We start from the raw sequence: 120,848 nt of genomic DNA, 5'->3' as shown, positions 1-120,848 counted from the left end.
CACTAGATTAGAGTGCTAATAGTGGGTCTGAGGCCTTTAGATTGCATGTGATTGAATTATTGTGATCCACGATGTGATAATGGCAATTTTCACAAGTTTAGTTGTTGTTAGTATTGACTAAAATAGTCAAATCTGAACTGCTATTATAATTTATCATTCAGGGGCGTTTTGTTTTATAACCATGTTCGCTATGACTAATTTCTCCTAACAATGTTTGTGTGTGAACATGTTATATGATAATGTATGTTGATTACAGATATAGGTTATTTCTTTTTCTAACCATGATAGCCCTAATAGAGGACGAATGCCTTTCTATCATGGTTAGCCCCTCATTGATGAGATTGCTTATAAATAACTATAATAGGGTATGTTTACTAGTTTTATTCCTTTCTATCATGGTTAGTTCTAGTTAGTAAGTGGCGATATTACAATACCTGAAGAAGATGCGGCTAACTGGACGGACTGTGACCATTGGACCAATGACGATGAGAGCATTTGGCGCAAGAAAGGCTGAGGACTGATGGGAGCTTGGCAGGAGAGGGCAATGAGGGGAATGAATTTTTTTTTTTGGTGAAAATCTCTTCATTTATGGAGAGAAATTTTGAGAGGAAAATAAGATATGGAACCCACTCTATTTTCCCCCCACTCTTCCTTTCTCTCTTATTTTCTTTCCCATCCAATTCAAGAAAAACTCCATTCCTCTCCCATTTTTCACTTCACTTTTCATTTCTCTCCCATTTTCTCTCAATCCAAGCAGAGCATTAGAATGAAATGGAAGTCAAAATTTTCCCTCCCCTCCCCTCATTTATTCTCGTTTTGGTTTACTCCAAAGTGGAGGTTTTTTTTTTAGGGGAGCCAACTTTTTTTCTGACCAATTTATTCTTATATATTTGTGATTTCCCAACTTGGTTTGGGGTGTACTCCTACCTTTCTTCTTCTTTCTTGTCTTCCAGAGCACCACCGCCAACGAAAATGATGAGGAGGCTGGGAGTCTCTTTGTTGGCTTGGCATAAGTCACCGGCGGCAAGTTGATTATGGAGTTGGACGATAAGGTGCTAGGAGAGAGAGAAGGGGATAGTGGTGGCGGTGGAAGAAGAGGAGGAAAGAGATGAATTAGGGGCTATTTTTGTCCTTATATTATCGTCACTTCTCCCTCTTGTCACTGTCGCAGCCATTCATTATCTTCTTCCACTACTAATATTTCCATGTATCTTTGGGGTTTTATTTTTTTTTCAAATGCATTATTTTATTTATTAGATTTATATCAAAATGTGAATTAATTTATATAATATATAAATAAAAATATAAACTAATATGTAGGGATGAAATAATAAATTGCTTATTACTATCCCTCAATTCCCTCTCTTAAACTAAAGGGGTATTTGGATAAAATCAAACCATGGTTTGGAGAATAGGTTTTGGAAAATAGATTTTTGAGAGAATGGATCTTGTGGAAAATAGATTTTATGAAAAGGTGATTCTGATAAAATGAGAGTGTTTGGATAGTCATTATTAGAAACACTTTTTATAATAATTTAATATGATAATTACATAAAAGATAGATTTTATAATATATTTTAATTTTAATTTGAAGGAATAAAATTGTTAATAATATATTTTTTACTAACATAATTAATAATATATAAGATAATGTAATCAATAAATAATTAATATGTGTATATATATTCATAAATTATAAGATTAAATATGTTTATAGACAAATGATTATTTTTTTCTAACAGAAAAATATTAATTTGCTTTAAAGATTTTAAATATAAAATGAATAATTGAAGGGTATATCCGCCTGGTCAAAAAAATTCACATATCCATTAGAATGGGTTGGAATACACTCTGATACTCTCTAATTTTTGAGCCAAAAAGCAAATCAATTTTGCTTCTTCCCAAACCATAGTTTTGACCCCAAACCATGGTTTGTGCTTTTTTCTCTTTGTTTGACAATTTTTTTACCCAAAGCATGCCAAATAAACCCTAAATAAGAGATCATTAAATATCTATCTCTTTCTCTCCTTTTAATCAAACTAAATAAAATAACATTAAAATCTTTCCTATTCTCTCACGCCCTACCCTTCCTTCCTTTCCCTAGCCTCTAATATGCCTCTCCTCAAACCAAATGCGCCTTAACCCATGGAAAAAAAAAAAAAAATTGGACCGGACCAGCCGGTTGAACCGGAAAACCGGTTAACCGGCCAAATGTCCGGTCTGATTTAACTTAAAAACCGGCTTTCAACCGAACCGGAACAAACCGGAATAAACCGGTAAAAATCGTGCAAATCATTGGTTGGGCGGGTTGGCCGGTTATTATTTTTCACTTCCTTCTTCTTCTTACTGTTCACCAGACATGGATGACTTGCCGGCCGAAGACCATGAAAACTGCAATGGCAGAACCAGAGGAGATCACAGAGAGAGACAAAACTTTGTTTGGAAGTACGCTGTGTGCCACTCTGAAGCATCAGACTTGTTTTGCTTGTAGAGGATCAGAAGAGAAGGAGAAAGATGAAACGCAGAGGAAGATCGGTAAATAAGAAGTGAGGAACACAAACCGATTTGATAGTGTTGCGTGTTCAAGCTTCCAAGCCTCCTTTGCTTGTTCATTGTCCAAGGAAGAAAGAAAAAATAAAAAGCTGCTTTGCGCATTATGAAGAGGGGCTACTCATGGGATCACGTGGGAGAGAAGAAAGGGGAAGGAAAAAAGGATAAGAAAATTAGAAAGCAAACAAAACAAACAATAGAATCTTTATTCAGTCAAAAGAAAAAAAAGAATAAAAAGGGAAAAAGTCATGTCTATAAATTATTTCAAATATAATTATCAATTCAAAGATTAAATATTATTTTTCATCATTAAAATATAAATATCTACACCTATTTTAACTAAATTATATTATTTTAATTATTACCGGTCTGACCACGGTTTGACCCGATCTGAACCATTAACCCTTGAACCAGTATCTAGATCGGTTCAGTGTCCGGTTCGGTTTTTTGTTCCTTGCCTTAACCAAGCAAAGGACCCTTTAATAATAGGGACCACATTCCGTGCTCAGACCAGCGTGGGGCCTTAGTTTTTTTCTTTTGCTTTTTTTTTCTCTCTCTCCTTGTTTATCACAAAAAAAAATGTATTATTTTTTTATTCTTAATATAAGAGTTTATTTACCTTTTATTTTAATTCTAAATATAAGATCCTAATCCATTTTATCTATCATATTTATTTATTTTTTCTCAAAATAATCATTGTAATAATACTAGTTTTAGCCAATAGATTTGATTAGTAAGAATATTTTAGAAAAAATAACACCTATTTGCTACAAATAAGTAACTTAACTAGTTTTTTTAATCTTCTCAAATTAGTTAACTAACTCTTATATTAAAGAGCTAAGGTAGTATATATTAAAATTATTTTTGGATTAAGTTTCATCCAATACTTTAAAATATTTTTTCATGTGTATTTAGTAAAAATACTGATGTATCTAAAAATATTTTAAAGTATTGGATGAATCACAAAATATTTTAGGGTACTAAACGCATTTGACAAGATATTTCATGATGACAGATGAATCAAAAAATATTTCTAGGATGCCGAACTTGCCTAAAAAGTAATTTAGGATGTTGGATAATTGTATCAAAAAATACTTTAAGATGTGAGGTACATATGAGAAAAATACTTTAGCGTGCTAGATGAAACACAATATTTTAGAATAATAAATATACCCAAAAAAAATACTTTGAAGCTTAAACCAAAAATAATTTTCAAGCATATATATATTTTTTAATAAGAACAGTAAAAAGGGGGGAACCTAAGGTCTCACAATGCTCAGCACTTAGCAGTCAACACTCAAAAGGTGCTTTGAGTGCTGAGCACGGAATGCGGACGCATAGGACCACATTCTGTGCTCATTAGGCTGATAAGCACAGCATGCTTAGCGCCCAAAACACTGGTGTTTTGAGTGCTGACTAGTGTAGGGCCTTAGTTTTTTTCTTTTGCTTTTTTTCTTTCCTTGTTTATCGCCAAAAAAATGTACTATTTTTTTTATTTTTAATATAAGAGTTTATTTGACTTTTATTTTGATTCTAAATATAAGATCTTAATCCATTTTATTTATCATAGTTATTCATTTTTTCTCAAAATAGTCATTGTAATAATATTAGTTTTAGCCAATAGATTTGATTAGTAAGAATATTTTAGAAAAAATAACACCTATTTGTTATAAATAACTAACTTAACTATTTTTTTTAATCTACTCAAATTAGTCAACTAACTCTTATATTAAAGACCGGAGGTAGTATATATTAAAATTATTTTTGGATTAAGTTTCATCTGATACTCTAAAATATTTTTTCATGCGTATTTAGTGAAAATACTGATGTATCTAAAAATATTTTAAAGTGTTGGATGAATCACAAAATAGTTTAGAATACTAGACGCATTTGACAAGATATTTCACGGTGATGGATGAATCGAAAAATATTTCTAGGATGCAGAACTTGCCTAAAAAATAATTTAGGATGTTGGATAATTGTATCAAAAAATATTTTAAGATGTGAGATACATCTGGAAAACATACTTTAGCATGCTAGATGAAACACAATATTTTAGAGTAATAAATATACCAAAAAAAATAATCTGAAGCTTAAACCAAAAATAATTTTCATGCATATATTTTTTTTAATAAGAACAGTTAAAAAAGGGGGGGGGGGAAAAACTAAAGTGGCACACTGCTCAGCAGTCAACACTCAGCACTCACTCAGCACAGCACTCAGCACTCAGCACTCACACTCAGCACTCACTCAGCACAGCACTCAGCGCTCAAAACAGGCCGTGTTCATCAACCTGATGAGCACAGAATGCGGACGCCTAATAATATATACAAACCACTGAAGCTAGCCTCCTTCATTTTTCTTCATTTACTCTCGGACAAAAAATCAAACATGTTGCCTGCGTCCTCTTTGCCCTTCCCTTCCCTCCTCCTTCTTCCACTTCTCTTCCTTCTCTCAGCTCTGTTCCTATCCCTGTGCCTTAGACGACCTAAGCATGGCCAGAAACAACCGCCAGGGCCACCGGCCTGGCCGGTGATCGGCAACCTCCACCAGTTGGGTACTCTCCCGCACCGATTCCTTCAGTCTCTCGCGAAGCGCTATGGACCCATCATGTCCTTGCGACTCGGACAGGTCCCTGCTGTTGTCGTCTCTTCCCCTGATGCCGCCGAGCTTTTCCTCAGGACGCACGACGTCGCTTTTGCCAACCGCCCAAGGACTCAAGCGTCGGATTTCCTTTCTTATGGCTCCAAGGGGATGGTTTTCTCTGAATATGGCCCTTACTGGCGCGACATGAGGAAGCTCTGTACTTTGGAGCTTTTTAGCTCATCGAAATTGGAGACGTTTGCTCCCTTAAGAAGGGAGGAGTTGAGACAGCTGGTGAAGTCGATTGAGAAATCGGCGGCGGCGAGTGAGGTGGTGGATCTGACGGAGAAGGTGGAGCGGCTTGTAGAAGACATAATGTATAAAATGATATTTGGACGCAACAGGGACGATAGGTTTGATCTGAAGGGTCTTATTCATGAGGGGATGAAATTGGCTGGAGCCTTCAATATTGCAGATTTCGTGCCTTTCTTGGCGCCACTTGATATCCAGGTACCATTATCAACTCAACTACATATTTACTGTTCTTATTCCTTCTGGTAAATTCAATGCTTCAGCCAGCAAATTAAATCTGTCCGTTGTCTAGCTGCGTCTCAGCTTTTGATCCAAGAGCGGTCCAAGGTGAAGCATTGAACACACAAGGGGGGGATGATGGGTATGGGAATTTAAGAGAATTCACGTCTTTTCAAAATAATTCATTCACGGGTGGATAGGGTTATAGCCGCGCATGGCCTGACCTTAATAGCTTAGGGTAATATGCCTCTCTTTTTATGTTTTTTGTAATATTGTAACCTCACATATATTTTTTATTATTAAATTTTATATAAAATAAGTAATACTTTAATGCGATTTTAAATTTTTTTAAAAAAATAAAAACTTCATTTTTTTTTATTATTTTAAGATATTAAAATATTACGCATTTTATGTAAAATTTAATATAAAAATAAAAAAATATTATAATAGACTTTAAAATATTACGCATTTGATGTGAAATTTAATATAAAAACAATAGGGGATGTGACCCTCTTCATCCTTTCAGAGACGTTATCAAGGAAACTAGAATACTTTTTCATAGGAAATGGCACGTGCGGATGCATCACAGAAATAGGCAACATATTAGAACTGCGGATCACTTAACTATGTTATCTAGATAGCAATTTTTATACCTTTCATCAAAGCCCATCTAACATCCGTGAGGTGGTAGTTGACGAGGGGTAGCTTGACTTGTACTTGTGTTTGTACTTGCTGTGTTGATGTATTGATTTCAGTTTTCATGGGAAAAACAAAAGTCTTTTTTAAAGTGCTGGGGCTATTAATCTCTTCCTGAGACCAGACGAAGTGACACATCCCAGTATATCATTAATGAGTGGTGTCTAAAGCGCCTGCGTTTTGATTTTATACACTCCACTCCCATCTGCCCTTCTTCAATGGAACTGCACAAACCTATTGTTCTTTCTCGTATAAGTCATTGCTCAATGGCATATTCAAATTGGATTTCGTTCCATTTTTTAATGAGTTTGAATTACATTGAATAAGAAGTTAGTTAATTATAATTAGTCCGAATGTTTTTCAAATTGAAAAATAGGTCGTATGTTAAAAAAATGAATAAGTTGATATTGACTCCAAAAAAAAAAAAGATATTAGCAACTATTGGACACACCAATTAAAATTAGATTATAGCTAGAAAGTTAGAGGGTTCAAGTTTCTAAAAAGCAAAAGAAAATGGATGAAATTATGCACAAACAATATAATGGATTAAGCAGCATGGAATAATTAACTTTTGGAAAGATTTAGTATGCCCCCGCCAGCTCACCATTACAAAATCAAATTGAAACCATGGCACGTGGTTGGTTTTAATGGCGGGGGCAACTTGTTTTCCTGTCGTAGAAATATTGTAACTCTGGTTGAGTTATAAGTCTGCACCCCACTTGCTAATACGACACCAGAAATCTCTTTCCACATGCACAAAATAGAGGGAATCACACGTCCTTCTATACCATTAAATTTCTGTCGGCATTACATTATAGAAAGTCCGAGGGCTCAAGTTTCTTTTAAAAAAAAATTGGGTGAAATTATACCCAGCAGATTTAAGTTAACTAATAATCAACTACAGTATTAGTTTTTGGAAGCTAAAGTATATTCCTTTCGATTTAGGGCTTTACAAGACGTTTGGTGAAGACGAGCAAGGAAGTTGATGAGATATTAGAGACCATTGTTAGAGAGCATGAAGAGGCAGCACCAGAAGAACAGAATAGACAACACAAGGACTTCGTGGACATACTACTCTCTTGCATGGATACCAATTACGATGATCACCACAACTTTGTCATAGATCGAACCAACATCAAAGCCATGCTTCTGGATATGATTGCTGCTGCATTAGACACTTCTTCTGTTGTCATTCTGTGGGCTTTTCCAGAACTCTTAAGGAATCCAAGAGTGATGAAAAAACTCCAACTCGAACTAGAAAACCAAGTAGGAAAAAGCAAAATGGTCGAGGAAGCCGATTTGCCAAGGTTGAGTTACTTAGATATGGTGGTTAAAGAGACTATGAGACTATACCCAGTTGGACCCTTACTAGTCCCTCGTGTGTGCGGGGAAGATATCATAATCAATGGCTATTACATAAGGAAGAATTCTCGAATCATAGTGAATTCATGGAGCATAGGAAGAGATCCTAAGGTATGGTCTGATAATGTGGAAGAATTTTTTCCAGAGAGGTTCTTGGATGGCAATATGGATTATCGAGGATATGAGTTCCAATTCTTACCATTCGGTTCTGGTCGAAGAGGCTGCCCTGGTCTGCAATTGGGTTTAATTACTGTTAAGCTTATCTTAGCACAGTTAGTGCACTGCTTCAACTGGGAACTTCCGGAGGACAAGTCTCCAGATGAGTTGGATATGACTGAGACATTTGGTTTGACAATGCCAAGAGCTAATCACTTGCTAGCTCTCCCATCTTATCGCCTACCAATTAATTGATGAATCTTAGTTTGAGGCGTTTTGCAGCTCAATAATAGCTCCACCCCTTATATCCTAATCGATGCAAAGCATGTTATTGTAACAGTAGAAGTTTAATTAGTTAGTCATGTGTCAGTGTAATCTTTAATGGAATGGTTAAAAATTAATTATGTGATAAATTTGTTTTATAATGTCAGTTGTGCTTCCATATTTTCAAATAAGCTTTATATATTGGTTATCTTTTTTTCCCCTTTGAAAGGTAGCGCTTCTTCTATTTTGTGACATATGAATAAAAATATTAGAACTCATTTGGGAAAAAAAAAGTATAAAATATTTGAATAGGCACAATATCGGCGAGCTATTATTTGGGCTATTGCCTCGTTTGTGCACCCAATTGATTAAGGTGAAAAACAAGGAGGAAACGAATAGTAGAGAAGGGTTATCCAGTTTCAGTATTCATTCACCGCCACATGTTATTTGGGCCACAGAGAAACCATTGACCGAAAACACAAAACTCAGCGTCGGCTCTGCTGATGTCACCTTCGCACACCGCGTTTTTCTTTCTGGGTACTGAAAATCACACCACGTTTCAAACATTTTAATTTGTTACAGGAAGCTTTCTCACGACCCTTTTAATAATTTCATTTGAATATCTTACATATTCTTTTAATTTTTACTTTTAATATTGGGTGAAGGGACAAATTTACTTATTATAATACTCCTCCGGTTCTTAATATGGAACCTAATTATTGAAATGATTTTGATCTTAAATATAAGACCTATTTCTTATATTTATCAATTTTTTCTAAATTATCCTTATAGATCTCTCTTAACCATAATCTAAGTAGAAAAGAAAGAGAGGATATTAAAAAAGATGATTGTGGTGTTTTAGGAAAAACATGTCATATTTTTTATAATTAACAAACTTACCTAACTTCTTTAATCCAATCAAATTAATTAAATAAGTCTTATATTGAAGACTAGAAGAGTATTAAAAGAAGTATCAGGCATCATAATAAGATGCAAGGGACAAAAATGCCCATGAACAGTATAAAAGGATGCAAAAATTACCATCGCCGTTAATTACTTCACGGTTTTGGAAAATTAACGGAGATGACACTTTTGTCCAGTTTCGTATGTATTTTGCTCCTAATATTTTATTATGGTGTTTGATGCCTTTTTTTTTTTAATATTATGATGAGTAAATTTGTCCCTTCACCCTTTAATATTTTAAGATTCAAATCTCATTTTTTTTCAACATGTTATTCAAATAAGTTTTAATTAAATTGATTTTTTTTATAAAAGCCTATTTAAAAATAAATCATATTATGCTGATTGATTTTTATTTTTATTTAAATTTATAAAATAAGTCGACATAAAAGTTACCTTTGTAGGCATAAAAAAAAAGTTAATTTTGTAAATGTCTAAACAAGTCGTTGTGTAAGTTTTCAAAAATTATTATAAGAGATTAAACATGAAATAATTATTATTTGAGCTAATTTTAAAAAGGTAAATTATCTTCTCAGGTGATATAAATTATTAGTTTCTTAAAATAATTAATTTTAAAAAAATGGTTTAAATGACTAAACAAAATTTTTAACCTAATTTAAATAATAGTTATCTCATATTTAGTTAGTTACCTTCTCAAAGTCGCTTTAAAAAGAATTTAAAAAGAAAATTTAAACAAACATATCCTCAGTAATTACCTCCCCGCAAAACGTTATAAATACAACCCCACCTCATGTGTAGAGCTAGTAATACGAGCTGGGCCCGCGGGTCCAGCCCGCCAGCCTATGGCGGGCTTTTGCCAACTCGCCAAGGTGCGGGCTACTCCAGCCCGCACCGTTTTCAGCCCGCTTTTTTTTTTAAATTTTTATTTTTATATAATTTCTAATATATTATACAACATAATTGGAGGATTTTAACCCTCAAATCTCATATTTACATCTTCTCATCCATGTAATTGCATATGTAATACATACATAAAAGATGTACTTAATTAATTTGGATAAGAAAAATAGTCAAATTAATTATTTTAGAAAAAAATATGTGTTAGTTTTTCTAAAATATCTTCTCAAATTATAAAGTAATCCTCACATTATTTTATTATAACTCATTACTCAAGTTTAAAATGCTAAGTCCAATTTTAACATTACAAACTAAGCTCAAACCTATACAAATAATAATATTTCAAAAAAAAAAAAAAGTTAGGCGAGCCGGCGGGCTAGCCAAGGCGGGCTCGGGCTGGCAAAATGTCAGCCCGCCAAAGTACGGGCTGGCCCGTATCTGCATCGCCAGCCCGCATTTCCAACTCTACTCATGTGCTTCCTCATTCAGTTCCTTCCCCTTTCTGACACAAACACTCATCTAAAGTCTAAACATGCTGCCTCCATCTTCATTATTGCTACCTTCCCCACCATTTCTCTTTCTTGCCGTATTTCTCTTCTTCACTCTATGACTTTTACTCCTACTCTCTCACTTCAAACCAACCAGAGATGGCCAGGAACAACCGCCAGGTCCACCGGCATGGCCGGTGATCGGCAACCTCCACCTGTTGGGTACCCTCCCCCCCGGTTCCCTTCACTCTCTGGCTAGACGATATGGCCCCATCATGTCCCTCAGACTAGGACAGGTGCCTGCCGTTGTTGTCTCTTCCCCTGAAGCTGCTGAGCTTTTACTCAAGACGCACGACGTCGTTTTTGCCAGCCGCCCAAGGACTCAAGCATCGGAGTTCCTTTCTTATGGCTCCAAGGGAATCGCTTTCGCTGAATATGGCCCTTACTGGTGCGACATGAGGAAGCTCCGTACTTTGCAGCTTTTTAGTGTGTCGAGAGTGGAGATGTTTCGTCCCATGAGAAGGGAGGAGTTGAGAGAGGCGGTGAAGTCGATAAAGGAATCGGCGGCGGCGCGTGATGTGGTAGATGTAAGTGAGAAGGTGGGGGACGTGATAGACGACATAATTTATAGAATCATACTGGGATGCAAGAGAGACGATAGGTTTGATTTGAAGAGAATAGTTCAAGAGACGCTCAGCTTGGCAGGAGGTTTCAATATCGTAGACTTCTTGCCTTTCTTGGCCCATTTGATATTCAGGTATCTTTTTTTTTATTCCAGTTTTTAAAAAGAACATTTGGTTACAGTTTTTGTTTAGAATTTAATTTGTTAAAAAGATTTAAATTTGAACAAGTGCAACTATAATTCATAAATGCAACTTTTTTTTTCCTGGCTGTGTGCAATAATTATCAACACGGAAGTCATTTTAGCACAGCAGGAAAAAAAGATTGCACTCACAGGTTATAACTGCACGTTCTTAAATTTAAGTCCTTTTAGCCAATTAAACTTTTAAACAAGGATTTTTTCCCCAAATTTTTCTTTTTAAAACTAATCATAATCTTTTGGGGCAAAAAAAAAACATTCTTAATATTAAAGAACCAAATTTCTAATTACTCTAATAAGCTACTCTTAATAGGTCTTCAGAATAATCAAATGCGAAAGCATATTGATGAAAATACATATAATAAAATCTGCAATTACTAAATAATACAAAAAATAAATTAATACTTAAAAAATAGAAAAAATCACCAAAAAAGACTGTGAAAATAGGAAATTTCAAATAATAACACATTACAACATCATCAGTATTGATGATAATTGATAAACAAATCATAACAATTTTTGTGAATTAATTCTTGGTTTGTAATTTTTTAATTTTAAGGTTTTTTTTTTGCGATTTTTACAATAAATTAGCCCTTCGCACTAAGTTTTGTTAGACTTCTCAAACCCATGTAAAAAAGGCTACATTTTATTTTTCTTTCTCCCTTGCTTGTATGTATTTAATTTGTTCTGTGGGTCCAGAATCAAAATCTCATACAAGCCAAAAATTTGCGTGTCACATTGTCAATCTACCTTTTATTATAATTATACAGTTGGTTACTTTGCTCTCCTTTTATTTTTACTGAAATTTTTTATTTAAATTATACAGTTGGTTGCTTTGTTTACCAATAAGTGATTCTCAGTAAAATATAATAAAACAGAGAGAACAAACGTGACAGATAAAAACTAAGCTAAAAAATATAATTAAAAAATTTAAATTAAAGAAGATAAAAGAATTTGAGTGAAACTAGATTGTTAACTCAGGCCACACATGAAGTTAGAAATAAGCTGCAAAATTTTAGTTTTTTGAAAAGTACTTGTTCGGTCCTTAATATAAGATCCGTTTAACTAATTTGATTAGATTAAGGAAGTTAAATAAGTTAGTTGATTATAAAAAATGTGACACATGTAACATCCTAATTTTCATATATCTAATATGTAAACAAATTTTTATAGAATAGGTAGAGGTTAAATATACATATATGTAATTAAAATAATTCTGATTTTGTGTGTGTGTGTATGTGAAAATGAATAAAATAGTGATGTTAAGAAGTTCCACATTGATTAAATGATAGGAAGTGGATAAAATAACAATGTTAAGAAGTCCCACATCGACTAAATGATGGGAAGAGGAAGCTCTAGGAGCCTATATATAGGTGGTAGTAGGGGAGAGTTAAAGATGAACCAAATAATTTTCGCACAAAACTGAGATAGTCTCAGTAAAGTGCTATTTACGGGTCTGTAAACCGTTGGATCGGGCTGCAATTTGGTTAGCTGATCCTAGACTTCAAACTTGTTAGTTTCAATGGTTAGATCGTCAATTCAATGTCTGAGTTACAAGTTCTTAGGTATGTTTTTCATTTATTTTTTTTACATTTGGTAGATAGTAGTTAGTGTTTTTAAATTTTTTCACCGTTGGATTAATCCGAAATTTAGAGAGTAGTCTTGTAACATGTAAGACATTAAATTCAATAGTTGGATTAATAATTAGTCTTCTACAGTAAGAATAAATTAACTTATATTGAGGTTATCTGTCTAAATTCTTTGAAGATAGAACATAAGTTATAAATTGAGGGTTCTTTATCTAGGTTGTGAATTTGGTACTTCAAATGATATAATTTAATAACTAAAGATAATATAAGTTAAGGGAGCCTAGGAATTGAATATAAATCATCATATATATGTTCTTACCCCAAACCTTAGAAAAAGCTTTTCGAGCTAGAATTTCGAGTAACAGCTGAATGTATTAGAGGGAGCGTTAAAGTTTAGAAATTTATGAGTAGTTTACTCTAATACTGTAGAAATAAATTTTTAATTTCAATTGTAGATATAAACCATATTGTGGCATTTTCGAGTATGGGCCTCGTTTGTGCTTGATTGTTAGTTAGGAGACCAGGTAACTAAATTTCTATCTATTACATGCATTGGTATGAGGTTGGTGAGTGATTTTAACCAAGTTTCGTATACATATATTATGTTTTGTATGAACTGTCTTGTGGGATATTTTTTTGAAAAGGATTGAAATCGTTTGTATTGTTAGAAATTAATGATTATGACTATGAGGTGTTATTTTGGAATTCGGTTGATTATGCATATAAATATATTATTTTGAACCCTGTGCATCTAGTTTGGGTGGAGGAAGGAGATGATTGGAGTTATTGAGATTTGTATACTTATCACGTGGTATCGGCCTCTATACGAAGCTCTATGGTTGGCCACTATTATTGTCTCACTAGTTCTTCGAGGGACTGCGACACCCTACTAGTTCTTCGAGGGGGGACCCATAGTCCACCGAGTGCTCTGTGGTCTTTGGCCGGTCCATATCACTTGAGTGGTGAGCTTGTTAGAGTAGCTAGTAAAATGAAAAGAACTTAGCCCATGGGTCCAGTCGGTGGAAATAAGGAGGATATAAGGATGAATTTGAGTTCATAGATTTCATATGACATGGTATCTTCATTATGTTTATATCTTTTGAATAAATGAAAAGTATGTTATCTTTTTTGAAATCATCATTTGCATGAGATTGCCAGATACATTTGACCTGTATGGTTATTGTGAGTTCAACTGTTAGATAAGTGTCTATTGACTATTATTAACTCTGTGTATCCCACCTGACACCTCGCTAGCCCATGCTAGTGTGTGTGATAGGTAGGGATTTAGTTATTGAGACATTGTCTCATCCCTATTGTTTAACATTTTTCAAGTGAAAGCTTTAAGGGAGGGACGTCAGGGAAGGCTCAGGAGGAGTAAAGCTACATTAGCAACTTGTAGCGTCTCCTCGATTTATGAGCTATGTTGTATCCTGTATATTGCCACCTTAGGATAAATTGCTTTTAATTGATTCATGCATTAATATTTCTTATGTCCTTTGAGTGTACTATTGTGGTATGTGTGCTGATAGGTGGCCAGAGGCCTAGGATCGCATATTCGCTTGTGATTTGTTTATGAATTTATTAAAAAGTATGAATTAAGATTTAATTCTTAATATTATGATTTATGAGCTATATTATATGTTGTTTTATAATCATATTAGATGAGATTGATCCTTTCTTATATAGTTTGTATTTGAGTGAGTTAAGAAAAGTTCTTTTATCTGTAATAAGATGTATGATTGGGTGCTGCTCTTATCTATCACGGATAATAATATTATATAATTAGTTAGGGTAGATGATTGTGATATAATTTGAGTTTGTATTTAGCATGGTTTGGTTATAAAAAGTTATTTCTTAAAGTTACTATGAAAAAGTTAAGTTTATCTGTTTATTTAGGAAGGTTATTTTATTTTTGGTATCAGAGCCAGGTTATTCTCACTACAAAAGTTAAACCCTTAATCTAACCGTTGAATTCAATTTCCTATCTATCATGATACTATCCTTCAAATTATAGCTCAATCTAACGGTGAATGAACTTTAAAATGCTAATTTACTATTCAGAACTCTATCTGCTAAATCCAAAAGATATAAATGAAAAACATACCTAAAAACTTGTAACTTAAACATTGAATTGACGATCCAACCATTGAAACCAACAAGTTTGAAGTCTAGGATCAGCTGACCAAATTTCAGCCCGATCCAACGGTTTACAGACCCGTAAACAGCACTTTACTGAGACTATTTCAGTTTTGTGCGAAAATTATTTGGTTCATCTTTAACTCTTTCCTACTACCACCTATATATAGGCTCCTAGAGCTTCCTCTTCCCATTATTTAGTCGATGTAGAACTTCTTAACATTGTTATTTTATCCACTTCCTATCATTTAATCAATGTGGAACTTCTTAACATCGATATTTTATTCATTTTCTCTCTCTCTCTCTCTCTCTCACACACACACACACACACATAAAATCAGAATTATTTTAATTACATATATGTATATTTAACCTCTACCTATTCTATAAAAATTTGTTTACATATTAGATATATGAAAATTAGGATGTTACAACATGTTTTTTCTAAAACACCATAATTATCTTTCTTAATACCACATCTCCCTCTTCTACTTGATTATGGTTGAGGGAGTATCCATAGGTATAATTTAGAGAAAATTGATAAATATGATAAATGAGTTTTATATTTAGGACCAAAACCAACTCAACAATTGGGTTCTATATTAAGGACCGGAAGAGTATAATTTTGTACAAAATTTTATAATATATATAACATAGTTTACATTAATCCTACAAAATTTGTTACTGGTACTCATATTAACGAAGTATTACTGATCGAGGCTTTTACAAAATGCTTAAAGACGAATGGCAAGGAAATTGACAAAATGTTAGAAATGATCATCAAAGAGCATAAAGAGGCACAAGCAGTACTGTAGAAAATGCAACACAAGGACATCGTAGACATATTACTTTGATCTCTTGCTTGAAGGATTCTCACGACGATGAACAAAATCCAGTCAAAGATCAAACCAATATCAAGGCCATACTTTTGGACTTGCTTTCTGGTGCAATAGACACTTCTGTCACTGTTAGTCTCTGGGTTTTCTCAGAACTCTTGAAGAATCCCAGAGTAATGAAAAAACTCCAACATGAGCTGGAAAACCTAGTAGGAAAAAGCAATTTGGTTGCCGAGGTTGACTTACTTGGACATGGTGGTCAAAGAGACTTTGAGACTACATCCTGTTGCGCCATTGCTGCTCCCTCGAGCCAGCACCGAGGATATAACTATCAATGGATATTATATAAGGAACAAGTCACGAGTGATTGTGAATGTGTGGGCAATAGGACGGGATCCTAAGATATGGTCAGATAATGTGGAAGCCTTTTATCTAGAGAGGTTCCTAAATAGCAATGTAGATCTCTGAGGAAAAGAATTCCAACTGATACCATTTGGTCTAGGTTGAAGAGGATGCCTTGGCATGCAATTAAGGTTAATTACTGTTAAGCTGGTTATAGCACAATTAATGCATTACTTTAATTGAGAACTTCCACAAGGCGTTTCTCCTGATGAAGTGGATATGACTGAGAAATTTGGACTATTGATTCCAAGAGCTAATCACTTAGTAGCTCTTCCATCGTATTGCCTAGCAGAGTGATTGTTGTGCTTAATCATGTTAGTGTAATTTTCTTTATAACCTGAACTGTTTAAGATTATGTAATTTGCGTTATGATTGGGTCTTTCCTTCCATATTTTTTAATAGTTGTTACATAAATTATTATTAATTTTTTCTTAACAATGAATGAAGAACACAACAACCACATTATATTGATGCTCATAGTGTCACACCTTACTATTATATTGACTTGGGTTCCTTTCAAAATCATTTTAGACCACATTGGATGGTCTTGGGCTCACTTTTCTCTATAAAAACGTTAATTTTCAGATTTTTACTGTTCATCTGATAAAAATCTAGTTTTTCTGGCCCAACTTCAAAAATTCATAACTTATTCTACAAAAATCCAATTGGGGTAATTCAAAATTCTACTTAAGGCTCTTTGAGTCCTCTTTCAAGAAAAAATAATCTCATCATCCAATTCCTTATGAGAAAGTGTCAGGTTTTTGAGAAAAGCAACACTGTCCATTTGCCAAAAACCCTGATTCCCAGATTCTGACCATTAACTTTGAAAAATCATTATAAATCTTATACTGGGCTATTTTTAACGTATTAGCTATCAAATTGAAGCTCAGGAAGTTATATTTCACCATACCAAATTTCAGGATTAAACACATTCGGGAGCATAATCAAAAAGTTGCGTGAACCAGTCAGGGTCAGTGTGCTTCAAGCACTGTTAGTTTAATATTTACATAACCAAAATGAGCTCACGAATTTTGTGGCTAAACCCCACATATTAGCCTTCAATCTACAGCTTTCCCTTGGAGGATTCAGGCCCTAAAATGTTACATTATTTTTGGGGGATGATATTTTTGAAAATCCCAGTAGCAAATTAACCAATTATAGCACCAAGCAAGCATCATTATTATGCATGATCATATTAGCTACTATTGGTGAACTAACATGCTTATCATTTGGCAAACTCAAACATGCAAAGGCCAAAGCAAGATACTATAAAGAGCAGCCATATAACAATCAAGAAAGCTCAACCACAATAATAGTAATTAACCATACAATAATCAACAATGCTAGTTAGTGGTAGTAGCTAGGTTTAACTTACTACCTTGCTCTAAAAGTCTTAGCTTTTCTTCCTTCTCCTCTTTCCCTTGACAAATATCAAACCCTAACCATGTGATCCAACAAAAAGGGCAGCCATAATCATTATTCAACCATGAAAGAGCAAGAACACAAAACAAAACAACTCTTGAACCATAAAGCTTCCTCCTTTGTTCACTACTTTTAGACTTGGTTCTCTTTAACCCTAAAAATCACACCTTGACCTAACCCTACATGGTTTTTCATGTAGATCTCAAATATATGCTCAGATCTAGCAAAATAAAATGGCCTTCTTCAGTTTCATTTTGACTGAACCACTAGGGATTTTCAACCAAAAATCACAACTTTGCTTTAAAGCTTCCAACACTTGTTCCTTTTAGTCTACCCTACACCATTCCTCATTTTAAGCATCATGAAAGCCTTAAAACAATGAAAAACTCATCCTAGGGTTCAGTTCCTCACTTGACCAAAATGGAAGCTCAAGAAAACAACCATGAAAAATGCTTTAAAACAACTTAAACTTACTTGCAAACACTAGGATCTAGCTTGTGTTGTTGTGTCTTAGCAAGTGTAATGATCAAAACTTCTTTCCCCTTTTTATTAATCAGTTCAGTCAACATCAAGAGAGGGAGGAGACAGATTTTTAACCATAAAAAGGAAAGAAAACAAAGTAAGAGCACCTCTAGAACCAAGATCTAACCTTGAAAGCTTGCTTGAATGACCAAAGGTGCTTCCTTTCTTCTTGTTTTCTCTCAAACTCTCTCTTTTTCCCTTTTTTTCTCCCTTGGACGAATTGAACATCTGAAAATGGGGAGAGAAGAGCTTGATTAATGCTTCAAAATATCCCAACCACCTTCTTTAATGATAGTCCAAGTGTCATTACCCTACTAAGTCTTGATTCCTCTTTCTTAATTAACATAATTCCAAATGAAATTAATTACTAAAGTCAAGATCCTCTCCATTTATGGAATGACACTTGGCTAATTCAAATCTTCTCCTTCAAGAGCTTGACACATGGCTTAATAGGATCCCTTGGATTTGCAAGACACCAATCTTGCTTTATCAGTATACTTTAGGCTTTGAGTTTAAATTCTTTTCTATAATTACAGTAGCTTAGCCTCTGTAATTATTTTCTGTTAGATCCTCAATTTATTTTCCTCATTATTATCTTTCCAAATTGCCCTCTTTGTCTCAAAATTAATTTCCTAATATTTAAATAAAAAGGAAAATTAATTTCTTTCTCTTTAGGGATTTTTCCACTTTTTATCATTATTTGGAAAAATCTTGGATACTTGAGGCTCTTCATTTAATTTCATAATTCCTTGGGATCTCATAGGAATTTTCTTGGAGCTTTATTCCCCTTAAAAAAATATTTATTTGGAATTTTCCAAATAAAATCCCTTAATTAGCCTAAATCACCCTTTAATTCTCTCATAATTTTTCTAAGGGTAATTTGGTCATAAAACCAACTTTATAATTTCATATAACTCTCAAAATATATTATCCTCATTTTTCCTTAATTTTCCAAGGTTTGGAAGTATTTTTCCTTATTTACATTTGACCAATTTTCCTTAATTAGTCAATTTCCTATAATTGGCTTGGAAAATTGCTGTAATTATTTTCTACCAAAATCCTTTGAATTTTCCTTATCATTTTTAATCCTCAATAATTTGAGAATATTTCTTATCTCTAATTACCATAATGTTGGATGTGACACATAGAGTCTGATCAATAGTTGGAATCAAACTCTAGACCCGTTGCCACCAAGAGCACATCTTGTGCTACTAGACCAAATAGTCTTAGGTTGAAATTTGTATTTTACAAAAAAATAAAATAAAATAACATCATACATAAAAGACTCATTTTCTTTCATTTCATTTTTATATGCAACGCATACAAGTGACGATATATAGATATGTTATGTTCATTTTCTCTCATGTTGCTTGTTCGTTTAAGAAAATTAAACTGCGCAAACTAAATAAAACTAAATAAAATTAACAGGATGATCGTGGGATGTGCTAAGGATGATAGGTTTAACTTAAAAGGGCTTGTTCAGGAGGCACTGAGCTTAGCAGGACAGTTTAATCTGGTTGATTATGTCCCGTGGCTAGGTATACTGTATACAGTATCTCGCTTGTTGCTTTTCTCTTCTATTTTGTCTTACGTTTCTCATAATTTTCTCTTCCCCTACTTTTCTCTACATTCAGACAGAGGAATAAAAAGGCTTGTTTAAGCTTAAAGATTTGCCTACATAAAAAATAACATCAAGAATAATGGCTCCCAATTTTCTTCTTAATGCTAGCAGGCGTGGAATATTTGTGAAGGACATCTTACTTCAACTTACATTGTTAACTTTCATTGATGACTTATTAAATTAAAGAATTTGCTTTAATTTTGTGCTAGTAGTCGATCATTTTAAGTGCACGATAATTGGATTTCCTTCCATTTTTCTTTGACAATAAATAGTTTCTTCGATGCCCCTCTAACGTTATACAGATAAAGCGGCGTGTTTATGACTAACAGCTGGCGAAAACATTCATATATAGATGTGTGTGTGGCTGTGTGTGAAACTCTGGATCGAATGACCTATTTGACTAATGTATGATGGGGTTTGACACGAAAAGTAAAGAGAAACGTTACGGCACTGGACGATGTGTTGGAAAAAATAGTCAGAGAGCATGAACAAGCTACAAGAGAACAAAATGGCCAGAATCACGTCGACTTCGTACACATAATGCTTTCCTTGATACGTCAACCTATGGATTTGTATGACGATCAAAACAGTGTTATTGATAGAGACCACCTCAAGGCTATCTTAGCAGATATGATTTTTGCCGCAACTGACGCTTCTGTCATTGTGGTTGACTGGGCCCTATCTGAACTCTTGAGGCATCCAAGAGTGATTAAAAGTCTCCAAAATGAGCTACAAAATGTGGCTGGAATGAACAAAATGGTGGATGAGGCTGATTTAGAAGAGTTAAGTTACTTACACTACAAAAAAATTGACTTTCAACGGCGACAAAAGTCGCCGTTCAAAGTATAAAAGTCGCCGAAAGGGATGTTCAACGGCGACTTTTTTGTCGCCGCTAAAAGTAATGCCTAAGAAGAATTGGCTTTACCAACGCCACGTCATCACCACGGCACAATGTCATCGTTGCCAGCTGCCACGTCATCACCGCCGACCGCCACATCATCACTAGCCACCTCCACGTCATTGCCACATCACTCCTCCCCACCACGTCATCGTTCAAATATTTTCACCTTAAATGTGTCTTCTTCAAGGTTTGAACTCGTGACCACCTTTCGTGTCCAATCTTCTTGCCGCTAAGCCAGGTTGAATTTGTTTATTGATATTATAAAATAAAATATATAATATTATATTACACTTTCAGTGGTGACAAAAAAAGTCACCACTGAAAGTCTTAATTTTAGCAGCAAACTTTCAGCGATGACATTTTCGTTGCCACTGAAAGTCTTAGTTTCAACGGCAACTTTTTGGTGTTGCCGCTGAAAGTGAACTTTCAGCGGCGACTTTTTTTGTTGCCGTCAAAAGTCATCGCCTAAAGTCTTTTTTTTTATAGTGTTAGATATGGTCATTAAGGAGACTCTTAGATTACATCCACATGCTCCTTTACTTATCCCTCGAGAAAGTATGAAGGATGTCATAGTTAATGGATATTGCATAAGAAAAAAGGCCAGGATCATGATGAGTGCATGGGCTATCGGACGAGATCCTAAGTTATGGTCCGATGATGCATATATGTTCTATCCAGAAAGGTTCATTGATAACAATATAGATATTCATGGGCATAATTATCAATTTTTACCATTTGGTTCAGGTCATAGAAGATGTCCTGGACTTCAAATGGATATGACCACAGTTAAGTTAGTTGTAGCTCAATTGGTGCATTGCTTTAGTTGGGAGCTTCCTTGTGGCGTGTGTCCATGACTTGGATATGAATGAAAAGTTTGGCCTCATAGTCCGAAGAACGAAGCACTTGCGGGTTGTTCCAACTTGTAGATTAGATATGGAGTATTCAAACTGATCATCAAGGTCTAGGGTTTTACGCTATGCCTTTAGTTATGAATCCAGTGCTCCTTCTCTGAAAATAAAGGCTCAGATTACAAGGCCTATCGTTTGAGGAATTATGTGGGTATTTTTATATTAGCAAGATTCTTCATACTTTTCCGTCGATCACTTTTTTAGTTTAACTTGATGCGTTCTATTGTATATGTGTGTTGTTTTAATTTATGTAAATCACATAAAGAATGTACTGTGCTTGTGTGTGTGTTGAAATTTATTTCAATAATGTCAAATATATATAGCTTAACGTGTAAGACTTTCTATAGTCTATATATAATTGTTTCTCTCCCCTTGTTTTTATTTTACCCAAGCAGTCAGAAATAAACTATATATATGTGTATATAAACTACCAACAATAGTTGGCTTAATTGGTCAAAAGTTTGCTCATAACCTATAAGATCGTGAATGTGAATCCCGTTGCCAATGTAAGGACCGCATTGGTGGGCATCAAATAAGTGCTTTCTGAGCTTCAAGGTATACCTTGGTCCTGGTAAGCCTCTAAGACCCAACTCATATAAACTTTTAGTATAGCAAATATATATATATAAACCATGATATGTATAAGTATATGGATTTTACAAATAGTATATTACAAATAAAGGTATTTCCTTCAAACGATTTAGTAATTTGTTATGAAGTATGATCAAGTTGACACTAATCAGAGGCACAATTTCGGGTATTCCAGTGGAAGCAGAAATTTAAATCTAAATTTAAGAAACAAAACAAAGTTTAAATTAAATATGCCATAACTTGTGACGGTCCGTGCATGTGCCGCGCCAATACACACATATTATCTTATAACCCTAATGTTTGATAGTAATTTTAAAAGTTACGAGTAATTCATAAGATTGTTATTATAAATTCGATTCATAATAGTCCGGTGAAGATTATTATTCTTATGAGGCGATGCTTCTAATTAAGCTCTGATTTTATCATTTGGTGATGATGTGTAGCTCCCAATAATTAAATTACTGAATTATATTGCCTTAGCCATCTGATGATGGCAATGGAGCTTCATGGATGGTAATTGACGCAGGCTCCATGGAAGTTTCCATCTTTCTTGAGCACCAAGTGTGGATTTTGGACACCAAGAATTTAATTTATCCTTGGGCAAGAAGTAGAGGACTATGTCCATGGAAGAGCTTCCTTCAATTCAACAGCAATCTGGTCAAAAAATTACTGGGAACGAGGAAGATGACGATGCTTGGATATAATATATGTAGTGTGAACTCAACAAATGTCCATATCCATTTATCGGGAGACAAAAGCTCACAATTTTATATATACGAAAGAGGTTGATGAGTTTGGATTCTCTTTCTCGAGGGTTTGACACTTTTTTTTTTTTTTATAAAATTTCTTAGGTCTTTGTTCGTTTCTATCTATTTACGTATTATCTTGCCGATCACGTCATAGGAACAGGATCCTACCTATTTCACATATATATTAGCATTCAATCCGCCACTATCCACCATAAGCACAAAATTTATTCCCTCTTTGATCGGTTTCCGAAGGTAAACAACGAGACATGTTTCCTTCAACACTAGCGGTTCCTGCGATCCTTTTGTTGACATTGATATTGGTCCTATCCACTAATATCCTCTTCCCAAAACGACACAAAGATGGTCAGAACCAACCACAGGGGCCACCGCCCCTCCCAATCATTGGTAACCTCCACATGTTGGGTAAACGACCACACCGTAGCCTTCAATCTCTGGCCCAAAAATAGGGTCCCATCATGTCGTTGAAGTTGGGACAAGTTCCAGCGATTGTCGTTTCGTCCCCTGAAGCTGCCGTTCAATTCCTCAAGACTCATGACACTGTTTTTGCGACCCGACCCAAAATACGGGCGGCGGATCCGTTTTCTAAAGGAGCCAACAAGGGAGTGGTGTTTGCCGAGTATGGTCCGTACTGGAGACATGTGAGGAAACTGTGCACCATTCACCTTCTAAGCGCATCAAGAGTGGAGATGTTTGCACCTTTGAGAAAGGAGGAGGTGGGAGTGACGTTGAAGTCCCTAGAGAGAGCCGCGGCGGCGCGTGAGGTTGTTGATATTAGTGAGATGGTGGGGGAGCCTATAGAGAACATAATTTACCGGATGGTCCTGGGACGCGCCAAGGACGATAGGTTTAACCTAAAAGGGCTGATTAAGGAGGCAATGAGCTTGGTGGGAGCATTTAATCTCGCTGATTATGTCCCTTGGCTCGGTGTATTTGATCTCCAGGTATGTTATGTGCCTATAATCTTTTCGCCTCGAGCATTGATTGTTTTTAAATATTTTTCCTTGTGTTTCTAGAGAGAAATTAAACATATATAGTATGAACTTTAAAAAAATAAATATTTAATTGGCGTTTATCAGATTTGGATGGTCTAAATTTAAAATTTTTCATTAATTATTTTAAATAAAAATATTTTTGAAAAATGATAATTAACATATTATCTTTATTTTAGATTCGATACCTATTAAAATAAAAAGAAAATGAGGTCTGGACTGTCCAGATCATATCTAGACTTTTCAGATTGGTGTTTTACTTCATATATAGTGAGCTATTTAATTGATGTTGCCAGGGCTTGACACGAAAGTTAAAGAGAAACAACAAGGCGCTCGAGGATGTGTTGGACAGGATAGTGATGGAGCATGAAAACACTTCAAAAGAACAAAATTTACAACACCATAACGACTTCATACACATATTGCTTTCCTTGATGCGCCAACCTGTGGATCTACAGGACGACCAGAACCATGTGATAGATAAAGCCAACATCAAGGCTATGTTATCAGATATGGTTGGAGGGGCAACTGACACTTCTATTGTTGTAATTGAGTGGGCTTTATCCGAACTTTTGAGGCATCCAAGAGTGATGAAAAGTCTTCAAAATGAGCTACAAAATGTTGTTGGAATGACGAGAATGGTGGAAGAGTCTGATTTAGCAAAGTTAAGTTATTTAGATATAGTAATCAAAGAGACTCTTAGACTATATCCAGTTGCACCTTTACTTGTCCCTCGAGAGAGTATGGAGGATATTACAATCATCGGGTGCTATATAAGGAAAAAGACAAGGGTAATTGTAAATGTGTGGGCCATAGGACGTGATCCTAAGGTTTGGTCTGAAAATGCGCATATGTTCCATCCTGAGAGATTTGTTGACAGCAATATTGACGTTCGAGGACATGATTTTCAACTGTTACCATTTGGCTCAGGTCGCAGAGGTTGTCCTGGCATGAACTTGGGTATGACTAGTGTTAAATTTGTTTTAGCTCAATTGGTTCATTGCTTTTCTTGGGAACTTCCTTATGGTATGTCTCCCAGTGACTTGTCACATGAATGAAGAGTTTGGTCTCCCAATTCCAAGAGCCAAGCATTTGCTAGCAGTTCCAACTTATCGTTTACATATGTAAATAGGGTAAGAAGCCTTTTTTGAAGTTATTTTAGTGTGTGCGCCAAGTCTATTGTTCCATGTACGTGTAAGAGACTCTGTGTGTGAGACAGAGAGAGAGACTGTTATACTATTTTACTTTAATTCAATAATGTAATTTAGAGTCCTATCATTTATACTGGAATTAGAAGTTCGCGTTTTAAATTGAATAAATTCACTCTTATTAGTTGTTAATGTTAACTCACTTGGATCAATACAAAGAGGCACATCTCTTTTTTTGTTTTGGAGTGAAAGGCACAACTCATTTTTAATACTCTTCGATGTTTCAGATGACGGTACTCTGAAGGTGAATTGCTGAGACGAGTTATGTTTATTTCTCTTCCATGGACGTTTTCAAATAAAAGGGATTTTTCCTTTGGCCAGCCAACAAATCAAATGAATCTATATATTTCACAAACAAAAGCAGACTAGCTACCGCTTGGTGTGTGGTTGAGACAATTTCTGCAATTCCGTGCACCAAAAATCATTTAGTTGATTATGAAATTATTATTATTTAATACTACTTCTGGTCCTATTTATAAGATTTTGTTTGTAGACTATAAACGAGGTTTTATAATTAGGACTGGATGTATTATCAATTTTGTAACCTAGCATCTATGTCTCAGGAGGGGTATTTTGATCCACCACATATGACTTAATCATAAAATAACGAATGGGTAGTGGATGGAAATAAAATGTTAAAAATAAAAGGAATGTTTGTGCTTTATAACTATGGATTCCAGGAGAGGTTCTTATGGCTTTTAAAATCGAAGAAAATCATCTATAATTAAATAATATACTCGTCTGTTTTAAATTTTAATATTTCTATTTAACTTTACCTTTCACATACTAAAACATCCCGTGCATTGCGTGAGATATAAATCTAGTGTGTATATATTCATAACATTGCCTCTTGAAGCACTCTCGAAAGTTGGCATTATAAATAAATTTTAAGTTGGCTGCTAATTCCTTTTTTCCGGCAAGGTATAAATTTATACCTTTACAATAAATGCAAGAGCCATTTTAAAAAATAAAAAATAATACCTAAAATGAATTATTTAACCTTTATTTATTTATTTATTTTACTACATTAGCCATTGAAATCTCTTACCTACGTCTCCACTTTCCAGTAAAAAGCTCATAACTTTCTTTTTTGTATCTGAGGAAAGAATCAAACATGTTTCCTCTAACATTAACCACTCCTGCTATCCTCTTCATCCTTACATTCATGTTCATTCTATCCACTTCCATGCTCTTCACAAGACTACAACAAGATGATCGGAAACGACCACCAGGACCACCGTCCCTACCAATCATCGGCAACCTTCACTTGTTGGGCGAACGGCCACACCGCAGCCTTCAATCGCTGGCCAAAATATACGGTCCGATGATGTCGTTGAAGCTGGGACAAGTTCCTGCGGTCGTCGTTTCGTCCCCTGAAGCTGCGGAGCAAATCCTGAAGACGCACGACGCCGTTTTTGCATCTCGACCCAAAGTACAATCGACAGATCCGTTCAAGAAGGGAGTGAGGGGAGTGGCGTTTGCAGAGTATGGTCCATACTGGAGATACGTGAGGAAATTGTGTACCCTTCATCTTCTAAGCGCGTCAAGAGTGGAGATGTTCGCTACTCTGAGGAAGGAGGAGGCGGGAGCGACGGTGAAGAAGCTGGAGAGGGCGGCCGGAGAAGTTGTGGATGTTAGTGAGAAGGTGGGGGAGCTTTTGGAGAACATGATGTATAGGATGGTGCTGGGACGTCGTAAGGATGATAGGTTTCAGTTGCGAGGGCTGATGAACGAGGTTCTGAACTTGGTGGGACAGTTTAACATTGCTGATTATATCCCTTGGCTTGCTGCGTTTGATCTTCAGGTATATATGCCTTGCGCAAAAGAGAGAATTTTGCTTAATATTAATATTTGATAATCTATTGGCATAAAATTGTTTGATTTAGTAATTATAAGAGTCAAAATTATGGTCTTTTTCGGGAAAAAAATCCAAACATATATATGCGTGCTGAAATTAATCTTGAATTCAAGACCAACCACAGTTGTGCATGTCAAAATTAATCATATATGAACCGAAAATTAGGGTTATCTTACAAACTAATAATATCATCTTTTGTTTGGATACTTTTCAAGAAAATCATATTTTTATTGCGGAAGAGAGTTAAGGTAATGTGTTTCCTGGCAAAAAAAAGAAAGAAGGTAAGATAATATGATTGTTATATTTTTCATTGATGACTTAATTATAAAAGAATGCTGTATATGTGCGCGCGCGCGCGCCACAAGTAGATCATTGAATAAGAACCTGCAGATAAAAAGATGGATCAGGAAATTTTTGAATATTCTTTTAATTGAAGTTGTTACACAAAAAATATATGAAGGAGAAAAATATGTATTTAGTGTTACACTCAAATCAGTTAAGGAGCTATTCAACTAATGTTTGGTAGGGATTGACAAGAAAGTTGAGGAGAAACAGAAAGGCGCTTGACGATGCATTGGAGAAGATAATCGCTGAGCATGAACTTGCACTTACAGAACCACATTTACAGCACCATAACGATTTCATCTCCATATTGCTTTCTTTGCTGCATCAACCCATGGATTTGCTGCACGATGATCAAGACCACACCATTGATAGGCCTAACCTCACGGCTCTTTTATTAGATATGATCCTTGCGGCAACTGATACTTCTTCTGTTGTAATTGAATGGGCTCTGTCTGAACTCTTGAGGGATCCAAGAGTCATGAAAGATCTCCAAAATGAACTGCAAGAAGTAGTTGGAATGAACAGAATGGTGGAAGAAGTTGATTTAGCAAGCTTAAGTTATTTGGACAAGGTCATTAAGGAGACTCTCAGACTACATCCACCTGGACCTTTCTTAATCCCTCGAGAAAGTATGAAGGATGATGTCATAGTCAATGGATATTGCATAAGAAAAAAGACAAGGATCTTAGTAAATGTATGGGCCATAGGACGTGATCCTAAGGTTTGGTCTTACAATGCTCATATGTTCTATCCAGAAAGATTTGTCGATAGCAATATAGATGTTCGAGGGCATGATTTCCAGCTATTACCATTTGGCTCAGGTTGAAGAGGATGCGCTGGGAGCCAGTTGGGTCTAACTACAGTTAAATTAGTTGTAGCTCAACTGGTGCATTGCTTTAATTGGGAGCTTCCTCGTGGCGTTCGTCCCGGTGACTTGGACATGAACGAAAAGTTTGGTCTCACAATCCCAAGAACTAAGCCCTTACTGGCTATTCCAACTTATCGTTGCCATAATTAGATAATGATAGGGCTAGTCGTACAAGAACGTTAAATGGGCAATGTGGACTGTTCTGTGCAAGATACATAAATGAAGTATATGGTGACACTGTCAATAAGATAAAAAATGTTTCTTTTCCTAAAAATATTACTACCTCTTATCCTAATTATAAAACTTTATTTGGAGACTATAAACAGGATCTTATAATTATAAATAAGGTCTTATAATTAGGATTCGAGATAGTATATGGGTTAGCATGTAAGTTTGTTGATACTTAAATGATATGTTTCTTCTTAAGTTTTTATTCTCTCCCAAGGGAAGTTTGTACTGAGCCACAATACAGTTATCTTCAAGCCGTTATATGGTCGAAGAAGCACGCGTTTTTGCCCCTTCTTCAGTAGAAAAATTGATGATATATAAATTCATTTTTAACCTCCAAAAACCTTCAAAACAAATACAGGTGAAAATAGGTCAAGTGGCCTGTCAGGGGCCTGTGACTTGGCCTATTTAGATATCAGAACAGGCCCAAGCTGGTAAAAAAGCTTGTTTACTTTATCAGGCTAGGCTTAGACCTGATAATATGCCTATTAGACCTATTAGGCGGCCTGGGCCTGTTATCTTTTTTTTTTTTAGGTTAAAACTGTAAATAGACAAGAGGGAATCTTCTATTCTGATTGGTTAATTGAGAAAATTCCACCCACATAAACATGCTATCCAGAGATTATTGCATATTTCATTTTATTTCCATTCTCTATAATAAAAATAATTGATGTATGTATAATGACACATATTTGAACAGAGAAAGAAAACATAAGTGCATTAAAAAAAAACAAAAGCATCATTTATTTATTTGATCCATGTTTTTCATATTAATCTTATATAGAATATATATATTTATAGAATTGACCTATTATGTTTTAGATTGTATATATGTGTGCTTAATCTAATTCTTATTATAATAGTTGCTTAATTAATTTAAATAAATAAATTATAATAAATGTAACATGTTTTTTTAAACAACTATGTATAACAACGAGATCAAATATCATTTTGTTAGTAAATTAATTTGAACAAATGATAAATTTAAAATATAAAAAGGATTAAGGACATTTCATATTTTAAATTAGATTTAGTTATCAACTAATTTTTATACTAGAGATGGGATGAAGTGATATTTTTATACCAGAGTAAAATTATATTTTCTAATAATTTGTCATATTTGATTTTTTTTGGGCCCAAGGAGACACGTTTTACAAATTGTGTTCATTTGATAATTTGTGTTTGTATTTTAGATAAATTGGGTTGAATTATTATAATTTTGAATTAATTTATGTGTGTTTGAAATTTGTTTTAAAAAAAGACCTCTTAACAGGCCACAGGCTAGGCCAAGCTCATGTCGAATAAAAGGCTTTTTACAGGCCGTAGGCCAGGCTTAGACCAATGGGCCTCACTACAGGTTGGGCTTATTAAGGGTAAACCCTAGCCTGGCCTGACCTGGCCTATTTTCACTCCTAATAACAAACAATAGAGTTCCCCTTCCTTTCCATTTTTTTCAGGCCAATAACAATTAATTCATTAAACACCTTTTCCAAGTGATGCAAACCCTTCACCCACTAACCATACGAATTAGCTATATGATTTATAGTATCTTTCCCTCATAAATTTTCGGTGACTTGATTTGAAGTGCTTCTCCGGTTTTTAATATAAAACTCATTTAACTAATTTGATTAGATTAAGAAAGTTAAGTAAGTTAGTTAATTATAAGAAATGTGATACGTTTTTCCTAAAATACCATAATCATCTTTCTCAATACCCCATCTCCCTTTTCTACTTGATTATGGTTGAGGGAGCATCCACATGGATAGTTTAGGAAAAATTGATAAATATGAGAAATGGATTTTATATTCAGAACAATAACTGTGTCCTATATTAAGGACTGAAGGAGTATTTAATATTGTGGAAAAATATGAAATACGTCCTTTTTGTATTGATCTTTCAAGTTTCACAATATTTTTTGGGTGATATTTCCACAATGGCGAGTCACTCCCCTTGTGGTATGGTACCAAGCCTTATCAGCAATATTCATTACCCAATAAATTTTCTTGTTCTGCTCAAAAAAAAATTCTTGTGAAAAAAAAAAGAAAAAAAATAACCGACAAACGGGACTGAATCCTGGAGGTTGTTTTAGAACTATTGCAATTTTGGCCTACTGATTTAAGTAATTATGATTATGATTGTGAACTTTTTTTAAGAAAACAAAAATGGCACGGTTAAAATTAGAACTAGCTGGTTCCTTGTCCAATCGGTTCAGTCTCATCTTTAATTTAAACCCTTGATTAGAACTTCGGACATTTTCTAATCACACACTCATTAACTATGAACTTTTTCTAATCGCGTCACGTTAAGAAATTAAGGCATGGGCCAAAGTCAAAATGTGGTAGTTGAAATAATAATCACTAATTATTAAAAGAATGCCACTATTTCAAATATATATATTGAAGTTGCTGCCTTTCAATTACTGTATTGCCATGATCTGGTGCGCTTCCTTACAGCCTATGCGACGTGTTTGTTTGGCTACTTTGAAAAAGATATTTTTACGGTCTATGAAACAAAAATATTTTTATTAACAATAAATGTTACTCCTCCGGTCCTTGATGTATGGCCTAATCAAGGAGTTGATATTGGTTCTATATCAAATTAAGTCAATTGTTATCCTCCCAACAATAATTAATAAGAGAAGGAGATAGGAAATTAAGAAAGATACTTGCAGTATTTTAGAAAAAAATATATCATATTAAATAATTCAATTAATATTTTTAATCTACTCAAATTAGTTGATTAGGTCTCACACTACAGACAGGACGAGTATATTAATATTACACAATACAAATTTTTTTTTTTGCCAAAAAAGAGTTCATTTTACTAGTAGCAAGAGAAATCACATACAAAATCATTTAAAATAAACAAAGTTAAATATCTAAAGCTCATCACATAGCATCTACTTATCGGTTACAAAGTGGCTGCACGGTCACGGACAGGACAATCTGGATTTATGCGAGGCCCTCGGCGTGAGGTAAATACAATATTACTAAACATTTATTTATTTCAAGTTGACTTAAAAACGCAGGCTTCTAGATTAATGTCTTTCAATTGTAACATTAGGATTAATGCTAATTTTAATTCCTTAAATTTAACTTCATTTTGGTCTTGTGTTGAAAATTTAAAATCAATAGTTTTGGCTTCTAAAACCTTTTTCCATGGACAAAAAAAGAAGTTAAAATTTTAGATATTAAAATTAAAATCAAATCAAATTTTAGAAATATAAAACAAAACAATATAAAATTTTATGAATTGAAAATAGTAGTAACCCTCAATTCGAGACTGACTGTGACACTTATTTTTCACTCGTGAATGGCAGAAGGAGTCGTTCAGAACTTCAGGGTGGTGGGAATTACCTTGTTAACCGTTGCTAGAGCAACAGTAACAACATGAGACCTATTTTTTTAACATTGTTCTCCGTGAAAAGAATATGATGCAATAATGCCTACTCCTAACCTTGACATGTGTTTGGATAATCAAGGGGAAAAGTTATTTTTTCTCAATCTGATTTTTGCAAAAAAATCAAAAGTCAGATAGAATGATGTAATTTATGTTTAAATTAGCTTTTATAAAAAAAATTACTTTTGAATAAATAATAAAAAATAAGTTTAGATATAAAATGACTAAAAAGTATACAAATTTTATTAAGTAATATTATAATATGACGATAGTAAAAAATTATTAAAAATAAAATTATCTTAATTAATTATACTTGATGGATAAAAATATATATAAATTAGAAACTATATAAATGTAAAATTTTTTAAGTAAATAATATTACATAACTATAGAGTAAGTTCTAAGCAATTTACTAAAAACAAAAAGATGCCTTTTTGTAAAAAAAAAAATCTAAACACTAAGTAAATAAATGAAAAAAATGGCATGTGCTTTATTTTTTTTCTTTTTTCAATTTTACGTGCAGTATTTACTTTTTTTCCGATAATTTGTGATCAGTATTTACTAAAAAAATATTATCCTCAACTTATTTTTTAACTGTTATAATGTGTGAGTGCCAAAAAAAAAAAAGAATTGTTAATGTCCAATGTCTGCTATTTTCTCTTTCTTTTTTTTTAATCTCCTACACCACACACCGTGTGTTACCCCAAAAGCACAAAAGACTAGGGGGTGTTTGACAAGTGATAAAAGTGTTTTTAAAAAGTATTTTTTTTTATAAATCGAGACAAACTCCTCTACATATTTAAAATTATAGTTTGGTATTCATCCAAATATCTCAAAGTTCAGCTCAAAAGCTCATAAAACCCAAGAACTCCATCACAAAAGAAGTCAACCAAAACAATTTCAAAATCCAAAAAGTGGCTTTGGTGGTTGAGATGAATACAAAACACGATGCTGAACACAGTCTAAGTCTACAAATCTGATTTAAATTAATAATTTTTTACATTTATCTTTATTGTATTAAACAAGTATTAAAAATATGTTTTATGTTTTCTTTTCACGAAAAATATGGTTAAAAAAATGTCTCATATTATTACAGTTGCAGTGGCTTTTCACGTCCGGAAAGAGAAAATTTTCATGTTATTCCAAATTTTCCGTTCTCTCAGCCGCAAATATTGATCACGATTAAGGTTGAAAATTTGCGTTCAATTCCAATCTTACCCACCTTAGAATTTTAGGGCCAGTTGAAATTATATTTCTTAGAGGTTGTAATATTTTGTTGGATTACGTTTCCTTAATGTTTTGTGTGCGTTATATATGGTTTGGCATAATTGATCATAAAATGGATAATTGTGAATCCTTACCAAAAATATGGCCTAACTATTTATATTTATATTTATCTAACAGTGCGTGCAATTGTTGAATTTGTATGTTCTTTTTTTTTAAAAATGAAATTGTCGTATGTCTTTAAAATAAATTGACAATTTCACAAAAATTATCATTATTATGTCATTAAATGAAAATTATATTTAAAGATTCAAGTCATTTATTGTTAAATTATACATAATAATTATTATTAAATATAATTATATGAAAACGTAAACAATTTTATAAAATTCATATCCTTTTTGGTAATTTTATTACCAAACCTTTCTAATAATTATATATCACAAAGTGATTCTGATTAATAAAATTCAAGTATATATAATCAAATTTCTCAAAATTACTTATAAAAAATATTCATACCTATTACAATTAACTAAGGAGAAATTGGTAAAAAAGATCCCTGGATGAAAATTTAATTGGTTAAAAGGACCTGAATTTGAGCAAGTACAACTATGATTCGTGAGTGCAACATATCTTTTGCTGTATGCAACATATCATCAATGATGTGCAACAATTATCAATACGGAAATCATTTGCACACAACAAAAGATATATTATATACAACAGAAGATATGTTGTACTAACAGATCATACCTGCATGTGCTCAAATTTAGGTCTTTTTAGCCAATTAAATTTTTAAATAGGGATTTTTTTACCAATTTTCACCATTAACTAACATCACTTCTAATCAATGTTGGTTATAAGAATAACAATAATCTAAAATCCATTTGTTTATTGTGAATCCAAATGGGCGCAGCACTGCACCGCAAGGTTGAATCTCCGCACCACCCTATCCGGTGTTCCCAACCCCCCCCCCCCCACCACACACACAGATGTTTTATTTTAGCCACACATTTATTACTTGCCAAATATTGCCCATATTTACCAACTCGCACGCTTACCTTAATTTCTTGGCCTTTCGGCTAAGATGAAGTTTTATTTTTTTATAATTATTGTTATCAAATTCGCTGATTGACTCTCTGAATTCAACATTTTCATGTTTTCATTTTATAACAAATTCGTGCTAGCTGAACTTACAAATTTACTCATCAGGTTTAACCTTTTTATATTTTTAGCTTATAAAATCATATTAACTCCCTTTTAAACTCATACTAAATTTTTAGATTTGATTATGTTTAGTAACTTTATATATGAATTTCATAAAAATTTCTTTTGTTAAATATGATAAATTATGAATTTCAATGGTTTGGATTTAAAATTTGTTTAAACAAAACTATTGTCATTTTTTACATTTTAATTATTTAATTATATATTTTTAATACTGTTTTATTAATAAAAGTAAACTGTTATGAGTTTATGATTCGAATTTAGATCCAAGTTTATCTTTATTAATAAAATGGTATTAAAAGTATATAATTAAACTCATGAGAATTGAAACAACCTTGATTATAATCAACTTGCACACATCTTTTGGCTTTTTTGTTCATTTAACATTTCAACCTCAACCATATCAGATATTCCGATATTAATTCCATAGCGCCTCATTGCTTTCAAGTTAGTTGGCTAATCTATATATTCCTCCGGTTCTTAATATAAGACCCACTTAACTCATTTGATTAAATTAAGGAAGTTAGGTAAGTTAGTTAATTATAAGAAATGTGACATATTTTTTCTAAAATAACATAATCATCTTTTTTAATACCTCCTCTCTCTCTTCTACTTGATTATGGTTGAGAGAGTATCTATAAGGGTAATTTAGAGAAATTGATAAGGGTAATATTGAAAAATAGATTTTATATTTAGGACCAAAACCAACTCAACAATTAGGTCATATATTAAGAACCGGGGCAGCACTATAATTTTGGCCAAGAAAAAATCTATATACCATAATAATTAATCAATAAATTCCTGTTTGTTATAAAATCCAAACCCCACGAACCCCCATTTTCTTGCACTAATTAGGGCTCTTCCATCTCCAAAGCAAACGATCAAACATGTTTCCTCCATCGTTAGCGATTCCTGCCGTCCTCTTTCTCAAATTCGCGTTCCTTCTAACCACTTCCATACTCATCACAAAACGACGTCAGGATAATCGAAAACGACCACCAGGCCCAATGTCCCTTCCGATCATCGGCAACCTCCACATGCTGGGAGAACTGCCCTATCGCAGCCTTCAATCTCTCGCCCAAAAGTACGGCCCCATCATGTCGTTCAAGTTGGGACAAGTTCCTGCCGTTGTTGTTTCGTCCCCTGAAGCCGCGAAGCTATTCCTCAAAACTCACGACACCGTTTTCGCATCCCGACCCCATATACAAGCCTCGGATCCACTTTCTAGAGGAACCAAGGGACTCGTGTTTGCAGAGTATGGTCCGTATTGGAGATATGCGAGGAAAGTGTGCACGCTCCATCTTCTAAGCGCGTCAAGAGTGGAGATATTCGGTCCTCTGAGGAGGGAGGAACTGGGAGCCATGGTGAAGTTACTGGAGAGAGCTGCGGCGGCGCGTGAGGTCGTCGATCTCAGTGAGGTGGTGTGGGACGTTATAGAAAACATAATATACAGGATCATACTGGGACGTGCTAAGGACGACAGGCTTAACTTAAAGGGGCTGATTAAGGAGGGACTAATCTTGGCGTGGCAATTTAATCTGGTTGATTTTGTTCCTTGGCTTGGTGTATTTGATCTCCAGGTATATATGCTATGTGCGTGCCAATGTCTTATTCCTCCAACTAGTATAATAATATCTCATCTTGCATCAACATTCGTTAATTCATTACTTTTTCAATGGAAAATCGTTAATTTTCTTTTCCTTAAATAACACTCGTGTGTTCTCTGTGCGTGGACGAGTTCAAGCTCATTTCTGACGCATATCAAGTCCAAATTCTTCTTGCTGAAAAAAATAATATACAATCCAAATTCTAATCGCTCAATGATATTAATCTCTAGGAGAATAATAATTGGTTTTCCTTCCTACTTTAAATTTCATGATCAATATTTTCTACCGTATGACAGGGTCTGACACGAAGACTAAGGAGAAACCATAAGGCGCTTGATGGTGTTCTGGAAAAGATAGTGAGAGAGCACGAAGAAGCCTCTAAAGACCACAAGGACTTCATAAACACAATGCTTTCCTTGGTGCATGATCAGCCCATAGATTTGCAGGACGAACAAAACCATGTGATTGATAGACCTCACCTCAGGGCCATTCTAATAGACATGATTTTTGCCGCAACTGACACTTCCAGTTTTGCACTTGACTGGGTTTTATCTGAGCTCTTTAGGAATCCAAGAGTGATGAAAACTCTCCAAAACGAGCTTAAAAATGCAGTTGGAATGAACAGAATCGTCGAGGAACAAAATCATTGGGATCAGGTCGTAGAACATGTCCTGGAATTCAGATGGGTCTGACTACAGTTAAACTTGCTGTGGCTCAATTGGCGCATTGCTTTAATTGGGAGCTTCCTTTAAACATGCGTCCTAGTGACTTGGACATGAACGAAGAGTTTGGCCTTACAGTCCCAAGAACCAAGCACTTGTTAGCCGTTCCAACTTATAGATTGAGCACAGAATGTCCACATTAGTCATGGCGGTCAAGGTTTTCGACTTTATATGCTTTTGGCTCAACATATGGATCCAGTTCTGTATTTTTAGAAAATAATAAGGACTCATATTACAAGGCTTATGTATCCCTTGTGTTTTAATTATATGCATGTCATATGAAGAATATATATTGGAATAAATTGTAATTCATTTCAATAGTTTAAAATCTATGGCTAACGTGAAAGTTTTTTCTATTCTAAAATGGCATTTCTGTTTTAACTGTGGCAGGAAAGTTCTTTCATAAACACACACACACACACACACACACAAGAATAGGGATCTTACAAACAGTATATGCATGGTAACAAGTATGTTTCATTACAAGGATTTGTTATCGAAATGAAATCTCAAGTACCACATTTGATACTTTAGCGGCTAATTTTCGACTATTTATATATGTAGGGGCAGAAATTTCAATTAAAATTTGCTGAAAATTAGGAAAGAAGACAAAGTGTTGAATAAAAAATACGATAAATATTAATTTTTATTTTCCCTCAAATATAAAACCAAAAAAATGACAACTTTTTTTGTCTCCCAGAAGTGTTTTTTTTTTAATTATTTTTTCATGGGCAAGTAACAGTCCTTTATCATTCCCATTATCAGACTAGAGATATCTTTATTCTGAACGTACGTACGTCTGCATAAAACCTTTTTTGTTCAATGCTCTATACCAAGTAACCAGAAAACAAGAAATGGGCGAGGTCGTTGAAATATTTAACCAATAATTATAGAAGAATGCCGCCATTTCAAAAAGACGAGAGAATGATTTGATTTGGCACAATTAAATGGTTCAATCACTGACTTGAAATCATGAAGTTTGTCCACACAATTCATCAGAAAAATTTGTTCCAACACATCGTTTACATGTATATTTAGGTATATGTCAACTATGAGTGGAAGTTAGTTTGCCTGTTATGTAAGTACTCCTCCGGTCCTTAATATAGGACCCAATTATTAAGTTAGTTTTGGTCCTAAATATAAGACTCATTTATCATATTTATCAATTTTCTCTAAATTACCCCTATGGATACTCCTTCAACCATAATCAAGTAGAAGAAGAAGAGAGGGTATTAAGAAAGATGATTATGGTATTTTAGGAAAAACGTGTCACATTTCTTTTAATTAACTAACTTACCTAACTTTCTTAATCTAATCAAATTAGTTAAATGGATCTTATATTAAGGACTGGAGGAGTATATGTCTAAAGAAACTGTTAAATCTAATTTATTTCAAAAATTTAAAGCATATGGCTTAACGTGTAAGTTATTTTGTTCACTTCCGTGTTTCTTCCCGTTTCTATTCTCCCATAATTAAATGACACCGACAAGAAAGTCTATATACATTTATATATGTATGTATATGTATATGTAAACACACGCACACGTGTATAGACACGCACATGGTTGCTTGGATGAATACGCATGTGTCATGCAAAAATATAGTAAGAAGTAAAGATTATTCCTTGGAGTTTGTTATCAAAATGTGGTCAATCAAGTGCTATTTGCGGATGAAATAGGTAATTGATGTCTGAAATGAACAATGATTGCAACCTTATTTAATCAAGATAAGACGTAGTATTTACATCGTGTTATGTACAAAGTTAATTTATGTTTGTTTCTGTGTTGATCATGTGTAAATATATTCCATGATCTCATATCTCCCCCCATATATTCTCAAATTATATATACAACATTTTGTCTCTTAGAGGACATGCGATCGATAAATTTTGCAAATCAGTCAAATGATCTTCCCTATTTTTATTTCCATGAGTTCACGCACTGTCGCTGGATAAATGGGTTATTTTTGGCCGTAGATGAAATGAAGGGTCATGATCAGGGAAGAGGATGAAAATGGGATGCGAAGGAATAGGTGAGGAGAGGCCCCGCGCCAATTTATGGCAATCTTCTTTTTTTTTTTTTGGTCCCAGATCTGAATGGATAGCATGGGGCGACGCAGGCGAGCTGTGATTTTAATCACACCTTAAACTTTTAAATCTTCACTTCCCACCAACCAGTACTTAATGCATTGAGCTCCTGATTTTCTCTCTGCAACAAACACTCAAACATGTTGCCTTCTTCCCCTTTACCCTTCCCTTCCCTTCTTCAACTTCTTCCACTTCTCTTTCTTCTATCAGCTCTCTTCCTATCCCTGTTCCTTAGACCAGCTAAAGGTGACCGGAAGCAACCGCCAGGTCCACTGGCCTGGCCGGTTATTGGGAACCTCCACCAGTTGGGTGCTCTCCCGCATCGATCCCTTCAGTCTCTCGCGAAGCGCTATGGACCCATTATGTCCTTGCGACTCGGACAAGTCCCTGCTTGTCGTCTCTTCTCCTGAAGCTGCCGAGCTTTTCCTCAAGACGCACGACGTCGTTTTTGCAAGCCGCCCAAAGAATCAGGCGTCCGAGTTCCTTTCTTATGGCTCCAAGGGAATGACTTTCTCTGATTATGGCCCTTATTGGAGCAACATGAGGAAGCTATGTACTTTGCACCTTTTTAGCGCATCGAAATTGGAGATGTTTGCTCCCTTAAGAAGGGAGGAGTTGGGACAGGCGGTGAAGTTTATTGGGAAATCCGCGGCGGCGCGTGAGGTGGTGGATCTGACGGAGAAGGTGGGGCGGCTTGTAGAAGATATAATGTATAAAATGATATTTGGAAGCACCAGGGACGATAGGTTTGATCTGAAGGGTCTTATTCATGAAGCGCTGAACTTGGTTGGAGCCTTCAATATTGCAGATTTCGTGCCTTTCTTGGCGCCACTTGATATCCAGGTACCGTTATCAACTCAACTGCATATTTACTGTTCTTTTTCCTTCTGATTTATTCAATGTTTAAGTCAGCAAATCTGTCCATGGTGTAGCTATATATATCCTCTCAAATTTTGGTCTAACAGTGGTAAGAATTGAACAGAGAGTGAGATCGGTATATGGAAATTTAAAATGATTTATGTTTTTGTTAAGAATCGAGATGACAGTTTAATCCAAGGATGGAGTTTGGTGGCGTACTGTATCGTAACAGTCCTTAGTTTTTGGTATGGGCGGGCGCGGGCCAAAGCCTTTTCAGCTGCAAAATTTAATAAGCCACACCTTACCGTCACCAAAATCAAATTGAAACCATGCCATGTGGTTAGTTTTAATGGTAGGCCAGGGGCAATTTGTTTTCCCTTTATTATGTTATTCTAAGGGGTATAAGGGGTGTTTGGGTGAAAAACAAATCATAAACGTGATTTTAATTACTAAGTAAGCATTTGAGATCCAAAACTATAGTCAGAAAATGCAGAAGTGTGTTATCCAAAAGACACTGATGAATATTAATATAGACCTTAGGGCCAGAAATCTCTTTGCACATCAGGAATCACACGTCCCTGTATACCATTAATTCCTGTCGGCATTAGATTATAGAAAGTTAGAGGCTCAAGCTTCTAAAAAACAAAGAAAATTTGATAACCAGTTTCAATGTTCATTGCGGTGGAATTTACACAATTTAGATATAGTTTTATGGTCTAAATTAAAAATTTTCAACTGATAATTTTTAAAAAAAAAATCATTTTTTTAAAGTTATAGTTAAAGATTACATTGATTTTGGATTATCTACCTATTAAAGAAAAATATTTTTAAAAAACAAAAATACAAAAAATTAAATTTCGACCGTTCATATTATATTTGAATGTTTGATATTGATAAGTATTATGATATTCATAACTGTAACGAGTACCAAAACTAGTTCAAAAAATTTGCGTGAAAAACAAACAATGTAATTTAACCAATAATAATAATTAATTTTTGGAAGCTAAAGCACCCCTTTTGATTTAGGGCTTTACAAGACGCTTGGTGAAGACAAGCAAGAAAGTTGATGAGATATTGGAGACCATTGTTAGAGAGCATGAAGAGGCAGCACCAGAAGAACAGCATAGACGACACAAGGACTTTGTGGACATACTACTCTCTTGCATGGATACTAATTACAATGATCACCACAACTTTGTCATAGATCGAACCAACATCAAAGCCATGCTTCTGGATACGATTGCCGGTGCAGTGGAGACTTCAGCTACTGTCATTCTGTGGGCTTTCTCGGAAATCTTAAGGAATCCAAGGGTGATGAAAAAACTCCAACTCGAACTACAAAACCAAGTAGGAATAAGTAAAATGGTCGAGGAAGCTGATTTACCAAGGTTGAGTTACTTGGATATGGTGATTAAAGAGACTATGCGACTATACCCAGTTGCACCCTTACTAGTCCCTCGTGTGTGTAGGGAAGACATCAAGATCAATGGGTATGACATAAGGAAGAACACAAGAATCATAGTGAATTCATGGACCATAGGAAGAGATCCTAAGATATGGTCTGATAATGTGGAAGAATTTTGGCCAGAGAGGTTCTTGGACGGCAATATGGACTATCGAGGATATGAGTTCCAATTCTTACCATTTGGTTCAGGTCGAAGAGGCTGCCCTGGTCTGCAATTGGGTTTAATTACTGTTAAGCTTATTTTAGCACAGTTAGTTCACTGCTTTAATTGGGAACTTGCAAATGACAGCTCTCCTAACGAGTTGGATATGACTGAGAAATTTGGACTATCAATGCCAAGAGCCAATCCCTTGCAAGCTCTTCCATCCTATCGCTTACTAATTAACTGATGAATCCTAATATGAGGCCTTTTCAGTTCAATAATGGGTACACCCTAATCCTAATCAATGCAAGACATGTTATTGTAAGAAGTGCAAGTTTTTTTGGTTAGTCATACGTCTATGTAGTCTTTGTGCAAGTTTTTTTGGTTGGTCATACGTCTATGTAGTCTTTGTTGTTATTAAGACCGTAATCCTTTAGTCCTATTTATAAGGTATAGAGAGAATTTTTTTTTTGTTCTATTTATAAATTTTTTTTTATTAAATTTTTAGCATGACTGTACTATATTATTCTTTATTTATAATGTAGATAGCTATTTTTTAAAAAATATATATATAAATAGGATTAAATTGAAAAGGATTGGTATTTTAATTGTTGTGGTATTTTAATTGAGAATTTTTTAGTTTGTATGAAATATACTATAAGTGCCTTATAAATAAAACACGATAAGTATAAATTAAAGTTATGTAGCAAAATCATTTAATAATGTCACGTCTCCTTCCAAACAGAGCCTTTACGAAAGTTCTAACCCAATCTCCCAACCCTGGACGTTTTTTTGGTGACGGGGAAATTTTTTTCGAATTTGTTAGTCATTAAACCAGTTGAGTCAGGTATATTAAACAAAAGGTTGGAAAGAGTAGCAATAGACAATTTTGATATCTCCCATTCATTTTTACAGGAGAATTTGGGTCAATCATTCCACCAAATGGGTCAGGGAGAGGCTTAATTAATTAATTCCATTCCATCCAAACTAATTTGTTAAATTCCATCTTTTAATTTTCTCACCAACACGTGGTTATGTTAATATGGAATATAATGGCAATGAGATCTTAAGGCATAATAGACTAATTTAATTACAATTTGGTTTCAAAATATTTTTAAAATTTCCATAATCCTGAAGACAGTTCAATTTTCATGAGATAACAGCATTTAAGAATTACCACTTATTTAACTTATTCTAGGCATACTTCTTCGTCAACTGAGCTTAGGATCAAGTAAAGAAAGAAAGAAGCCCTCTCTCCTTCGCCCTGCTTTGATATTTCTCTCAATCGCCAGAAGAGAGGAACTTTAATGGAACCAGAGGAATCCCATCATCACAATGACAGCACCAGCGAGCTCGATTTGTTTTTGTCTTTATTTTTTGAAATCAGTTTTGTGTTTAAATTCATCAGATCTGGATTATCCAGATCGGATTACATGGTCTAGATTTAAAATTTTAATTAGTTATTTGTAAATAAAAATTATTTTAAAACATGATAGTTAAGAGATTATTTTACTTTATATTCTATACATATTAAAATAATTATTTTAAACAAATAAAAATAAAAAAATTAAATTTGAATCGTTGAAATTAGATATGAACCGCTCAGATTTCACCTAAACTGCTTCTATTTTTCTAAGGTGTATGTTAGATTTATCTGCTTTCTTGAATGGTTTAGTGAGCATAATAAAATTGACTCTGCTTTGCTTCAAAAAAACATCTGTCCTTCATGGAGGGCGTGGTGTTATTTTTCATTCTTATTCATTACATGGTCAAAATTGGCGTTTATATTTTAATCCGCCCGCTTGAGCTTTATTTTGTATTTTTGGGTAGAACACGACTTCGCTTAATTCTTCATCCACCAACTCACTGGGGGAGAACACCTTGTAAATTCTAATTCTATGTAATTCATTTCCTCTCTCTCGCATCAGACAAACAATAAAAAAAACATGTTGCCTTCCCATCTTCTTCTGCCACTTCTCTTCCTTGTACCAACTCTGTTCCTATCCCTGTGCCTTAAACGACCTAAGCATGACCAGAAACAACCGCCAGGTCCACCGGCCTGGCCGGTGATCGGCAACCTCCACCAGCTGGGTACTCTCCCGCACCGATCCCTTCAGTCTCTCGCGAAGCGCTATGGACCCATCATGTCCTTGCGACTCGGACAGGTCCCTGCTGTTGTCGTCTCTTCCCCTGAAGCTGCCGAGCTTTTCCTGAAGACGCACGACGTCGTCTTTGCGAGCCGGCCAAAGACTCAAGCGTCGGAGTTCCTTTCTTATGGCTCCAAGGGGATGGCTTTCTCTGAATATGGTCCTTACTGGCGTAACATGAGGAAGCTCTGTACTTTGCAGCTTTTTAGTGCATCGAAAGTAGAGTCGTTTGCCCCCTTGAGAAGGAGGGAGTTGGGACAGCTGGTGAAGTCGATCGAGAAATGGGCGGCGGCGCGTGAGGTGGTGGATCTGACGGAGAAGGTGGAGCGACTTGTAGAAGATATAATGTATAAGATGATATTTGGAAACAACAGGGATGATAGGTATGATCTGAAGGGGCTTGTTCATGAGACGCTGAATTTGGTTGGAGCCTTCAATATTGCAGATTTCGTGCCTTTCTTGGCGCCACTTGATATCCAGGTACCATTATCAACTCAACTATGTGTGTGTGTATTTATTTATTTATTGTTCTTTTTTCCTGCTGGTTTATTCAATGTTTCAATCAGCAACGCTGCCCGTTCCTGTTGAATTTTGACCCAAGAGTGGAAAAAGTTGAACAACGAGAGATATATAGCTACTGGAATTTAAAATAATTTATGTTTTGCTAATGAATGCCTACCTTTATATAAAAATTTCATTTTGTTTTCTTCTTTGATTTTATAAATTGTTAAGTTTATTCTTTTAATTTTATAAAATGTTTAGTTGTCTGATTCTAATAATATCTAATATTAATATTAAAATTTTAAATATTAACAAAAGATTTATAAACATTGAGATGTTAAGTTTATTTTTTCACAGTGGTATTTATTTTAAAAAAATTATTAGTTAAGACTAAATGCATTAGAGTTAGAAAAATCAAAAATTATTTTATAAAATTAAAATATCGAACAAAGTTCTTGTACGTACAAGAATAAATTACCAAATGCTCATCTTAACCTCATGTTTTCTCAAGAATTGAGATGAGTCATATTTCAATTTCTTCCAAGGATATAATATATATAGGGGGGCTTGTTTCTCAAACTATCTATATTGCTTAATTATGCATGTTAAGAATAATATAATTGAAGGATAGTTCTAATATAGACACGGTAACTTAGATAAACCAATACATTTTTTTTATAACCAATAGCATATTTTTAACAATTAACTAACTACCTAATTTTTAAAATAAATATCTGCAAATTAATTATCATGCTTTTGTATTAGGGATATGAGAGTACTAATCTATTCATGCGTTACACATATATATAATGCCAAAAATACTAGTATTTCCAGTGGCATTCATTAGTACTCCTCTGGCCCAAAAATAAGATCTTCATATAGTGTATATAAGGGTCTTATACTACCTCCGGTCCTAATTATAAGACCCAGTTGACTTATTTGAGGAGATTAAGGAAGTAAGTTAAGTTGGTTATTTGTAACAAATAAGTGTTGTCATTCCTAAAATATCCTTGCTAATTAAATATATTGGCTAGAGCTATCATTATTAGAAGGATTATCTTGGAAAAAAATGCATAAATATAAGAGACAAAATGGATTGGGGTCTTATAATTAGGACCAAATAAAAAGTCAAATAGGGTCTTATAATCAGGACCGGAGGTAGTATTTAAGACTGGAGGAGTAATTGTTTTTTTATTTGGTGATAAGGTTTAATTAGTCAAAATAGGGGTGCAAATGCGCAATGCGTGGTGTGAGTCTTCATTTGAGAAACGCCAGTGCCCCATTTCTTTCTCTCTCGTTCGTCATAGCCATAATAATGAAATTGGATCTATCTCGATGCACGTTTTCGACGTGTCATCAATAAAAAATGTGAAAGAGAAGAAAAGATGTGCCTCAGCATGTGATTTGTTAATTTTGTTTGAAAAAAACAACAGAGAGAACCAGAGAGGGAAGGATATGGTGCCCTTGTAAAGCTAGGGGGACGCCAATGCAAAATCAAAACGCTGTCGTTTTAGCGACACGCACCTGGATGAACGCCACGTGCTTTCTTTCTTTATGGTTCTTTCTATAGAAGGCTTCACTTTATTAGTAAACATTCGACAAACCAACTAGATTATAGCTACAAAGTCAGAGAGCTCCAGTTTTAAGAAAGCAACCAAAAAAAAAGGGGGGGAACTATAGACAAACAATACAATTTAGGCAATAATCAATTGTTAATATTTTTTAGACTAATTGGAGTACATATCACTTTTGATTCAGGGCTTTGCAAGACGCTTGCGGAAGATTAGCAAGGAACGTGATGAGATGTTAGAAACGATTATTAGAGAGCATGAAAAGGCAACAGCAGAAGGGCAGAATAGAAGACGCAAGGACTTCGTGGACATACTACTCTCTTGCATGGATACTTACGATGATGAGCACAACTTCGTCATAGATCGAACCAACATCAAAGCGGTCCTTCTAGATACGATCGTTGGTGCAGTGGAGACTTCAGCTACTGTCATTCTGTGGGCTTTCTCGGAACTCTTAAGGAATCCAAGGGTGATGAAAAAACTCCAGCTCGAACTAGAAAACCAAGTAGGAATAAGCAAAATGGTCGAGGAAGCCGATTTGCCAAGGTTGAGTTACTTAGATATGGTGATTAAAGAGACTATGAGGCTATACCCAGTTGCACCCTTACTAGTCCCTCGTGTGTGTAGGGAAGACATCACGATCAATGGCTATGACATAAGGAAGAACTCACGAATCATAGTGAACTCGTGGACCATAGGAAGAGATCCTAAGATATGGTCTGATAACGTGCAAGAATTTTGTCCAGAGAGGTTCTTGGACGGCAATATGGACTATCGAGGATATGAGTTCCAATTCTTACCATTTGGTTCAGGTCGAAGAGGCTGCCCTGGTCTGCAATTGGGTTTAATTACTGTTAAGCTTATTTTAGCACAATTGGTTCACTGCTTTAATTGGGAACTTCCAGAAAACAAGTCTCCTCATGACTTGGATATGTCTGAGACATTTGGTCTCTCAATGCCAAGAGCCAAGCACTTGTTAGCTCTTCCATCTTATCGCGTACCAGTTAATTGATGAATGTTATTAATCTCAGTCTTTTCAGTTCAGTAGAAGTATCAGTTTGATTGGTTAGTTATGCTGAAATGGTATGAAAGTTATGTAGTGGACTTATTTTATAATGTCAGGTTTCGTTCCATTTTTCCAAATAAGTTTTCGAAATTGATCACCATTTTTTAACGGAGACTTGATGAAAGTTTTAACCTCACCAGTCTCCCAACCCTTAACGTTTTCTTTGGTCACGTGGAAAATTTTTTAAATAAATGAAAAGAGGAATCGGGGTTTTCTTTTTTTTGGGGGGGGGGGGGGTGAAATTACATTTATTTTAGTTACTGTATTAGGTAGGATAGAAATGAATTAAAAACAAAAACAAATAGAACTGGAATGTCCTGAATATTCTTGCTTAGAAAATAACATATTAAACAAAAAGTTGGGAAGAGTAATAATAGACAATTTCGACACTTCCCGTTCATTTCTACAGAGAACAGTATTTTTCATAGGTCTTACGATAGAAAAAGATTGTTGTAGGATACACTTTCCATTCTACCAAACTATTCGTTAGTCATACTCCAACTTGCTTTTCCTTTGCTTTTTTAATTTTCCCTTTCAAATCAGAGGGCTTATTTGCATTTGCTTATTTTAAATATTTTAAGTATTTTTATGTAATTTGAGATAAAGCTCACTTTACATACTTAGATCGTAATGATAAAATCACAATTAAAAATTTACTTATAAATCATTTCGAGCATAATAAAAGGGTACTGGGATGGGCTCTTTATGTTATATATAGACAGAAAACAGAACATCAAAGCTGACATTCTCAGTAACTCAGTTCTTATAGTTGGCAAGCATATTTAACTCATCACCCAGGTAGGGGAGGAGGGGAGGGTGTCGGAGGCTATGAAACTTGCAAGGATGGAGGAGAGAATTAGCTTGGACCAGCGAGCAGCAGCATCATCGCGATGTCGAAGCGAGAGCAAGAACGAAGAAAGAAGATCAGGGGCCACATGGGAATTTTCTATGTAGGAAAATCAGATCCCAATTCCCACCTATATGTGAGGGAACAGATTTTCCATTAAACGTGGAAAAATTTCCTGCCGCCAGAATTTGCTCTCCCGGAAAGTGGTGCAACCAAAGGGATACTGTTAAGGAAAATTATCCCATTCTCCGTTTCCATCAGTATATTTTCAGGCTACCAAACAGGCTCTAAGGACTATAGGATTAATTTTCCGGTAAATAAAAGTGCAATGGGACCTAAGTTATAAAACACTAGCTAGGACCTAGGGGCTTGTTTAAATTCGCTTTCCTGATTTTAAAAGTCCTTACCAGTCATTTTAAAAGCATGAAAGTCAATTTGAGCTCAAAAATTGTATGCGGAATGGCATTTGAGTTAAACGAGTCCCCCCCCCCCAAAAAAAAGTCAAAATAGACCTAAAGTCATATTTTGGAACTTTCACCTTTATAAAAGCTAAACAGATATTCAAATTGAGAGTTTTTTAATATAAAAACGTATGATTATATTAATTGACTTTATCACAATTTTAATTTACAAAATCCAGTTGGGATAGTAAAAACCGATGTTGATGAAAACAAACCTTAATTATAATTCAGTTTCGAAATATCTTGAAAATTTCCATAATCCTTAAGTCTATATTTCATTTGTTGACAACTAGGCATGACAAAATAATGAATGCTCATCATATGATAATTTACAAATTCAAATTTACATTGTAACATATTCATGGTGACAATTATATATATATTAAAAAAAATAAAGAAACATTAGGAATCAAGAAATACCTTAATTGGATGCATATAATTGGATGCATATGTTTGTTGTATTTCGATCATAATTATGTGTCATTCTACTTAGTTTTAATTTGCATCCATTTTGAATGTCAGAAAAACCAATTTCCATCCATTTTAAAATATCCAACATTAACTTTATCAACAAAAAAAAGTCCAATATTAATTTATTCTCCTATCTATGATGCAAAATAATCTGAACTTAGCTTCTACATAAATAATTTATATTACATTTTTTAAAATAAGATATTTCAACGTTAAAATTGTTAATAACCTAATTGAATATTAAAAAAATATTCAAGTCACAAACTTTAATAAAATAATTTCAAATAAACGGATTCATTCGCGCGCGCCCAATCCAATTCTCGTTATCTAGGATAACATTGTATCACAAGTGAGCATTTCACTTTAAATATATATAATTGTTATCATGAATATATAAAGAAAATTGCAATGAAATTTGGGCATTTTATAATGTAAATTTGCACTTAAATTTTTATTTGATACTTGTTATTTTTGTTATACTTAGTTATGAAAATACGTATAACTGACTAAGGAACGCTCGTTATTTCCCTATCTGAATCTACTAGCATGTAATTTAAAGTTGTATGTGCATTTAGCTGTCAAAACGTATATGTACTTGTAAACGGATTTTAAATTTTCATTAGGACTCGCTTTTTATTTCAACAGTCAGGCTTATTTTTATCAACTTTTCTCCCAACTTAATTTCCCCCCCTCATTTTAAGGAAGAAGTATGAGTTCATATCTTAAAATTTCTTAATTCTCATTGCTCTGGAATATAAATGAAAATATGAAATCCTCCCATTTTTCAAATTCATTAGATGGTCAAAATTGCCGCTAATATTCTAATCCAGCTTGAATCGCACGCGGACGCCCCTATTTTGCGTTCTTTCGGGAGAACACACCCTCAAATTTTCAGACGGTGTTGTGCCCCTTAGATTTTTATTATTAATTTTTATATAAAATGAATAAAATTTGATATAGCAAAAAATATTCCATTTTTAAATTTTACGGTTTTTTAAAATTTAGAATTCTCAAATCTTTAAAAAAGTCATAAAAAAACTAAAAACTGAATTTTGTTTATAAGATATTAAAATTTTGTTTATTTTACATAGAACTTAATAAAAAAAATATGAAAAAAGAAAACATTTAGGAAGCACCCAAAAATAAGCAGCAGAGTGGGGTGCATGACACCCAAGATCCCAAATTTTCACGTCTTCATCCACCGCCAGAGGGTGTGTTTGATTGGAAGGGAGGATGGAGGAGGAGGGAGGGAAAATGAACCCCTCCCCTTATTTGGACGAAAATTTACCTTCTGTTTAGATGAGAAGAAAAGTTGGGAGGAAAAAAATTATTATCACTCAAAAAAGAAAGAAAATGTATATATATATATATATATCAAAATAACTAAAATATCCTTATTATAATCAATTGGCAAGGAAACTAAATAATTTAGCAAAAAAATTATTTTTCATGTAAAAATAAAAAGGGAATAATTTTTTAACTTAATTAAAATAAAAGGAAATAAATAACTTATACATTATCTAATATTTTAATAAAATGATAAAAATTGAATAAAATTAAAGATTATAATAACATGAGAAATTGATATCATGAAAAATGTCACTAATAATATGATTAAAATTAATTTTGATATTTATAGAATAAAATATCTTACATCATGATCACGGAATATTATAAATAAAAAGGTGGACATGCCATTTACATCATGAGCATCATGATAAAAGGTCTATATTGTCTAAACAAAAAATGGTCAACATATCACTATACATTAGAAACATCATGACAAAAGGTATACATTTCCTAAACAAAAGAGGCCAACATGTCACCACATCATAAAAAAATCTATGAATCAAAGAAGTCCAATACCATATCCCTACTTTTTTCAGTGATTTCCAGCATCAACCATCAACCTGAGCTATGTCTGCAACCACAAATAAGGTGGAACCCCAACAAAATGAGTCTAAAATGAGTGCTGTGATTTGTGCGTGAGAGGTGTTGCAAATAGATAAGAAGTAAGCAAGTTACCAGTCTTAGAAGAATCAAGAGAGTGTGAGATTAGGGCTTAGCAACACGGCAAGGAGAATAAGAGCAGAACAATAAAATGGAGGAGATGACGATGATACCTGTAATATCCTTATTTTTATATCTAGAATTTAATTAAATTTATAAATAAATATATTTTAATATTAAGTTAATAAACATTTTTTTGGTGAAATAAGTTAATAAACATTTGGATTATTATTTAATGATGTTTTTGTGTGTGTGGGTGATATTCTAGAAAATTATACCATGGTATAGAAGTCCCACATCAACTAATCACTAGAGTGAAGAAGTTTGAAAAGCCTATATATGAGAGGTAGTAGGTGGAGCTTGGAGTGAGTAAACAATTTTCACACATATCTGAGGTAGTCTCAGAAAAGTGCTAGTTTTGAGTTTATTAATCATTGGATCGGACTAAAATTTGGTCAGTCCATTTAGGACATCCAAATCGTCAATTTCAATGATTGGATTGTCAGTTCTATCTCTGAGTGACAAGTTATTAGATACGTTTTCAACTTTTTTTTAAAAAATTTAGCAGATAGAGTCCTGAATAGTAAATTAGCATTTTAAAATTCGTTGACTGTTAGATTGAACTATAATTGGGAGGATAGTATCATGATAGATAGGAAATTAAATTCAATGATCAGATTAATGGTTTAACTTCTATAGTGAGAATAATCTAGCTCGTATTAAATCTATTTACCTAAGTCCTTTGAAGATAGAACATAAGTTATAAATTGGTGTTTTTCTATTTATGTTATGAATTTGATAATTATAATGATATAATCTAACAATTAAAGAATATTTAAGCAAGGAAAATTTAGGAATTAATTCTAAATCATATATATATGTTCTCATTCCAAACCTTAGAAAAGGTCTTTTAGGCTAGAATCCTGAGTAAAAGTTGAAGCTTTTAGAAGAAGAGTTAAAGGCTAGGATTTTGTGAGTAGCCTACTCTAATATTATTGATTTATCCATAGTCGTATAGGTAATCAAAAATACTAGGGAACAAATATGCAATACAATGATGCAGCCTAGGTATCGAATCCCTTGGTCTAATAACTCTCTGAATGCTTAATGTGAAATCAACACAATTTAAGTAAAATGAGGGATAGAAACAGATCAATATTTCATTTTAATAGGAAAAATTCTTTGTTTGAGTTATAAGTGTAGTAACAAAATGTAATAAAGAAAAGAGTGAGAAAGGCAACCAAAATATTAATGCTTCCAAGAGCTTCACTTCATCTTCATTGCATTATCTAATCTGGAGCTAAGTATCACTGAATGTGCAGATCATTCTTAATCAAACAGAACTTCCATTTGAATGACTCAATTAATCAAACCACAATGTTCAAATCACTGAATTGAAACAAGAATCTGAGTAATTTCTAACTCAAGAATGAATTACCAATTTATCCACAGAATTTAGTTACACAATATTCATTCCAATGTCTGAACAGAGTACAACTAAACTCTATTCTAATGACTCTGCAACTAGCACAGCAATTAAAGATGATAGATGAATATAAACTCCCCCTATAATCCAGTAGCTCAGACTTAGTTTTGCTCTCAGAAGAATCTACAAAATTTAGCCACGCATGATGGAAACTCTCCCTTCTTCAACAGTTGAATACAGTTCTGCCATGGGAGATGTCAGGTTTGGTAATTCCCACCAAAGAAGGAGCAGACAAGTTGGGAGCACAAAAATCAAACTGAACTAGCAAACTCAAGCTCGAACGGAAAAGACTTTCGGGAGAATATACTAGCAGCCCCCCACCAATAGAGCATCTAGTGAATCAGGACTTTTTATTTTTCCGTCAGTCAAACTCCCTCTTTGTCCTCTCCCCTTTTCAGTTATGAATTTCTGAGTGCCAATTGTTACAACCGATTTCCATTAGCTCTTAGCTGGACTAAAAGAGTTTTTGAACCAAATTTCAGTTTCCCACTTCTAGAAATGGATATTCCGGAATCTGAATTTGCATTTTCAGTGGAATCCCTTTTCCATTAGTGATGGAATCTGGTTTCCATTAGCGATGGAATTGTTTTGCTCTAGACTGTTCTTTCCTTCCTAACAGGAAATGTGTAATATCCCAAATTTTATGGATTTAAGTAAGGCATGAGGAAGGAGAAAATTTTTAAAGAAATTTTTGAGATTAAGACACTTAAAATATGATCTAAATAATTATAAAGTTAATTTCAGGAATTTAGGACCTATTTTCTTGGAAAATGCAAGGAAAATAGTTAGAGGATAATTTTTGAGCTGAGCTTTCTAGGATAATTATTTTATGGACTAAAGAAGCTAATGGAAGGAGAAAATTCATATAGATATCCAGGTGTGATTTCTGGAGTTATTTGATTATTCCAAAAAAAAAATGTAGAGAAGGACCAAATTGAAAGAAAAATGAGGACCAAAGGGCAAAATGGACATTTCACATCCCTCATCCATCTAATACGCCCTAACACCTCCTCCCTTCTCATTTTGCTTTGCCATTCGAAGGGAAAACAGAGAGAAAGAGTTGAGAGACTTCGAGAGAGAGCAAGAAGAGCAAAGGCAATAAGAGGAGGGAATAGATTTGTATCAAGGTGGAAATCAAGCAAGGTGAGTCTCTTGAATCTTCTTCCATCTTTGTTTTCGGTTATTTAGTCATGTGTTGCAAGGTGGTGATGAAGATGAAATCTGGTTTTGAGGGAGAAAATAAAGAGGGTGAGAGCCAAGCTATAAAAATTGCACTTACTAGTTAGGATGAAGCTTGTTGATTGCTCTGGTTATAGTTTCTGAAACAGGGGTTTGAGGATTTATGGAAATGACTTCTGGTTTGGGTAATAGATGATTAACGAGACTAAATATAACTAATTATTTTCTGGTTGTATGATTATAATATGTTGATTTTATATGCTCTATGTAGTTATTGAGGGCAGGGGGTGTGCTTTGAATAAGAAAAATTTCAGACTTCACGATGGAAGGACGCTGTTCGATTTTGCTGGTCGAGAAGCATTTGAATGCTAAACGCATGAGCTGTAAATATATATATATATATAGATATATAGAACAAAGCCTTTTGAGACCGGAGCATTAGGAGAAGGAATTGGGCTGATTCTATTTTTACATCTCCATTCTTTTAAGCTGATAGTCTGGGTTCAATATTGTATGATTATAAATATTAAACACTATTATAGGACATTTTGGAGGGAAGGCCGTGAGGTTTAATGGAGGGGGGGGGGAAAGAAAAGAAGGGAGATGTAAAAGATATATATGTGTGTGTGTGCGCGCGCGCGCTTGGGAGTGTCCGTGTCAAATCTGGAAAAATTTTTCTAGATTTGCTTAAGAATGTGGCGTGAAATATAGGAAGGGAAGAGGGATGATTAAACCTCAGTGTAGACATATTAAAGTATTTTTGGAAGCATGGGATGCTGTCCAAAATTGTTTAAAGTGTAAAGATAGATATTGAAATCTGAAAGAAAGTTTATAGATTAGCAAGGTTGCTAAATTATTTTTGGAGACTAGGAATAAATGATCTATATATGATCTATATATATAAATATTAATCTGTCCTTACCTATATAATTTATAGGTTTAGATATTTGTTCAAGTCCATTAAGAAGGGAGCCAAGGAAGAAGCAAGGGGAAGTTAGTACAGAAGAAAAAGCAAAAGGTAGTAACTCTTTTCCTTTAATGTGATTGTGCATTGATTGCCACATGCTTGGATGTGCCTTTATGCTGATTGTGTATGAGAACATGTAAGTTGCCTTTGCATAATAATATTTGTCATGATAATAAGTGCTGGTTTCCATTTATTTTGGAATGTGGGCGCGATAGATAGCGATTAGCTATATGGGTGTATGGTGTATATGCGTCCTTGATTATATTTGGATGCAAGGTGTTGTTTTCTTTGGCTTGTGTAGCATGTTGTTTGTGATCTTGTATGATTACGTGAGGGAAATTTGTTACTACTGAGATTATCTAGAATCTCACCCCTTCTTCCATGTAATACAGCAAGAGCAAGTACTCCTAAGGGCAAGGGAGTAGTGATCAGTGTGGAGTTTGAAGGTGCAGGAAGCGGACGATCTTTTGTATATATATATTTTGCTTAAAATGCATCTTATTTTGAAGTGAAAATATATTGTGTATCTATTTTGGTATGTAAATATTCCTCCATAAGGAGATGGTTAAGGGCAAATAAACCATGGTAACTACTATTGAAGGAAATGATCAATATTTTGATATATAGTTATTATTTCGTCTAAAATTATGTGTATCTGTATATGTAACTCGTTATACGAGCCTATGGCCAGAATATTGAATGTTAGATCCTACTGGCTATAATTGATTTGATATGGGATCCAAAAAGGTTGGATGGAAAAAGAATGGGTTCGATGGTTGAATACGAATTATGGGTCTTGGACGGTTTTTACTATTTTTGTAAAAGGGTTAAATTGAGTACTCGAATCACTAAACAGGTTACTTGAAAGTGAATTTTAAAAGGTTTAAAACTTTTCAGAAAATCCTATTCCTTGAACAGGATCAGACTTTGTATTTGGGGAAAAAAATTTGTCTTCCCAAGGATTGAAACCTGGCTTTTAATGATTCAAGATTAAATAGAACAACTATATTGGTGTATAAAGGATAGTCGTGACAAAATGCATTTCTACTACTTCATAATTCCAATTCTGCCCATGTATCCAGAATAATAACCTAGAAGTAATATCCAACTGTGGAATTTCATAAGAAAAATTATTTGAAATATCTTAAGTGCATCAACATTTTATTCATTTATTAATGAAATTAATGCTCGATCTATTTCTTAAAATAGCCCAAAATATACATTCTAAGCACATGTAATATATGGTTTATGAAATTCCCCCACACTTAAGTTTTGGCACTCCTGGGACAAAATGATAGAATAAAGCTCAGTCTCAAGCACATTATTAATGAAGAATGCTAAATCGTGCTCAAAAATGAAATACTTGTTCATCAACCATTCCCTTCAAATGCCATCAGTCCAAAACAGTCACATGTTAAAACATCAATCACAATCATGCAATTCATCTAAGGGAAGCAAATAGATGATAAGGTCTCTCTCAAGGTAAAAGTGTTTCCCTCACTCTCATAGATCAAGATTATCTCTCTCAAGACTATCTAGTTTAGGCTTCACCATAGGCTTGTAACCATCCTACATCGCCACCACTTATATGCTACAAGGTCTTATGAATCAAAGGGTCTTTGAAAAGGTTATAATATCGGAAAGCCAAATGATGAAATGGAAGTGAATGTTAATGATCAATGAACACATGCTTATGCATTTACCTAATCAAATGCACCTTTTCTATTAAAACTTATAGCTACCACACATACACAAGTTTGAATATGAATAAATTCCACCACCCTTGCCACTTGTTAAACTTCTTCTACTGCTTATGTTCTTCTTCTTTTTTTTTTCTATAGGAAATTCTTTTCTCCATGCCTTATTTTGTTTTTTTAATAATAGGTTTTTTCTTTTCTTTTTCTTTTTTTTTTCAATTGCCCTTTTTAGTGTTTTTTCCTCCAGTTTCCCCCCATAATATATCAATCAGCACATAAATGGCAAAAGAGAAGGAATTCTATCAATGAATCAGCAATGACTAAAGGTAATATCAATGAGTTTCCAATTAGCAAAAGCTATATCAGCACTGAACATCTCTCCAATCAAGCATTTCTGCAACAACGTTTTCTGTCTAGCACGTGCAATGTTCATCAATCATGATGGAATTTAAAAGAATAGTGAAGGGCTCAAGGGGTTAAGTAATGGATAAGTGTAAATGGGCTGTTGTTTGGTCAAAAGGGATTTGAATGGCATGCCCTTCTCATATTCACAATTCCAAGTGCTAACGTGGTCTTGAATTAAGAAATGAGACAAGTTCCAGGAAGTTACCAAGCTAGATGGCATCACATACAATTTAAGAATGAATTAAGGCCCAAAATCCTTCCAACTGGTTTACTCATCCTCATTCACTCACCATGAACAAATTGCATGAGGATTGAACTTAATGCATGAGAAAATCTATTTATGATGCACATTTTCTAGAAATAAATTGATTAAACAAGAAATTCAAACCTAAACAAGCTTTAACAGTATTCAAAACAATGTGTTCAAGGTTCAATTAAATTCCATGACAGCAATGAAAACAATCAGAATATTTCACACTCCCCCCACACTTGAGACAAACATTGTCCTCCGTGTAAAAGAAATGATAGAATAGGGAAAACCAAATTTGCATAGTGAATAGGAGCAAGAGAAATGAGCCAAGCCTAAGCCATATCAACAAACTTTTACTACTAGACCAGTCCCCTCACCCACACTTATGTTAAGCAGTCAATCCCATACATAATATCTTTCAAGTAAATCAAGAAATTAAAGGAACAAAAGGGACAACCGTAGAATCAAAATCTCCTTAGGCTCTTAAAGCAGAAATTCTCATCCTGGATAAGAATCATGAATTTCAGCAATGTGACTTGATCTTTCTCACTATCCTTCTTTGGTGGTGGTTAAGGATCAATTGAGAGAGGCTCCAAGATATATGAGGTGCATTGTTTTTGTGGAAAGCCTTCCAATTAAACTCCTACAAGGAAGAACTATGAGAAGCATCAATAGTATCAATAAAAATCATGCAATTTAATTGATCATGCTTATGTGAAATTAAATCTGGTGCTAAATAATAAGAGAACACCTCATGAGTAGAATCATGGATAAGCCTAGAATTACTACTCATATTAGGAGGACTGTCAACACTAAACTCAAAGAGATCATATTCAATACCACAACCATTTAATGTCAGGTGTTAGGTCACATGAAAGTATGGAATAGAAAGACCCTTGATCATGGTTATTATCATGTGGCAAGAATGTGAAACACTCAAGACTAGCTCTAGTATGCCTAAGCAGATCAATGTCTTTTCTATGTAAGGAATTTTCACTTCTATGTGCAGATTCACTAGGTAACTTATCAATAAATGAAATATCATAGTCATGCAAACACTCATTATTATCATGACATGTAAAAGAAGGATTAATGCTAATATAGTCAATAAAATGGCCCTTAGGTTCATGAGTTTCAGATCTGGGTGTTTCTTCTTTGATAAGGCAGAATGCTTGGGAATCCTCAGATTGCACAAGTAAGGACTTTGTTTGCAATTTCCCATCATTTTCAGCTTGTTGGACAGTCTCGTTTTCTTCATATAGTCCTGCAAAATCATCAAACAAGCCTTTCCTAAGATCGTCATGACTAGAAAAAGAAGAAATAAGATCACTACAAGAATTAGAAAAGTAAAAATAAAATGCATATGGGGTGGAAAGGAGGCCAAATTAACTCTAGAATAGATCCTAAGGGGACAATCATTGCAAACATGCATTCTACAATAGCAATGCACACAAAGTATGGAGTCAATTGAGTTCACACTCTATTCAGCAAAAGTTGGGCTAGCAGAATAAGAATCAGACTCATTGTTGTTCCAGCACAAATCCATAAGATATATTTCAATTTAAAACTCAAAATTAGAGAGCAGGACTATGCAAAGACACCCAACAATGCAGCAAGTGAGTGCATTCAGTAATGCAAAGTTAGAAAACAATGAATTTAGGAAAAGGCTTAGTTCAACAAACAATCAATCTATGAATCACATCTGAACCAATGTGAGAATGGCGCAAGGCAATGAATTTTGCATTAGAAAAATGCAATTCAAGAGTTAAAGTTAATTGCCAAATTCAGTTAATCCTTTTATGTGAGCTTTAAACTCACGAGAGAAACAAATTTTTTATTGAATTTCAGGAGATTCTAGATTAAGCAAGTTGCTACAGCAAGGCTTGGTTAATTCACAGCAGACAAAATTAACTCAAATTCTTGACAACTTGATCAATAAAGGTGACAAGTGTGAGTCTATTCACTCTTGAAATACCAGACAGCCAAGGATGAAGAACCCAATTCAGAACCAAGTTGCTACAGCAGAATCCATAAGTAAAATCTTAACTACTTGTTTATCACAAAACTTGCCAATTTGATTACCAGCATATGACTAAACAGTGGTAAGCACTTAACAAATCCTAGTTCACAAATCAGATTTCAAAAGAATTGTGCTACTAACCAGATTTGCTCCATGGCGTACAAAATTACCATTGGCAGTTCATATAAGTGTCTAATAGTAGCAAAACCTCTTGACTTTTTAACAAAAACCAGTCTCTCACAAAGGGCAGACTTTCAGCAAATTTTTCCTCCCCTAAATCCTGCAGAATATGAATCAGGATTTGCGAAAACTCGGGTTAGGTGTGCAAAACATATGAATCAGATTGTAAATAAATGCTTGGTGACAAAATATTGCATGAAAATTTCACAATAAGCTAAATCAACAGCCACTATTTCACTTAAATCCCAGAGGCAAAAAGCAATAAGGAGCCACTGTAACAATTTTTTTAAAAAAAAAAATTTCTAAAGCTGAGAAAGAATCAGAAAAATATTTATTTTCTATTCCAAATTTTTTTTTCACAGAATAATGAAAATAGCCACTGTTCAAGAGACAAAAATGGATGTACCAAAATACTCAACTCAAATTCTAGCCAATAAAGTAAGAATTATGCTCAAACTAGTGACTTCACGATGCACACAGAAAGCAAAATCACAGAACTTAGAAACTACTACCTCCCACACAGGTTGACAAGTGCAACAGCAAGAATTTTATTGAGTTTCAACAAACCAAACTCGGCTAAACTCTTGAAAACCTTACTATTTAAAATCTGGAATTCCAACAATGCAAGATCACTTAACTCAGAACTCAATTAACTCAAATGATTCCAACTTTAGGTTGTAACCATATAGACTTAATAAATTTCAGATGAAACAGAAAAAAAATTTTAAAGGAAAAAAAAATCAGAAATCATCATCACAAACACCAGACTTTTAAAGCAGTAATATGTCTACCCATATCAACTAGCAACTAGAGCAAATGAGTTCACAGTGACATTTAACAGTCCAAATTAAGGTTCTAGCCACAAATTAATACTGGTTTCTAGCAGTGGGTTCAAAGTAACAATGGCAATAGTCAATTCAGATAAAAGTTCAAATGCTTAACCAAAAATCAGAATCAAGATGTTCACTCCCAATTTGAACGCACTAATAGGAATGAGCTAGATGTAGAACAATAATATGAAAACTAGAAAATCATGGGAACCAAATTTTTTTCCTCAGTTTTATTATTTTCTTTTTACTTTTCTACAACAAAGTGGTTTGCTAAGGAACCTCAACAGGCAAGGCTCCCTAGCAACGGAACTACTTGAAAAACTGTGTCGTAGGGGCTCTTCAAAGAAACTAAAATTAAGCTAAAATGTAGAACAGTAGCCTAACCTAGGTTGATTCACAAAGGAGCCTTTTTATGTCTTAATTCCCAACAAATCCACTTTTATCAAATTAACAAATTAAAGATGCAAGTAATTGAACATTTATTTGTTTTATTTCTGGTTTTGCAAATGCAAAATATAAATGTTTATATGTTCTGGTTTATCTAAGTGAGATAGTGCAAAGTGAATGAGTGATAGAATATCAAATATGGATTATTGTTCTTCTAGAAATATGCTCTGCCTTCCTAGTCCAGTTATGGATACAGGAGTTCAACAATCGAATCAAGACTTGGCCAACAACTTATTGACTTCCTCACTATCAAGACTACAACTCGTATGAACCAACAACAAGGCTAGAATCATATGGCTTAGGAAAAATAAAATGATAAGTCAATCCTCCTGTGACAATCACAACTATGCATTGCCTTCAAAATCTATTGAATTGATTATGAGAGCTGAGACAACTCGTTCAGAATCCACAATGTAATACAACTAAGAAATCAAAAGGAACAATCTCAACTCAATCTTGCAAATGAAATATCATTCTACCAATCCTAAACAGATTCAACGACTCTAGTAAAAATGTAAATCAAAATCAAATCCTGAACTACAACTTGAAATGAACAACTTGCTCAATCAAGCTATAGATTCAGACTAAAGCTAAGAATCTAAAAGAAACTCCCTTTAGTAAAATTAGAGACTCAGGCTCCACTTCACTTCTAGGAAGAACACGGATGCTTAGCTGCCATGCTTCCGCTCTGTACCGCATTGTCAAGGACTACGATGGCCATGGCAAAGGTGATACAGATCGGATGGAAGAGAATGACAGAGGGTAGGAGGCAAAGCAGCAAAGTGGATGGAGGCAGGGAGAGAGAGATTGTTACGAGATGGAGAGTGACAGAGGGAGCTAGAAGAATAGGAGTGAGATGATGTGGATTCTGAAGGGTGGAGAGGTGGCAGAGACTTCCAGGTGTGGTTATGTGAGTATGGAGGGTGGATATGAGATAAATGGGAACCGAGATCCAGATCAGATGATAGGAGCAAGATGAAATCATGATTCTCACTCTCTGACAAACTGAACGAGGAGTGAATATGATGATGGAATCTCCATTGAGATGAAGACTTGAGCAAAACACATAGTTTCATCTGGTCCTTCTTTGTCATTTTCATGCAATCCTCATATGCTATTCTTTTGGTCCTTGGTTGTAATTTCTAGAATATGGAAATTTCCTTAAATGCCCTACACAAATAAACCACAAATCATTATAATGCCATGTAGCTAGGGGAAATACTTTTGGAAAATCATAAAAGAGCAATTAAATCAACCCATTTATCAATTAATTCACATAATTACTCTCTTTACAAATTATATCTAAAAACATTCAATTTATGCATAATAATGCTGATAAAAACACCAAAAACAATATCAAAAACTATAGTAAAATAGGAGTTTATCAACTATAGAGATAACATTTTAATTTGGTTTGTAGATATAAACCCTATTGTATCGTTTTCGAGGTTGGACTTTGGTTGTATTTGGCTGTTAGCTAGGAGACCAGATAATCTATCTATTGCATGCTCTAGTATGAAGTTGGTGAGTGGTTTTATAACTAATTTTTATAGAAGTATATTATGTTTTTTATGAACTGTCTTGTGGGATGCTATTTTGAAAAAGATTAAAATCGTTTGTAGTGTTAGAAATTAATGATTATGACTATGAGGAGTTATCCTAGAATTCAATTGATTATGCATATAAATGTGTTATTTTGACCCTGTGCATCTGGTTTGGGTGGGGGAAGGAGATGATTAGAGTTATTGAGATTTATATACTTGTCACGTGGTGTTGGTCTCCATACGAAGCTTTATGGTTAGTCAATATTATTGTCCCACTAGTTCTTCGAGGGGGGACCTATGGTCCACCGAGTGCTCTGTGGTCTTTGGCTGGTCCATATCAATCGTGTGGTAAGCTTGTCAGAGTTTTCAATTAAATGGAAAGAACTTAGCCTATAGGTTCAGTTGATGGAAATAAAAAGGATATAAGAATGGATTTGGGTTCAAGAATTGCATATGACATGGGATCTTTGTTGATGTTTGTATCTTTTAAATATATGAAAAGTATGTTATCTCTTTTGAAATTATCAACTGCATGAGATTAGTGGAAATATTTGTCTTATATGGTTATTATGAGTTTTAAATGTTAAATAAATATTTATCAACTATTATTAGCTTTGCGTATCCCACTTAACACCTTGCTAGCCCATGCTAGGGTGTGTGATAGGTAGGGATTTAATTACTGAGATGTTGTCTCACTCCTATTGTTTTACTATTTTCAAGAAACAATACGTTAGCAAGACCTTCCCGAAGACTCCTGAGCCTCAATAGTTGTAGCTGATAGTGTAGAGTTTCTGGACCTTATTTTATGCAATCTTTTCGTATATTGTCACGTATCAAGACTGTATTCATTTGAGACTTGTTTTACCTTCTCATATTTTTATGTCATTTGTCTTAATAAACGTATTATACATTCTATCTTTGATTTATTTTGTTTGGACACTAGATTAGAGTGCTAATAGTGGGTCTGAGGCCTTTAGGTTGCATGTGATTGAATTATTGTGATCCACGATGTGATAATGGCAATTTGCACAAGTTTAGTTGTTGTTAGTAGTGACTAAAATAGTCAAATCTGAATTGCTATTATAATTTATCATATAGGGGCATTTTGTTTTATAACCATGTTAGCTATGACTAATTTCTCCTAACAATGTTTGTGTGTGAACATGTTATATGATAATGTATGTTGATTACAGATATAGGTTATTTCTTTTTCTAACCATGATAGCCCTAACAAAGGACGAATGCCTTTCTATCATGGTTAGCCCCTCATTGATGTGATTGCTTCTAAATAGCCATGAGAGGGTATGTTTACTAGTTTTATTCCTTTCTATCATGGTTAGGTCTAGTTAGTAAGTGGCGATGTTACAAAACCTGAAGAAGATGCGGCTAACTGGACGAACTGTGACCATTGGACCAATGACGATGAGAGCATTTGGCGCGAGAAAGGCTGAGGACTGATGGGAGCTTGGCAGGAGAGGGCAATGAGGGGAATGAATTTTTTTTTTGGGTGAAAATCTCTTCATTTATGGAGAGAAATTTTGAGAGGAAAATAAGATATGGAACCCACTCTATTTTCCCCCCACTTTTCCTTTCTCTCTTATTTTCTTTCCCATCCAATTCGAGAAAAACTCCATTCCTCTCCCATTTTTCACTTCACTTTTCATTTCTCTCCCATTTTCTCTCAGTCCAAGCAGAGCATTAGAATGAAAGGGAAGTCAAAATTTTCCCTCCCCTCCCCTCATTTATTCTCGTTTTGGTTTACTCCCAATTGGAGGTTTTTTTTTTTTTAAGGGGAGCCAACTTTTTTTCTGACCAATTTATTCTTATATATTTGTGATTTCCCAACTTGGTTTGGGGTGTACTCCTACCTTTCTTCTTCTTTCTTGTCTTCCTGAGCACCACCGCCAACGAAAATGATGAGGAGGCTGGGAGTCTCTTTGTTGGCTTGGCATAAGTCACCGGCGGCAAGTTGATTATGGAGTTGGACGAGAAGGTGCTAGGAGAGAGAGAAGGGGATAGTGGTGGCGGTGGAAGAAGAGGAGGAAAGAGATGAATTAGGGGCTATTTTTGTCCTTATATTATCGTCACTTCTCCCTCTTGTCACTGTCGCAGCCATTCATTATCTTCTTCCACTACTAATATTTCCATGTATCTTTGGGGTTTTATTTTTTTTTCAAATGCATTATTTTATTTATTAGATTTATATTAAAATGTGAATTAATTTATATAATATATAAATAAAAATATAAACTAATATGTAGGGATGAAATAATAAATTGCTTATTACTATCCCTCAATTCCCTCTCGTAAACTAAAAGGGTATTTGGATAAAACCAAACCATGGTTTGGAAAATAGGTTTTGGAAAATAGATTTTTGAGAGAATGGATCTTGTGGAGAATAGATTTTATGAAAGGGTGATTCTGATAAAGTGAGAGTGTTTGGATAGTCATTATTAGAAATACTTTTTATATGTGCAAATTACTAAAAAAGGCATAAGTTAATATGATAATAACATAAAAGATAGATTTTATAATATATTTTAATTTGAAGGAATAAAATTGTTAATAATATATTTTTTACTAACATAATTAATAATATATAAGATAATGTAATCAATAAATAATTAATATGTGTATATATATTCATAAATTATGAGATTAAATATGTTTATAGACAAATGATTATTTTTTTCTAACAGAAAAATATTAATTTGCTTTAAAGATTTTAAATATAAAATGAATAATTGAGGGGTATATCCGTCTGGTCAAAAAAATTCACATATCCATTAGAATGGGTTGGAATACACTCTGATACTCTCTAATTTTTGAGCCAAAAAGCAAATCAATTTTGCTTCTTCCCAAACCATAGTTTTGACTCCAAACCATGGTTTGTGCTTTTTTCTTTTTGTTTGACAATTTTTTTACCCAAAGCATGCCAAATAAACCCTAAATAAGAGATCATTAAATATCTATCTCTTTCTCTCCTTTTAATCAAACTAAATAAAATAACATTAAAATCTTTCCCATTCTCTCACGCCCTACCCTTCCTTCGTTTCCCTAGCCTCTAGTATGCCTCTCCTCAAACCAAATGCGCCTTAACCAAGCAAAGGACCCTTTAATAATAGGGACCACATTCCGTGCTCAGACCAGCGTGGGGCCTTAGTTTTTTTCTTTTGCTTTTTTTTCCCTCTCTCCTTGTTTATCACAAAAAAAAAATGTATTATTTTTTTATTCTTAATATAAGAGTTTATTTACCTTTTATTTTAATTCTAAATATAAGATCCTAATCCATTTTATCTATCATATTTATTTATTTTTTTAAAATAATCATTGTAATAATACTAGTTTTAGCCAATAGATTTGATTAGTAAGAATATTTTAGAAAAAAAAACACATATTTGCTACAAATAAGTAACTTAATTAGTTTTTTTAATCTTCTCAAATTAGTTAACTAACTCTTATATTAAAGAGCTGAGGTAGTATATATTAAAATTATTTTTGGATTAAGTTTCATCCAATACTCTAAAATATTTTTTCATGCGTATTTAGTAAAAATACTGATGTATCTAAAAATATTTTAAAGTATTGGATGAATCACAAAATATTTTAGGGTACTAAACCCATTTGACAAGATATTTCATGATGACAGATGAATCAAAAAATATTTCTAGGATGCCGAACTTGCCTAAAAAATAATTTAGGATGGTGGATAATTGTATCAGAAAATACTTTAAGATGTGAGGTACATATGAGAAAAATACTTTAGCGTGCTAGATGAAACACAATATTTTAGAGTAATAAATATACCCAAAAAAAATACTTTGAAGCTTAAACCAAAAATAATTTTCATGCACATATATATATATATTTTAATCAGAACAGTAAAAAGGAGGAAACCTAAGGTCTCACACTGCTCAGCACTCAGCAGTCAACACTCAAAAGATGCTTTGAGTGCTGAGCACGAAATGCAGACGCGTAGGACCACATTCTGTGCTCATTAGGCTGATAAGCACAGCATGCTCAGTGCCCAAAACACTGGTGTTTTGAGTGCTGACTAGTGTAGGGCTTTAGTTTTTTTCTTTTGCTTTTTTTCTTTCCTTGTTTATCACCAAAAAAATGTACTATTTTTTTATTTTTAATATAAGAGTTTATTTGACTTTTATTTTGATTCTAAATATAAGATTTTAATCCATTTTACTTATCATAGTTATTCATTTTTTCTCAAAATAGTCATTGTAATAATACTAGTTTTAGCCAATAGATTTGATTAGTAAGAATATTTTAGAAAAAATAACACCTATTTGTTATAAATAACTAACTTAACTATTTTTTTAATCTACTCAAATTAGTCAACTAACTCTTGTATTAAAGACCGGAGGTAGTATATATTAAAATTATTTTTGGATTAAGTTTCATCTGATACTCTAAAATATTTTTTCATGCGTATTTAGTGAAAATACTGATGTATCTAAAAATATTTTAAAGTGTTGGATGAATCACAAAATAGTTTAGGATACTAGACGCATTTGACAAGATATTTCACGGTGACGGATGAATCGAAAAATATTTCTAGGATGCAGAACTTGCCTAAAAAATAATTTAGGATGTTGGATAATTGTATCAAAAAATATTTTAAGATGTGAGAGGTACATCTGGAAAAAATACTTTAGCATGCTAGATGAAACACAATATTTTAGAGTAATAAATATACCCAAAAAAAAATACTCTGAAGCTTAAACCAAAAATAATTTTCATGCATATATTTTTTTTAATAAGAACAGTCAAAAAAGGGGGGGAAAAAAACTAAAGTGGCACACTGCTCAGCAGTCAGCAGCACTCACTCAGCACAGCACTCAGCACTCACTCAGCACAGCACTCAGCGCTCAAAGCAGGCTTGATGAGCACAGAATGCGGACGCCTAATAATATATACAAACCACTGAAGCTAGCCTCCTTCATTTTTCTTCATTTACTCTCGGACAAAAAATCAAACATGTTGCCTGCTTCCTCTTTGCCCTTCCCTTCCCTCCTCCTTCTTCCACTTCTCTTCCTTCTCTCAGCTCTGTTCCTATCCCTGTGCCTTAGACGACCTAAGCATGGCCAGAAACAACCGCCAGGGCCACCGGCCTGGCCGGTGATCGGCAACCTCCACCAGTTGGGTACTCTCCCGCACCGATTCCTTCAGTCTCTCGCGAAGCGCTATGGACCCATCATGTCCTTGCGACTCGGACAGGTCCCTGCTGTTGTTGTCTCTTCCCCTGATGCCGCCGAGCTTTTCCTCAGGACGCACGACGTCGCTTTTGCCAGCCGCCCAAGGACTCAAGCGTCGGATTTCCTTTCTTATGGCTCCAAGGGGATGGTTTTCTCTGAATATGGCCCTTACTGGCGCGACATGAGGAAGCTCTGTACTTTGCAGCTTTTTAGCTCATCGAAATTGGAGACGTTTGCTCCCTTAAGAAGGGAGGAATTGGGACAGCTGGTGAAGTCGATTGAGAAATCGGCGGCGGCGAGTGAGGTGGTGGATCTGACGGAGAAGGTGGAGCGGCTTGTAGAAGACATAATGTATAAAATGATATTTGGACGCAACAGGGACGATAGGTTTGATCTGAAGGGTCTTATTCATGAGGGGATGAAATTGGCTGGAGCCTTCAATATTGCAGATTTCGTGCCTTTCTTGGCGCCACTTGATATCCAGGTACCATTATCAACTCAACTACATATTTACTGTTCTTATTCCTTCTGGTAAATTCAATGCTTCAGCCAGCAAATTAAATCTGTCCGTTGTCTAGCTGCATCTCAGCTTTTGATCCAAGAGCGGTCCAAGGTGAAGCATTGAACGCACAAGGGGGGGATGATGGGTATGGGAATTTAAGAGAATTCACGTCTTTTCAAAATAATTCATTCACGGGTGGATAGGGTTATAGCCGCGCATGGCCTGACCTTAATAGCTTAGGGTAATATGCCTCTCTTTTTATGTTTTTCGTAATATTGTAACCTCACATATATTTTTTATTATTAAATTTTATATAAAATAAGTAATACTTTAATGCGATTTTAAATTTTTTTAAAAAAATAAAAAATTCATCATTTTTTTATTATTATTATTATAAGATATTAAAAGATTACGCATTTTATGTAAAATTTAATATAAAAATAAAAAAATATTATAATAGACTTTAAAATATTACGCATTTGATGTGAAATTTAATATAAAAACAATAGGGGATGTGACCCTCTTCATCCTTTCAGAGACGTTATCAAGGAAATTAGAATACTTTTTCATAGGAAATGGCACGTGCGGATGCATCACAGAAATAGGCAACATATTAGAACTGCGGATCACTTAACTAGGTTATCTAGATAGCAATTTTTATACCTTTCATCAAAACCCATCTAACATCCATGAGGTGGTAGTTGACGAGGGGTAGCTTGACTTGTACTTGCTGTGTTGATGTATTGATTTCAGTTTTCATGGGAAAAACAAAAGTCTTTTTTAAAGTGCTGGGGCCATTAATCTCTTCCTGAGACCAGACGAAGTGACACGTCCCAGTATATCATTAATGAGTGGTGTCTAAAGCGCCTGCGTTTTGACTTTATACGCTCCATTCCCATCTGCCCTTCTTCAATGGAACTGCACAAACCTATTGTTCTTTCTCGTATAAGTCATTGCTCAATGGCATATTCAAATTGGATTTCGTTCCATTTTTTAATGAGTTTGAATTACATTGAATAAGAAGTTAGTTAATTATAATTAGTCCGAATGTTTTTCAAATTGAAAAATAGGTCGTATGTTAAAAAAATGAATAAGTTGATCTTGACTCCAAAAAAAAAAAAGATATTAGTAACTATTGGACACACCAATTAAAATTAGATTATAGCTAGAAAGTTAGAGGGTTCAAGTTTCTAAAAAGCAAAAGAAAATGGATGAAATTATGCACAAACAATATAATGGATTAAGCAGCATGGAATAATTAACTTTTGGAAAGATTTAGTATGCCCCCGCCAGCTCACCATTACAAAATCAAATTGAAACCATGGCACGTGGTTGGTTTTAATGGCGGGGGCAACTTGTTTTCCTGTCGTAGAAATATTGTAACTCTGGTTGAGTTATAAGTCTGCACCCCACTTGCTAATACGACACCAGAAATCTCTTTCCACATGCACAAAATAGAGGGAATCACACGTCCTTCTATACCATTAAATTTCTGTCGGCATTACATTATAGAAAGTCCGAGGGCTCAAGTTTCTTTTAAAAAAAAATTGGGTGAAATTATACCCAGCAGATTTAAGTTAACTAATAATCAACTACAGTATTAGTTTTTGGAAGCTAAAGTATATTCCTTTCGATTTAGGGCTTTACAAGACGTTTGGTGAAGACGAGCAAGGAAGTTGATGAGATATTAGAGACCATTGTTAGAGAGCATGAAGAGGCAGCACCAGAAGAACAGAATAGACAACACAAGGACTTCGTGGACATACTACTCTCTTGCATGGATACCAATTACGATGATCACCACAACTTTGTCATAGATCGAACCAACATCAAAGCCATGCTTCTGGATATGATTGCTGCTGCATCAGACACTTCTTCTGGTGTCATTTTGTGGGCTTTTCCAGAACTCTTAAGGAATCCAAGGGTGATGAAAAAACTCCAACTCGAACTAGAAAACCGAGTAGGAAAAAGCAAAATGGTCGAGGAAGCCGATTTGCCAAGGTTGAGTTACTTAGATATGGTGGTTAAAGAGACTATGAGACTACACCCAGTGGACCCCTTACTAGTCCCTCGTGTGTGTAGGGAAGATATCATAATCAATGGCTATTACATAAGGAAGAATTCTCGAATCATAGTGAATTCATGGAGCATAGGAAGAGATCCTAAGGTATGGTCTGATAATGTGGAAGAATTTTTTCCAGAGAGGTTCTTGGATGGCAATATGGATTATCGAGGATATGAGTTCCAATTCTTACCATTCGGTTCTGGTCGAAGAGGCTGCCCTGGTCTGCAATTGGGTTTAATTACTGTTAAGCTTATCTTAGCACAGTTAGTGCACTGCTTCAACTGGGAACTTCCGGAGGACAAGTCTCCAGATGAGTTGGATATGACTGAGACATTTGGTTTGACAATGCCAAGAGCTAATCACTTGCTAGCTCTCCCATCTTATCGCCTACCAATTAATTGATGAATCTTAGTTTGAGGCGTTTTGCAGCTCAATAATAGCTCCACCCCTTATATCCTAATCGATGCAAAGCATGTTATTGTAACAGTAGAAGTTTAATTAGTTAGTCATGTGTCAGTGTAATCTTTAATGGAATGGTTAAAAATTAATTATGTGATAAATTTGTTTTATAATGTCAGTTGTGCTTCCATATTTTCAAATAAGCTTTATATATTGGTTACCTTTTTTTCCCCTTTGAAAGGTAGCGCTTCGTCTATTTTGTGACATATGAATAAAAATATTAGAAATCATTCGGGAAAAAAAAGGTATAAAATATTTGAATAGGCACAATATCGGCGAGCTATTATTTGGGCTATTGCCTCGTTTGTGCACCCAAACAAATAACCAACAAAAAAAAGAAATGAACAAAAGAGAAATGTTGGCGAGAGCCTAGGCTCCAAAAAAATTGGCAAGGTGTCAAAGTTCAAATATGTTTTAAGTTAGCCAATGTAAATTGAGTTTAGGGGAAAGAACTAATTCTTAACAACACAGCAAATTAAGGTTTAGATTCCCACTAAAAAAAGTGATCATATTTAATACTTGACAATAACTTGAATACGATTACGTTGAACGTTGGGTGATCTTATTCTGCAAGAGAGAGGTGTTTGGAAGCACTCCTTGCTATTTTCACTGAAAAGGAAAACGACTGGGAAGGAGATTAGGGCATCTGTCTTTGATCCTCACGGTGCATTATGGCAATCCGTACGTGCTCAGTCTTGTCGACCTGAGGTTAAGTGGAGGTTCCGGGATCATCCAGATTTAGGACTGTTTCTTTATTTCCTTCGTAAAATGGCACACAATTGATTAAGGTGAAAAACGAGGAGGAAGCGAATATTGCTCTATTTAACTAGTGGCTAATAGCAGAGAAGGGTTATCCAGTTTCAGTATTCATTCACCGCCACATGTTATTTGGGCCACAGAGAAACCATTGACTGAAAACACAAAACTCAGCGGCGGCTCTGCTGATGTCACCTTCGCACACCGCGTTTTTCTTTCTGGGTGCTGAAAATCACACCACGTTTCAAACTTTTTAATTTGTTACAGGAAGCTTTCTCACGACCCTTTTAATAATATCATTTGAATACCTTACATAGTCTTTTAATTTTTACTTTTAATATTGGGTGAAGGGATAAATTTACTTATTATAATACTCCTCCGGTTTTTAATATGGAACCTAATTATTGAGGTGATTTTGATATTAAATATAAGACATATTTCTTATATTTATCATTTTTTCTAAATTATCCTTATAGATATCCCTTAACCATAATCTAAGTAGAAAAGAAAGAGAGGATATTAAAAAAGATGATTATGGTGTTTTAGGAAAAACCTGTCATATTTTTTATAATTAACAAACTTACCTAACTTCTTTAATCCGATCAAATTAATTAAATAGATCTTATATTAAATACCAGAGGAGTATTAAAGGAAGTATCAGGCACCGTAATAAGATGCAAGGGACAAAAATGCCCATGAACAGTATAAAAGGATGCAAAAATTACCATTGCCGTTAATTACTTCACGGTTTTGGAAAATTAACGGAGATCGCACTTTTGTCCAGTTTGGTATGTGTTTTTGCTCCTAATATTTTATTATGGTGTTTGATGCCTTTTTTTTTTAATATTATGATGAGTAAATTTGTCCCTTCACCCGTTAATATTTTAAGATTCAAATCTTAATTTTTTTTCAACATGTTATTCAAATAAGTTTTAATTAAATTGATTTTTTTTATAAAAGCCTATTTAAAAATAAATCATATTATGCTGATTGATTTTTATTTTTATTTAAATTTATAAAATAAGTCGACATAAAAGTTACTTTTGTAGGCATAAAAAAAATTTAATTTTGTAAATGTCTAAACGAGTCGTTGTGTAAGTTTTCAAAAATTATTATAAGAGATCAAACATGAAATAATTATTATTTGAGCTAATTTAAAAAAATAAATTATCTTCTCAGGTGATATAAATTATTAGTTTCTTAAACTAATTAATTTTTAAAAAATGGTTTAAATGACTAAACAAAATTTTTAACCTAATTTAAGTAATAGTTATCTCATATTTAGTTATTTACCTTCTCAAAGTCACTTTAAAAAGAATCTAAAAAGAAAATTTAAACAAACATGTCCTCCGTAATCACCTCCCCACAAAACGTTATAAATACAACCCCACCTCATGTGCTTCCTCGTTCAATTCCTTCCCCTTTCTGACACAAACACTCATCTAAAGTCTAAACATGCTGCTTCCACCTCCATTATTGCTACCTTCCCCTCCATTTCTCTTTCTTGCCGTATTTCTCTTCTTCACTCTATCACTTTTACTTCTACTCTCTCACTTCAAACCAACCAGAGATGGCCGGGAACAACCGCCAGGTCCACCTGCCTGGCCGGTGATCGGCAACCTCCACCTGTTGGGTACTCTCCCCCACCGTTCCCTTCACTCTCTGGCCAGACGATATGGACCCATCATGTCCCTCAGACTAGGACAGGTGCCTGCCGTTGTCGTCTCTTCCCCTGAAGCTGCTGAGTTTTCCTCAAGACGCACGACGTCGGTTTTGCCAGCCGCCCAAGGACTCAAGCGTCGGAGTTCCTTTCTTATGGCTCCAAGGGAATCGCTTTCGCTGAATATGGCCCTTACTGGCGCGACATGAGGAAGCTCTGTACTTTGCAGCTTTTTAGTGCGTCGAGAGTGGAGATGTTTCGTCCCATAAGAAGGGAGGAGTTGAGAGAGGCGGTGAAGTCGATAAAGGAATCGGCGGCGGCGCGTGATGTGGTGGATGTAAGTGAGAAGGTGGGGGAGGTGATAGAGGACATGATATGTAGAATCATACTGGGACGCAAGAGAGACGATAGGTTTGATTTGAAGAGAATAGTTCAAGAGACGCTCAGCTTGGCAGGAGCTTTCAATGTTGCAAACTCCTTGCCTTTCCTGCGCCCATTTGATATTCAGGTATCTTTGTTTTTATTCTAGTTTTTAAAAAGAAAATTTGGTTACAGTTTCTGTTTAGAAATTTAATTTGTTAAAAAGATTTAAATTTGAACAAGTACAACTATAATTCATAAATGTGGCTTTTTTTTTTCCTGGCTGTGTGCAATAATTATCAACACGGAAGTCATTTTAACACAGCAAAAGATATATTGCACATAGCAAAAAAAGATTGCACTCACATATTATAACTGCATGTTCTTAAATTCAAGTCCTTTTAGCCAATTAAGCTTTTAAACAAGGATTTTTTTAATCAAATTTTTCTTTTTAAAACTAATCATAATCTTTTGTGGCAAAAAAAAAACATTCTTAATATTAAAGAATCAAATTTCTAATTATTCTAATAAGCTACTCTGAATAGGTTTTCAGAATAATCAAATGCGAAAGAATATTGATGAAAATACATATAATAAAATCTGCAATTACTAAACAATACAAAAAAATAAATTAATACTTAAAAAATAGAAAAAATCACCAAAAAAGACTGTGAAAATAGGAAATTTCAAATAATAACGCATTACAACATCATCAGTATTGATGATAATTGATAAACAAATCATAACAATTTTTGTGAATTAATTCTTGTTTTGTAATTTTTTAATTTTAAGGTTTCTTTTTTGCGATTTTTACAATAAATTAGCCCTTCGCAATAAGTTTTGTTAGAATTCTCAAACCCATGTAAAAAAGGCTACATTTTATTTTTCTTTCTCTTTTGCTTGTATGTATTTAATTTGTTCTGTGGGTCCCGAATCAAAATCTCATACAAGCCAAAAATTTGCGTGTCAAATTGTCAATATGCCTTTTATTATAATTGTACAGTTGGTTACTTTGCTCTCCTTTTATTTTTACTGAAATTTTTTATTTAAATTATACAGTTGGTTGCTTTGTTTACCAATAAGTGATTCTCAGTAAAATATAATAAAACACAGAGAACAAACATGACAGATAAAAACTAAGCTAAAAAATATAATTGCAAAATTTAAATTTTAAAGAAGATAAAAGAATTTGAGTGAAACTAGATTGTTAATTAACTCAGGACACACATGAAGTTAGAAATAAGCCGCAAAATTTTAGTTTTATGAAAAGTACTCCTCCGATCCTTAATATAAAACCCGTTTAACTAATTTGAATAAATTAAAGAAGTTAGATAAGTTAGTTAATGATAAGAAATGTAACACGTTTTTTCTAAAATACCATAATTATCTTTCTTAATACCCCTCTCCCTCTTCTACTTGGTTATGGTTGAGGGAGCATCCATAGGTGTAATTTAGAGAAAATTGATAAATATAAGAAATGAGTTTTATATTTGGGACCAAAACCAACTTAATAATTGAGTTCTATATTAAGGACCGGAGGAGTATAATTTTGTACAAAATTTTGTAATATATATAACATAGTTTACATTAATCCTACAAAAATTTGTTACTGGTACTGATATTAGCCAAGTATTACTGATCCAAGCTTTTACAAAATGCTTAAAGGTGAATGGTAAGGAAATTGATGAATTGTTAGAAACGATCATCAAAGAGCATGAAGAGGCACAAGCAGTACTGCAGAAAATGCAACACAAGGACATCGTAGACATATTACTCTCTTGCTTGAAGGATTCTCACAACGATGAACAAAATCCAGTCAAAGATCAAACCAAGATCAAGGCCATACTTTTGGACTTGCTTTCTGGTGCAATAGACACTTCCGTCACTGTTAGTCTCTGGGTTTTCTCAGAACTCTTGAAGAATCCCAGAGTAATGAAAAAACTCCAACATGAGCTAGAAAACATAGTAGGAAAAAGCAATTTGGTCGATGAGGTTGATTTGCCAAGGTTGACTTACTTGGACATGGTGGTCAAAGAGACTTCGAGACTACATCCTGTTGGGCCATTGCTGCTCCCTCGAGTCAGCACTGAGGATATAACTATCAACGGATATTATATAAGGAACAAGTCACGAGTGATTGTGAATGTGTGGGCAATAGGACGAGATCCTAAGATATGGTCGGATAATGTGGAAGCGTTTTATCTAGAGAGGTTCCTGAATAGCAATGTAGATCTCCAAGGAAAAGACTTCCAACTGATACCATTTGGTTCAGGTCAAATAGGATGCCCTGGCATGCAATTAGGGTTAATTGATGTTAAGCTGGTTATAGCACAATTAATGCATTGCTTTAATTGGGAACTTCCACAAGGTGTTTCTCCTGATGAAGTGGATATGACTAAGAAATTTGGACTATTGATTCCAAGAGCTAATCTCTTAGTAGCTCTTCCATCGTATTGCCTAGCAGAGTGATTGTTGTGCTTAATCATGTTAGTGTAATTTTCTTTATAACCTGAATTGTTTAAGATTATGTAATTTGCGTTATGATTGGGTCTTTCCTTCCATATTTTTTAATAGTTTTTACATAAATTATTTTTAATTTTTTCTTAACAATAGATGAAGAACATAGCAACCGCATTATATTGATGCTCATAGAGTTTGATCAATAGTTGGAATCAAACTCTAGACCTGTTGCCACCAAGAGCACATCTTGTGCTACTAGACCAAATAGTCTTAGGTTGAAATTTGTATTTTACAAAAAAAATAAAAAAAAATAACATCATACACAAAAGACTCATTTTCTTTCATTTCATTTTTATATGCAACGCATACAAGTGACGATATATAGATATATTATGTTCATTTTCTCTCATGTTGCTTGTTTGTTTAAGAAAATTAAACTACGCAAACTAAATAAAACTAAATAAAATTAACAGGATGATCCTGGGATGTGCTAAGGATGATAGATTTACCTTAAAAGGGCTTGTTCAGGAGGCACTGAGCTTGGCGGGACAGTTTAATCCGGTTGATTATGTCCCGTGGTAGGTATACTTGATCTCCAGGTATGTAATATCTCGCTTGTTGCTTGTGTCTTCTATTTGGTCTTACATTTCTCATAATTTCCTCTTGCCTTACTTTTCTCTACATTCAAACTAAGGAATAAAAAGGCCTGTTTAAGCTTAAAGATTTGCCTACATGAAAAATAACATAAAGAATAATGGCACCCAATTTTCTTCTTAATGCTAGCAGGCGTGGAATATTTGTGAAGGACATCTTACCTCAACTTACATTGTTAACTTTCATTGATGACTTATTAAATTAAAGAATTTGCTTTAATTTTGTGCTAGTAGTCGATCATTTTAAGCGCATGATAATTGGATTTCCTTCCATTTTTCTTTGACAATAAATAGTTTCTTCGATATCCCTCTAATGTTATACAGATAAAGCGGCGTGTTTATGCATAACAGCTGGCGAAAACATTGATATATAGATGTGTGAGTGTCTGTGTGTGAAACTCTGGATCGAATGACCTATTTGACTAATGTATGACAGGGTTTGACACGAAAATTAAAGAGAAACGTTATGGCACTTGACGATGTGTTGGAAAAAATAGTCAGAGAGCATGAACAAGCTACAAGAGAACAAAATGGCCAGAGTCACGTCGACTTCGTACACATAATGCTTTCCTTGACACGTCAACCTATGGATTTGTACGACGACCAAAACAGTGTTATTGATAGAGACCACCTCAAGGCTATGTTAGCAGATATGATTTTTGCCGCAACTGACGCTTTTGTCATTGTGGTTGACTGGGCTCTATCTGAACTCTTGAGAGATCCAAGAGTGATTAAAAATCTCCAAAATGAGCTACAAAATGTGGTTGGAATGAACAGAATGGTGGATGAGGCTGATTTAGCAGAGTTAAGTTACTTAGATATGGTCATTAAGGAGACTCTTAGGTTGCGTTTGATAGGAAGCATTGAAAATAAGGGATTGTGATTGGGATTATAATTGAGAAAATCTATTAAGAGAGTGTTTAGTATAAGAGATTGTTTGATATATGAGATTAGCTAAATCCATGTATTTGGGATTGGAGAATACCATGGGGGGAAGTAGTATTCCCCAATCTCATTTTTATGGGTTTGCCTAATCTCATATAATAAACAATTACTCATGCTAAGTACTATTTTAATGATTTTTTTCAATTGCAATCCCAATCCCAAACTCTCATTTTCAATACTTCGTACCAAACGGGACCTTAGATTACATCCACCCACTCCTTTACTTATCCCTCGAGAAAGTATGAAGGATGTCACAGTTAATGGATATTGCATACGAAAAAAGTCCAGGATCATGATAAATGCATGGGCCATCGGACGAGATCCTAAGTTATGGTCCGATGATGCTTATATGTTCTATCCAGAGAGGTTCATTGATAACAATATAGATATTCATGGGCATAATTATCAATTTTTACCATTTGGTTCAGGTCGTAGGAGATGTCCTAGACTTCAAATGGGCATAACCACAGTTAAGTTAGTTGTAGCTCAATTGGTGCATTGCTTTAGTTGGGAGCTTCCTTGTGGCGTGTGTCCAAGTGACTTGGATATGAAAGAAAAGTTTGGCCTCACAGTCCGAAGAACGAAGCATTTGTAGGTTGGTCCAACTTATAGATTAGATACGGACTATTCAAACTGATCATCAAGGTCTAGGGTTTTACGCTATGCCTTTAGTTATGCATCCGGTGTACCTTCTCTGAAAATAAAGGCTCAGAGTACAAGGCCTATCGTTTGAGGAATGATGTGTGTATTTATATATTAGCAAGATTCTCCATACTTTTCCTTCAATCAGTTTTTTAGTTTAACTTGATGCGTTCTATTGTATATGTGTGTTGTTTTAATTTATGTAAATCACATGAAGAATGTACTGTGCTTGTGTGTGTTGAAATTTATTTCAATAATGCCAAATATACATAGCTTAATGTGCAAGATTTTCTATAGTCTATATATAATTGTTTCTCTCCCCTTGTTTCTATTTTACCTAAGCGGTTAGGAATACACCCACTATATATGTGTATATGAACTACCAACAAGAGTTGGCTTAATTGGTAAAAAGTCAGCTCATAATCTATAAGACCGTGAGTTTGAATCCCGCTACCAATATAAGGACCGCATTGGTGGCATCAAATATTTTTGTAAGTGCTTTCTGAGCTTCAAGATATACCTTGGTCTTGGATGGTAAATGACGCAAGCTCCATGGAAGTTTCCATCTTTCTTGAGCACCAAGTGTCCATGGAAGAGCTTCCTTCAATTCAACAGCAATCAGGTCAAAAATTATTGAGAACAAAGAAGATAACGATGCTTGAATATAATATACACATGTCCATATCCATTTATCGCGAAACAAAAGCTCACAATTTTGTATATAAGAAAGAGGTTGATGAGTTTGGATTCTCTTTCTCGAGGGTTTGACACTTTTTTTTTTTTTTAAGGTCATCATTTGTTTCTATGTATTTACGTATTATCTTGCTGATCACGTCATAGGAACAGGATACATATATATTAGCATTCAATCCACTACCATCCAGCATAAGTACAAAATTTATTCCTTCTTTGATCGGTTTCCGAAGCAAACAACCAGACATGTTTCCTTCAACATTAGCGATTCCTGCGATCCTTTCCTTGACATTGATATTGGTGCTATCCACTAATATCCTCTTCCTAAAACGACACAGAGATTGTCAGAACCAACCACAGGGGCCACCGCCCCTCCCAATCATTGGTAACCTCCACATGTTGGGTAAACGACCACACCGTAGCCTTCAATCGCTGGCCCAAAAATATGGTCCCATCATGTCGTTGAAGTTGGGACAAGTTCCTGCGATTGTCGTTTCGTCCCCTGAAGCTGCCGTTCAATTCCTCAAGACTCATGACACTGTTTTTGCGACCCGACCCAAAATACGGGCGGCGGATCCGTTTTCTAAAGGAGCCAACAAGGGAGTGGTGTTTGCCGAGTATGGTCCGTACTGGAGACATGTGAGGAAACTGTGCACCATTCACCTTCTAAGCGCATCAAGAGTGGAGATGTTTGCGCCTTTGAGAAAGGAGGAGGTGGGAGTGACGGTGAAGTCCCTAGAGAGAGCCGCGGCGGCGCGTGAGGTTGTTGATATTAGTGAGATGGTGGGGGAGCTTATAGAGAACATAATTTATCGGATGGTCCTGGGACGGGCCAAGGACGATAGGTTTAACGTAAAAGGGCTGATTAAGGAGGCAATGAGCTTGGTGGGAGCATTTAATCTCGCTGATTATGTCCCTTGGCTCGGTGTACTTGATCTCCAGGTATGTAATGTGCCTATAATCTTTTCGCCTTGAGCATTGATTGTTTTTGAATATTTTTCCTTGCGTTTCTAGATAGAAATTAAACATATATATAGTATGAACTTTAAAAAATACATATTTAATTGGTGTTTATCAGATTTGGATGGTCTAAATTTAAAATTTTTCATTAATTATTTTAAATAAAAATATTTTTGAAAAATGATAATTAACATATTATCTTTATTTTAGATTCTATACCTATTAAAATAATTATTTTAAAAATTAAAATAAAAAGAAAATGAGGTCTGGACTGTCCAGATCATATCTAGACTTTCCAGATTGGTGTTATACTTCATATATAGTGAGCTATTTAATTGATGTTGCCAGGGCTTGACACGAAAGTTAAAGAGAAACAACAAGGCGCTCAAGGATGTGTTGGATAAGATAGTGATGGAGCATGAAAGCACTTCAAAAGAACAAAATTTACAACACCATAACGACTTCATACACATATTGCTTTCCTTGATGCACCAACCTGTGGATCTACAGGACGACCAAAGCCATGTGATAGATAAAGCAAACATCAAGGCTATTTTATCAGATATGGTTGGAGGGGCAACTGACACTTCTATTGTTGTAATTGAGTGGGCTTTATCCGAACTTTTGAGGCATCCAAGAGTGATGAAAAATCTTCAAAAGGAGCTACAAAACGTTGTTGGAATGACGAGAATGGTGGAAGAGTCTGATTTAGCAAAGTTAAGTTATTTAGATATGGTAATCAAAGAGACTCTTAGACTATATCCAGTTGCACCTTTACTTGTCCCTCGAGAGAGTATGGAGGATGTTACAATCGACGGGTGCTACATAAAGAAAAAGACAAGGGTGATTGTAAATGTGTGGGCCATAGGACGTGATCCTAAGGTTTGGTCTGAAAATGCGCATATGTTCCATCCTGAGAGATTTGTTGACAGCAATATTGACGTTCGAGGACATGATTTTCAACTGTTACCATTTGGCTCAGGTCGCAGAGGTTGTCCTGGCATGAACTTGGGTATGACTAGTGTTAAATTTGTTTTAGCTCAATTGGTTCATTGCTTTTCTTGGGAACTTCCTTATGGCATGTCTCCCAGTGACTTGGACATGAATGAAGAGTTTGGTCTCTCAATTCCAAGAGCCAAGCATTTGCTAGCAGTTCCAACTTATCGTTTACATATGTAAATAGGGTAAGAAGCCTTATTTGAAGTTATTTTAGTGTATGTGCAAACTCTGTTGTTCCGTGTACGTGTAAGAGACTGTGTGTGTGTGTGTGAGACAGAGAGAGAGAGAGAGACTGTTATACTATTGTACTTTAATTCAATAATGTAATTTAGAGTCCTTCCATTTATACTGGAAGTTCGTGTTTTAAATTGAATAAATTCACCCTGATTAGTTGTCAACGTTAACTCAGTTGGATCAATACAAAGAGGCACATCACTTTTTTTGTTTTGGAGTGAAAAGCACAACTCATTTTTAATACTCTTCGATGTTTCATACGGGTCTGATGACGGTACTCTGAAGGCGAATTGCTGATACGAGTTATGTTTATTTCTCTTCCACGGACGTTTTCAAATAAAAGGGATTTTTCTTTTGGCCAGCCAACAAATCAAATGAATCTATATATTTCATAAGTAAAAGCAGACTAGCTACCGCTTGGTGTGTGGTTGAGACAATTTCTGCAATTCCGTGCACCAAAAATCATTTAGTTGATTATGAAATTAACATTATATATTAAAACATCTATTATTTAATACTACCTCTGGTCCTGTTTATAAGATTTTGTTTATAGACTATAAATAAGGTCTTATAATTAGAAAAGGATGTATTATCAATTTTTTGTAACCTAGCATCTGTGACTCAGGAGGCGTATTTTGATCCAACACGTATAACTTAATCATAAAATAACGAATGGGTAGTGGATGGAAATAAAATGTTAAAAATAAAAGGAATGTTTGTGCTTTATAACTATTGATTTCAGGGGAGGTTCTTATGGGTTTTAAAATCGAAGAAAATAATCTATAATTAAAATAATATATTCGTCTGTTTTAAATTTTAATATTTCTATTTGATTTTACCTTTCATATACTAAAACTTCCCGTGCATTGCGTGAGATATAAATCTAGCGCGCATATTCATAACATTGCCTCTTGAAGCACTCTCGAAAGTTGGCATTATAAATAAATTTTAATTTGGCTGCTACTTTCTTTTTCCAGCAAGGTATAAATTTATACCTTTACAATAAATGTAAGAGCCATTTTTAAAAATAAAAAATAACACCTTTATTTATTTATTTTACTACACTAGCCATTGAAATCTCTTAACTACGTCTCCACTTTCCAGTAAAAAGCTCATAACTTTCTTTTTTGTCTCTGAAGAAACAATCAAACATGTTTCCTCTAACATTAACGACTCCTGCTATCCTCTTCATCCTTACATTCATATTCATTCTATCCACTTCCATGCTCTTCACAAGGCGACAACAAGATGATCGGAAAGGACCACCAGGATCACCGTTCCTGCCAATCATCAACAACCTTCACTTGTTGGTCGAACGGCCACACCGCAGCCTTCAATCGCTGGCCAAAATATACGGTCCGATCATGTCGTTGAAGCTGGGACAAGTCCCTGCGGTCGTCGTTTCGTCCCCTGAACCTGCGGAGCAAATCCTGAAGACGCACGACGCCGTTTTTGCATCTCGATCCAAAGTACAATCGACAGATCCGTTCAAGAAGGGAGTGAGGGGAGTGGCATTTGCAGAGTATGGTCCGTACTGGAGATAAGTGAGGAAATTGTGTACCCTTCATCTTCTAAGCGCGTCAAGAGTGGAGATGTTCGCTCCTCTGAAGAAGGAGGACGTGGGAGCGACGGTGAAGAAGCTGGAGAGGGCGGCGACGGCCGGAGAAGTTGTGGATGTTAGTGAGAAGGTGGGGGAGCTTTTGGAGAACATGATGTATGGGATGGTGCTGGGACGTCGTAAGGATGATAGGTTTCAGCTGCGAGGGCTGATGAACGAGGTTCTGAACTTGGTGGGACAGTTTAACATTGCTGATTATACCCCTTGGCTTGCTGCGTTTGATCTTCATTTATATATGCCTTACGCAAAAAATATTAAACATATGGGTGATCAATTGAGAGAATTTTGCTTAACATTAATACTTGATAATCTAATGGCATAAAATTGTTTGATTTAGTTGTGCATGTCAACATTGATCATATATGAACCGAAAATTAGGGTTATCTTACAAACTAATAATATCATCTTTTGCTTGGATACTTTTCAAGAAGTAGTTGGAATGAACAGAATGGTGGAAGAAGTTGATTTAGCAGATTAACGTTATTTTGACATGGTCATTAAGGAGACTCTCAGACTACATCCACCTGGACCTTTCTTAATCCCACGAGAAAGTATGAAGGATGATGTCACAGTCAGTGGATATTGCATAAGAAAAAAGACAAGGATCTTAGTAAATGTATGGGCCATAGGACGTGATCCTAAGGTTTGGTCTGACAATGCTCATATGTTCTATCCAGAAAGATTTGTCGATAGCAATATAGATGTTCGAGGGCATGATTTCCAGCTATTACCATTTGGCTCAGGTCGAAGAGGATGCGCTGGGACCCAGGTGGGTCTAACTACAGTCAAATTAGTTTTAGCTCAACTGGTGCATTGCTTTAATTGGGAGCTTCCTCGTGGCGTTCGTCCCGGTGACTTGGACATGAACGAAAAGTTTGGTCTCACAATCCCAAGAACTAAGCCCTTACTGGCTATTCCAACTTATCGTTTACATAATTAGGTAATGATAAGACTAGTCGTAAAAGAACGTTCAATGGGCTATGTGGACTGTTCTTTGCAAGATACATAAATGAAGTATATGGTGACACTGTCAATAAGATAAAAAATGTTTCTTTTCCTAAAAATATTACTACCTCTTGTTCTAATTATTAAAATTTTATTTGTAGACTATAAACAGGATCTTATAATTATAAATGAGGTCTTATAATTAGGATTTGAGGTAGTATATGGGTTAGCATGTAAGTTTGTTGATACTTAAATGATATGTTTCTTCTTAAGTTTTTATTCTCTCCCAAGGGAAGTTTGTACTGAGCCACAATACAGTTATCTTCAAGCTGTTATAAGGTCGACGAAGCACGCGTTTTTGCCCTTTCTTCAGTAGAAAAATTGATGATATATATATATATATATTTATTTATTTTTAACCTCCAAAGACCTTCATAACAAATAGAGGTAGAAATAGGCCAAGCAACCTGTCAAGGGCCTGTGACCTGGCCTATTTAGATATTAGAACAGGCTCAAGTCTGTAAAAAAGCTTGTTTACTTTATCAGGCTAGGCTCAGGCCTGATAATATGCCTATTAGACCTGTTAGGTAGCCTGGGCCTGTTATCTTTTTTTTTTAGGTTAAAATTATAAATAGATAGGAGGGAATCTACTATTCTGATTGGTTAATTGAGAAAATTTCACCCACATAAACGTGCTATCCAGAGATCATTGCATGCTTCATTTTAAAATAATTGATGTATAATGACACATATTTGAACAGAGAAAGAAAATATAAGTGCATAAAAAAAAAAACAAAAGCATCATTCATTTATTTGGTCCATGTTTTTCATATTAATCTTATATAGAATATATATTTATAGAATTGACCTATTATGTTTTAGACTGCATATATGTGTGTTCAATCTAATTCTTATTATAATAGTTGCTTAATTGATTTAAATAAATAAATTATAATAAATGTAACATATTTTTTTTAAACAACTATGTGTAACAACAAGATCAAATATCATTGTGTTAGTAAATTAGCTTGAACAAATGATAAATTTAAAATATAAAAAGGATTAAGGACATTTCATATTTTAAGCTAGATCTAGTTATCAACTAATTTTTATACTAGAGATGGGATGAAGTGATATTTTTATACTAGAGTAAAATTATGTTTTCTAATAATTTTTCATATTTGATTTTTTTTGGGCCCAAGGAGACACGTTTTACAAATTGTGTTCATTTGATAATTTCATATGTTCCGTTTGTATTTTAGATAAATTAGGTTGAATTATTATAATTTTAAATTGATTTATGTGCTTTTGAAATTTGTTTTAAAAAAAGGCCTCTTAACAGGCCACAGGCTAGGTCAGGCTCAGGCTGAATAAAAGGCTTTTTATAGGCCGTAGGCCAAGCTTAGACCAACAAGCCTCACTACAGGCTGAGCTTATTAAGGGTGAGGCCTGACCTGACCTGGCCTATTTTCACTCCTAATAACAAACAATAGAGTTCTCCTTCCTTTCCATATTTTTTAGGCCAATAACAATTCATTCATTAAACACCTTTTCCAAATGATGCGAACCCTTCACCCACTAACCATACGAATTAGCTATATGATTTATAGTATCTTTCCCTCATAAATTTTCGGTGACTTGATTTGAAGTGCTTCTCTTATTCTTAATACAAGACCCATTTAACCAATTTGATTAGATTAAGAAAATTAAGTAAGCTAGTTAATTATAAGAAATGTGACATGTTTTTCCTAAAATACTATAATCATCTTTCTTAATACCCCTTCTCCTTCTTTTACTTGATTATGGTTGAGGGAGTATCCGTAGGAATAGTTTAGAGAAAATTGATGGATATGAGAAATGGATTTTATATTTAGGACCAAAACCAACTCAACAATTAGGTCCTATATTAAAGAACGGAGGAGTATTTAGTATTGTGGAAAAATATGAAATACGTCCTTTTTGTATTGATCTTTCAAGTTTCATTAACTATGCCTATAATTAATTTGATGGCGATTTTAATTTATTATTAACGCTGAAGGTAACGCAATATTTTTTTGGTGACATTTCCACAATGGCGAGTCACTCCCCTTTGTGGTATGGTATCAAGCCTTATCAGCAATATTCATTAATCAATAAATTTTCTTGTTCTGCTAAAAAAAAATTCTTGTTAAAAAAAAAGAAAAAAATAACCGACAAACGGGACTGAATCCTGAAGGTTGTGTTAGGACTATTGCAACTTTTGGCCTACTGATTTAAATAATTATGATTATGATTGTGCACTTTTTTTAAGAAAACAAAAATGGCGCGGTTAAAATTAGAACGAGCTGGTTCCTCGTTCAATCGGTTCAGTCGCATCTTTAATTTAAACCCTTGATTAGAACTTTGGACATTTTCTAACCACACACTCATTAACTATGAAGTTTTTCTAATCGCATCACGTCAAGAAATTAAGGCATGGGCCAAAGTCAAAATGTGGTAGCTGAAATAATAATCACTAATTATTAAAAGAATGCCACTATTTCAAATATATATTAAAGTTGCTGCCTTTCAATTACTGTGTTGCCATGATCTGGTGCGACGTGTTAGTTTGGCTACTTCGGAAAAAATATTTTTACGGTTTATGAAACAAAAATATTTTTATTAACAATAAATATTATTCCTCCAGTCCTTGATGTAGGGCCTAATCAAGAAGTTAATATTGATTCTATATGTAAGATTAATTGTTATCCACCCAACATTGATTAATAAGAGAAGGAGAGAGAAAATTAATTAAGGAAGATACTTACAGTATTTAAAAAAAAAACATATCATATTAACTAATTTCATTAATATTTTTAATCTATTCAAATTAATTGATTAGGCCTTATACTACATACAAGAAGAGTATATTAATATTACACAATACAAAATCATTTTTTTGGCCAAAAAAAGAGTTCATTTTACTAGTAGCAAGAGAAGTCACATACAAAATCATTTAAAATAAACAAAGTTAAATATCTAAAGCTCATCACATAGCATCTACTTATCGGTTACAAAGTGGCTGCACGGTCACGGACAGGGCAATCTGGATTTATGCGAGGCCCTCGGCGTGAGGTAAATACAATATTACTAAGCATTTATTTATTTCATGTTGACTTAAAAACGCAGGCTTCCAGATTAATGTCTTTCAATTGTAACATTAGGATTAATACTAATTTTAATTCCTTAAATTTAACTTCATTTTGGTCTTGTGTTTAAAATTTAAAATCAATAGTTTTGGCTTCTAAAACCTTTTTCCATGGACAAAAAAGAAGTTAAAATTTTAGATATTAAAATTAAAATCAAATCAAATTTTAGAAATATAAAACAAAACAATATAAAATTTTATGAATTGAAAATAGTGGTAACCCTCAATTCGAGACTGACTTTGACACTTATTTTTCACTCGTGAATGGTAGAAGGAGTTGTTTAGAACTTCAGGGTGGTGGGAATTACCTTGTTAACCGTTGCCAGAGCAACAGTAACAACATGAGACCTATTTTTTTAACATTGTTCTCCATGAAAAGAATATGATGCAATAATGCCTACTCCTAACCTTGACATGTGTTTGGATAATCAAGGGGAAAAGTTATTTTTTTCTCAATCTGAGTTTTGCAAAAAGTCAAAAGTCAGATAGAATGATGTAATTTATGTTTAAATTGGCTTTTATAAAAAATTATTTTTGAATAAATAATAAAAAATAAGTTTAGATATAAAATGACTAAAAAGTATATAAATTTTATTAAATAATATTATAATATGACGATAGTAAAAAATATTAAAAATAAAATTATCTTAATTAATTATACTTGACGGATAAAAATATATATAAATCAGAAATTATATAAATGTAAAATTTTTTAAGTAAATAATATTACATAACTATAGAGTAATTTGTAAGAAATTTAATAAAAACAAAAAGATACCTTTTTGTAAAAAAAAACAAAAAAAATATCTAAACACTAAGTAAATAAATGAAAAAAATGGCATGGTGCTTTATTTTTTTTCTTTTTTCAATTTTACGTTCAGTATTTACTTTTTTTCGATAATTTGTGATCAGTATTTACTAAAAAAAGATTATCCTCAGCTTATTTTTTAACTTTTATAATGTGTGAGTGCCAAAAAAAAAAGAATTGTTACTGTCCAATGTCTGCTATTTTCTCTTTTTCTTTTTTTTTTAAATCTCCTACACTGCACCCTGTCTTACCCCAAAAGCACAAAAAACTAGGGGGTGTTTGGCAAGTAATAAAAGTGTTTTTAAAAAGTATTTTTAACTGTAAATCGAGACAAACTCCTCTATATATTTATTTTGTATATCGTAAAATTATTTTTAAAATTATGGTTTGGTATCCATCCAAATATCCCAAAGTTCAGCTCAAAAGCTCATCAAACCCAAGAAGTCCATCACAAAAGAAGTCAACCAAAACAATTTCAAAATCCAAAAAGTGGCTTTGGTGGTTGAGATGAACGTTTAGGCTACAAAACACGATCCTGAACACAGTGTAAGTCCACAAATTAAAAATCTGCATTAAGTTAATAATTTTTTACATTTATCTTTATTGTATTAAACAAGTATTAAAAATATGTTTTATGTTTTCTTTTCATGTTATTCCAAATTTTCCGTTCTCTCAGCCGCAAATATTGATCACGATTAAGGTTGAAAATTTGCGTTCAATTCCAATCTTACCCACCTTAGAATTTTAGGGCCAGTTGAAATTATATTTCTTAGAGGTTGTAATATTTTGTTGGATTACGTTTCCTTAATGTTTTGTGTGCGTTATATATGGCTTGGCATAATTGATCATAAAATGGATAATTGTGAATCCTTACCAAAAATATGGCCTAACTATTTATATTTTTATTTATCTAACAGTGCGTGCAATTGTTGTGTTTGTATGTTCTTTTTTTAAAAAAAAAATGAAATTGTCGTATGTGTTTAAAATAAATTGACAATTTCACAAAAATTATCATTATTATGTCATTATGTCATTAAATGAAAATTATATTTAAAGATTCAAGTCATTTATTGTTAAATTATAATTAATAATTATTGTTAAATATAGTTATATGAAAACGTAAACAATTTTATAAAATTCATATCCTTTTTGTTAATTTTATTACCAAACCTTTCTAATAATTATATATCACAAAGTGATTCTGATTAATAAAATTCAAACATATATAATCAAATTTCTCAAAATTACTTATAAAAAATATTCATACGTAAATTACAATTAACTAAGGGGAAATTGGTAAAAAAAAAAATCCCTGGATGAAAATTTAATTGGTTAAAAGGATCTGAATTTGAGCAAATACAATTATTATCCGTGAGCGCAACATATCTTCCGCTGTGTGCAACATATTATCAATGATATGCAACAATTATCAATACAGAAATCATTTGCACACAACAGAAGATATATTATACAAAACAAAAGATATGTTGCACTCACGGATCATACTTGCATGTGCTCAAATTCAAGTCTTTTTAGCTCATTAAACTTTTAAATAGGGATTTTTTACCAATTTTCCCATTAACTAACACCACTTCCAATCAATGTTGGTTATACGAATAACAATAATCTAAAATCCATTTGTTTACCGTGAATCCAAATGGGCGTAGCATTGCGGCGCTCCAAGGTTGAATCTCCGCACCGCCCTATCCGCTGTTCCCAACACACCCACACACACACAGATGTTTTATTTTAGGCACACATTTATTACTTACCAAAAATTGCCCATGTTTACCAACTCGCACGCTTGCCTTAATTTCTTGGCCTTTCGGCTAAGATGAAGTTTTATTTTTTATAATTATTGTTATAAAATTTGTTGATTGACTCTCCTAATTCAACATTTTCATGTTTTCAGTTTATAACAAATTCGTGCTAGCTGAACTTACAAATTTACTCATCAGGTTTATCCTTTTTATATTTTTAGCTTATAAAATTATATTAACTTGTTTTTAAAATCACGCTAAATTTTTAGATTTGGTTATGTTTAGTAACTTTATATATGAATTTCATAAAAATTACTTTTAATTTGTTAAATATGATAAATTATGAATTTCAATGGTTTGGATTTAAAATTTGTTTAAACAAAACTATTGTCATTTTTTACATTTTAATTATTTAATTATATATTTTTAATACTATTTTCTTAATAAAAGTAAATTTTTATGAGTTTATGATTTGAATTTAGATCCAAGTTTATCTTTATTAATAAAATAGTATTAAAAGTATATAATTAAACTCATGAGAATTGAGACAACCTTGATTATAATCAACTTGCACACATCTTTTGGTTTTTTGTTCATTTAACATTTCATCCTCAACCATATCAGATATTCCGATATTAATTCCATAACGCCTCGTTGCTTTCAAGTTAGTTGGCTAATCTATATACTACAATTTTGGCCAAGAAAAAATCTATATACCATAATAATTAATCAATAAATTCCCGCTTGTTATAAAATCCAAACCCCACGAACCCCCATTTTCTTGCACTAATCAGGGCTCTTCCATCTCCAAAGCAAACGATCAAACATGTTTCCTCCATCGTTAGCGATTCCTGCTGTCCTCTTTCTCACATTCGCGTTCCTTCTATCCACTTCCATACTCATCACAAAACGATGTCACGATGATCGAAAACGACCACCGGGCCCAATGTCCCTTCCGATCATCGGCAACCTCCACATGCTGGGAGAACTGCCCTATCGCAGCCTTCAATCTCTCGCCCAAAAGTACGGCCCCATCATGTCGTTCAAGTTGGGACAAGTTCCTGCCGTTGTTGTTTCGTCCTCTGAAGCCGCGGAGTTGGAGATATGAGAGGAAAGTGTGCACGCTCCATCTTCTGAGCTCGTCAAGGGTGGAGATGTTCGCTCCTCTGAGGAGGGAGGAACTGGGAGCCATGGTGAAGTTACTGGAGAGAGCTGCGGCGGCGCGTGAGGTCGTCGATCTCAGTGAGGTGGTGGGGGACGTTATAGAAAACATAATATATAGGATTATACTAGGACGTGCTAAGGACGACGGGCTTAAATTAAAGGGGCTGATTAAGGAGGGACTCCTCTTGGCGGGGCAATTTAATCTGGTTGATTATGTCCCTTGGCTTGGGGTATTTGATTTCCAGGTATATGTGCTATGTGCGTGCCAGCGTCTTATTCTTCCAACTAGTATAACATCTTATTTTACTCATATCAAAATTTGTTAATTTTTTTCCTTAAATAATACTCATATATCTTCTCTGTGCGTGGACGAGTTCAAGCTCATTTCTGACGCGTATCAAGTCCAAATTCTTCTTGCTGAAAAAAATAATATACAATCCAAATTATAATCCCTCAATAGCATTAATATATAGGAGAATAATAATTGGGTTTTCTTCCTACTTTAAATTTAAATGATCAATATTTTCTTCCGTATGACAGGGTTTGACACGAAGACTAAGGAGAAACCATAAGGCACTTGATGGTGTTCTGGAAAAGATAGTGAGAGAGCACGAAGAAGCTTCTAAAGTCCACAAGGGCTTCATAAACACAATGCTTTCCTTGATGCACGATCAGCCCATAGATTTGCAGGACGAACAAAACCATGTGATTGATAGACCTCACCTCAGGGCCATTCTAATAGACATGATTTTTGCCGCAACTGACACTTCCGGTGTTGCAATTGACTGGGTTTTATCTGAGCTCTTTAGGAATCCAAGAGTGATGAAAACTCTCCAAAATGAGCTTAAAAATGCAGTTGGAATGAACAGAATGGTCGAGGAAGGTGATTTAGCTAAGTTAAGTTACCTAGACATGGTCATTAAGGAGACTCTCAGACTGCATCCCCCTGCTCCTTTAATCCCTCGAGAAAGTACGAAGGATGTCACAGTTAATGGATATTACATAAGAAAAAAGACAAGGATCATAGTGAATGTGTGGGCTATAGGACGAGATCCTAAAGTATGGTCAGATGATGCTTCTATGTTCTATCCAGAGAGGTTCCTTGACAGAAACATAGACATACGAGGACACGATTATGAATTGTTACCATTTGGATCAGGTCGTAGAACATGTCCTGGAATTCAGATGGGTCTGACTACAGTTAAACTTGCTGTGGCTCAATTGGCGCATTGCTTTAATTGGGAGCTTCCTTTAAACATGCGTCCTAGTGACTTGGACATGAACGAAGAGTTTGGCCTTACAGTCCCAAGAACCAAGCACTTGTTAGCCGTTCCAACTTATAGATTGAGCACAGAATGTCCACATTAGTCATGGCGGTCAAGGTTTTCGACTTTATATGCTTTTGGCTCAACATATGGATCCAGTTCTGTATTTTTAGAAAATAATAAGGACTCGTATTACAAGGCTTATGTATCCCTTGTGTTTTAATTATATGCATGTCATATGAAGAATATATATTGGAATAAATTGTAATTCATTTCAATAGTTTAAAATCTATGGCTAACGTGAAAGTTTTTTCTATTCTAAAATGGCATTTCTGTTTTAACTGTGGCAGGAAAGTTCTTTCATAAACACACACACACACACAAGAATAGGGATCTTACAAACAGTATATGCATGGTAACAAGTAAAGATGTTTCATTACAAGGATTTGTTATCGAAATGAAATCTCAAGTACCACATTTGATACTTTAGCGGCTAATTTTCGACTATATATATATGTAGGGGCAGAAATTTCAATTAAAATTTGCTGAAAATTAGGAAAGAAGACAAAGTGTTGAATAAAAAATACGATAAATATTAGTTTTTATTTTCCCTCAAATATAAAACCAAAAAAATGACAACTTTTTGTCTCCCAGAAGTGTTTTTTTTTTAATTATTTTTTCATGGGCAAGTAACAGTTCTTTATCATTCCCATTATCAGACTAGAGATATCTTTTTTGTTCAATGCTCTATACCAAGTAACCAGAAAACAAAGAAATGAGCGAGGTCGTTGAAATATTTAATCAATAATTATAGAAGAATGCCGCCATTTCAAAAAGACGAGAGAATGATTTGATTTGGCACAATTAAATGGTTCAATCACTGACTTGAAATCATGAAAGTTTGTCCACACAATTCATCAGAAAAATTTGTTCCAACACATCGTTTACATGTATATTTAGGTATATGTCAACTATGAGTGGAAGTTAGTTTAATGTGCCTGTTAAGTAAGTACAAGTCTAAAGAAACTGTTAAATCTAATTTATTTCAATAATTTAAAGCATATGGCTTAACGTGTAAGTTATTTTGTTCACTTCCGTGTTTCTTCCCGTTTCTATTCTCCCATAATTAAACGACACCAACAAGAAAGTCTATATACATTTATATATGTATGTATATGTATATATAAACACAGGCACACATCACTACCAAAAAACATCTGATTAGCGACGGAATTTATCGATAGAATTTTTATTTAGCGACGGATTAGCGACGAAATCATATTACCGACAGAATTAGTGACGGAATTGGTTCTGTCGCTAATTTTTTTTGTCACTAATTGGATTATCGACGGAATTCCGATTCCGTTGGTAATTAGCTACGGAATCTTTTATTTTTTAAAAAAATTAAAATGCCACCTTACCTTCGCCACCAAGTGTCATTGCCACCTCACCTCCGCCGCCACGTGTCAGTGCCACCTCACCTCCTCCACCACATGTCGGTGCCACCTCACCTCCTCCACCACGTGTCGGTGCCACCTCATCTCTACATGTCGCTACTAACTCAGCTCCGCCGCCATGTGTCATGACCGCATCTCCACGTGTCCTTGCCATCTCACCTCTACCGCCACGTATCGCTATCTCACATGCCACCTTGTATTGCCACGTGTCACCACCATATAATTCCTCATCAAAGTGACTTCTCCACAGCTCAAACCAAAGGCCTCGTTTGTGCACGCGCGCGACTTAACCAGTTGAGCTGTAAAGAACTTACTGATTTATTATGCAAAATTACACATATATATTATTAGAAACTAAAAATAAACTATATGATAATTTTAATCATAACTATTTTTGCAACAAAATAATTTTTAGATATTTTTTTACTATTTATTTTATAATGCTTTATTTTTTAAAGAAATTATTTTAAATATAATATTAATTTCCAATGACACTAATTTTGAATTTTAAATAGGAAATAATTTTTTCATAAATATATTTTTTAAATTTAATTCTTTTATTTAATATTCATAAGGTATATAATTTAATTATATATTTATTATATTATTATGTTATATTATATTAAATATTATATTTTAGTCACGAAAATTAGAAACAGAATAATTTTCCATCGCTAATTCTGTGGCTAAATTAGCCATGGAAAAGTATTTCGTCGCAAATTGTAATTATAAAATTTTAACCACGGAATTAACCACAAAATTTTTTGACAAAAAAAATTCCCTAGCTAATTCCGTGGGTAATTTTAATTATAAAAGTTTAGTCACGGAATTAGCCATGGAATTTTCCAACAGAAAAAATTATGTGGCTAATTAGCGACGGATTAAATGTTGTCGCTAATTCTGTGGCTAAGTTTAGTGATGGAATTTTCGTGGATAGTCCATTAGAAATTAGTGACCGAAATTATTCCATCACTAATTTTGTTAATGATTAGCTGTTTTTTTTGTAGTGCGTGTATATACACGCACATAGTTGCTTGGATGAATACGCATGTGTCTTGCAAAAATATAGCAATAAGTAAAGATTATTCCTTGGGGTTTGTTATCAAAATGTGGTCAATCAAGTGCTATTTGCGGATGAAATAGGTAATTGATGTCTGAAATGAACAATGATTGCAGCCTTATTTAAACAAGATAAGACGTAGTATTTACATCGTGTTGTGTACAAAGTTAATTTATGTTTGTTTCTGTGTTGATCATGTGTCAATATATTCCATGATCTCATATCTCCCCCCATATATTCTCAAATTATATATACAACATTTTGTCTCTTAGAGGACATGCGATCGATAAATTTTGCAAATCAGTCAAATGATCTTCCCCATTTTTATTTCCATGAGTTCACGCACTGTCGCTGGATAAATGGGTTATTTTTGGCCGTAGATGAAATGAAGGGTCATGATCAGGGAAGAGGATGAAAATGGGATGCGAAGGAATAGGTGAGGAGAGGCTCCGCGCCAATTTATAGCAATCTTTTGTTTTTTTTTTTTGGTCCCAGATCTGAATGGATAGCATGGGGCGGCGCAGGCGAGCTGTGATTTTAATCACACCTTCAACTTTTAAATCTTCACTTCCCACCTACCAGTACTTAATGCACTGAGCTCCTGATTTTCTTTCTGCAACAAACAATCAAACATGTTGCCTTCTTCCCCTTTACCCTTCCCTTCCCTTCTTCAACTTCTTCCACTTCTCTTTCTTCTCTCAGCTCTCTTCCTATCCCTGTGCCTTACACCAGCAAAAGGTGACCGGAAGCAACCGCCAGGTCCACCGTCCTGGCCGGTTATTGGGAACCTCCACCAGTTGGGTGCTCTCCCGCATCGATCCCTTCAGTCTCTCGCGAAGCGCTATGGACCCATCATGTCCTTGCGACTCGGACAAGTCCCTGCTGTTGTCTCTTCTCCTGAAGCTGCCGAGCTTTTCCTCAAGACGCGCGACGTCGTTTTTGCAAGCGGCCCAAAGAATCAAGCGTCCGAGTTCCTTTCTTATGGCTCCAAGGGAATGACTTTCTCTGATTATGGCCCTTATTGGCGCAACATGAGGAAGCTATGTACTTTGCAGCTTTTTAGCGCATCGAAATTGGAGATGTTTGCTCCCTTAAGAAGGGAGGAGTTGGGACAGGCGGTGAAGTTTATTGGGAAATCCGCGGCGGCGCGTGAGGCGGTGGATCTGACAGAGAAGGTGGGGCGGCTTGTAGAAGATATAATGTATAAAATGATATTTGGAAGCACCAGGGACGATAAGTTTGATCTGAAGGGTCTTATTCATGAAGCGCTGAACTTGGTTGGAGCCTTCAATATTGCAGATTTCGTGCCTTTCTTGGCGCCACTTGATATCCAGGTACCGTTATCAACTCAACTATGTGTGTCTGCTGGTTTATTCAATGTTTCAGTCAGCACATCTGTCCATGGTGTAGCTATATCCTCTCAAATTTTGGTCTAACAGTGGTAAGAATTGAACAGAGAGTGAGATCGGTATATGGGAATTTAAAATGATTTATGTTTTTGTTAAGAATCGAGATGACAGTTTAATCCAAGGATGGAGTTTAGTGGCGTACTATATCGTAAAAGTCCTTAGTTTTTGGTATGGGCGGGCGCGGGCCAAAGCCTTTTCAGCTGCAAAATTTAATAAGCCATACCTTACCGTCACCAAAATCAAATTGAAACCATGCCATGTGGTTAGTTATAATGGTAGGCCAGGGGCAATTTGTTTTCCCGTTATTATGCTATTACAAGGGGTATAAGGGGTGTTTGGTTGAAAAACAAATCATAAAAGTGATTTTAATTACTAAGTAAAGCATTTGAGATCCAAAACTATAGTCAGAAAATGTAGAAGTGTGTTAGCCAAAAGACACTGATGAATATTAATATAGACCTTAGGGCCAGAAATCTCTTTGCACATCCAGAAAAAACAGGAATCACACGTCCCTGTATACAATTAAATCCCTGTCGGCATTAGATTATAGAAAGTTAGAGGCTCAAGCTTCTAAAAAACAAAAGAAAATTTGATAACCAGTTTTAGTGTTCATTGCGGTGAAATTTACACAATTTAGATATAGTTTTTGTGGTCTAAATTTAAAATTTTCAATTGATAATTTTTAAATAAAAAATCATTTTTTTTAAAATTATAGTTAAAGATTACATTGATTTTGGATTATCTACCTATTAAAGCAAAATATTTTTAAAAAACAAAAATACAAAAAATTAAATCTTGACTGTTCATATTATATTTGAATGTTTGATATTGATAAGTATTATGATATTCATAACTGTAACGAGTACCAAAACTAGTTCAAAAAATTTGGGTGAAACACAAACAATGTAATTTAACCAATAATAATAATAATTAATTTTTGGAAGCTAAAGCACCCCTCTTGATTTAGGGCTTTACAAGACGCTTGGTGAACACGAGCAAGAAAGTTGATGAGATATTGGAGACCATTGTTAGAGAGCATGAAGAGGCAGCACCAGAAGAACAGAATAGACAACACAAGGACTTTGTGGACATACTACTCTCTTGCATGGATACTAATTACGATGATCACCACAACTTTGTCATAGATCGAACCAACATCAAAGCCATGCTTCTGGATACGATTGCCGGTGCAGTGGAGACTTCAGCTACTGTCATTCTGTGGGCTTTCTCGGAAATCTTAAGGAATCCAAGGGTGATGAAAAAACTCCAACTCGAACTACAAAACCAAGTAGGAATAAGTAAAATGGTCGAGGAAGCTGATTTACCAAGGTTGAGTTACTTGGATATGGTGATTAAAGAGACTATGCGACTATACCCAGTTGCACCCTTACTAGCTAGTCCCTCGTGTGTGTAGGGAAGACATCAAGATCAATGGGTATGACATAAGGAAGAACACAAGAATCATAGTGTATTCATGGACCATAGGAAGAGATCCTAAAATATGGTCTGATAATGTGGAAGAATTTTGGCCAGAGAGGTTCTTGGACGGCAATATGGACTATCGAGGATATGAGTTCCAATTCTTACCATTTGGTTCAGGTCGAAGAGACTGCCCTGGTCTGCAATTGGGTTTAATTACTGTTAAGCTTATTTTAGCACAGTTAGTTCACTGCTTTAATTGGGAACTTGCAAATGACAGCTCTCCTAACGAGTTGGATATGACTGAGAAATTTGGACTATCAATGCCAAGAGCCAATCCCTTGCAAGCTCTTCCATCCTATCGCTTACTAATTAACTGATGAATCCTAATATGAGGCCTTTTCAGTTCAATAATGGGTACACCCTAATCCTAATCACTGCAAGACATGTCATTGTAAAAGTGCAAGTTTTCTTGGTTAGTCATACGTCTATGTAGTCTTTGTGCAAGTTTTTTTGGTTAGTCATACGTCTATGTAGTCTTTGTTGTTATTAAGACCGTAATTCTTTAGTCCTATTTATAAGGTAGAGAGAGAATGTTTTTTTTTGTTCTATTTATAAATTTTTTCATTAAATTTTTAGTATGACTGTACTATATTATTCTTTATTTATAATGTAGATAGCTATTTTTTTAAAAAAAGTGTATATAGTAAATAGGATTAAAGTTGAAAAGTTGTAATATTTTAATTGAGAATTTTTTAGTTTGTGTGAAATATACTATAAGTGCTTATAAATAGAACACGATAAGTATAAATTAAAGTTATGTAGCAAAATCATTTAATAATGTCACGTCTCCTTCCAAACAGAGCCTTTACGAAAGTTCTAACCCAATCTCCCAACCCTGGACGTTTTTTTGGTGGCGGGGAAATTTTTTTCGAATTTGTTAGTCATTAAACCAGTTGAGTCAGGTATATTAAACAAAAGGTTGGAAAGAGTAGCAATAGACAATTTTGATATCTCCCATTCATTTTTACAGGAGAATTTGGGTCAATCATTCCACCAAATGGGTCAGGGAGAGGCTTAATTAATTAATTCCATTGCATCCAAACTAATTTGTTAAATTCCATCTTTTAATTTTCTCACCAACACGTGGTTATGTTAATATGGAATATAATAGCAATGAGATCTTAAGGCATAATAGACTAATTTAATTACAATTTGGTTTCAAAATATTTTTAAAATTTCCATAATCCTGAAGACAGTTCAATTTTCATGAGACAACAGCATTTAAGAATTACCACTTATTTAACTTATTCTAGGCATACTTCTTCGTCAACTGAGCTTAGGATCAAGTAAAGAAAGAAAGAAGCCTTCTCTCCGTCGCCCTGCTTTGATATTTCTCTCAATCGCCAGAAGAGAGGAACTTTAATGGAACCAGAGGAATCCCATCATCACAATGACAGCACCAGCGATCTCGATTTGTTTTTGTCTTTATTTTTTGAAATCAGTTTTTGTGCTTAAATTTATCAGATCTGGATTATCCAGATCGGATCTACATGGTCTAGATTTAAAATTTTAATTAGTTATTTGTAAATAAAAATTATTTTAAAAAATGATAGTTAAGAGATTATTTTACTTTATATTCTATACATATTAAAATAATTATTTTAAACAAATAAAAATAAAAAAAATTAAATTTGAATCGTTGAAATTAGATACGAACTGCTCAGATTTCACCTAAACTGCTTCTATTTTTCTAAGGTGTATGTTAGATTTATCTGCTTTCTTGAATGGTTTAGTGAGCATAATAAAATTGACTCTGCTTTGCTTCAAAAAACATCTGTCCTTCATGGAGGGCGTGGTGTTATTTTTCATTCTTATTCATTACATGGTCAAAATTGGCGTTTATATTTTAATCCGCCCGCTTGAGCTTTATTTTGTATTTTTGGGTAGAACACGACTTCGCTTAATTCTTCATCCACCAACTCACTGGGGGAGAACACCTTGTAAATTCTAATTCTATGTAATTCATTTCCTCTCTCTCGCATCAGACAAACAATAAAAAAAAAACATGTTGCCTTCCCATCTTCTTCTGCCACTTCTCTTCCTTGTACCAGCTCTGTTCCTATCCCTGTGCCTTAGACGACCTAAGCATGACCAGAAACAACCGCCAGGTCCACCGGCCTGGCCGGTGATCGGCAACCTCCACCAGTTGGGTACTCTCCCGCACCGATCCCTTCAGTCTCTCGCGAAGCGCTATGGACCCATCATGTCCTTGCGACTCGGACAGGTCCCTGCTGTTGTCGTCTCTTCCCCTGAAGCTGCCGAGCTTTTCCTGAAGACGCACGACGTCGTCTTTGCGAGCCGGCCAAAGACTCAAGCGTCGGAGTTCCTTTCTTATGGCTCCAAGGGGATGGCTTTCTCTGAATATGGTCCTTACTGGCGTAACATGAGGAAGCTCTGTACTTTGCAGCTTTTTAGTGCATCGAAAGTAGAGTCGTTTGCCCCCTTGAGAAGGAAGGAGTTGGGACAGCTGGTGAAGTCGATCGAGAAATGGGCGGCGGCGCGTGAGGTGGTGGATCTGACGGAGAAGGTGGAGCGACTTGTAGAAGATATAATGTATAAGATGATATTTGGAAGCAACAGGGATGATAGGTATGATCTGAAGGGGCTTGTTCATGAGACGCTGAATTTGGTCGGAGCCTTCAATATTGCAGATTTCGTGCCTTTCTTGGCGCCACTTGATATCCAGGTACCATTATCAACTCAACTATGTGTGTGTGTATTTATTTATTTATTGTTCTTTTTTCCTGCTGGTTTATTCAATGTTTCAATCAGCAACGCTGCCCGTTCCTGTTGAATTTTGACTCAAGAGTGGAAAAAGTTGAACAACTATAGCTACTGGAATTTAAAATAATTTATGTTTTGCTCATGAATGCCTACCTTTATAGAAAAATTTCATTTTGTTTTCTTCTTTGATTTTATAAATTGTTAAGTTTATTCTTTTAATTTTATAAAGTGTTTAGTTGTCTGATTCTAATAATATAATATTAATATTAAATTTTAAATATTAACAAAAGATTTATAAACATTGAGATGTTAAGTTTATTTTTTCACAGTGGTATTTATTTTAAAAAAATTATTATTTAAGACTAAATGCATTAGAGTTAGAAAAATCAAAATTTATTTTATAAAATTAAAATATCAAACAAAGTTCTTATACGAGAATAAATTACCAAATGCTCATCTTAACCTCATGTTTTCTCAAGAATTGAGATGAGTCATATTTCAATTTCTTCCAAGGATATAATATATATAGGGGGGCTTGTTTCTCAAACTATCTATATTGTTTAATTATGCATGTTAAGAATAATATAATTGAAGGATAGTTCTAATATAGACACGGTAACTTAGAAAAACCAATACATTTTTTTTTATAACCAATAACATATTTTTAACAATTAACTAACTGCCTAATTTTTAAAATAAATATCTGCAAATTAATTATCATACTTTTGTATTAGGGATATGAGAGTACTAATCTATTCATGCGTTACACATATATATAATGCCAAAAATACTAGTATTTCCAGTGGCATTCATTAGTACTCCTCCAGCCCAAAATATAAGATCTTCATATAGTGTATATAAGGGTCTTATATTTAAGATTGGAGAAGTAATTGTTTTTTATTTGGTGATAAGGTTTAATTAGTCAAAATAGAGTATATAGAGTGGGGCTTGTTTCTCAAACTATCTGTATTGTTTAAAAGATAGTTCTAATAAAAACAGGATAATTTAGAGAAACCAATACATATTTTTTTTTATAACAACTAACACATTTTTAACAATTAACTAGCATTTCCAGTGGCCGTCATTTGTAATTGTTTTTTATTTGGTGATAAGGTTTAATTAGTCAACATGGGGGTGCAAATGCGCAATGCGTGGTGTGAGTCTTCATTTGAAAAACGCCGGTGCCCCATTTCTTTCTCTCTCGTTCGTCATAGCCATAATAATGAAATTGGATCTATCTCGATGCACATTTTTGACGTGTCATCAATAAAAAATGTGAAAGAAAAGAAAAGATGTGCCTCAGCATGTGATTTGTTAATTTTGTTTGAAAAAAATAACAGAGAGAACCAGAGAGGGAAGGATATGGTGCCCTTCTAAAGCTAGGTGGACGCCAATGCAAAATCAAAACGCTGTCGTTTTAGCGACGCGCACCTGCTTTCTTTCTTTATGGTTCTTTCTATAGAAGGCTTCACTTTATTAGTAAACATTCGACAAACCAACTAGATTATAGCTACAAAGTCAGAGAGCTCCAGTTTTAAGAAAGCAAAAAAAAAAAAAAAAAAGGTGGAACTATAGACAAACAATACAATTTAAGCAATAATCAATTGTTAATATTTTTGAGACTAATTGGAGTACATATCACTTTTGATTCAGGGCTTTGCAAGACGCTTGCGGAAGATTAGCAAGGAACGTGATGAGATGTTAGAAACGATTATTAGAGAGCATGAAAAGGCAACAGCAGAAGGGCAGAATAGAAGACGCAAGGACTTCGTGGACATACTACTCTCTTGCATGGATACTTACGATGATCAGCACAACTTTGTCATAGATCGAACCAACATCAAAGCGATCCTTCTAGATACGATCGTTGGTGCAGTGGAGACTTCAGCTACTGTCATTCTGTGGGCTTTCTCGGAACTCTTAAGGAATCCAAGGGTGATGAAAAAACTCCAGCTCGAACTAGAAAACCAAGTAGGAATAAGCAAAATGGTCGAGGAAGCCGATTTGCCAAGGTTGAGTTACTTGGATATGGTGCTTAAAGAGACTATGAGGCTATACCCAGTTGCACCCTTACTAGTCCCTCGTGTGTGTAGGGAAGACATCACGATCAATGGGTATGACATAAGGAAGAACTCACGAATCATAGTGAACTCGTGGACCATAGGAAGAGATCCTAAGATATGGTCTGATAATGTGGAAGCATTTTGTCCAGAGAGGTTCTTGGACGGCAATATGGACTATCGAGGATATGAGTTCCAATTCTTACCATTTGGTTCAGGTCGAAGAGGCTGCCCTGGTGTGCAATTGGGTTTAATTACTGTTAAGCTTATTTTAGCACAATTGGTTCACTGCTTTAATTGGGAACTTCCAGAAGACAAGTCTCCTCATGACTTGGATATGTCTGAGACATTTGGTCTCTCAATGCCAAGAGCCAAGCACTTGTTAGCTCTTCCTGTGAGATATTTATTATTAATATATAACTATTTAGATATTATTAGGATAATTAATAAATATTTCTGAGTGTGGCCCGTAGTCATTTTGGGCCCAGTCCAAGATGGGTAATGGACTCAATTAATTAAAGTTAGTTTCTGATGGTGAAAATAACATACGGTACATTGAGTCAGGAGCGAAACCCTAATCTCTGCTCACTTTCTGAGGGTTCCCCACTGGTGACGGCTGCATCCCAGTTGCCATCGCTGTGCCCAATCGCCAGTTGGAAGATTCCCTGCATTCTTTCTTCTCTAATTGTGTTCTTTAATCCACAGCTTATCATTATTCAGATCGAGTTCTACATCAAATCAACTGAGCTAATGGAGAGAGGTATTTATAAGTCTTCCGCTGTAACTCCTTTGAGTATCACATACATATATGTATATAATCTGGATTGTTTGAATAATATATGTATATATGTTGTTTATCTAACATGTGGCATCAGAGCCTTGTTTCTCGATTCACCTCACCTTACTCTTTTATGATGCTCATTTGAATTTGTTTAATTTTTTATTTTGAAAATTTTTAATCAATTTGAGAGCATCTTTTTTGATCTGGTTAATTTGATTGTGATCTGGATATTTATTTATGATTTACGGGTTGAATGGGACGGAGGAGAATAATTTTGATTCTCCCATCAATCATTACCACATTCGGATAAGTTTGAATTTTTACTGAATGTGTGCAACTTTTGAGTTTTAAATGGGAAAGAAATAAGCATTGTTACCGTCATTTTCATAGCCAAAATCATATATGCGTTGTGTTATTTACCTTTATAATTGTTTAAGTTCATTTTCGGGTTAATACGATGAGAGAGATGAAATCCCTTCGATGAATTTGTCGCCAACCTCATCATCCATGGAGGTCCCGATTTTGCCGTTGCTATTGTTCATCAAAAATGGCCACTGGTTGGCAAGAGAAAAATGGCCGAAAGTTGCAGACGCCGGCGGCTGAGGAGGACCACCAAACCGGGTCGCGTGCGGGTTAGGAGTCGGGTTGACCTAACCCGACTCCATGAGGAAGACAACCTGGGCCCGGAAAAAAAAAAAAAAAAAAACGGCGTCGTTTCTGGTGAAATGAAACTCACCGTTTCATTTATCCTGTAGTGGGCCAGACACGCATTTGGGCTTCTGTTAAAAATAAAAAAAATAAAAAAAAAAAATTTTAATGACGAACTGGGCCGAGATCTTTGGGCTTTAGTTTTCTGGGTTTTTGTCTCTTTTCTCCCTCTCTGTCTGGGCTTTTATTTTGGGCCACTTTGCAAAAAAAAAAAATCTGCACAGTTTCAGAACAGTAACGTTTTGGGCTCCTTGTTGGGCTCGTTTTGCATGGAAATTTATTTTTTAGTCTCAGTTTGTTTTCTGGACCTTCACTTTGGGCCTTGACTTTTTTTTTTTTTGGTTTGTTTTGTTTCGTTTCTGGATTGATTATTTGGGCTCTGTTTAGACTTTTAAGTATGGGCCATTTGGTTTTATTTCCAGAAGGTTGTTTTGGGCCATTTAATTTAATTTTTCAGAATGTATTTGTACAAAATAAATTAATTTTGTTTTGTAATATGTTTCTTTGAATTCTGTTTTGTGCTCCATAATTGTTTAAATTGAGGATAATTAATTTCTTTAACATTTTGACATTTGGAAAATGTTTACAAAATTTAATTTGTTTTGTTATTTAATTGCCTATTTTGGATAATGTTTTTGGGCAATTAAATTAACTATTTGAATTTTGTAAAACTCTTTTGAAGTTGAAATGTATTGAAATTAATTTATCAAATTAAATTAAACTTGGGGTGCATGAAATAGTGGGAGAATTTAAATTAAATTATTTAGTTACTTCAGTTGATTAAATTGATTTGTTAAATTCTCCATTAAGTTGTGCATATTTAGAATTTAAATGCACATTTGTGATATTTGTGATTAGCATGCATCTTCTAAGGAATAGCCACAGCATCCTTAATTATGTCGCATGCACTAATTAATCACATATGGATTTGAAATATCAATTGTAATTAAATGTGTAATTATGATTTATCTTTGCCCACAGGTAGATATCTCATAATTGCATATTTAATTAGGGTGGGATAGAATGGCCTTGTTATTTTCTAAGTGGCCCACAGGTATTAGAAAATGCAAATGCATTCTAGTTTCATCAATTTGAGATAAATACATGCTATGCTAATATCTTTGCCCACAGGTAGACATTAGTGATACGTATTTATTACTTGTATGCTTTATTCATTTAAGCATGCATACATGGCACAGTGAATTGTGATTGCCTCAAATTCTAACTTGTGAGCTTGGTTTTTTTTTGTTCATTTGTCTGTTTCCAATTTGCAGTTCCAATTGCTGCCCCTAGAATCATGACTGATGTGAGCAACAAAATCATCTTAGATGGTAGCACTAACTACGCTGATTGGAGAGATGATGTTTTGCTGCAGCTCGGTTGTATGGACTTGGATTATGCCTTGAGGTATGAAAAGCCTCCTAGACCAGATGATGCCTCAAATGATAAGGAGGCAAAAGAAAGGTATGAATTGTGGGAGCGGAGCAACCGCTTATCTCTTCTGCTTATACAACAAAGGATCACCAGAAGCATTAGGGGAGCAGTCCCTAAATGTGAGACAGCCAAAGGATACCTGGAAGCCTTGGACAAGCAGTTCAAGCCAACAGACAAACAGATGGGTGGTGCCATCATGTCTGAATTATGTGTTATGAGGCTTACAGGTATTGGTGGTGTGAGGCAACATATAATGAAAATGAGAGACCTAGCCTCTCAGCTGAAATCCTTTGAAATGGAACCTACCGAGCAATTCTTAGTGCAATTGATCTTGAACTCACTTCCTGCTCAATATGATGCTTTCAAGGTCTCGTACAACACACATAAGGAGAAATGGTCAGTGGATGAACTGCTGTCCATGTGTGTTCAAGAAGAGACTAGATTGCTGATGAGTGGAAAGGTTGCACAAAAGGAGGCTCATTTAGCAGAAAGTTCCAAGGCTGGCAGCAGAAGGGGAAAGAAAGAAAAGAAGGAGGAAAAGAAAAAGAAGAAAATCCCTGCTGTTTCAGCTGTTAACAAAAGGAATGCCAGATGCTTCTTCTGTAAGAAAAAGGGACACATGAGGGATGAGTGTCTCAAGAGGAAGGCATGGCTAGAAAAGAGAGGTATGTTTTATCGTGTGTTACTTTTGAATCTAATTTTTCTAGCGTTAATAATGACACTTGGTGGATTGACACTGGTTCAATGATCCACATTTCGACTACCATGCAGGGCTTTCTAACCAGCAGGCCTCCACATCCCAATGAGGAAACGGTCCTTTCAGGCAGTGGGAAAGGAGATCCTGTGAAAGCTGTTGGGACTTTTCGCATAATTTTTTCAAATAATCGCGTTTTGGACCTTTATGAAGTTTTTTATGTTCCCTCTTATAAGAGGAATTTGATTTCCATGTCAAGACTGATTCCGTTTGATTACCATTTAGTTCTTTCTAAGAAATTTATGACCTTGTCAAAAGACTCTGTTTTGATTGCGAACTTAGTTATGATTGATGGTTTATTTAAAATTGTTTCTGATTCTCCGCAATCTTTTTCTGTTACGCATGGTACTAAAAGAAGTGTCATTGATGAGAATTCTGTTAGCCTGTGGCATAGGAGATTGGGACATATCTCCGGTGAAAGAATCAAAAGGTTAAGTAAAGATGGAATTCTTCCATCTTTAGACCATTCAGAGTTTGATTCTTGTGTGGACTGCATAAGAGGAAAGCAGACCAACAAGTCACATAAAGGGGCTAAGAGAAGTTCTGAATTGCTAGAAATTATACACACGGATATTTGTTGCCCCGACTTGACTGCGCATGGTCAAAAATATTTTATCACCTTTATTGATGATTACTCACGATACATGTATGTCTATATGCTTTATAATAAAAGTGAGGCACTAGATGCCTTTAAAGAATATAAAGCAGAAGTAGAAAAACAGATTGGGAAACCAATCAAGATTGTGAGATCAGATCGAGGTGGTGAGTATTATGGCAGGTACACCAGTGAAGGACAAGCACCTGGTCCATTTGCTGAATTTCTTCGAGAGCAAGGTATAGTAGCCCAATATACCATGCCTGGCTCACCTGACATGAATGGTGTAGCTGAAAGAAGAAATAGGACCTTATTGGATATGGTTAGGAGCATGCTGAGTAGCTCCAAACTTCCAACTTCCCTGTGGAAGGAAGCACTCAAGACAGCCACTTACATATTAAACAGGGTTCCAACAAAGGCAGTGTCCAAAACACCCTTTGAAATCTGGAAAGGTTGGAAACCCAGTTTAAATCATTTCAGGGTATGGGGTTGTCCTGCTGAAGTAAGAGTGTACAATCCACAGGAAAAGAAACTGGACCCTAAGACCATTAGAGCTTACTTTGTAGGCTATGCAGAAAGGTCAAAAGGTTATAAGTTTTATTGTCCTCCACCTTCTAAAAGATTTGTAGAATCTAGGAATGCCAAATTTCTTGAGAATGATGTGATTAGTGGGAGTGATTGTTCACAAGATAATCACATAGAGCAAACCACTAACACCTATGATGAGGGACCATCAATAGTTAATGACTCTCCCACTGTTGGAGTTGACATTGAACATGATGTAAATCCTGAAGCTCAAGTTGACAATGCTGGACAAGAGGAACACATACAAGCTGATCAAACTGTCACACAAGTGGAACCTCCACAAAATGTGATAGAGGATGTTCCTAGTCAGCAGCTTGAATCAACCCAAGAGGTTGAATTAAGGAGGTCAACTAGAGAAAGAAGATCGGCATTACCTAATGACTACATAGTGTACTCTGCTGAAGTTGACTGTGATGTAAATGTTGAAAATGATCCGTTAACGTTTACTCAGGCCATGAAGAGTGCGAACTCTAAATTATGGCATGATGCTATGATTGATGAAATGAATTCCATGGCAAACAACCATGTTTGGGAGCTTGTACAGTTGCCTAGTGGGTCTAAGGCCATTGGCTGTAAATGGGTTTACAAAACCAAAAGGGACTCACAAGGCAACATTGATAGATACAAGGCTAGGTTGGTTGCTAAGGGTTTCACACAAGTGGAAGGAATCGACTACAGGGAAACTTTTTCACCTGTATCCAAGAAAGATTCATTCCGCATCATCATGGCATTGGTTGCGCATTTTGATCTAGAGTTGCACCAAATGGATGTGAAGACTGCATTCCTCAATGGTGAATTGGAGGAAGAAGTCTATATGAAACAACCTGAGGGATTCGTTGCAGAAGGTAAAGAGCAGTTGGTATGCAAGCTAAAGAAATCAATATATGGTCTAAAACAGGCTTCACGGCAGTGGTACTTAAAGTTCCATGAAGTGATCACATCATTTGGTTTTGTTGAGAACATCATGGATGACTGCATATACCACAAGGCTAGTGGGAGTAAGATCATATTCTTGATTTTGTATGTGGATGACATTTTGCTTGCTACAAATGATCTGGGACTATTGCGTGAGGTGAAACAGTTTCTGTTCAAGAGTTTTGACATGAAAGACATGGGTGAGGCATCTTATGTCATTGGCATAAAGATTCATAGAGATAGAACCCAGGGTCTTGTAGGCTTATCTCAAGAAGCTTACATTGGCAAGATTCTTGAACGATTCAGAATGAAAAACTGTTCATCTAACGTAGCTCCTATTGAAAAGGGAGATAAATTTAGTTCAGATCAGTGTCCTAAAATCGAGCTTGAAAGAAAACGTATGGAAAAGGTCCCATATGCCTCAGCGGTAGGAAGCTTGATGTATGCACAGGTTTGTACAAGACCTGACATCGCTTTTGCTGTGGGTATGTTGGGGAGATATCAAAGTGATCCTGGGGAAGCACATTGGACAGCTGCAAAGAAGGTGTTCAGATACCTACAAGGTACTAAACACTATATGCTCACATATAGAAGAACAGAAAATTTGGAAGTAATTGGGTACTCAGATTCAGATCTTGGAGGATGTGTAGATACAAATAAATCTACAACCGGTTACATCTTCCTATTAGCAGGAGGAGCTATATCATGGAAAAGTGCAAAGCAAACGCTAACAGCTCCTTCTACTGGTGATGCTGAGTACATTGCGTGTTTTGAGGCAAGTTCACAAGCAATCTGGATAAAGAATTTCATTGCTGGGCTCAAGATTGTGGACTCAATCTGTAGGCCAATAAGAATGTACTGTGATAACGCAGCTGCGGTGGCCATAGCAAATAACAAAAGGAATAAAAGTCGAAGCAAATTTGTCGAACTTAAATTCCTATGCCTGAAAGAAAGAGTTCAGGATGGCCAAGTTTCAGTTGAACGCATCAGTACAAATGATATGCTAGCTGATCCTTTGACGAAAGGGTTGAAACCGAATGTTTTCGTTTCACATGTACCTCACATGGGACTTCGTCCTTCATTTGACTAGTTGAGGTATGAGCAATGAAATCAAATTTATGGTTTATCATTTCTTGTTTAAGATTGTATACATTTGTGATATTGAAATTGATAAACATTGAGACAGGAACCGAATAAACATTGAGTTTATTCATAAAGTGATACCCATTAAGTAAGGATGCTGCTTGTAATACATGGAAGGTAATACTCGATAAAAGAGGACTTATCGCTATGATTCTTGTAGTATGTCCTTAGTTAATCTTGACTGGGCAATGGCATTGAGTATACGGGCCAAGTGGGAGAATGTGAGATATTTATTATTAATATATAACTATTTAGATATTATTAGGATAATTAATAAATATTTCTGAGTGTGGCCCGTAGTCATTTGGGCCCAGTCCAAGATGGGTAATGGACTCAATTAATTAAAGTTAGTTTCTGATGGTGAAAATAACATACGGTACATTGAGTCAGGAGCGAAACCCTAATCTCTGCTCACTCTCTGAGGGTTCCCCACTGGTGACGGCTGCATCCCAGTTGCCATCGCTGTGCCCAATCGCCAGCTGGAAGATTCCCTGCATTCTTTCTTCTCTAATTGTGTTCTTTAATCCACAGCTTATCATTATTCAGATCGAGTTCTACATCAAATCAACTGAGCTAATGGAGAGAGGTATTTATAAGTCTTCCGCTGTAACTCCTTTGAGTATCACATACATATATGTATATAATCTGGATTGTTTGAATAATATATGTATATATGTTGTTTATCTAACACTTCCATCTTATCGCGTACCAGCTAATTGATGAATGTTATTAATCTCAGTCTTTTCAGTTCAGTAGAAGTATCAGTTTGATTGGTTAGTTATGCTGAAATTGTATGAAAGTTATGTAGTGGACTTATTTTATAATGTCAGGTTTCGTTCCATTTTTCCAAATAAGTTTTCTAAATTGATCACCATTTTTTAACGGAGACTTGATGAAAGTTTTAACCTCACCAGTCTCCCAACCCTTAACGTTTTCTTTGGTCAAGTGGAAAATTTTTTAAATAAATGAAAAGAGGAATCGGGGTTTTCTTTTTTTTTGGGGGGGGTGAAATTACATTTATTTTAGTTATAGTATTAGGTAGGATAGAAATCAATTAAAAACAAAAAACAAATAGAGCTGGAATGTCCTGAATATTCTTGCTTAGAAAATAACATATTAAACAAAAAGTTGGGAAGAGTAATAATAGACAATTTCGACACTTCCCGTTCATTTCTACAGAGAACAGTATTTTTCATAGGTCTTACGATAGAAAAAGATTGTTGTAGGATACACTTTCCATTCTACCAAACTATTCGTTAGTCATACTCCAACTTGCTTTTCCTTTGCTTTTTTAATTTTCCCTTTCAAATCAGAGGGCTTATTTGCATTTGCTTATTTTAAATACTTTAAGTATTTTTATGTAATTTGAGATAAAGCTCACTTTACATACTTATATCGTAATAATAAAATCATGATTAAAAATTTACTTATAAATCATTTCGAGCATAATAAAAAGGTACTGGGATGGGCTCTTTATGTTACATATAGACAGAAAACAAAATATCAAAGCTGACATTCTCAGTAACTCAGTCCTTATAGTTGGCAAGTATCTTTAACTCATCCCCTAGGTAGGGGAGGAGGGGAGGGTGTCGGAGGCTGAAACTTGCAAGGAGGGAGGAGAGAAGTAGCTTGGACCAGCGAGCAGCAGTATCATCGCGATGTCGAAGCGAGAGCAAGAACGAAGGAAGAAGATCAGGGGCCACATGGGAATTTTCTGTGTAGGAAAATCAGATCCCAATTCCCACCTATATGTGAGGGAACAGATTTTCCATTAAACGTGGAAAAATTTCCTGCCGCCAGAATTTGCTCTACCGGAAAGTGGTGCAACCAAAGGGATATTGTGAAGGAAAATTATCCCATTCTCCGTTTCCATCAGTATATTTTCAGGCTACCAAACAGGCTCTAAGGACTATAGGATTAATTTTCCGGTACATAAAAGAGCAATGGGGCCTAAGTTTTAAAACACTAGCTAGGGCCTAGGGGGCTTGTTTAAATTCGCTTTCCTAATTTTAAAAGTCCTTACCAGTCATTTTAAAAGCATGAAAGTCAATTTGAGCTCAAAAATTGTATGCGGAATGGCATTTGAGTTAAACGAGTTTTTTCCCCTTCAAAAAGTCAAAGTAGACCTAAAGTCATATTTTGGAACTTTCAGCTTCATCAAGCCAAACAGATATTCAAATTGAGACTTGTTTTTAATATAAAAAGTATGATTATATTAATTGACTTTTATCACAATTTTAATTTACAAAATCCAGTTGGGATGATAAAAACCGATGTTGATAAAAACAACCCTTAATTATAATTCAGTTTCAAAATATTTTGAAAATTTCCGTAATCCTGAAGTCTATATTTCATTTGTTGACAACTAGGCATGACAAAATAATGAATGCTCATCATATGAAAATTTACAAGTTCAAATTTACATTCTAACATATTCATGGTAACAATTATATATTTTTTTTCAAAAAAAATCAAGAAACATTAAGAATCAAGAAATATCTTAATTGGACGTAGATGTTTGTTGTGTTTCGATCACAATTATGCGTCATTCTACTTAATTTTAATTTGCGTCCATTTTGAATGTCAGAAAAACCAATTTCCATCCATTTTAAAATAACCAACATTAACTTTATCCACACAAAAATGTCCAACATTAATTCATCCTCCTATCTATGATGCAAAATAATCTAAACTTAACTTCTACATAAATAAATTATATTACATTTTTTAAAATAAGATATTTCAACGTTAAAATTGTCAATAACCTAATTGAATATCAAAAAATACTCAAGTCAAAAACTTTAATAAAACAACTTCAAATAAACGGAGTCATTCGCGCGCGCGCAATCCAATCCTCGTTATCTAGGATAACAATGTATAACAAATTAAATGAGCGTTTTTTTTTTTTTGACAATAATGAGCATTTTATTTTGAATATATATAATTGTTATCATGAATATATAAAAAAATTACAATGAAATTTGGGCATTTTATAATGTAAATTTGGACTTAAATTTTTATTTGATACTTGTTATTTTTGTTATGCTCCTCCGATTCTTAATATAAGATCCAATTGTTGAGTTGATTTTGATTCTAAATATAAGACCCGGTTCTTATATTTATCAATTTTTCTAAATTACCCCTATGGATACTTTCTCAACCATAATCAAATAGAAGAAGGAGATGGGGTATTAAGAAAGATGATTATGGTGTTTTAGGAAAAACGTGTCACATTTCTTATAATTAACTAACTTACATAACTTTCTTAATCTAATCAAATTAGTTAAATGAGTCTTATATTAAAAACCGGAAGAGTACTTAGTTATGAAAATATGTATAACTGACCTAGGAACACTCGTTATTTCCCTATCAGAATCTATTAGCATGTAACTTGAATTTGCGTATATTTTTGGTTGTCAAAATGTATATGTGCTTGTAAACGGATTTTAAATTTTCTTTAGGACTTGCTTTTTATTTCAACATTCAGACTTATTTTTATCAACTTTTCTCCCAACTTAATCCCCCCCCCCCCTCATTTTAAGCAAAAACTATGAGTTCAAAGCTTAAAATTTCTTAATTCTCATTGCACTGGAATTTAAATGAAAATATGAAATTCTCCCATTTTTTAAATTCAATAGATGGTCAAAATTGCCGCTAATATTCTAATCCAGCTTGAATCGCACGTGGACGCCCTTATTTTGTGTTCTTTCGGTAGAACACACCTTCAAATTTTCGGGCGGTGCTGTGTCCCTTAGATTTTTGTTATTAGATTTTATATAAAATAAGTAAAATTTTAATATCGCAAAAAATTATTCAGTTTTCAATTTTTTACGGTTTTTTAAAAATTTAGTATTCTCAAATATTTAAAAAATCATAAAAAATTAAAACTGAATTTTGTTTATAAGATATTAAAATTTAACTTATTTTACATAGAGCTTAATAATAAAAAAAATGAAAAAAAATTTAGGAAGCACCCAAAAGTAAGCGGCGGAGTGGGTACATGACACCCGAGATCCCAAATTTTCACATCTTCATCCACAACCTAAGGGTGTGTTTGGTATGAGGAATTTGGGAAAGAGGAAAGGAAAGGGGAAGGATTTTAATCATTTCCTCTTGTTTGGCAGCACACAAATTTTAGGAGGGGAGGAGAAATTTTTCTCCCCTCCAAAATTAAGAGGATTTGAAAAGAAAGAGTAATATTTTGTCATGTTGTGACCATTATACCTATATTTTGTCATTTTGTGACTATTATGTCCATATTTTGTCATGTTGTGATCATTATGCCTATATCTTAAATAAAATAAGAGCAAAATTGTTTATATTAAAATATTTTTTCCTCCCCTACCCTTTTGTTTTTTATAAATCCAAACAAGATAATATTAAAATCCTTCCACTCTCCTCCCTTCCCTTTTCCTCCATTAAAATCCCTCCTCTCTCTTTCCTCTCATTGAGCCAAACATACTCTAAGGATGTATTTGATTGGAAGGAAGGGTGGAGGGGAGGGAAAATGACCCCCTCCCCTTATTTGGACGAAAATTGGAAGGAAAGAAGAGTCAAAATTTTTCCTCCCCTCCCCTCATTTACCCTCATTTGGGTCCCCTTAAATTAGGGTTTTTTTTTTTAGGAAAGTAAAAAATTTTCTGACTATTTTATCCTTATATATTTGTGATATTCCCAGCTTGGTTGGCGGTGTACTCCTTCCTTTCTTCTTCTTTCTTGTCTTCCTGAGCGCCACGGCCAACGAAAATGATAAGTAGGTTGGGAGTCTCTTTTTTGGCTTGGCATTAGTCAGCAGCGGCAAGCTGATTTTGGAGTTGGACGAGAAGGTGCTAGGAGATAGAGAAGGGGATAGTGGTGGCGGTGGAAGAAGGGGAGGAAAGAGATGAAGAAGAGTTGAAGGTGATGGTTTTGGGGAGGAGAGAGTGGAAGAGGAATAGCAGCCATTCATATTGTCTTCTTCCAGTTCTAATATTTCTATGTATCTTTGCGGTTTGATTTTTTTTCAAACGTATTAGTTTTATTAATTAGATTGTATATTAAAGCTAGAACAGAATGGGCAGAAGAGAAAAGATTTCGTTTTTTGTAAAAAATAAAAAATAAAATGTGTTAATTTAATTACTTCAAATATATTACTATATTAATTTACATAAAAAAGATTATATCATTTTTTATACACATATAACATGATTTAGCTGAAATTTTCAATCAGTTATGTAATTTAAATTAAAATGTGAATTGATTTATATAATATATAAATAAAAATATAAACTCAGGATGAAATAATAAATTGCTTATTGCTCCCTCAATTCCTTCTCTTAGCTAAATAAAAAATCATTAAATATCTTTCTCTTCCCTCCTCTCAATCAAACTAAACAAAATAACATTAAAGTCTCCTCTGTCCTCTCTCGCCCTACCTTCCTTTCCTTCTCCTAGCCTCTCTTCAAACCAAATACGCCATGACTGAGCAAAGGACCCTCTAGTAATATATACAAACCACTGAAGCTAGCCTCCTTCATTTTTTCTTCATTTACTCTCAGACAAAAAATCAAACATGTTGCCTTCTTCCTCTTTGCCCTTCCCTTCCCTTCTCCTTCTTCCACTTCTCTTCCTTCTCTCAGCTCTGTTCCTATCCCTGTGCCTTAGACGAACTAAGCATGGCCTGAAACAACCCCCAGGGCCACCGGCCTGGCCGGTGATCGGCAACCTCCACCAGTTGGGTACTCTCCCGCACCGATCCCTTCAGTCTCTCGCGAAGCGCTATGGACCCATCATGTCCTTGCGACTCGGACAGGTCCCTGCTGTTGTCGTCTCTTCCCCTGAAGCCGCCGAGCTTTTCCTCAGGACGCACGACGTCGTTTTTGCCAGCCGCCCAAGGACTCAAGCGTCGGAGTTCCTTTCTTATGGCTCCAAGGGGATGGTTTTCTCTGAATATGGCCCTTACTGGCGCGATATGAGGAAGCTCTGTACTCTGCAGCTTGTTAGCTCATCGAAATTGGAGACGTTTGCTCCCTTAAGAAGGGAGGAGTTGAGACAGCTGGTGAAGTCGATTGAGAAATCGGCGGCGGCGAGTGAGGTGGTGGATCTGACGGAGAAGGTGGAGCGGCTTGTAGAAGACATAATGTATAAAATGATATTTGGACGCAACAGGGACGATAGATTTGATCTGAAGGATCTTATTCATGAAGCGCTGAACTTGGTTGGAGCCTTCAATATTGCAGATTTCGTTCCTTTCTTGGCGCCATTTGATATCCAGGTACCATTATCAACTCAACTGCATATTTACTGTTCTTTTTCCTTCTAGTGTATTCAATGTTTCAACCAGCAAACCAAATCTGTCCGTTGTCTAGCTGCATCTCAGATTTTGATCCAAGAGCGGTTCAAGGTGAAGTGTTGAACACAAAAGGGTGAATGGGTATGGGAATTTAAAAGAATTGGTGTCTTTTCAAAATAATTCATTCACGGATGGATAGAGTTATGGCCGCGCATGGCCTGACCTTATAGCTCATAATATACCTCTCTCTTATGTTTTTCGTAATATTGTAACCTCCCAAATATTTTTACTATTAAATTTTATATAAAATAAGTAATACTTTAATGCGATTTTAAATTTTTTAAAAAAAATTAAACTACATCATTTTATTATTATTATTATTATAAGATATTAAATTATTACGCATTTTATGTGAAATTTAATATAAAAATAAAAATATAATATTATAATAGACTTTTAAGTTTTTTTCAAAGTGGTGGGGCCATTAATCTCTTCCTGACTCCAGGCGGAATGACACATCCCTGTATATCATTAAAATTTATTCGGCGATAGAGTTTAATTAATGAGCGGTGTCCAAAGCGCCTGCGTTTTGATTTTATACGCTCCACTTATGGGTGAGCAATGGGTGCACTGGGCTAGCCCAAAGGTTAACCCGTAGCCCGTCTATTTATGAATAAACAGGCATGGGCTAGCTCATAACTTCGGTAGCAACCCATTTTAGCCCGTAGCAAATGGGCTACAGGGCAGCCTGTTTGGGCTAACTAGGTTAAGGGTAATCCATTTATTTTTTTGTTTTTTTTTTTTGACAATTTTTCAGCATGACTACTTTTTTATATGTCATCTTATGAAGTTATTAATAAATTTTGTATACCAAACAGCAAATCAAATATGAAATAACATCACATAATACTAACCATATTCAATCACATAACTTCAGTTAGAGTCACAAAGACACAAACAATCAAAGTCTGATAAAATCATAAAAGTAGCCACCAATCATAAAAAGTCTCACAAACTTTGAAAGTTACAAACTTTGAATAAGAAAACAATATCATAAATCATCAAATTGATCATCCAGCTAGATCTTGAGTATCATCATGTTTTGTTTCAGAATCACTTGAAATTGTTGAATGTGTGGTTGCTGCCTCTTGCTCTGTAAGAACAAAACAAACAAAAATAAGTTAATGTCATTAATATTAGACTATTAGTATAAAAAACATAATGCAATGCTGCAAACTCAATGATACAGAAATTAGTCATTACCAACAACAATACTTGTACTCTCATCAAAATTATCAACATCCAAATCATTTGCCTTAGGATGATTTGTACATAGCCAATTCTGAGCACATACAAGTGCCTCAGCCATCTTTGAAGATAAAAAACTTCTAAAAGTATCAAGCACTCGACCCCCAGTACTGAAGGCAGATTCTGAAGAGACTGTAGAAACTGGTACAGCCAACAAATCATGTGCAATGAGATGAAGAACTTTATATTTGGAAGCATTTACTCTCCACCATGCCAAAAGATCAAATTTAGGATTAACAAGGCCACATAATCCAGCTTGAAGATATTCATCAATCTCAGAAACTTGCTCAGGTTTCTTACATGCAGTGCTTGCAGTGACTAAAAACTCTTGGTAGGTAGGGTCATCTTCAATAGCCTCTTCAACATTAGGAACTAACTCATTGACCACATCACCACTAGCAACAGAATCCACTTGCTGCAATGATTGCTGGGATGTTGATGCATCATCATCAGAAGGTTTGACATTAACTGCATACTCATCATATAGGCGATGCAAGACACTCATGACATGCTTCAATGTGACCTCACGCTTTATGGGATCATTGGAAAAAGCTCTATCAAAAACAACATTAACATATGTCATTTGTATTAGTATCTAGGGTCGAGGATTACCCCTATAATCAGCAATGGATTCATTTTCTCTATATCTCCCCAATACTTGTTGTACTTTAATTGCATCCTGATGGCCATATCAGTCAACAATGAATATTCACTAGTTACACTTTTATGGAGACTTGACTGGATTGCAACTATATGTAACAAGCATGTATTTGTGGTCACATAGTTAGATCCAGAGAATTTTAAGGTCATTGAGAGTAGAACAACTTCAAGAAGACGAGAAACTCCTTTGCAACACCCCAATCATATGCACTAGGAGGATGAGTTGTGGCTTCACCATCATAGATTGTATCATCTTGGCTTGAATCAAGTCTAACCTTTTTTTTAAAATACTCCTTGTAATCTGCATCTTCTTCTTCCATTCGATCAAAGACTTTAACAAATTTTATAGCACTGTCAAGCATGAGATATGTCGAATTCCACCTAATAACATAAACAAAATTTTATTAACGAAACAAAATTATATCATAAAGTGTAATGAAAACAAATATAATTAAAGAATTATCTAAATTACCTAGTGGGGCAATCCAAGCATAGTAGACTTTTGGAGTCAATTCTCTCTTTAACAATAAGCTCCTTGAATTTATTCAACCTTGATGGAGAAGATCTAACAAACTTAATTGCATGCCGGATGAGCTCAATTGACTTATTCATATCTTTTAATCCTTCAGAAACAATCAGGTTCAAAATATGTGCTGCACATCACATATGCATAAATTCACCATCAAGTATGAGACCATTCCAACCCCTTAAACGCTTTCTCAAATAAGCAAGTGCTGTATCATTGGAAGAAGCATTGTCAACAGTGACAGTTAGAACTTTATCAATGCCCCAATTCAATAAGCATGTCTCAAGTTTTGCACCAATTGGATCTCCCTTATGGTTTTCAATCACACAAAATTCAAAATCTGTTTCTGTAAATTCCAATCATCATCAATCCAATGGGCAATCAAACACATGTAGTTGGTATTTTGGATTGAAGTCCAACAATCTGTGGTGAGGGACACACGGACTTTAGATCGCTTAAAATATTTTTTCAACTTTCTAGCTTCTTCAAGATACACCTGGTAGCAATCCCTGGCAACAATCCATCGTGAGGGGATTTTGAATCTTGGTTCAAATCGATGTATCATGTCTTTGAAACCCTGTCCCTCAACATTTGAAAAGGCATCTCATCCTTTATGACAAAATGTGCAATAGCCTTTCTACATTCCTCTTCATCATATACTTGATGAGTCAATGATTTACTAGAATTAACTGAGAAGATTGACTGTTGCTTGCTTGCTTTATTTGGATTTTTTGGACACTTTTCATAATGCCGCAACAATTGCTTTGTCCCACAATTAGTTGGATGGCTTGCATAATCCGTCCCACAATAGTTGCAACGTGCACGATGTTTACCTTTTGTTTCACTTAGTGGCAACCTTGTGAAATGTTTCCATGCTTCAGATGTTTGTCTCCTTTTTTTCCTAGGTAATGGAAGTCCTCCTCCTCCTCCAACATTAGTTGTTGACATTGTTGCATTCTGTTGTCCTTGTCCAGTAGCAACAGGAGATGTGATAGTGGTAGTGGTAGTGGTTTTAACATCATTAGTGTCCCCTCATTCATTTGCACATCATCCATGCTATTTACTTTGAGTTGCTCATTTCTTCCATATTCCAAATCAATCACAATGACAATGAGAAATAACCAAGAAAACTATAATCACGTTTATGTAAGAAAAAAAAGATAAAGCTAGTTTTTCAAACATATTAGCGCATCATACCAAGCCATTGAGCAAACAGGGAACTATAGTTATGTATAAGTAAGTCATAAATAGAATAATAGATCCCAACATTCAAACATATTAACGCTGCATCTACTAAGAGTTGAAATTGTCCAATGTGTTTGCGATCGTCTGTGATGCGTATCATTATGTTGTACAATAAACAAAATCAAGGGGAAAAGAGGGGAGGGAAATTAGATTGAATTTTACGAAGGAGATAAGTTGCTGGTAAATGATGATAGAAGCTTCTCTTAGAAAAAAATCCTCGCCCTTCTGCTGATCATGAAGGCAAATTAGCATTTTGCTCGTCTTTGTTCTGTTTTAAGCTGATGTTTTATTCCAATTATTTTAATTTGTCTCGTTAAACTTTTCTCTTGTTAGATAACTCCCTCAAAATTTTAATTTGCCATGTAGCATTGTGATTAGGCTAATAGACATATGTTTTAAACAAAAGCATCTTTATATGGATGACTAATCAACATTCAGCGAAATAGTGACTAGCGAGCTACCAGAAGTCCAAAATGGAGGAACAGAACACAGAGAGCAACGAAATGGAGGAACACTGGAACAGGAGAAGTCAAAAACAAAAATTTACCGAACAGTGAGCTACCAGGCACCAGCGATAGTGACCTTTGCTTCAATCTTCAACAGATCGAGGGACGCCGCTACCAGTCCACCACGAGAAGCTGCCGAGAAGTTGAAGTCGAACTCGAAGATGGCAAGACGCAGTACAAACAATCACTGGAGCTCTAATGTCGAAGATGAAGATGCAGCAACCCAGCATCACAAGCTCGCAGATGATTACTAATTCACTGGAGCTCTAATGTCGCAGATGAAGATGCAAAGTCACGGCCTCACTCCCTCACAGACGAATCAATTACAGTTCACAAACCGTTGGAGCTAGAAGCAAACTGGGCAGCTGGCTTGAAGTCGAATCGCAGAGACGCTCAAACGCAAGCACAGATCGAAGGTGGCGGAGACGTAGAGTGACACTGAGAGAGTTGTTCAATGTTCACTGTTCAGTACTTCAGTTGAAAGAGTGGAAGTGCCAAACTGGAAACTGGAATGGAAAGAAGCAAATAATGAAAGCTTGAATGAAAGGCAGCTACTGAAGCTAGGTCTAAACTCTAAAGAATAAAAAATATTTTTTAAAGAAAATAAAACTTAAATGGGTGGGTATGGGCAGCCCAAAGCCTTGCCCATAGCCCGTCCCGTTTAATGGGCTGTCCCGCCCATTTAAGTCAGCCCGTTTATTATCTTCTATTTGGGCTAATTGGGCGGGCTTTAATGGGCAAAAAATTATTGGGTTATGGGCAGGCTAGTGGGTTATGGGCTATTTGCTCACCCCTAGCTCCACTCCAATCTGCCCCTCTTCAATGGACCCCTACAAAATCTATTCTTCTTTCTCATATAAGTCATCACCTTATTGGCATATTCTAATTGGATTTCGTTCCATTTTTAATGTGTTTTTTTATTACTTTGAGATTTTTATAAGATTTATTTAATTAATTGAATTACATTGAAGAAGAAGTTAGTTAATTTAATTAGTCTGAGATGTTTTACAAATTTAAAAATAGGTTGTATGTTAAAAAATAGAATAAGTTGATCTTGACCCCAAAAAAAAAAGGTATTAGTAACTATTGGACACAACAATTCAAATTAGATTATACTAGCTCTGATTCTTAATATAAGACTTCATTTTGACTTTTATTTTGGTCTTAAATATAAAACCCCAATCCACTTTGTCTTTCATATTTATGTTTTTTTTTCCAAGGTAATCCTTCTAACAATGGTAGTTCTAGCAAATACACTTGATTAGCAAGGATATTTTAAGGAAAACAACATATATTTATTACAAAAATAACTAACTTCTTTTTTTAATCTCCCCAAATTAATCAACTAGGTCTTATAATTAGGACCGGAGATAGTAGCTAGAAAGTTAGAGGTTCAAGTTGAAGGGTATTGAAAGACGACGCGCAGCAGAAAAACTAAAAATTTTAAAACTTTCAATCCCTTGCCCGGATCTACCGATTCGCGTTTAAGTCAGGTAGTAAGAGAAGTATTACCTTCGGTGTTCGTTTCCGAGTGGCTTGGTGATTCACCGTTCAGGATGCCTCTGCTCGCCTCCTTTATCGTTCGAAGTCGACAACTCCGGTCGGCTTGCTTTACCGGTATCCACACGAATAGCTCTCCGGTTATAGACGGCTTGCTAGCGCCCTTTTGTCCGTCTAGGGTTTTCAGAGAATCCATCCACTCTTATCTCTCTTAGGCCGTCTCTTATCTGTTGGTACTCTCTCACTTAAAACCCTAGCTCCTCATATCAAATATATAGGATGCTATAGGTTTAATGAATAATATTTAATTTCGAAATTAACTCTAAATTAATTCCGAAATTAATACAATATCAAATATTGCTTAATCAGATAAGAGAACAATTAAATAAATATGGTTTAAATTAAATCCGTCTCACAGATTCAATTCACCTATTTATTTAATAAAGAGATGACGGAATTAATTTATATATATTTAATTTATCCTTATAAATTAAATCTAACAATTAATATCTCTTATATTTATATAATATATATACGAATATATATATACATGTCGACCCTATATTATTCATTGAATCTGGACATATCTTAGATTCAATGAATCTGGACACCATAACTCGCGTTGGGCTATTTTGTGTGCGACCCTGTAGGCCCATATGAAGTTGGCAGTGGGCCATTAACTATAATGACTCACAAGTCGTAAGCGGTCTCTAGCAAGACATCACGACTACCCAAATCATATGAGGATCGTTGAACGATGTAACCTTTCATACAATCATATCACGTCCCTTTTGTCACACGACATTTTGGTCATGGATGAGGCATGGAGAACGTCATCCTCCTATTCATATGACCGTTACTTTCTCGATCCCTGAGTAGTCTGAGTATAGAAACGAAACTACCTTTCCATTATAGTATGGTCATACATTTCTCAGACTCACTCATCGAGGGGCCTAGTAATGTCTCCCTACGAATGTGAGGGACAAATTCCATCTTGACCATTCACATTCCTCCGCATGAAAAACCACTAAGCCTGAACATAGTCTTTATGATCACTCGGTCAAAAGTGACTTTTTGACTAGGTCAAAGCTAAGCGTTTCTCATGTAGGAATCCATGATGATCTCAGGTC

General features: G+C 34.7%; 7 protein-coding genes, 1 long non-coding RNA gene and 4 pseudogenes across 8 annotated transcripts; all 12 read left to right on the top strand.

Annotated features, from left to right (window-relative positions):
* Positions 1-4,941: 4,941 nt before the first annotated feature.
* Positions 4,942-8,289, top strand: LOC114756339 (cytochrome P450 CYP736A12-like). The gene is made up of 2 exons (XM_028945279.1): positions 4,942-5,643; positions 7,306-8,289. The coding sequence occupies exons 1-2, from the start codon at positions 4,942-4,944 to the stop codon at positions 8,131-8,133; spliced, it is 1,530 nt and encodes a 509-aa protein (XP_028801112.1). The 3' UTR covers positions 8,134-8,289.
* Positions 8,290-10,723: 2,434 nt separating this feature from the next.
* Positions 10,724-16,230, top strand: LOC114756338 (cytochrome P450 CYP736A12-like). The gene is made up of 2 exons (XM_028945278.1): positions 10,724-11,035; positions 15,862-16,230. Exons 1-2 carry the CDS (start codon positions 10,724-10,726, stop codon positions 16,228-16,230), a joined length of 681 nt encoding a protein of 226 aa, XP_028801111.1.
* Positions 16,231-23,211: 6,981 nt separating this feature from the next.
* On the top strand, positions 23,212-28,384 carry LOC114756336 (cytochrome P450 CYP736A12-like; annotated as a pseudogene).
* Positions 28,385-35,199: 6,815 nt separating this feature from the next.
* LOC114756335 (cytochrome P450 CYP736A12-like) lies at positions 35,200-41,439 on the top strand (annotated as a pseudogene).
* Positions 41,440-43,138: 1,699 nt separating this feature from the next.
* LOC114756334 (cytochrome P450 CYP736A12-like) lies at positions 43,139-46,554 on the top strand. The gene is made up of 2 exons (XM_028945276.1): positions 43,139-43,819; positions 45,599-46,554. Exons 1-2 carry the CDS (start codon positions 43,139-43,141, stop codon positions 46,421-46,423), a joined length of 1,506 nt encoding a protein of 501 aa, XP_028801109.1. The 3' UTR covers positions 46,424-46,554.
* Positions 46,555-52,866: 6,312 nt separating this feature from the next.
* LOC114756350 (uncharacterized) lies at positions 52,867-54,324 on the top strand. Its single transcript, XR_003741436.1, has 3 exons — positions 52,867-52,895; positions 53,869-53,949; positions 54,291-54,324. It is a non-coding gene; the product is annotated as an uncharacterized LOC114756350 (long non-coding RNA).
* An 11,939-nt stretch (positions 54,325-66,263) lies between these two features.
* On the top strand, positions 66,264-69,606 carry LOC114756333 (cytochrome P450 CYP736A12-like). Its single transcript, XM_028945275.1, has 2 exons — positions 66,264-66,965; positions 68,623-69,606. Exons 1-2 carry the CDS (start codon positions 66,264-66,266, stop codon positions 69,448-69,450), a joined length of 1,530 nt encoding a protein of 509 aa, XP_028801108.1. The 3' UTR covers positions 69,451-69,606.
* A 2,522-nt stretch (positions 69,607-72,128) lies between these two features.
* LOC114756332 (cytochrome P450 CYP736A12-like) lies at positions 72,129-74,752 on the top strand. Its single transcript, XM_028945274.1, has 2 exons — positions 72,129-72,431; positions 73,949-74,752. Exons 1-2 carry the CDS (start codon positions 72,129-72,131, stop codon positions 74,750-74,752), a joined length of 1,107 nt encoding a protein of 368 aa, XP_028801107.1.
* A 1,110-nt stretch (positions 74,753-75,862) lies between these two features.
* Positions 75,863-76,279, top strand: LOC114756331 (cytochrome P450 CYP736A12-like). Its single transcript, XM_028945273.1, has one exon. The coding sequence runs from the start codon at positions 75,863-75,865 to the stop codon at positions 76,277-76,279; it is 417 nt and encodes a 138-aa protein (XP_028801106.1).
* A 1,643-nt stretch (positions 76,280-77,922) lies between these two features.
* Positions 77,923-82,427, top strand: LOC114756330 (cytochrome P450 CYP736A12-like; annotated as a pseudogene).
* Positions 82,428-88,992: 6,565 nt separating this feature from the next.
* Positions 88,993-96,320, top strand: LOC114756329 (cytochrome P450 CYP736A12-like; annotated as a pseudogene).
* A 16,933-nt stretch (positions 96,321-113,253) lies between these two features.
* LOC114756328 (cytochrome P450 CYP736A12-like) lies at positions 113,254-114,096 on the top strand. The gene is made up of 2 exons (XM_028945271.1): positions 113,254-113,955; positions 114,025-114,096. The coding sequence occupies exons 1-2, from the start codon at positions 113,254-113,256 to the stop codon at positions 114,094-114,096; spliced, it is 774 nt and encodes a 257-aa protein (XP_028801104.1).
* Positions 114,097-120,848: the final 6,752 nt, after the last annotated feature.

The sequence above is a fragment of the Neltuma alba genome, unplaced genomic scaffold (assembly GCF_004799145.2).
Source record: "Neltuma alba isolate B1F8T4 unplaced genomic scaffold, ASM479914v2 tig00010388_pilon, whole genome shotgun sequence".
Classification (NCBI taxonomy): domain Eukaryota; kingdom Viridiplantae; phylum Streptophyta; class Magnoliopsida; order Fabales; family Fabaceae; genus Neltuma; species Neltuma alba.
This window is presented reverse-complemented; position numbering and strand designations above follow the sequence as displayed.

Bases quoted from the DNA above. Each gene is read 5' to 3' on its own strand.
- LOC114756338 (XM_028945278.1), top strand. From the start codon at position 10,724: ATGTCCCTCAGACTAGGACAGGTGCCTGCCGTTGTTGTCTCTTCCCCT. The intron at 11,036-15,861 runs GTAAGTGAGAAG...TCTTGCTTGAAG, and splicing joins CGGCGCGTGATGTGGTAGAT to GATTCTCACGACGATGAACA.
- LOC114756334 (XM_028945276.1), top strand. From the start codon at position 43,139: ATGTTGCCTTCCCATCTTCTTCTGCCACTTCTCTTCCTTGTACCAACT. The intron at 43,820-45,598 runs GTACCATTATCA...CTTTTGATTCAG, and splicing joins TGGCGCCACTTGATATCCAG to GGCTTTGCAAGACGCTTGCG.
- LOC114756331 (XM_028945273.1), top strand. From the start codon at position 75,863: ATGGCACTTGACGATGTGTTGGAAAAAATAGTCAGAGAGCATGAACAA.
- LOC114756332 (XM_028945274.1), top strand. From the start codon at position 72,129: ATGAGGAAGCTCTGTACTTTGCAGCTTTTTAGTGCGTCGAGAGTGGAG. The intron at 72,432-73,948 runs GTATCTTTGTTT...AAATGCTTAAAG, and splicing joins TGCGCCCATTTGATATTCAG to GTGAATGGTAAGGAAATTGA.
- LOC114756328 (XM_028945271.1), top strand. From the start codon at position 113,254: ATGTTGCCTTCTTCCTCTTTGCCCTTCCCTTCCCTTCTCCTTCTTCCA. The intron at 113,956-114,024 runs GTACCATTATCA...TGTTTCAACCAG, and splicing joins TGGCGCCATTTGATATCCAG to CAAACCAAATCTGTCCGTTG.
- LOC114756339 (XM_028945279.1), top strand. From the start codon at position 4,942: ATGTTGCCTGCGTCCTCTTTGCCCTTCCCTTCCCTCCTCCTTCTTCCA. The intron at 5,644-7,305 runs GTACCATTATCA...CTTTCGATTTAG, and splicing joins TGGCGCCACTTGATATCCAG to GGCTTTACAAGACGTTTGGT.
- LOC114756333 (XM_028945275.1), top strand. From the start codon at position 66,264: ATGTTGCCTGCTTCCTCTTTGCCCTTCCCTTCCCTCCTCCTTCTTCCA. The intron at 66,966-68,622 runs GTACCATTATCA...CTTTCGATTTAG, and splicing joins TGGCGCCACTTGATATCCAG to GGCTTTACAAGACGTTTGGT.